At 49.3% G+C, this 121,076-nt stretch overlaps 3 protein-coding genes across 3 annotated transcripts in view; 1 reads left to right on the plus strand and 2 right to left on the minus strand.

Annotated features, from left to right (window-relative positions):
• Positions 1-7,184: 7,184 nt before the first annotated feature.
• On the minus strand, positions 7,185-37,436 carry SLC6A7 (solute carrier family 6 (neurotransmitter transporter), member 7). Its single transcript, XM_006893696.1, has 14 exons — positions 37,404-37,436; positions 27,117-27,300; positions 25,093-25,224; positions 24,743-24,977; positions 22,578-22,716; positions 21,079-21,213; positions 18,820-18,923; positions 18,578-18,702; positions 17,710-17,822; positions 17,467-17,598; positions 16,920-17,019; positions 16,636-16,736; positions 15,967-16,134; positions 7,185-7,429 (listed from the first exon to the last, which is right to left on the minus strand). Exons 1-14 carry the CDS (start codon positions 37,434-37,436, stop codon positions 7,220-7,222), a joined length of 1,911 nt encoding a protein of 636 aa, XP_006893758.1. The 3' UTR covers positions 7,185-7,219.
• A 12,276-nt stretch (positions 37,437-49,712) lies between these two features.
• CDX1 (caudal type homeobox 1) lies at positions 49,713-68,371 on the minus strand. Its single transcript, XM_006893697.1, has 3 exons — positions 67,838-68,371; positions 51,956-52,101; positions 49,713-49,919 (listed from the first exon to the last, which is right to left on the minus strand). The coding sequence occupies exons 1-3, from the start codon at positions 68,280-68,282 to the stop codon at positions 49,713-49,715; spliced, it is 798 nt and encodes a 265-aa protein (XP_006893759.1). The 5' UTR covers positions 68,283-68,371.
• A 33,742-nt stretch (positions 68,372-102,113) lies between these two features.
• PDGFRB (platelet-derived growth factor receptor, beta polypeptide) overlaps positions 102,114-121,076 on the plus strand; it is a 23,201-nt gene continuing 4,238 nt past the window's right edge. The window contains exons 1-19 of the mRNA XM_006893749.1: positions 102,114-102,153; positions 103,266-103,592; positions 104,009-104,275; positions 104,968-105,095; positions 105,183-105,357; positions 106,132-106,324; positions 106,984-107,099; positions 108,570-108,693; positions 109,279-109,490; positions 112,879-112,973; positions 113,730-113,862; positions 114,411-114,515; positions 114,810-114,920; positions 115,919-116,078; positions 117,100-117,260; positions 117,712-117,830; positions 118,058-118,180; positions 118,992-119,103; positions 120,443-120,542. Of these exons, the coding sequence (XP_006893811.1) occupies positions 102,114-102,153; positions 103,266-103,592; positions 104,009-104,275; positions 104,968-105,095; positions 105,183-105,357; positions 106,132-106,324; positions 106,984-107,099; positions 108,570-108,693; positions 109,279-109,490; positions 112,879-112,973; positions 113,730-113,862; positions 114,411-114,515; positions 114,810-114,920; positions 115,919-116,078; positions 117,100-117,260; positions 117,712-117,830; positions 118,058-118,180; positions 118,992-119,103; positions 120,443-120,542 (2,801 nt within the window). The remainder of the gene's footprint in view (positions 102,154-103,265; positions 103,593-104,008; positions 104,276-104,967; positions 105,096-105,182; positions 105,358-106,131; positions 106,325-106,983; positions 107,100-108,569; positions 108,694-109,278; positions 109,491-112,878; positions 112,974-113,729; positions 113,863-114,410; positions 114,516-114,809; positions 114,921-115,918; positions 116,079-117,099; positions 117,261-117,711; positions 117,831-118,057; positions 118,181-118,991; positions 119,104-120,442; positions 120,543-121,076) is intronic.

Raw genomic sequence — 121,076 nt, forward strand, 5'->3', positions numbered from 1 at the left:
CAACTTTTGCATTCCAGTCACCCATTATTATCAATGCATCTTGATTGCATGTTCGATCTATCTCCGACTGTAAAAGTTGGTAGAAATCATCTTTTTCTTCTTCTTTGGCTCTGGTTGTTGGTGCATATATCTGAATGATAGTGGTATTTACTGGACTTCCTTGTAAGCGTATGGATATGATCCTGTCCACATGAATAGTCCACATGAGCATGCATATTATATTATCTCATTTGATCCCCTGCAGGGGGGGGAAAGTATTCTCATTTTACAGCTGCTGAACCTAGAGCTCAGAAAAGGGAGAGAGTAGATTCAGCTGGCCACTCTGCTTGTAAGCTGCAGTCGTGTGACTCCAGCCAGCAGATGTCCAATTCTGTCTTGGCTCCTATTACTATAATCCTCTTGGAGTTGGAACTCACATGTATGTACTGTGAACTTCAGTGGGAAAGGCTTTTTTTCTCTTCTTTCACAACAAGGTGATCTTGGACGAGATGCTAGGAGGAGGCCTTTGTGGGGCCAGAGGGAACAGCTGCCACTTGTCCCTTGTCCTGGGGAACCTTCTTCAGGGAGCAGGACATCAAGTAGAGTCAGAGAAGGAGGGAGAAGACTGGGGGAGGACCAAGTGTAGGCAGCTGACCCTGGCCGCTCTTCCAAAACAACCAGTCAGAGAGGCCTCAGGCCTAGAGGGAGTGGCCTAACTTGAAGAGCCAAACTTTCCATGAACCACTAGCAAAATATGAGTCTGGGGAAGAATATCCACCACAGCCACGAGGCTCAGCAACTGTGGGATCTGGAAGGGCTGGGGACCGGCTTAACTCTTCACTGGTTACCCTGGAGACACTGCTCTCTGATGCTCCCTGTACAGAGCTGTGGGCTGGCACTGTGGGGTCAGGGAGTGTTGGGGCTTAAGGATGGGAAATTCCATCTCTTCCCTGGAGGAATTGACTGAGGGGAGAGACAGGGGACACAAGCAGCCCTTGAAGCAAGAGTATATATTCACTGTCCACCAAGAAGCAGGCACTGTGTGTAGTCGCTCATACTGTTAGCTCAAGTGTATATGGCCTTGCTATGAAGCAGGAGTCCATTTTTCACATTTTACAGGTTAAGAAACTAAAGTTCAGAGAGGTTAGGTGACTTTCCAAGGTCACACAGCTAAAGAGTGGCACAGCTGGGACCAAACCCAGGTCTGAGTGATAGAGCAGCTGAAACTTTCTGGGCATGTCCTTCTGCTGGGTCAAAGGGCCCTTGGGCCCACAGAGCAAGTTGTGAGTTTCATTTCTTGTCTCAGAAGAAGCTGAGTAGTCAGCAAAGGCAGGGTTGGGCTATCAACACACACGCAGCAGATGTAGAGCTAGGCCAGCCAGACCTTAGGGATCCATATTTAGCCGGAAACGCAAGGAAGGTTTACGGTGGAAAGAATATTTAAGAGGAATGTTGAACAATCAGCACTAAGCCACCAGAGCTCCCTAGGGGTTGGTTCCAACCCAAAGGTTCACAACAGCTCTGTGCCTCCCTGGGACAGAGGTCAGCTATTCTGGGACCTGAGGACATCAAGAGCCCTGGGGCCAGCTTATTCCCCTCGGGGGTTCTCAGACAAGTTCTGCTGCTCTGGACCAATCATCCTTCATTTGCACTGCAGCAGGCCTACAGAAAAGAGGGCTATGGGATGTAAAATTATTTACGGTTTTTTCCACAGGCAAAATTGAAACTGTTCTCGTAACAATCCAGGCTTCCACTTGTTTCAAAAGCCAAGAGCCTGTAAGTTCACACTTATGGGTGGGCAGCCTCTTGCAAAAGCAAGGCATGCTTTCTTCTCTGGTTTGCCACAGTCCTCACCACTCACTCCCTCACTGCAACTCCTCTCCCTCCTGTGGTCAGGGCTGGTTTTTTTCAGATGTGCATGTTGTCATCTCATGGATTCAAGTTGCTGAGGTCCCTGGCTGGATCTGTCTGCGCCAGGGAGGCCCAAAATCAACAAAGGAGCAGCTGGGAGATGGCACAGGCAGCAGTGACAGGATGAGGTAGCAGGCAGGGCTGTCTGGGAGCAGGGAAATGGGAAAAGCAGGACAGACTGAAAGATTGAGCCAGAGAAGAGAGCAGTCCAGGAACCGCAGACCTAGTGGCAACAGAGATGAGAAAGCAGGGGAGGCAAGACAAAAGGGGATGAGCACCTGGAGGGGAGGCAGGAAAGGTGAGGCTGCCGAATGCATGTGTGGATGGATGTTAGACGCTGTCTCAGCAGGCCTGAACAACAGATTGGAATCTGGCTCTATCCTGCTCCATCCCCGTAATCTCTCATGGGCTGTGTTCAAGCCCATCATCGTTGCGGTCACTGTGTCCTCTCCTGCACTGACCCTCTGCTTTTCCAAGCATGATGTGTTTTTCCAAGAACTAGTGCCTCCTGACGACATGCCCAGTTTTGGGAGATGAAGTTTCACCATCCTTGTTTCCAAGGAACACTTCCTCCAGCACAGATTTGTTTGTCCTTCTGGCAGTCCATTGTACATTCAATACTCTTCACCAACACTGCAATTCCAAGGCATTCATAGGCTCCTAGACCCTGCCAATCTCCTCCACTCCTGAGTGCTGGGACAGCTGGCTGCTTCCAGGAGGTTGAGTGTGGAATACAAACAAGAGAAAGTGCAGGCTCTCCACAGAGCCTGGCTGGTGGGGAGACAATGCACAGCCCCCTCCTCCCTAGCCCCAGTGACCAGAGCCGCTTGCAACCTCCCCCAAGTGTGGAAAAGCATCTTGAATTGTAAAGGCCTTTCTTGAACGTTCTGCAAATTAGCAAATTCATCTCTCATCTCTTCCGGTACTCAGGGCCCCAAACAAAGAGAGGTGGGAGGGAACGCCTGGGCCTTTTGTTAGGGAAAATTTATTAATATCTGAAGTATGCAAGGCCCCTTATTTCCATCCCCAATCAAAGCCTTGGCAAACACCTAGGTTTCAAATTTAAAAGGCCCAGAACTCTTTTATGTAAAGGGGTCCTGCTGGGAAGGGGTGGATGGAACCTGGAAATTCCAGGGCCTGGGCCTCTTGGCTCCTCCCAATCCTGGTCTCCCAGCTTAGCCTTCACCTGCGGGGAGGAAGAAGGTAGAGAGCTGGGGAGGCAAAGAGAGCTGTGAGGGCAAAGGAAAGGAAAAAGTTCGCAAGTCCTAGCTCTCTCATCCTCTTTCTGGACCACATTTTATATCTAGATCATATATATATATATATAATATTTATATATGATCATATTTTATATATTATAACGTTTTATGTATGATATTTTATGGATCTGATCATATTTTACATATAGCAAGATTATCCACTTTCTAAACAACTTGCCTCTGGAAACTCTATGAACTTTGAAAAATGTCAATAGTGGTAGAGGGGCTTTAGGCCTTTTGTTCATAGGGTCCCTATGAGTTGTGCTTGACTCAAAGGCAATCAACAACAACATATATCTCAATATAGCCTTCAAAATCAAGAAAAAAGTGTGTCAGGGTTGTATCATGTCTCCATACATTTTTCAGTCTATATGCTGAACAGCTCATTCAAGAGGCTGGACTATATGAAGAAGAATGTGGCATCAGGATCAGAGGAAGACCCATCAACAACCTGCATTATGCAGATGATACAACCTTGATCTCAGAAGCTGAGCAGAATTTACTTGAAGCACTTGATGCAGAATCAAGGGCGACAGCCTTCAATGTGGGCCTCATGTCAACACCAGGAAAACAAAACCCCTCACCACTGGGCCAATAAGCAGCATCATGACAAAAGGAGAAAAGGTTGAAGGGTGTGTGTGTGTGTGTGTACACAAACACAAAGGAGAGAGAGAGAACTCTGGTGGCCCTAGCAATATGAAGCTGCTCATGCAACTTACTGCCTCTGAAAACCCACTAGGGGATCAGCTATAAGTCGATTCTGACTCAACAGCATATAACATATCTATATATTGTTGTTGTTAGGTTTAATCAAGTTTGGAAATTATTGAACAATGTCACTAATATTACACACTAGCAAAATTCTGCTGAAGATTATCCAGAAACGACTGAAACAGTACATTGACAGAGAACTACCAGAAATACAGGTTGGATTTAGAAGAGGTCGTGGCACTAGGGACATTATTGTCAGTGTCAGATGGATCTTGGCAGAAAGCAGAGGGTACCAGAGACATCTTGCTTGAATCCACAATCAACTCTCTTAACACAAAAAGTCAGGGAATTAAAAGACTAATTGCATTGGGAGAAATACGCTGTCATGGACCTCTCCAGAGTGCTGAAGAGCAACAATGTCAGTCTAGATACAAAGCGGTCCTAATCCAGGTCATGGTCTTCTCAATTACTTGTTATGCTTCAGAGAGTTGGACAATGACTAAAAATGACAGAAAAAAGAATAGATGCCTTTGAGTTGTGGTGCTGGAGAAGAGTCTTGAACATACCATGGACTGCCATGAAAACAAATTGGTCTGTTTTGAAGAGAGTGAAACAAAGTCTCTCCTTGGAGGCTAGGATTTTGAAGCTTCACCTCACTTTGGGCACGTGGCCAGGAGAGATCAGTCCTTGGAGAAGGACATCATGCTCAGAAGGGTCGACAGACAGCCCAGGATACAGTAACTGGGGTGATGAGGGTTGGTGTGTCAGAGTTAGTGAGAGTGGCTCAGGACAGGGAAGGGTTCAGAGCTGCTGTACATAGAGTCGTTATACATTGCAGGTGACTCAGTGGCACATCAAAACAATCACATACTATGACAAGTTTGGAAGCAGGACTGGCATTCACTTCCTAAATAACATGCCTCTGGAAACTCTATGAACTTGGATAAATGTTGATAATTGTAGAGGGGCTTCAGGCCTTTTGTTCATAGGGTCTCTATGAGTCATGCTCTACTCGAAGACAATCAACAACAAAAAATTTTATATATGTATATATGTATGTGTATATGTGTATATATGTATATATGTATATGTATACACACACACACACACACACACACGCACCACACACATATATAGTTGTTGTGTACCATTGAGTCAGAATTAACCCATAAGTGACTCTCCAGAAGCTTTTCAGAGGCAGTTAATCGCACAGAAAAAGATCATCCATCTTTCTCCCACAGAGCATCTGGTGACCTAGAACCATGTGCCTTCTTGACACTAGGCTATATGTGTGTGTGTGTGTGTGTGTGTGTACATGTATGTGTATATGTATATGTACACACACACACACACAGAATTATTTGTGTTTGCCAACTGGATGGATTGGCACAATGGCTGTAACAACAGGCTCAGGTAGACTGTAAGGATGGCCCAGGACTGAGCAGTGTTTTCCTTCTTGAGCACACAGTGGCACAATGACAGGTGCCCACTTGACAGCACTGAACCAGAGCAATGGCAGTTTAAAGCTATCAGCCACTTACAGGAAGATGTGGCAGTCCGCTTCCTTTTTCCCGGTGGGGTAGTTCCCTCATCTGTGGCCACGGGTTTGAACCCACACAGTGACACTGAGGAAGAAGGGCCTGGTGACCTGCTCCTTTAAAGACAACTGTATGGAGTTGTTCTCTGATGGTGAGGAGTTTTACCTTTTTTTGGTAAGTGGTCTTTCAGGGTCTAGAGTTTGTCCTTCTTTTTCAGTTCCACCCACTCACCACCGCCTTAAAGAAACAGCAGGGTAAACATCCAAAGAAGCTGGAAGAGCTGAGAAAAAAGATGGTTGGACTTCCATTTCCTCATTTGTTCAACGGAAGTTGAAAAGCTCTGTGTCATCTGTTGTTTGGCCCCTCAAGGTAGGGGTCTGAGGAGACACGGTAGGAGGATGACTTTGTTCGGTGTTTATTGTCAATGAACCAACAGAATGCAGATAGGGGAGGGAGACACTGACAGATGGACGGGCACAGAGGCCGGGGCAGAACTGCAGCTGAGAGGGTGCCCTGCCCTCCAGGGGGCAGTGGGGGGGGGAGCATCTCTCTCAAGAGGCGAGAGGTCTGGCCAGCCCGTTCCACCCTCACTGTCCTTGTGAGGAAGGAGGTGCCTGACCGTAGCCCAGGGCCTCATATCTGGGGACTGAAGATGCTAAGGCCTGTGGTCACAGACCAGGACATGGCTGCCTTATTTTCTCTGCCTCCACCTCCACAGGCGGGCCCAGCATGGGCCATCTGTGAGTCTCTCAGACATCACCCTCCCTCATTGTTCACAGCCAAGGCCAGCTTCCTGGCCGCATCTGGACTTGGAGAAAGGAGGAGGGTCTGGAACAAGGGAGCAGGTAGGAACAGGGCCCTAGGTCTTGACACACACACACCCCTTTCTTACCTCCACAGCTGGAACAGTGGAGGCTGTGGCCCATTGTGTGTAGGGGGCTGGTATCTCACATCCCACATCTGATCCCTTAAACTCAAACCATCAGCACTTTCTACCTGTCCCCCAAAGGCCTTCCATCCTCTCCTGCCCACAGCTAATCCACTCAACGTATTGATCCAGAACTATGTTCTATCTGAAACACAATCATATCATGCAAATACCCTGCCCACCCACCTGGAGCCCCACTCCCCATCCATTCTGTACTCCAGAGCCTCTTCTAGTAACACCCACTTCTCCAGCCATTGTCCCAGCAGGTCTCCTCATCCCAATGCAGAGGAAGCGGCTCCCCTACTTCCCCCCTCCACTCCTCTGTCGGAGTCTCAATGATCCCTTTCCCAGAGGCCTTCCCCAAGGACCCTGCCCACCCTACCTTCTTCTCTCTAGAGCTTCCTCTCCTCCAGCTCTCTCCTTTACCTCCTTCAACGTGGCTCTTTCTCCCAATGAACTAGCCTTGGTGCCTGGGCCTGCCTGCCCCAGCTCAGTCATGTTAAAATGTGTGGAGATAGGCTCCCCAGAGGAAAAAAGGGTCTCTACCCTAAACGGAGTGATGCCACTGTCAGGTGGGAAAAGTAGCTGGCTGGGCAAAAGACCTGGGTTCAAATCCTCTCTGCTGGGTGACCTGTGGGCAAGTCCCCTCTCCTCAGCCTCAGCTTGTCCATCTGTAGGGTGAGGGTTGCATTGTCCTCAGTTTTGAATGGGGGGTGTTAGGTGTGCGTGGAGGGGTGACAGAAGTTTCAGGAGAGGCTGAATTCACAGGAAGAACTTGCAGTGGGGGACACGGCCGCCTCCCATCCCACAGCCTCCAGTCTCTCCAAACACCAGAGTGTGGCGGCCTCTCGCGGCCTCGGCCTCCTTCCGGCCCAAGGTAATGTCCTGCCGCCTCACATCATGGACTCCTCCTCTTCCGCAATCTCTCGGTCCACCTCGATGGCTGTGTTCTCGAAGCTGGTGATGCCGCCGTACTTGCGCATGTGCACCATCAGAGGCTTGGGCGACTGGCTCCCGGCCAGCGTGGCCACGTACATGCCCGTCCGGTTCTCCTCCAGTGACGGGCCCCAGTCCATGGCCGGCCGGCTGGCCTGCTGGAGACGCTGCAAGTGAGAACAGGGGCCATGCATGTTGCAGAGACCTGACTGTCTGGGTCCTTGCAAGCCTAGGCGGCTTGAGGAGCCACTATTTTTGCCTTATGAAGTGATTCTTGGGAGCCCTGCAATTTACTGCCCTGAAAATACCCTGGAGGAGCTATGGATTGGTTCTGATTACCATTCACACCAGCAACAAAACCCCGTGGCATAGTGGTTAAAGCTCTCTGCTACTAAGGCAAAGGCCTGCAGTTCAAACCTACCATCTACTGCACAGGAGAAAGGAGAGGCAGTCTGCTTCTGTAAAGAAGCACCTCTATGCTGTCCTATAATTTTGCTGTGAGCTGGAATGGACCTGACAGTAGTGGGCTGGGTTTGGGCATTTAGGGAGTGGTTTGACCTCATCTGGATCCTATCTCCTTTGTCACTTACAAGCCCAATGGCCCTTGGGCATGGCATATAAGTTATAGGTGCTTTTCTTCCTTGTCTTTAATTTGGGAATAATTCTGTGCACAGAACTGTCTAGGAGTCCTGGGGTGATGCAAATGGTTAAGTGCTTGACTACTAATTGAAAGGTTGGCAGTTCAAACCCATCCAAAAGTGCTTCAGAAGTAAGGTCTGGCAATCTGTTTTCAAAACACTAGAGCTTTGAAAACCGTATGGTTCTCTTCTATAGACACAAGGTCACCAAGACTCCAAACTGGCAACTGACAACCAGAGGCGAAAGGCCTTTGTGAGGACAGTGGGGTGCCCCCCTCACTCCATGACCTGGTTGTTGCTTTGCAGCTGTTGAGTCCCCAACTTGTGACCACCGTGGACAATGGGATTGGATTTCTGCAGCCCACAGAGCTTTCTCTGGTGTACCATTGGGAGTGGAATGCTAGCCTTTCTTTCATCTAATTCTGGAAACTGCTGGCGCCTGTTCAACATCAAAGCAGCACACAAACTTCCACCTACATTCAGGTGCACATGAGATGCATTGACCTGGAATTGAACTCAGGTCTCCTGCACAGAAAGTATAAATTCTACCACTGAAGGATTATGTTCCCCACCTTGCAACAGGACAGGAGCTGATTAAGTGGTGGATTTTGTTATGATTGCTCCTCTGAGCATCAAGTCAATCCAGGAAATTACTCTTAAGTCCTCCTCCTAAATGGTGTGTCCTAGAGGGCTAAAAAGGTGCTTGGAAACGTGGATGGTCAGTGTAAGAAAGGAAGACCCTCAACCAAATGGTTTGGTATAGTGACTGCTGCAATGTGTACAAGTGTGCCAGAGATTATGAGGATGGCACCAGAAAGGACAGGGTGCAGATCTGTTGTTTTTAAGGTTGGTTTGAGTCATACTCCATTCAATGGTACCTAACAACAACAGAGGGCTAAGGGATTTGGGAAAGAGGCCAGGATGGGCAGAATAGTGTTGGCCTCCTGGGTCCCTTCCGGCTCAGACATTGTGTCTCTATCTAATTCTGATGTCTAATTGTGCCCTTTCCAAGCTCCAGTTTCCATGGAAGAAGAGAACTGGCTAAGATGATGATGATTAACCCTGGACATTCTAGGATTTCCTCTTTCTCAAACCTCAAACCGCATTCACAAGGCCTGCTATGCCAGAGAGGAGAGCTCCCAGACCCTAAAAGAAAGGGAGACGGCAAGCATTAAGTGGAGGTTATAAGGGAGATAAATTTGGCAATGTCCTCAGTCAAGGTCTAGCACAGCTTGTACTCAAAGCATGGTGGTATTTATTAAAGTTTTTGCTCAGAAATTTCATCTCACTTGGAATAAAATCCGAAGTGTTCACATGGTTGCCATGATCTGGCCCCTGTATACTCCCCTGACCTTGACCCCCACATCTCTCTCTCTCCTGCCTCTGCTCCAGCCACACACACCACCTTGATGCTGAAAACCACCAGCACCTCCTACCTCAGGACCTTTACATGACTGACCCTTCTACTGGAGTGCTATCTCCCTAGAAATCCAGAGAGCTCACCCTGTCCACCTAGTCAGGGCTCTGTCACCTTCTGGGCTTAAGCAGAGCAGGATGATGAGGAAAGCACAGTATTGGCAGGGTTACATTCTGTTGTATAAAGAATCACTATGACTCAGCGCCAATTCAACAACACTTCAATAGTCACACGTGCCACCTCCTAAGAAAACCTTTCTGATTATCTTTGCTAAATTCCACTTTCTGTCACTCTCTATTTCTACACTATGCATACTCAGCTTATATAATGTGTGTGTGTGTGTGTGTGTGTGTGTGTGTGTGTGTGTGTGTGTGTGTACTGTCTGGCCAAATGACTGGATGAGATCCATATGTATTCCCATTCTTTAAAAATAGGTGAACTGACAGAATGGGAAAATCAAACAATATCACTAATATCAAGTGCAAGCAAAATTCTGCTGAAGATTGTCCAAAAATGACTGGAACAGTACATTGACAGAGAACTACCAGACATACAAGGTGGAGTTAGAAGAGACTGAGACATTATTGCCACCATCATATGGATCTTGGCTAAAAGCAAAGAGTACCACATTCTTGTCTGTGTTTCATTGACTATGCAAAAGAATGTGACTGTCTGGATCACAACAAATTGTGGCTAACTTTGAGGATAACGGGAACCCTAGAACACCTGTTTGTGCTTATGTAAAACCTATAGTTGGACCAAGAAGCAGGATCCAGAACAGAGCAAGGAAACACTGCATGGTTCAAAATCAGGAAATGAATGCTTCAGGGATGTATCTTGTCTCTGTACCTTTCTTTTCAAACTATAGGAGGAACAGATCATTAAGGAGGCTGGACTTTACTAGGAGGAATGTGGTATGAGGATTGGAGGAAAACTCTCCAGCAACCTGCGATATGCAGATGACTCAACCTAGTATGCTGACGCTGAGGAGGACCCGAAATGTTTGTTGCAGAAGGTCAAGTGCTACAGTCTTCAATATGGATTGAAGTTCAACATCAAGAAGACAAAGATTCTCACCATGATAGATGGAGAAGAGATTGAAGTTATTAATAATTTCAGCTTGCTTGGCTCCACAATCAATATGCTTAGCACTAGCGGTCAGAAAATCCAAAGATGAATTGCACTGGGGAAGTCTGCTGTCAGGGGCCTCTCCAAGTGCTAAAGAGCAATAGTGATGTCAGTCTAGAAGAGACTAAGTGCACCTGATCCAGGCTATGGTCTTTGCAATTACTTGCTATGCATCAGAGAACTGACAATGACAGAAGAAGAATTGATGCCTTTGAGTTGTGGTGCTGGAGAAGAGTGCTGAACATATACCATGGAGTGCCAAGAGAATAAACAGATTTGTCTTGGAGAGGATGCAACCAAGTTTCTCCTTGGAGGCTAGGATTTTGAAGCTCTGTCTCACATACTCTGGACACATGGCCAGGAGAGACAAGTACTTGGAGAAGGAAGGACATCATATGTGGAAGGGTGGAGGTACAATGCAGGAGAGGAAGACACTAGATGAAATGGATTGATACAGTAACTGGGGTAATGGAGGTAGGTATGTCAGAGTCAGTGAGACTGGCTCAGGATGGGGCAGGATTCAGAGCTATTGTGCACAGGGTCACTATGAGTTACAGGTTACTCGATAACACATAACAACAACAAGTGTGTGTGCTTATATATATATATATAGAGAGAGAGAGAGAGAGAGAGCTGATTGTTGTTAGATGCCATCAAGTCAGTCAGCTCTGATTCACAGTGATACAACTTACAACAGAATGAAACCCTGCACCATCCTTACCATCTCCACTGTTCTTAAGTCCACTATTGCAGTCACTGGATCAGTCCATCTTACTAGAGTCTTCTACACACACACACACACACACACACACTGGGTCTATAGATCCAATATCTTTATGCATTCGTTTGTTTACTATCTGTCACCTGTATTAAAGTACAAGTTCCCTGAGAGCAAGCAATTGGATTTATTTACAGTTGAACTAACGTGAGTGCCTAGACCATAGCTTCTCAAGCTGTGCATGGCTCACACTTCAGGCCAGGCCATTTTTTGCTGTGGGGCTATTCTGTACAATAAAGTATGTTTAGCAGTTTTGTTGACCTCGACAGAGACAATAAGATTGGCACAGAATAGAGCAGGGTTTAAGGCTGCCGTACATAGAGTTGATATGAGTCACAAGTGACTCGACAGCACTTAACAACAACAACCTACTTGAGGGCAGTATATCTCACTTTGTCTTCATTACAGCAACTAAAAATGTCCCCAGACAATGCTATACATGTCCTTTAGGGGTATAATCACCCCAGTGAGAGGGTCATGTACAAACATGTTGTTGTTATGTGCTGTTGAGTCACCTGAAACTCATAGCGACCCTATGTACATCAGCTCTGAAGCCTGCCCTGTCATAGTGACCCTATAAACAGCAGGGCTGAAACTTGCCCTGTCCTGCACATTGTTCAAGCCCATTGTGGTAGAGTCACTGTGTCAGCCCGTCTTGTTAAGAGTTTTCCTCTCTTTCTCTGATCCGCCATTCTTACCCTCAACTCCTGGCCCTAGAATTGAGCCCTAACCATGGTCCATCTCTTAGCTAAATGCTGATTTATGTTTTTGTCTCTGCACTATCCTTGTGCTACTAAATCCCAAATGAATGTAAAAAACCATCTTAAGAACAGATTTGAAGCATTGAATGCTAATGACCGAAGATAAGATGAGTTGTAGGGTAATGTTAGTGATATTAACCATGAAAGAAGCGAAAGGTCATTTCATTAAAGACAGGGAAGAAATAAAAGGCTAAAGTCGATTTCGGAAGAGACTCTCAAACTTGCACTGGAATGAAAAGAGGTCAAAACAAGCGGATGAATGCTGAAGTAAGAGAGCTGAACAGAATGTTTCAAAGGGCAGCTCGATAAGACAAAGCAGAGTATTATAATGAAATGTGCAAAGAGCTGGAGTTAGAAAGCCAAAATGAAAGAACACGTTCAGCATATCTCAAGCTAAAAAATATTGAAGAACAAATTCAAGCCTCGAGTTGCAATACTGCAAGATTCTATGGGCAAAATTTTGAATGATGTAGGCAACATCAAAAGAATATGGAAGGAATACAGAGACAGTGAACCAAAAAGGATTGGTTGACACTAAACCATTTCAGAAAGTAGCATATAATCAAGAACCAACAGCAGTATTGAAGGCTCTGGCAAAAAATAAGCCTCGAGGAATCAATGGCGTAATTGAAGTGGTTCAACAAACAAATGTATGCTTACTAGTCTTGGCCAAAAAATTTGGAAGACAGCTACCTGGTCAATTGACTGGAAGAGATCCATATTTGAACCTGTTCAATAAAAAGGTGATCCAACAGAGTGTGGAAATTATCAAACAATATCATATGCAAGTAAAAGCCTGCTAAAGATTATCGGAGGTGGGGAGAAACAGCTGGAAATATTGACACAGAATTGCCAGAAATTCAAGCTGGATTCAAAAGAGGCCATGGAACAAGGGTATCATCGTTGATTTCAGATGGATCTAAGCTGAAAGCAAAGAATACAAGAAATATGCTTACTTGTGTTTTATTGACTATACAAAAGCATTTGACTGTGTGGGTCATAACAAATTATGGATAACACTGAATGAACTGGAATCCCAGATGACTTAATTGTGCTCTTGATAAACCTATGCGTAGACCAAGAAGCAGTTGACAGAACAGAACAAGGGAATGTTACATTGTTTAAATACACGAAAGATGTACATCAGGGTTGTTTGTATTCTTTCTCCATACATAGTCAGTCTATATGTTTAGCAAATCATTTGAGAAGCTTAGCTATATGAAGAAGAATGTGGCATCAAGATTGGAAGAAGAAGACTCATCAAGAAATTGCACTATTCAAAACAACACATTCTTGCTTGCAGGAAGTGGAGAAGCCTTACACACTTACTGAAGATAAAAAACGTGTACAGCCTTTAATATGGATTACATCTAAACATCAGAAAGACAAAAATCCCCATCTCTTGAGGGTGCAACATGATAGATGGATTGAGAGCAACATGATAGATGGAGAAAAGATTGAAGTTGTCAGTAATTTCATTTTACTTGGATCTATAATCAGCAACTGTCAAGAAATCAAAAAAGATATATTGCACTGGGAAAATTTGCTGTCAAGGACCTCTTTAAAATACTAAAGGAGGAATGCAAAGACTGAGGTGTACACAGGGCAAGCCACGATCATGGCAATTGTTTCCTTATGCACCTGAAAGTTGGGCAATGACTAAAGAAGACCGAAGAAGAATCAATGTCTTTGAATTGCGTTGTTAGAGTGTTGAATATCCAAAACTGCCAAAAGAGCAAACAAATCAGTCTCGGGGAAAGTACAAATAGGATACTCGTTAGAGGCAGTGGTGGTGAAGCTTTGTTTCTTACGCTTTGTCAGAAAAACAGAGGAACAGTCTGAACAAGATGGATTGACATAGTGACGACAACGGGCTTGAGTTTGGGAGAGATTAGGACGGTGGAGGATGGAGCAAGTTTCAGGTCTGTTGTTCATAGGACCACGATGAGTTGTAGTTGGCATGTTGGCACCTAACAACAACCAGTGAGTGGCCATTGGGTTCCTTCCAATCCTTGATAACACCTTATATGTCCAGATGGGACCGTGCCCCACAGTTTCCAATAGCTGCTTTCCAGAAGCAAATCACAAGGCCTTTCTTTTAAAGGGCCTCTGGATAGATATTTAACAGGCAGAAACGTTCACTGTATCATCCAGGGACTCCATATCTCAAGAGAGGTGTATTATTACTTTTACCCTATACCTCCAGATAGGTGTATTATTAATTTACCCTACACCTCCAAGTTTATTATTATTATTATTATTACTATTATTATTATTATTATTCTACCCCATATTATCTGAAAGTAAGGCTAACTGAGAACAATTAAGTTGGCCAAGGTCACACAGGTGGTAAGTGGAGACACTGCACTTGACCCCAGGCAGTGTGACCCCTCCTGGGATTTTAAATGCTCCACTTTTCTACCTCTCACAATGCTGAGTATGTCTGTGAACCTCTCACAACATCTCTATCAATGAGTATCAACATCTCCATTTTAAAGATGGAGAAACTGTTACGTTAAGTTGGTTTGCACCCCTCATGCAGCTCCGCAGCCCCCAGCTCTTCCTAACCCCACCTTTATGTCCTCACACAGAGGGAGGCTCTTTGTTAGCCCTGGTAGAAATGGCTGCGGCCATGTCAGCCAGACCACTCCCCAAGTTCAGCCATTGCCCTGTTTCCAGCTGCTGTGTGAGTTGGAACAACTCCCTTCTCAGACCCTCAGATGCTTGAAAGCTGGGGTGTCAGTAAAGTGGAGGAGGACAGGCTGTCTTGGGAATGGGGAGTTGATCAGGGAGAAAGGCTCCAGTTCCCAGAAGACAAAGGGTCCTCAAGCTTCACTTGTGAACCTCTGGAAATCCTGGGCTCCCCAACAAACACTGGGGCATGTGGATGAGGCTGTGGGGTGAGCCTTGCAAAGAGCCCTTGCCAGTTCAGGAGCTCTGCCTGCCAAGCTCAGGGCTGCCAGCACTGACTCACTAGGTGCTGAATCCAGGTTCTGCCATTTGCAAAAGCTTGGCCCTGGGCAAGTTAAGGTTAAGTGGAGCTGTGTGAGGGGTGCAAACCAACTTGGGGTCTTATTTATATGTGTCAATTTTCATGGTAAATATTCCCGTTATAGTCAGATTCATGCTATCAATAATTTAGTAACTGAGCACAACATTCCTAAATAATTATCAATGAGTTAGCTCTCCTGAACCAGTATTAGCTGCCTCCGGTCCCAGGAGTTGGTGGGCTCGCTCTCCAGGCCCGGGCAGGCTCACTCCAGGACTGCCTGTCATGATAGCCTTTGGCCACCAGAGGGCCTCACACTCAAAGTTGCTGCAGAGGAAGGCTCAGAGTACAAAGGACACCCCTAACCCCACCTTCTGGAGGTTCATGGAGAGGATTTCCTGGTGGTCACACAGCATGTCAGCTGGTCCAGGAAGGGCCATTACTCTTCTCTTCCAAAGCCGTAGCTCCCCCACATCAAATAGCTTGCATTCTCTAATCAAGGCGTCCTGGATTTCTCCCCAACGCCTTGCTATGAGTAAGACTCACAGCATCATTCCTTTCTAGGCCATCCATGGGTCACAGCAGTGCTCTAGGGAAGCAGCAATGACTGTCCATTACTTGTGGTCCCTCAATGTTGACTCTCAAAAGGAACAATGGGCTGGTGTCAGACTATGAATCCTGATCCGTGTCCCACTTACTGTGGGTCCTTGGGCAAATCCTTGGTCCTTCTAGATCTCCCTAAGATATGTTAGCCAGCAGCACAGGCCTCTGAACTGGGCCCCCACTCGGAGACCCTGAGCCTTCCTCAACATAAGCATGTCTGAGTTATTTGATAATTCGGCCTTCCTGTTAGGATAAATGATTCAAGCTAAAAGAAATTTGTGAAGGTCTCCATAAAAGTGTTGGTGGAGATATTCTTTGCTCTGCTGTATCAATCCAGAGCAGGGCCACGGGCAGGGGAGTCTGAGGGTGGTAGGAGTGGGGCAGACTCACCTCCCAGAGCGAACCCTCCTCTCGGAGCACGGCCACCAGCATGCCGGCTGGGATCATGAGGCAGGACAGCAGGCCCATCAGGATGCCCAGCAGCTCCGCCCAGGCTGGGAAGCGGTAGCTGCCATACTCTGAGGGCTGGTACTTGACGACGCTGTACACCAGCAGAGCCTGCAGGGTGGGGACTCCCAGCATCACAGCGGGCTTGGGGCAGCCCAGGTCTGAGCTAACTTAAGGCCTGAGACATCCCAGCCCAGGGCCACCCCAAGACCTGAGAGAGAGCCCAGCCAGCCCAATTGGGGTCTGAGATGGTCCAGGCCTAGAACCCTTGCGTGACGTGAGACAACCCAGCTCTGCATAACCCAGATGCCTGAGATCCTCAATTCCTGAGCTTCCTCAACCCCACTGCCCAGGAAAGCATAGCCCTGGGCCCAAGTCCAGAGGCCTAGGGAACACCTACCTACTTTGCCATCTCCTCAGCCCAACCCAGCACACAATCTGAGCACATCAAAGGAGAAGGGAGTAGACCAGGGTCCTGGTACCCACCTATCCCTCAGCCCCAACAGAAGCTCTGCTCTGGCCAGGGCAGACCTACTAGAGCGAATGCTCAGAGGAGACCCCTGCTTTCAGCCCTGGGTCCCAGCCAGACACCTTCCCTCCCACCCAGGTTACCAGGAGTGTAGCTGGGGACAGGAACAGCCAGCAGGCCCTGAAGTAGAGGCCAGGCTTGAAGCCCAGCATCATGTGGATGTCCCGGCAGAACCTCTGGATACCTGCACAGGGAGGGGAGGAGAGTGGCCCCCCCCCACAGCCCCATAAGCTCCAGCAGCCCCTCTTCCACCCCAGCAGCTCCCACTGGAAACCCAGGGCCCCAAAGACCAGGGATTTTGGGGAGACTCTCACAGCCCCACAGCTCGAGGTGGGGAGCCCCGGCCCCACCTCCCGCGCCTTCTCACCATACACCCGGGTGACAGCGAGGCACGTAGTGATCACCACCACCATCAGCCCAAAGCTGGCGCTGTAGTCATCCAGAAGGACCAGCCAGTACATGCCCCCCTGGAACACAAGTCACAGCTCTGGGGGCCTTCCCGGCCTCGTGCTCTGCTGCACCCCCCTTCTCAGAAGAAGCGAGCTGATAGCCAGGTCATCTGGGAGAGCAAGACCATGCACCATCTTGCTTGATCTTGACAAACTATACATTGAACCCCATTCTACTGGTGGGGTGAAGCAGGCTCAGAGACCGAGACCACTCAGCAAGTTTAGGAACAAAGGTTCTACCCAAGTGTCCAGGCCCCAAAATCCAAACATGTGATCTTAAAGCCAAGCTGGTCTCACATGGGAGATGGGGTCTGGTTGGGGAGAAGTGGGGGGGGGGGGGTTAGATGTATCTCAAAGAGGAGGTGGTCAGTGTTTGCTCATCCAGGTTGAGACGCCCACAGGCATCCACCCTAGCCTCTCCTGGCTGCTCCCACATTACTCCCTCCCTGTCCCTGCACCACTCACATCAGTGGTAAGGATCAGCCCCATCAGGTACATGGCCACACAGATGAGCCCGGAGAACACAACCTTCTTGGGCCGCAGGTAGTACGGGAACTCGTCCGTCACAGCCGTCACGATGGTCTCCAGAAAGGCAAACTGAGGGGGTGGGCGGGGGTCAGAGCTCTGCCCGACCATGCACAAGCACCCACACGCACCAACACGGCCGCATGCACCACGAGATGCCCGTGAAATGACCACAAGGCTCACCTGGCTGTCCAAGCCCAGAGTCAGAAGCATGAAGAAGAAGAGAAAGGACCAGAAGGGCGACAGAGGCAGCATGGTCATGGCCTGCGGGTAGACAACAAAGGCCAGGCCGGGGCCTGGCGCCAAGGGCACAAGGGGTCAGCAGCCTGGGGCACACGTGGGCATCCACGTGCACACACACAGGCACCGTGGCTAACACTGTCGTGGGCACGCTCATTTAACCCAGAGACGCACATTCAGTGCACACTTCCTATGCTCCCTTCACTCTAGGCCGCAGGCCAGCACTTTGTAGGTGCACAATAAAGACCGAGAAAATAAATTATGAGCACACGAACAAGCACAGGCTCCAAAATCTAGAACCTCACTTGAATATACCCACGTGCGTAAAAGGAGCCCTTGAGGCACAATGCGTTAAGGGAGAAGGATGTGGCAGACTACTTGTGGGAAGATTTCCAGCCTTGAGAACCTTAAGGGCCTGTTCTACTCTGTCCTCGAGGGTCACTATGAGGAGGGATTGCCTGGCACTAAGTGGGCGGTATGCACAGAATTGTGTGCACAAAAATTCCGCTACCCAGTAACTTGTTACATCCACTGGCACAGCCACAAGACACACTGATCCACAAGTTCATTCGCACCCTCATTCATTTGCACATAACATTCTGACACAGGATATGACTCATTGGACAAAAAAGGCACAAAACATAAGGCAATCTCCTACTGGTTTACCCCCTTCCGAGGTTAACACGCACTTATTTGCCCATCCATCCCTTTACACATGGGCCCTCAGAGACCAGCTAAGACCCAGTATACACACTCGTCACAACTTTCTTGCCCAGGCCCTCACCTCACCAGGGCCCGGCAGCCTGCCCACCTGCTCTGGCCACTTGGTCCACAGGCACACCCAGCTCCTGAGACATGTAGCCCAGCACAGAGAAGATAGCGAAGCCAGCCAGGATGCTGGTGATGGCATTGCCCAGCGTGACGATGAATGTGTCTCTGCCAGAAGAAGTCCAGTCACTCAGGTCAGTGTGAGTCAGCCACGTCCTCACGCTTGGACCTGCCTCTGTCCTTTCCTCCTGTCACCCCCGAGGTCTGGGAGGCTCAGGCACTGACCTGTAGATGTTCTGGTGAAACGTGTTGTAGGAGGCGAAGGTGAGGAGACCCCCAAAGCCCACTCCCAGAGAGTAGAATATCTGAAGGGCAGCCTCAATCCACACCTGTGTGGAGGAAGGATGGAGAGGGAGGGCACGGGGAGGTCAGTGAGGACCTCGGGCCAAGGAAAGAGAGGAGAGGAGAGGGCCAGGGAGAGACAGCAGACACGAGTCCCACACATCTGGGAGCAAACCCCAGTTCCAACACTTGCACTGCAGGACTAGGACATGCACCTCCCCATCTCTGACCCCAGATGCCCCATTCTGAAGGAATTCTAGTTGAATGTAGATTTTCCAGTAGATTCATATTAGCAATAATATCACTTAACCTCTTCACTTCCTCTCAGCTTCACCACTTCCTAGCTGGATAGCTTGAGTGAACCCATTGCCCTTCGGGGCCTCAGCTCCCTCCTCTAGTACTTAATTCGTTCACTTCAAGGGGCAGTCTCGCTTACTATGACTCATGACAACACCATATTTGTCAGAGAAGGACTGTGCTTAGTGAGGTTTTCAAGGACTAATTTTTTTTTCACCAGACCTTTCTTCTGCAACACCAATAGGCAGACTCAAATCTCCAGCCTTTCAGTTAGCAGCCATACCAGGGACAATTCGCACCACCCAGGGGCAAAGATGAAGTGCTGACACCCTAAGTGTTAAAGCAAAGTCAGGCACAAAATTATGGATAGAAGGAGAATTGATGCCTTTGAGCTGTGATGCTGGAGAAGAGTGTTGAATACACCATGGACTGCCAGGAGAACAGACAGGTTGATTCTGGAAAGGGTTAAACCAGGCTGCTCCTTGGAGGCAAGGATTCTGAATACTTTTTGACATACTTTGGACATGTTGAAAGGAGGGACCAGTCCTTTGAAAGGGGCATCATGCTTGAGAGGGTGGAGGGAAAGCTCAGGAGAGGAAGGTCCTTGATGAGATGGATTGATTCAGTCAGTGACTGGGGTAATGAAGGTAGATGTGTCAGAGACAGTGAGATTGGCACAGGACAGAGCAGAGTTTAGGGCTGTTGTGCATAGGGTCACTATGAGTCACGGGTGACTTCGCAGCACAAAACAACATCTCTATCATTATTGTTTTTATGATTATTATAACCAGCAACACTTTGCTTGGGGTTTTAGAGTCAGACAAGGCTAATTTGAGACCCCAGCTCTGCCAGGTCCCTAGCAGTGTGGAGCTTCTTACTAACTTATTTGAGTCTCAGTTTCTTCATCCACACACTGGAGACAATTATGTCTACATCATGGGATTGTTAAGAATAATAAATGGAGGCTGCCCTCAGCCCCTGGCTCGGGAAGAGCCGTCGCGGCCCTCTACCCGGGACGGGCTGCCCTCAGCCCCCGGCTCAGGGCGAGCCGTGCCATCTGACCCCTGGGTGGGGAAGGAAAAAAACAACAACAAAAAAAGAATGCCTAGGGTATCCAGAGAATGATACCTAGGCCACCTTCTGCCTCCCTCTCCCCCAGTAAACCTGAAAGCAACACCCTCAAAGCCCTTCTATTTGTAACTCACAAGTTTGTTCTCTCTAGGTTTGCTCCCTTTCCTATAGGTAACCTTAACACTGAGTTTTACTCCAGAACTGACCCTGAACCCAGTGCCAGTGACAAAAAGGAAATACAACTGACAGATAAGGAAGCAAAGGAGGATGGAGCCTCTGGGCTCAACCAGCCATCCCCACTGGACCCACCTGGGAAAACACTTTGCAGTCCAGAGGGGAGCAAATGAAAGGAAAATATCTTCTAACAGAACAAGAAGGCAAGCAGCTTTAACCCAAGACCACCAGTAAGGTGATAAAGTGTCCTCCCTTCCCCCCTTTACATCTACACCCCTGTTCAGCATAAAGAAGCCAGAGAGTCGGCATCCAGTTCCCAAATCAATAAGACAGTTGGTTTAATTACTATTGGAAAGTGCTTGTCATTCCTCTGTAGCATCTGGTCCTCACTGGACCCTCATCATTTCCTTCACCTGCTCGCCCCACTGACCAAACTGTGCAGCTCTGCAACTGCATCCTGGCCCATCCTCACCCTTCTGCCCCCAACCCTCACCTCCTTGTACCCCCAATATGTTTTTCCCAATAAAATTAAAAAAAGAATAATAAATGGAGAAGATGCTCAGCACCAGGGCTCACCACATGGATCCTTTGTCCCTGTTCTCCCTTTCCAAAGTGTCCTCTTCCCACTCTGCCCCTTCCCCTTAGCCCTGAAGACCTCACCTTGGAAGACAGCAGGTGTTGGAACTGGGGGGTGAGATAGAATTGGATGCCCTTCCAGGCGCCTGGCAGGGTGACTCCTCGGACCAGCAGCATGAGCAGGATGAGGTAGGGGAACGTGGCTGTGAAATACACCACCTGAGACAGGTGGGGAGCGAGGGCAGGGTCAGCTTCCTCTAGCCTGCTCCTCCTGAACTCCTGTCCTGGTTACTTGCCTCCCCCTGTTCCCCACTGCCCAGGCTCATAACCAGCCCTTTCATCCATAAAGCTTCTCAATCCCTCCCACGGTCCCTTTTGTTTGTCATACATTCAACTCATCAGCAAAGTCCTGTCACTCTGGGTCTGTAGAGCATCTCAAATGCCTCCACTGCCTCTCCACTGAAGCCTGCCCAGATCTCCAGCAGCGTACATTCGAGAGAGGCCTTACACCCCACCACTGCCCTGCCCACTGTCCCTTGTCTACCCAACACCCGAGTTCTCATCATCCTTAGAGAGTCATTGTTCCCAAGCTCCCCTCCGCACTATTCCTTTCCCCCACAGTTTCAGCCACTATGCATCTTCACTCTCTGGTTGTGGCTTGGACATGATTAGCTCAACTCTGTCTTATTTGTCTTCTTTAGAAAAGTTGTTTCTCTTAAACAACAATTCTGGGCAATTTGCAGAAGGGCAGATTCTAATTTATAAAGGATTGAGTAAACACAAGTCTTTCTGAAATGGTTTCTCACCTTCCCACACTCCTTTATAACTTAGAGTGGATACTTACAAATTTGTACTCCCAGCATCTACCTCACTTTCGTCACAAAAGAGAACCCACCCACACTTGCCCTATCCGCTAGATGGGGTAATTCTATCCCTAGATCCTGGGGTGGGCACATGACCCGGTTACAGCCAATTAGATCACATCATTTTCCAGGCTACACTGAGATGGGTACATGACCCAGCTCACCCAATGAGACCCAACTCTGAGTCATTTACAAACTAGATGCAAAGAAGTCTTCATTAAGCAGAAATAACACAAGCCTAGAGGTTTTATCCAAACACATGGAGAAATGCAGAAGACGACAATTTGGAAGACAGCCAGGCTGAGAGACCGTGAGAGTCAAATTCCTAATAATGCACCAAGATCTAGTTATGCCTGAAGCACACAATGTCTAGACTTTCTAACTGAAAACTGGGTTCTAGTCATCTGCATCTCCAACAGTTCTGACCCAGACATTTACCCTCCAAGCCCTCCGTGAACAGTTGTCAGGCCCCTTCAAAATGCCAAGTATGGCTACAACCTTGGGTCACATACGGGTCCTAGTAACAAAGGCTTCTAGTCAGCTAGGCCCATGCACCATCCTCACTGTCAGATCTTCCCTGGGGCAACACATCTGCCTCCAAAGGCCTCTTGCTTCCCCTATTCCCAGCTGCAGTCCACTTGCTCTCTCAGATTCAGTTCAAAGCCTGTTTCCTCCATGAAGCTCGCCTTCTCAGCTCCCCCGGGCCTCCCCCAGCTTTACCTTGCCAGAGGACTTGACACCCTTGAGGATGCAGAGGAACACGATGACCCAGGCGAGCAGCAGGCAGAGGCAGAGGTTCCAGCGGATCTCACCAGGGCTCCCGATGCCCTGGCTGCCTTGGATGTGCAGGACGTAGCGGCTGTGAGAGACACACGTGGAGTAAAGAGGTGCCGGCCGCTGGGCTGTACTGGAGATTCTGTTTGACGTCCCTCCTGTCCACTCCCTACCCTTCTGTGATCACCACTGTGCCCAGAGGCTGGTGTCTACACCGCCTGGCTCCCTGCTCCTCTGGTTTTTATGGGGGGGTTTGGCCAATGGCATCAGCAGGGGCCTGAGGGTATAGGAGGAGTGAAGGGAGGGGTATTTACATGCATGTGCGCACACGCCATCCAAGTTCTGCTATGGTTTCCTTCTTGTAGCCACATTCTTCCTGTCTACCTTCTTCCAAGGCTCCAACTCTCCCCTGCTTCCCATAACATGGTTTTCTACCCTTGCCTCTTTGGTTAAGGGGAAGAAATCCCTCTCCCTATCATTGGTCTCTGATGCCTCACCTTTCCTTGTCCATCTCCTTAACCTCTGTAAAGGCCCTTCATTAAGCTATCTTTAATTAGACCTTTAGAGAGTGCCATCTGCTTCCTGCCTGCACCCTGACAGAAGCAGTCAGCCATGGTGTTTCCATGGAGACCCTTGTAGCTGCCAGTGACCATGTCAGGCTCTTTGGCTTTAAGCTGCAGATTTGAGTCTATCCTCCCTTCTAGTCCGACGTCGTTTTCAGTGGGTGCAGGCACTCTGGATGGATTTTGAATGGACAGATGAATGAACTGTTATAATAAAGGTAGGTTTGAGATTTAGAAATGGGACCCATCGAGGGAAAACTGAACAGCAACCTTTTGCAGGTTAAGGGTGGGAGAAATCTGTCTGTGTCTTCTGGACAGCCAATGGCCTCCACCTAGGTACTGGGCTACCGTGGATTGTTCTAGAATGGGATCAGAATCTGGAGTTCTGAAACAGGGTCAGAATCCTTCCTTGCTGCCAGCTACTGCACAAGTCTCTGGATATTGTTTTCTCAGCTGAAATACGGGCAACAGGTGGGTTGATGGCCTGTGCTATTCTGATACTCTCCTTCACAAGAGGCTGGCAGTGTGCCCCACGGTGAATGCTTCACCTGAATTACCTACTTAATCCTCACCACAAACCGTTGCTGCATTATAGTCTTACCTTTGTAGTGGGGTAAATTTAAGAAGGCTCTTACTATGCATGGTTCAGACCCTATGCTAACAACTTTATCTATGCATGTTATACAGGCTTAATGAACATTTATTAAACAAAAGAATGAGTGAATAGCTGAAAATCATCCTGAAAAGTAGGGACCAATATTATACCCTTTTATAGGGGAAGGGGATGATGCTCTAAAAGATTACTATTACTGCTATAATGATCATTATTATAATTTTTTGCTACCACTTATTGAAGGAGCTTTGGTATTCTAGTGGTAAGAAACTGTGCTGCAATTCCAAAGGCCCATGGTTCAAATCCACCAGCTGCTTCGCTGGAGAAGGATGGGCAATCTCCTCCCATGTGACTTACTGCCTCTGAAAACCTGTTGGTGGGTCAGCTATGGGTTGGTTCTGAGTTGACGGCACACAGCCACCATTTATTGAGCATGTACTATCTGCCAGGCTGAGTGAGACAATTTTTTTGAGCTATCCAATTGATACGGATTCTTTCTTTGCATCCATACCACCACCCCTGACATTGCTCCTAACTCCTATTATTATTTTCATGATGAAGCAACAGAAGCCAAATGAATCATCCAAGGTCACACAGCTGGTTGGGTGAAGGGGGAGATTAGAATACAGAGTCCACCTAACACGAGCACAGGAATTTGGCCTTCGAGGTCCAGGCTGAGCCCTTAAGGAGACCCCCTCCAAGGGAGCTCTGATGACCTAGTGGCAAGACGCTGCACTGCAATCCCAGAGGTATGCGGTTCAAATCCACCAGATGCTCTGCTGGAGAAGGAGGGGGCAATCTCCTCCTGTACCAGTCAGATCTGATTTGATGGTACACATAAAAATAATACAATAAAATTTTTTTTTAAAAAAAGGAGACCACCTCTGTCCTTCCCTTCGCCCAGCCCTGCACCGATCACCGAGGCCTGGCCTGACCTCCAGTACTCCTCGCTGGGGCTGACGGTGCTGGTGAGGTTGAGGGGCAGGGCCCCGTTGCCGTCCTTGGAACCTCTGTGCTCCAGGCAGAGGTCCGTGTTCCACCAGTTCCCGCAGTGCTCCCAGGGCAGGTTGCTGGTGAGGGAGGCGAAGAGGTAGAAGAGGACGTAGGCGATGATCATGTTGTAGTAGATGGCCACCAGGCCTACGATGAGCAGCATGGCCGCACCGGCACCTGGGGGCAGGGCACAAGGGGGCTGGCTTCCTCGGAGAGCCACCACTTCTCTGGGCTTCACACCCCTCCCAGCCTCCCTCAGATCTCATCCACCCCTGGGACCTCGAGGCCTCACCTTTGAAGAGGGGGCTGATTTTCCAAACAGCCAGAGGTCCCAGGCTGGAGAACTGGCCCAGAGAGAGCTCGAGGAAGAAGAGGGGGATGCCGCAGATGGCCAGCATGAGGAAGTAGGGCACAAGGAACGCGCCTGTGGAAGAGGGGAGTGGGGGTGTAGGTCTCAGATGTGTTAGCTCTCCCCTCAAGCGGCTTCTCACGTGGATTGGATGGTGTTTGCAAGTCTGTCTGCTCTTTCACACCGGAGGGAAGTCATTGAGGATGGAGGTCAGGGCAGAGAGTGACTCGCCTCTCTTGTCTCAATGCCCAGAGCAGGGTGGGACGCAGAGAACTGGAAGAGGGGATGGACACTCACCGGAGAGACCATGAACTCTTCTGTATAGAAATCAATCCTTCAGAATCTGGCTTCAGCCTACCTGCTTCCCAAGCCCTCCTCATAACACTTGTGGTGTCACTGACCCAACATGCATCCATTTTTCTCCCTATGTCAGTGCCCATCTCTCCTTGAGTGCAGAACTGATGTCTTTGAATTGTAGCATTGGAGAAGAGCACTGAATAGCCCATGGACTCCCAAAGGAACAAACATGTCTGTTGGAGGAAGTGCAGCCAGCATGCTCTTTAGAGCCAAAAATGATGAAACTTCATTCCACATACTTTGGGCAGGTTGTCGGGGTGCAAGTCCTTGGAAAGGGGATCATAATGGGGGAAATGGGGGATCAGAGAAAGGAACGAAGACCTCCAACAAGCTGAACTGACACCATGTCTATAACAGTGGACTAGAGCAGGTTGGGGCTGGTGACAAAGGAGCAGAACAGGGCAGCGTTCAAAACTGATGTTCACAGGGTTGGGATGAGTCGTATTGATGCTACAGAACCTAATAACAACCCTGAGGGCACTGCCCACCACACCAGCCAGTTCCCTGCAGGCACAGAGCCCACACCAGGCCAATCGGAGACCCTCCCAGATTCTAGAGTTTCACTCAGAGCATGGCACTCTGGCCTCCTGGAGTTATGAAACTTGGATGAGGTCATTCCAGAGTTGTCCTGGGCCATGTCCTTATCCTCTCTGCAGGAGGGATGCCGGCTCTGGACAAAATGAGGTTAATGCAAAAAGAACGGAATCAAATAAGGAGGGAGAGAACAGAGAGAGACCTGGGCCCATTACTGAGTTCCTGGAGCTTTAGTCCTATACTTGCCAATCATGTAAATTCACCTTTTCTTTGCTTAATTTGATTTTATGCAGTTTCCTGTCACTTTACCAACACACTTGTTTAATGAGCTCTGTAGAGGTGAGAGGATGGATTGCATACTGATGACAGCACATTGGCTCTGTTGAAGACAGCCCTGGGTTCAAATTTTGAGTCTGTCCTGTGTGACCTTGGGCTTGAAAAAGTGCCTTTCCAAGCCCCAGAGGCCTCGTCATTATAAAGGTACTTGCCCAGCAGAATTGTCCTCAGAGTGAAATGAGACGGGACATGGAAAGCACTGAGCCTGGGGCCTGGCATATGGCAAGCGCTCATCCCGAGCTATTGTTAATGAGACAGCATCGTAGCTGGATTGAGAAGCTGGGATAAAAGAGAATTCTGTTAAGATGGGAGAGATGTGGTGTTTGTAGTCTGAGTGGAAAGAATCAAGAGAAGAGATTGAAGATTAAAGGGATAGGAAATGATTGATGGGGCATGATTGATGGAGCTAGGTTGTGGAGGAGTGGGGGAGGGAGGAGGGGATGGGGAGTATTAAGAGCTCAGACACATCTCCATGTCTCTGTATGAGCAGACACAGCCCCCTCTGTCTTCTCTCAAGGTCTAGGAAACGCCCAGCCTTAGGGAGAAAACCATGTGAGGTGCTCGTCCTGGCAATGAGTGGGCAGGGGCTTGGATGGTGAAAGGGAACAAGGCAGGGTGAGCTCGCTCCTCCCAGCCCCAGGTCATTATAACGCAATGACTTCTATCCAGGGTCAGGTAGGAGGCAAACCTCAGGCCCCTGGAACCGTGCCACCACTGTGGTCACCTCTGCGGGTGCGTACCTCCCCCGTTGGTGTAGGCTCTATAGGGGAACCTCCACACATTCCCCAGGCCCACACAGTAGCCGATGCAGGACAGCAGGAAGTCCAGCTTGCCTGTCCAGTTCCCCCGATCAGCAGCAAAGTCCACATCCAGGTCCACATCACCCTGGTCACTGGGGGTCATCAGCAGGTCCGGGGTGACGGGCTGCCAGTGAGAGACAAGAAAGGTGACGGGAAAGAGTGAGCTCAGGCTGGAACTGTAACTTCAAATCTAAAGTATTGGCTTGAGCAGGGCTACTGGTTACATGTTGGACTGCTATCTGAAAGGTCAGTGGTTCGAATCCACCAGCTACTCCAAGATAGAAAGATGAGCAGTATCTCCCCACAAAGATTTATAGTTTGAAACCTGATGGAGGGACACTCTTGAATCAAATCAACTCGAGGCAGTGAGCTTTTTGGAAAAATAAAGACAGAAGCCCTGGTGGCACAGTGTGCTATGTATTACATTGTTCAGCCAAAAGTTTTAGCAGGTGGTCTGACTACACCAGCTGCTCTGGAGGAAGAGAGATGAGAGAGCCTCTTACCTAAGTATTTATAAGCTCAGAAATAAAAAAAGAAGGTTTCCATGATTCAGAACTGATCCCATGACAGTGGATTTAAAGTTAAAAATGATGCTAACATCTAGTGTTCAGTCTCTGGCCAAAAGGTTAGCAACTCAAACCCACCCACAGACATCTCAAGAAAGGCTTGGTGATCTACTTCCAAAAACAATCAGCCATTGAAAACTCTACAGAGTACAATTCCACTAGGAAACGCATAGTGCCGTAACTTGGAATCAACTCGAGGGCAACAGATTTGGGTCTTCGTTTTTGTTTTTTAAAGAGAAAACCACAAGAACCCAGAAATGGACCCAGCTATCTATGACCAACTGATATTCCACAAGGAAATAAAACCTATCATATGGGGAAATGGCAATCTCTTCAACAAATGATGCTGGCAAAACTGGACTGCTACCTGCAGAAAGCTGAAACAGGGTGCGCATCTCACACCATACACAAAAACCAACCCAAGGTGGATCAGAGACCTGGGACTAAAGTCCCAAACCAGAAAGTTCATCAGAGACAAACTGGGATCAAGCTTAGAAGATCTAGTTGTGGCAATAAGAGACTGTCAAATACAGCCAGAAATGCTCAATCTGGAGAGGATAAAATTGATGAAATGGATCTTCTAAAGAGTAAATCCCTGTGCACATAAAAAACTTTTTCCAGCCGAGTGAAAAGAAAACCTACTGATTGGGAAAAAATATTTGGCAATGCCACTTCAGAAAAGGGTATCATGTCAACAGTTTACAGAATCCTACAGGGCCTCCACAAGAAAAAAGACTGATCACACAATTACAGAATGGGCAAAGACATGGAAAGACTTTTCACAGAAGAAGATATTCAGATGACCAACTGACAAATTTAGAAATGCTAAAAATCACTGGCAATAAAAGAGATGCAAATCAAGACCACAATGAGATACCATCTCACTCCAGTAGGAGTGGCAAAATTTAACAGGACAGCAAGTAATAAATGTTGGAGAGAATGTGGTGAGATAGGAACTCATACACTGTTGGTGGGATTGTAAAAGTGTGAAACCCTGGAAAGCAGTTTAGTGTTTCCTTAGAAAGCTGAAATAGAAATTCCATATGACCCAGCTATTCCACTGCTTGGAATATACCCAGAGAGAATGAGAAATGAGGCATAAGCAGAGACTTGTATATACCAATGTTCACAGCAGCGTTATTCACCATTGCAAGAACATGGAAACAGCACAAATGTCCAACCACAATCAAATGGATTGAGAAACTATAGTACCGTCACACAATGGAATACTACCCAGCACAGAGGAGCAATCATTTTGTAATCATTAACTATCTAACTTGGGAGGGACTGGAGAGCATTAGGTTGAGTGAACTAACTTAGTTCCATAAAGACAAATACTACATAAAACATTATTGTAGAATGAGTATGAGGATTGGGGGTGGGGAGAAGGAGCAGAGGGATGAGGAGAGGTGGGGAGTGGAGGGTGGTTAATCATAGGCTTGCACAATTTGATAGGTGGAGAGGTGTGTGTGAAGGAAATGGGAAAGATCCAAAGTGAAAAACAATGCATAAGAACTTTGTAAATAAACCAGTATTTTTTTAAAAAGTATTACAATGGCTAAAAATGTGAATGAAGGATACTGTGAAAAAATGTATATGAATTTTGTATGTAAATCAATATAAAATTACTTTTTTAAATGTAAAAAAAAAGAGGAAATCACTGGTGGGTGGAGAGAAGTGGGGGTAAGGAAATAGGAAAGATCCAGCAGGGATCTGGAAAGACAGGGTAGTGTTGAGCATGGTAGTGACTGATTTTTATAAAGCATAATGAACAGATTCATCCTAGAGAGGGTGAAACCAGGCTTCTTCTTGGAGGCAAGGATTCTAAAGCTCCATCTGACCTACTTTGGACATGTTGCAAGGAGGGATCAGTCCTTGGAGAGGGATGTCATGGTTTGGAAAGTGGAGGGACTGCAGAAGACAGGAAGACCCTCGATGAGATGTACTGATTCCGTGACTGGGGTAATGGGGAGAGATATGTCAGAGATTATAAGATTGGCACAGCATAGAGCAGAGTTTAGGGCTGTTGTACACAGGGTTGCTATGAGTCGCAGGTGATTCTATGGCACATAACAACAACAATAAAAGAGAATGATTGTATGAAACTCAATTTGAATGAAAGACAGTGTGAAGCACAAGGTATACAAACTTTGTACGCAAACCAGTGTAAAATTAAAAATAATTACAATAATAGGAAAAAAGATAAAAGCACTATATTGGTTCAGAGAATCAATTGCTGACTAAAAACTTACTGGACCAACAGGGTAACTTGGACACTAAGAAAACCATCTTGATCTTAGTTTGGTTAATCAATAGCCGGTTCTATTTGATAGTGACAATGATAGCCTGAACCAGAAAAAATCCAAACCCATTGCCAATTTGTCCTTTTTGAACTGTTAGCAACCTTGTAGGACAGAGTAGAACTGGTCCATAAGAAGCAGAAGGCCACATCTTCGTTCTGCAGAGCAGTTGGTGCTGTCACATCACCATCACTGCACCACTAGGATGCTTTGTTAGTAATTACCCTTTACTAAATACTTACTATGTTCCCACCAAGACTTGTTCTTGAACACGAAGCAGCTAAAGCAAATAGAAGAAATAATGAAATGAAAGAGTATGATTTCAATGGGTGACTTGGGAAGACCAAGTATTATAGAAGAAATAATGAAATGAAATGTAAGATTTCAATGGGTGACTTGGGAAGACCAAGTTTTATAAGAAAATGTAACAATATTTGGAAGTAGAAAATTAAAAGGAAAGAACAAATGTAACATTTCTCAAAAGTGTTGAGAATAAGTCAAGACTTGAGTTGTAATATTGAAGGATTCTGTGGACAAAATACTGAACGACTTAAGAAGCATCAAAACAAGATGGAAATAATACAAGAGTCACTGAACCAAAAAGAACTGGTCAGTGTTCACACATTTCAGGAAGTAGCATATGGTAAAAAATCAATGGTACTGAATGAAGAAGTCTTAGTTGCATTGAAGTCACTGGTGAAAACCAAGACTCCAGGAATTGACAGGACATCAGTTGAAATGTTTCAATGGGTGTAGGGATGGAAGAAATAATTTATTTATGCTAAGAAATTTGGAAAACAGTTACCCAGCCAACCTATTAGAAGAAACCTGTATTGGTGCCCATTCCAAAGAAAAATTATACAACAGACTATGGAAATTATCAAACAATATCAATTAATATCACATACAAGTAAAATCTTGCTGAAGATAATGAAAAAGACAATTGGTACATTGACAGGGATTCAGGAGATGTGAAACAAGGAATATCATTGCTGATGTCAGATCTCAAAAGCAAAAGAATTCAGGATAAGGTTTACCTATGCTTTACTAGTGTTGAGGACTCTCCTTCATAGGGTCTCTATGAGTCACCTGCGACTCAATGGCACTTAACAACAATAACATCTACATATGGAGTGATCAACTGGCTCAGCGGGCTGAAAGCGATGCAACCAAGCCAAAGGTGAATTTTAATCCGTGGCCCTCAGGCCTGTCTTTCATTGTTTTTGTTCAAACATTCCTCTAGGTGGTATAGCCCTGGTGTGTCCACTTGCCGTACTGCGGTCACTTGTGGTTGCTGTGAGGCTGAACACTGTGACGTGGTTGTGTCAAATGTGTTAATGGTTGGTTATCCATGGTGGACAGTGTTGGGTGAAACAAGTTTTGGATTAAAACAAGCTTGGAAGGAGGAGTGGCATCCACTTCTGTAATAGCTTGCCTCCAGAAACCATATGAACCTGTAAAGAGGATGAGAGACACCCAAGTGTTGAAGACTCTCCTTCATAGGGTTGCTATGAGTCGTCTGAGACTCGACGCCACTTAACAACAACAACTCTGTTTTACTGACCACAATAAATCACTGCACTATGTGGACCATGTGAAGAATGAAAATTACTGACCACTTTACTGTACTCACGTGCAACCTGTACGTAGACTAAGAGGCAATCGTGTGAACAGGACAAGGAGATATTTAGTGGTTTAAAGTCAGGACAGGTATCTGTTAGCCTTGTATCCCTTCACTATATTTAGCCAATCTGTGCATTGAACAAATGATCTGAGGAGCTGAACTATAGGAGAAAACTCAGCTCTCCTCAATATAAGGATGACATAATCTTGCTTGATGAAATGACAGACTTGAAGCACTTCCTACATTAGCCAAAGACTGTAACTTTTGATATGAGTTGCCCCTTAGCATAAACTCAAAACTGAAGCTCATTGTCATCGAGTCAGAACTGACTCACAGCTTACCTTCCAGAGGGTTTCAGAGACTGTAAATGACATGGGAGAGAAGATTTCGCATCTTTCTCCAGTAGAGCCATGGATTGATTCATACCGCCAGAGAGGCAGCACCTTTGGGTTAACAGCTCAACTTCCTACAGCCTATACCACCAGAGCTCCCTAAAAATGTAACATAAAGAAGACAAAAATCTGCACAGCTGGATAGGTAAGAAAGACTGAAGTTGTCAAGGATCTGATATTATTTGGATGTACAAACAATGCCCCTGGAAGCAGCAGGAAATTAAATGATGTGCAGCATTAGGCTAATCTGTTGCAAAAGAAGTCTTTAACATGTTAGAAAGCAAACATTCCGCCTTGAAGACTGAGGTGTGCCTGACCCAGGCAATGGTACTTTCAATTGCCTTGTATGTTTGTGAAAGCTAGACAATGAATAAAAAGTGTCTGAAGAAAAATGGATGCATTTTAATTATGGTGTTGATGAAGAATAACAAATCCATGGATGGAGGAATGAACAACTCTTGGAAGAACTATCGACAGAATGCCCTTAGAGGGAAGGATGGTGGGGCTTCATCTTAGGTACTTTGGATGTGTTATCAGAAAGGACTACTCTGAGAAAAAGGACATCATCCTTGGTAAAGTTGTTGGTCAGCAGAAAGAAGGAAGCCCCTCAATGACGTGAGTTGATGCAGTGTCTGCAACAATGGGCTGAAATATAACAAAAACTGCGAGGCTGGTGAAGAACTGGACAGTGTTCTGTACCATTGGACACCAGGTCGTTGTGAGTTGGAACTCATGCCACAACTAAGTAACACCACCACCATGTGCTCACTGAACTAAGCTTTTTACTTGCCTTACCTGATTTCCTTCTCAGAATTACCACACGAGCTAAGTACTCTTCTTAGTTCCATTTTAATCTTCAGAAAACCAAGACTCAAAGAGGTATAAAGACACGCTCTTAGGTTTTTACGAAGTTACTAGGAGAACAGGGCCTCAAATTCAGCTCTTTTCAATGATAAAGCTCATGTCCTCAACTCCACTCTAGGTGTCAGATTATAAGAAAGACAGAGAGTTTTGGATCATGTCCGAAGGGCAGGTGGGTAAGCTGGAGGATGTTTAGAACAAGAGATTACAGGAGGATGAGGAGAAAAAGCTGCAGGAGGACTTGGAGGGAATGTGGGCTGTCCTGAGGGAGGGATTAGTTGATGTCCTGTGATTGAAGGGAGCCTACCAAGGGATGCAAGTAAGTAAACAGAAAGTTGAATGCAAAGGGCTTCTATTACGCAGGTCAAAGTAATTATGGCTAACATTGAGAAAAATTAGGCTATCAGAACTCTTAAGCATGCTGACATACAACCTATACATAGACCAAGAAACAGCTGTGTAAGAAGAATAAGGGAATTGCATGGTTTAGAGTCAGGGAAGAGGTGCATCAGGATTGTTTCTTCTCTCCATACCTGTTCAGTCCGCATGTTGAGCAAGCAATGAAGGTGCTCCTTACAGGCAAAGATGGTGAAACTTTTTCTCACATGCTGGAGACATGTTGTCTCACATACTTTGAGCATGTTGTCAGAGGTGCCAGACCTTGGAAAAAGACATCGTGCTGGGAAAAGTCAGTGAAAAATAGTCTCAACAAGATGGATTGGCACAGTGACTGCAACAATGCGCGCGAGCCTGGTGGAGATCATGAGGGTGAGGAAAGACAGGGCAAGGTTTGAACTGCTGTTCACAGCGTCGCTATGAGTCACAGCTGACTCAATGATACCTAACTAAAATCACAACAGTCACCAAAACGGTATGTGAATTTTGGCTCAGCAGCAGAAAAAGATACTTAAATCTAGTTTGCTTCAAAAAGACATGACCTTCCTGTTTCTGGAGAATGAAAGGAACCCAAACTCAGCTGTCTCTCAGATCCCTTTTTAGGATTTGAGGAGGCTGGGTGGGTCCATTGGGCACGCTCACTTTGGGATGGATGCAAGTTGGTGTGCCTATGAGGCCCCAGGGTCCACAGCCAGGAAGGAAGGCCAAAGACACCAGAACGAGTGTCTGGAGCTCACAGAGCAGTTCCCAACAAGTGATCCCAGCAATGGATTGGGGAAGGGAGCAATCCCATCTTTCCCACTGCCTCTGAGACTCACACTACATCAGACAAGAATGAAAGTGTCTTCTGAGACTCAGTTTTCCATCTGGATAATTAGAAAATGGGATCACTGTTTCCAAAAGCATATCCTTTGGGGACATTCATTGATGTTCAGAAGAAAAGAACTGTGGAGTCAAAATAGCTTAGAAAACCCTTGGTTAAGATAAAGTAAAAGAGGCTTATTTGTTGCAGAACTTGACAAAACAGTGCCTTCAATGGACTAATATGCAGTCACCCTCCAACTAGGGCCTGAATAGACAACATTCCTAAATTATATTTAAGCAAAAACTTGCAAGGAATCAGCATGCAGAGATGCACTTGGAGAATGTGGGTCTTGGCAACCCTTAATGAGCCTTCTGGCTCTGATGATCCGTGAAGCAGGATTCACTGAGACGAATTCACTACAGACACCTGAGAGGGCTGAGAATCCAATTAGAGCCTAATCCAAGGGCTCGGTCAAAACCTATCAGTGACACTTGTCCTTTCCCCAGAAGCTGCCCTTCCAGGGACCAGAACAAGTGCATGTCTATGCACAAATCAAGGAGCTACAGAGGTGATGTTGCTGGGGATTGGAAAAGAGGGGCGGTAAAGGTCTGGAGGTGTCTGGTTATAGTGACAGGGTTGAAGCAATGAGCTCAGGTGACAGAATTGGGGTAACAGTGCTGTGTTGATTCTCCATGACAGTGATGACCATTGTAGCAATCTTGTCTGAGAGCCACAAGAAGGCAATGTGACGGGACAGCCAGGCATTATTACAATTGATGGTGACAGAAGAGTATGATAAAGCTGCCTTTAAAATAACTGAGCTTGGAGGTTTATTAGCTGTGATCTGGTGCATGCTAACTGGGCTGAAGGTAGCTAAGTCTCTCAGACTTATCCGAAACCGGCCTCCTTTCTATCTAATGCCCCCATTCCCCAAGGCCTCCACTTCAGACATGAGGATCAGCCCATTGGACGCACTCCCTCTCAGGTAAGATCCAGGGGGGATGGGTGATGTTGGCCTTGGGCTTTGGATGGTGAGACAGACCTGTCACCGTGACACCCACCAAGCCCCATCAGGCCAGCTGGCAGGAGGGCCTGGTAATGAGGCTCCTCTGATCCCTCCAGAGAAGCTGCCCTTTCTGTACTCACAGAGCGGGTCCTGGTTCTCTGTTTCCATGGTGACAAGAGTTCCAGGAGCAGGATGCTGGCAGCTCAACCCCCTCCTCCCCCAATCAGAGGGAAGCCTGTTCCTGCTCCAGGGACAAAGGATGGGGGGTCTCCCAAAGCTAAGCCAATCAGGAGCCCACCTGGGTCCCCCAGGCCCACCACAGGAAGAGTCTCAGGAGGCGGGCATGACAAGCATGGGATTGGTCCAGAGATGGAGGGAAGCAACTAAATAAATGGGGCAGGGCTGGAAGCTTAATGAGTCGCTTCCCGCTCTGCCTGAGTGGGAGGCTCCCACTCCTGATCCCCCACCCCAATGTCACACAGGCACATACGCCTGAGCTCACTAGACCTAAGCTCAGTCTTTTAGGGACCAGCAGATGTAGGTCCCCACTGGTGGCAGAGGCTGGGAAAGGCAGGGCTGCCCAAGCCCAAGGCTTTCTAATCTTCTAGGCAGGAGGCAAGAGGAATCTGGTGTCCAATCTCACCAGATGGGGAAACTGAGTTTCGGAAGGGAAAGAATAAACCCAAGGTCAAAGAGTATGTTGAGGGCAGAGCAAAACGAGGATCCAGAGTCCTTGACTCCTAGTCCAATGCTCACCTCTGAACATTCTTGTTTGCTGATATCTGCCATTTTTCACCCCTAACCCCTTCTCTTTGAAAGCCAAGGAAGGGGCCCTGAAGGGAGATGGCTCCACCGTAGTCTTAATGGTCCTGGGATGTTAGCCCACCATCAAGAAAGCAAAGAGCTACATACACCCTTTTGTGCTTCAGTTTCTGTGTCTATAAAGCAAGGGTAATAAGGTCTAGCTCCAGAATTACAGAGTATTAAATGAGATAGAGTTCAATAAGCTCTCAGCTTGCAACCATTCAGTTCTTAAAAAAACAGAACTAACAGCATAATACCTGGAGAGAGCCAAAGAAGGGTAGAGGCTCTTAGGGGAGGGGGGCATAGACAAGAGGAAAGGATAGGAGCAGGACCCAAGAGATTTACCCACAAATTGCTCAGGAGTCACTCGTGTCAGGGAAGGACAAACACCCACGCAGCACAGTGCTCCCGCAGCAGGCAGCCCAGGGGCCGAGAGCTTGAATGAATGTGTAAGGGGAGGGGGGAGGGCATCCTTCAACGTCAGCTTCTGGGAACAATCCTTTCATATTTACCACTGCCTCGAGTTTGCCACTCCCCTCCTCCACGGAAGGAGGATGAGGCTCTCGCTTGGAGCCCGCACTCTGAGGGTGGCCCAGCCACGATTCCTGTGAGAAGGAAGAGGAGCTTGCCTCAAACTCGCAGGGTTAGCAGCAGCTGCAGAAATTGTATCCAGTAGTTCTAACTCCTGGGCAAGGACTGTGACTTTTAAAGCAAAAGCCAGAAAACTTCCCCAATTACTCTCCTCCCCATGCACAAAAACAACTTGTCCGGAAGGTCCAGTCTCCACAGAACAAAGAGGGGAGAAGGTTGACGTCCACGTCCAGGGCTCCGGGAACACGTAGGTTTGCTGCTCTCGCATCCTCTCCGCCTAGCTCCTCGGCTCCTCCGAGGTCTCCCATTTCCCCTCCCTAACTATGCCTCCTGTCAGCTCTGCGGAAGGGCAGTCTGGGGTCCCAGCAGGGGAAGCTATTGCTGCCAGAATGAGGCGTCAGGGAGAAAGCAGGGGGTGGGCCCTACAGGAGAGAAAAGACGGGGTCTCCTGCAGGCCTGTGGGACTGCTTCAGTGTCGAGTACATGCTTTGGGCCCGTCCATACCCCAACCCCCCAATTTACCCCAGCTCTGGGCTGTTGCTTGGCTAACCACCTCCAATCAGTCCCTGGACGAAATAGGCGGAGGACGGGCAGGGGTTGGGGTCTGGCCAGCTCCTGCCCCGCGCCTCCTGAGGCTGCAGACACCTGTTCGCAGGGCAGGTTCTAGCCCAGTGATTATGGGCTCCCATCCTGGTCACTAGATGGCACCGGGGTGGGTGGGAGGGGACAGACTGTGTGCTCCCACTCCTCTCCGCAATCCAGTCCAGCCGGCCTTCCTGGGCCCAGATCGAGTCTGAGTGCCCTCTCCAACCCTCCCAGGACTTCAAAGGGGGCGGGCCCCTTCACCCTTCCCTCAGGTGAGCCCCCGCCTGCAGACACTACCTTGCGGAGGTGAGCTCCCTGGAGCGTCTTCATCCCGTTCGGCAGGTTGCCAGGCTTCCCTGGCTGGTTCCCCCCAGCGCAAGGAGCGAGGGGCCGGGGCCGTGCAGGCGAAGGTGCTGCCGGCTGGCAGCCGCGCCTTTGCCTGGAGGCTCCGCACACGGCTGGGGAGGGCAGGGGCGCCGGCGATGCCGTCTGTCGTCTGCGGGTGCGGGGCGCGGGTCTGCGCTGCGGCCCCCCTGCTTCTTCTTGCGCAGCGCCGGGCACTAAGGAAGGCGCACGGCTGCGCCCGACTAGATATCCAGACAGACGGGCTGACTGACGGACGGCTAGGGGATGCGCGCGCCCCCGCACGCAGAGCCGCGAATTGGAGAGGCCAGGGCTCAGAAGGAGGGCGGGGGTCCGCGGTGAACTTCACAGCTCTTGGGGCCTCAGTCACTGCCTCCTGCATGACCTTGGGCAAGTGACTTGTCCCCTCAGGGCCTCTTTTTCTTTAGCTGGGCAACAAGAGATTGTGAGCAAAGCGCATGGACAGGGCCCTTGGGGTCTGATACCCGGACCCCGCCTCTACTTTGCTTGTGTGACCTTGTCCGAGGTTCTTAAGCTGTCTGGGTTGCCACTTCTTCATCTATAAAAAGGAGGTACTTGCTTCAAAGGAGTGTGAGGAGTTCAGGGACCTTGTGCCTGTGCGTAGAAAGCATTTACCTAGAGACCTTGCACATAGTAGGTGCTCAGTAAACACTGGCCAGATGTAGGTTGCCCTCTCACAATAAAAGAGTAACAGTCACTTGCCAGATATGTGTTCAACCATCCAGTCCATAGATATGTTTACTGAGCACTTACAATGTGCCAGACCACAGAGAGGTTAAAACGCTTACCCAAGGTCATAGAACTAGTTGTTGTTGTTGTTGTTGTGTGCCATCGAGTAGCCTGTGACTTATAGTGACCCTATGTATAACAGCCCTAAACCCTGAACTCTCCTGTGCCATTCTTATTGTCTTGACATACCTACCCTCATTACCCCAGTCACTGAATCAATCCATCTCATCATGGGTCTTCCTCTCTTGCACTGTCCCTCCACCCTCCCAAGCAAGACATTCCTCTCCATGGACTGGTTCCACCTGGCAACATGTCCAAATTATGTCAGACAAAGCCACAGATCCTTGCCTCCAAGGAGCAGACTGGCTTCACCCTATCCAGGACAAACCTGTTCCCTAGCAGTCCATGGTATATTCAATACTCTTCTTCAGCACCACAGAACCAATTCTCCTTCTATCATGCCTAGTCATTGTCCAGCCTTCTGACACATAGCAAATAATTGCAAAGGCTTTGGCCTGGACCAGGCGCACCTTAGTCTCCAGGCTGCTCTTTAGTACTTTGGAGAGGTCTCTCACAGTAGAACTAGTAATGAGTGATTCAATGAAAGAGCCAGGCTTCCAGACCTTTCAGGTTAGCAGTGGCCTTTGACACTTCTCCTTTACTAGGATGACAGCAAACTGAGGAGGAAGGTTATACCCCAGGAGAGGATAGGGCATCTGCCACTGTGACTTAGATCATCCTCAGGTTCCTTGCAGCCTTAGGAAAGTCTTCTGTCAAATGGGCCATCCGCCCTGCTTGCCTGACCTCAGAGTACTGTGGTGATGACAGAATGCATAGAGATGATAGGAAACGACTCGCTGGAGCGATTGGACACGCTGGTTGGTGGGGACTGAACCAGCATACGTATTATATAGTATTCCTTGCACCCTCAAAATGGTCCCAGTCTGGAGCTTAAATTCTATGGCTACTGCACCATCACGGGACATGATGAGGCATTTAGGAGAAGTTGAAGATGATGGTCTGTTGCCTTTCACTACCTGGGTTCTCCTTGGAACTTGGAAGGAGGCAGTAAAGTTTAAAGCAAAGCAAAGCAAAGGCTAAGATGAAGAACTTGATCTGTTTCAGGGTTATCCTTCCTCCTTAGGTTCCCTACAAATTCTGCTTCTCCCTGTACATTTGCTCACAGAGAGCCTCTTCCAACTAGGTAAGGTTGCTGGGAAGTCAAAGACTTTTTATTAAATCCGACTGAGTGACTTAATGTGACAACACCTAACAACAAAAAACAATAACAACAACAGCTGTGTGCATTGTGATGACTATTAACATCCAACTAATTTTGACATTTTTTCCAACAGCCCAGTAAGACAGATAGGAGTATTCTCATTTTACACATGAGAACCTGGGTCATCGAGTGAAGTCCTGTGGCCAAGGTCACACTGAGTCTTGTGCTGAAGCCAGGAGGGCTGTGAGAGTCATGCCTGGAGAGAGGCAGGATGTGGACACTCCCAAACACAAGGAGCTTCAGTCAGGACTCCCCTCCCACCTGCCTCCCATCCTTTGCCTCTCCCACTGGGCTGCCACAGAGGATGTTACCATGTCTCTCACTGGAGAGTGGCAGCCCTTCTGAACCATCCCTCCCATGGCTTTATTTAACCCCTTGGAAAAGGGCTAAAGTGTCAGGGAGTAGTGTTCAAGCAGTTGTTCCAGGAAGACTGACTTCCTTATGGTCCCTTTCCAATAACACCTCACGGGTCCTGCCCAGAGGAAGAGGGCTAGGGCTTTATTCTTCCATGAAACACATCATGACATCACTACTGGACATAAGTGACAGTCGCTGGGACTCTGGGGTACAAATGGATCCCATTTCCGACTTTCAGATGTGGAAACTAAGGCCCAAAGAAAGAGGATGGAATTTGTCAAATCACTTAGAAGAGGAAGAATCCTGATTAAGGCAAGATAAACACATATAGACAGGAGAAAAAGATTATATCCATGACCATAATAGGTTTGACAGACAATATCTTTATATACATATTTGGATATGCTGTAAATATATATATTTGTTATACAATTATATCGACAGATAGATAGCTTATCGGTAGATGGATAGATAGATAGATAGATAGCTCTGGTGGCCTAGTCACAAGAAGCTGTGCTGCAACCTGAAGGCATGCAGTTGGAGCCAACCAGCTGCTCTATGGGAACAGGATGGGCAGTCTCCTCCCGTGAGATTAACTGTCTCTGAAATCCTGCTGGAGGATCAGCTATGGGTCGGTTCCGACTCTCTGTACACAACAATGACGTATATATAGTAGAGCCAAGAGGCACAAAGGAACAGAAACTTAATCATAACCAAGTACCTGAATAAATAAATTGCTGGTTCTAAAGTTCTCAGAATGATGTTGTTATTGTTATGTGCTGTCGAGTCACTCGTGACTCATAGTGACCCTATGTACAACAGCCCTAAACCTTCCTCTATCCTGTGCCAATATTATTGTCTCTGACACACCCACCCCCATTACCCCAGTCACTGAATCAGTCCATCTTATGGAGACTTCCTCTCCTGCGCTGTCCCTCCACCCTCCCAAGCATGATGTTCCTTTCCAAGGACTAGTCCCTCCTTGCAACATGTCCAAAGTATGTCAGACAAAGCTTCAGAATCCTTGCCTCCAAGGAGCAGCCTGGCTTCACCCTCTCCAGGACGAACCTGTTTGTTCTCCTAGCAATCCATGGTATATTCAATACTCTTCTCCAACATCACAGCTCAAAGGCATCAATTCTCCTTCTGTCCTCTCTATTTTTTGTCCAGCTTCCTGACTCATAGCAAGTCATTGCAAGGATGATAGTCTCAGCAAATATCAAAATCAATTGACATAAAATAGGCCAGAAAAACAATGTCCAAACCCTGCTTTGGTAAGTATCAACTGATGTCTTAAAAACTTGTAAGTGTAAATCCAAGGTAAGACTATTTGGCCCCTCCCTGTCCAGAACAAAGAACAGGGAAGAAACTCAAAGCTGTATAGAAACAATAAGTCCTGAGTCCTAATGGGCTGTGATAACCTCAATCCCCATTACCTCGAGATCAAAAGAACTAGATGATGCCCAACTACCCAGATGAGCACTCTTAAAAGGGTCACAGAACAGGCTCCCAGACTGAGAGAAAAATAGGTAATAAAATGAAAAACTAGAAAAACACCTATGCTTTCTGGTCTGATAGAGACTGGTGGAACCCCTGAAGCTATTGCCCTTGGTCACCATTTGAGTCTGGAACCAAACTCACCTCTATGGCTTGACTTTCAGTCAAACAATAGACTGGGCTAAAAGATTGATAACGGTTTTAAGATATTTTATATTGGTTTTAAGATATGTTTCAACAGATGCAACCCTTGATGTGTTCACCAGTCTATGCCAGGAAATTTGGAAGACAGCTGCATGGCTGACTGGCTGGAATAGATTCACATTTGTTCCCATTCCCCAAAAAAAAGGTGGCTCAACAATATATGGAAATTTTAAAACAATAACAATATCATATGCAAGCAAAATATTGCTGAAAGCAATGCAAAACCAGCTAGAATAGTACATTGACAGGAAACATTGTTGATGTCAGATGGATCCTGGCTGAAAGCAGAGAATACCAGAAGAATGTCTTTTTGTGTTTTATGGATTATGCTAAGATATTTTTGACTGTGTGGATCTTAACAAACTGTTGCTAACATTGAGAAGAATGGGAATCCCAGAAAACTTAATTGTGCTCTTGAGAACTCTATACCCAGGTCAAGCAGCTATTGTCTGAATGGACCAAGTAAAAATACTACATAGGTAAAAATTAGAAAGGGTGTGTGTCAAGGTTGTATTCTTTTTCCATACCTGTTCAGTAAAGCAAATAACTTGTGAGGCTGGACTCTGTGAAGAGGAATGTGGCATCAGGATCAGAGAAAACTCTTCAATAACCTGTATTATGCTGATGACACAGCCTTCCTTGTTAAAAGTGAGGCAGACTTGAAACACTTGTTGCAGAAGATTTAGAACTACAGCCTTCAGAATGGATTATATCTCAACATCAAGGAAGTAATATGTCCTCAGCACGGGGCCAACAGACAACATCGCGATAGATGGGGAAAAAAGTTAAAGCTACCAAGGATCTTACATCTTGGCATCTGTAGTCAGACGATCAGGAGACTCACTCATTACATTGGGAAAGTCCTCTGTCAAGGACCTCTCCAAAATATTTAAGAGCAAAGATATAAGCTTAAAGACTAAGATATGCCTGATTCAGGCCAAACACCTGTTATATATTTCTGAGAACTGGACATTGAACACAGATGATAGAAGAAGAGCCATTGAGTTGTAGAGCTGGAGAAGAGATGTTGTTGTTTTTATGTGCCATTGAGTTGCCTGTGACCCATAGCAACCCTATGTACAGCAGCTCTGAACCGTGTCTTATCCTGAGCCAGTCTCACTAATTCCAACACACCAACCTCAATTGCCCCATTCACTGTATCAACCCATTTCATCTGGGGTATTCCTCTCCTGCACTGTCCATCCACCCTTCTAAGCATGATGTCCTTTTTCCAAAAACCAGTCTCTCCTGGCTGAGTGTCCAAAGTATGCGGGACAGAGCTTCAAAATCCTAGCCTCCAAGAGAAACATGGTTTCACCCTCTCCAAGACAGACCTATTTGTTTTCTTGACAGTCCATGGTATGTTCAAGACTCTTCTCCAGCACTGCAATTTAAAAGCATCAATTCTTCTTCCATTATCCTTAGTCACTGTCCAACTCTCTGAAGCATAACAAGTAATTGCTAAGATCATGGCCTGGATTAGGTGCACCTTAGTTTCTAGACTGACATCGTTGCTTTTGAGCTCTCTGGAGAGGTCCCTGACAGCAGATTTTACCAATGCATTTCCTCTTTTGATTTCCTAACTGCTGGTGTTAAGAATGCTGATTGTGGAGCTGAGCAAGCTGTATGTAACTGTTAATAACCTCAATCTCTTCTCCATCTATCATGGTGCTGCCAATTAGCCCAGTGGTGAGAATCTTTGTTTTCTTGATGTTAAGCTTCCATCCACATTGAAGACTATAGTCCTTGACCTTGTGCAGCAAACACTTTAGGCCGTCTTCATTTTCAGCTAGCAAGGTTGTGTCACCTGCATCATATATGTTGTTGATGAGTCTACCTCCAATCCTGATGCCACATTCCTCCTTATAAAGCCTTGCTTCCCAAATGATCTGTTCTGCATATAGATTGAAAAGGTATGGAGACAAGATGCCTCCCTGATTCACTCCTTTCCTGATTTTGAACCATGCAGCATGGAGTCCTGACTGTTTAAAGAACAAACAGATACATCTTAGAGAAAGTGCAGGCAGAGTACTCCTTAGAGGCAAAGATGATGAAGCTCCACCTTTCTAACTTTGGACATGTTGATTAGAAAGATTATTCCCTGGAAAGGAAATCATGCTTGAAGGGTCAGCAAAAAAGAGGAAGACCCACAATGACATGTATTGACACAGCGACTGTAGCAACGGGCTCAAGTAAGGATGGTACACAGGATAGGATTCAGGTCTGTAGTTCACAGGATCGCTATGAGCCATACTCAACTCAATGGCACAAAGAACAACAACATGCAGGATGAAATTGACAACAGCAACTAGAAAGATGAGTTAGAAAATTTGGAAGACAGTAAATTTTTGTTAGTAGAGGAGGAATAACTCAGAAAAAGAGGGTGAGAATAACTCTACTATTTGAAGAATGTAATCAATGAACTAAATTGTGCATATATAAGCTATTGATTTGTTTATATCTTCTGTGTATATTCTCAACAAAAATTAAAACATATATTAAAAAGATTAAGAACGACAGCCCTCAGTGTGTATTATATCTCAACATTAAGAATATAAAAGTCCTCCGGCCCTCTGCCTGGGGCAAGCCGTCACGGCCCTCTGCCCGGGGCGGGCTGCCCTTGGCCCCCTGCCTGGGGCGGGCTGCACTTGTCGGCTCGGGACGAGCCGTCACGGCTCTCAGGGTGAGCTCCTCAGTCCCCAGATTGTGCCATCTGACCCCTGGGTGGGGAAGGAGAAGAAGAAAAAAAAAAAGAATGCCTAGGGTATCCAATGTTACCTAGGCCACCTTCTGCCACCACCACCCCCCCCCAGTAAACCTGAAAGCAACACCCTCAAAGCCCTTCTGTTTGTAACTCACAAGTTTGTTCTCTCTAGGTTTGCTCCCTTTCCTATAGGTAACCTTAACTCTGAGTTTTACTCCAGAATTGACCCTGAACCCAGTGCCAGTGACAAAAAGGAAATACAACTGACAGCTAAGGAAGCAAAGAACGATGGAGCCTCTGGGTTCAACCAGCCATCCCCACTGGACCCACCTGGGAAAACACTTTGCAGTCCAGAGGGGAGCAAATGACAGGAAAATATCTTCTAACAGAACAAGAAGGCAAGCAGCTTTAACCCAAGACCACCAGTAAGGTGATAAAGCGTCCTCCCTTCCCCCCTTTACATCTACGCCCCTGTTCAGCATGAAGAAGCCAGAGAGTCGGCATCCAATTCCCAAATCAATAAGGCAGTTGGTTTAATTACTATTGGAAAATGCTTGTCATTCCTCTGTAGCATCTGGTCCCCACTGGACCCTCATCATTTCCTTCACCTGCTCCCCCCACCGACCAAACTGTGCAGCTCTGCAACTGCATCCTGGCCCATCCTCACCCTTCTGCCCCCAACCCTCACCTCCTTGTACCCCCAATATGTTTTTCCCCAATAAAAAATATTAAAAATTTTTTTTTTAAAAAGAATATAAAAGTCCTCATCACGGGGCAAACAGACAACATCATCATAGATGGAAAAAGGGATTAAAACTGCTGATGGTTTCATCTTGCTTGGGTCAACAATCAATAGTCATTCTGGGCACCAGCAGTCAGAAGATCAGGAGACTCACTCATTACACTGGGCGAGTCCTCTATCAGGAACCTCTCCAAAATACTTAGGAGCGATGATATCAGCTTGAAGACTAAGGTATGCCTGATTCAGGCCATGGTCTTTTCAATCACCTGGTACATATCTCTGAGAACTGGACATTGAATACAGATGACAGAAGAAGAATTGGAATCAGGCCTGGAATCCAGGAGCCTCAACCCACCCAGCTACGCTCTGAGAGCATACCTTTCTGCTACCTGCTTCTCATCCTCACACCCTTCATTGGTAAAGTCTGCACTTCCATAAAACAAAGAATCAAGGTAATCTAGAACCTCCTTATCATAGCATATTGTCTGCACAAACCTATCTGTCTACTGACATCCCACTTTTGTAATATACCATGATTGACCATTCTAGCAAGCACATTTGACAATTACTGGCACTTGGAATTCTCTCCCTGCTTCCAGAGGGTGTTGGGGTATGACTAGGCAAAAAACTTTTGGGTTACCCCTTGGTAACCCAAACCTGTAGACAATTTTCCTCCCCTGAGCTCCACTCTTTTCTCAGTTTTGCTCCTGGTCTCAACATCAGACCAGAAGTGAAATGGAGATGCATGCTAATTTAAAGAAAGTGTTAGATGGAAATGTACTTTCTTTTATTATATAGAAAGATATTTTTAAATGCATATAAATAAACATTTTTCGTTTGCTTGAACGCTCAGGTTTTATCACCGTGGAGCATGTGTTTTGCTACAGCAGCAGTGGTGACTGTGAAAAACGAGGTTCCAGACTGCTAGTCCATCTGGTGTGATTCAGAGAAAGTGGTTCTGAGCAGCCTCGCTGGGGCAGGGTTCCCCTACAAAGACTCCCAGTCCGAAGCCTCCCCCACCCCCAGAAAGCTGTGCTCCCCGGTTCTGCATCCCACTCTCTGAGCATCTCTGTTACCCAGGCCACAGCCAGGCTGGTTCCTTCAAGCTCTGCCGTCCCCACACCCTCCCCCATCACAGCCAGTCCACATGTACACACACACACACACACACACAGGCTCTGTGAGACCATTCTGTTTCTACCCTGAGCTACTCCCTTGAGTTGATATGTTTTCTATTCTGCTTGTTCCACAGCAACCTCTTGACAATGTATAGGTTCTCAGAGTTGGGTTTCAGACTGTTGTGGAACCTGAAGTTGCATGCAAAGCACACTGTTTTTTTGCTAGAGGCCATGACCCAGCCATGGGCCTTCGAAGACCAGACCAGGCCAGATGTGGGTTCTGTCTGCACGTCTCATGTCCAGTGCCTGTGTGGGGCCTGAACCTATCTGGTGCCCAGGAAACTGTGGTTGCATCAGAACTCAAAAATTTGGTCTTTCCCTTTTCCTCACCTTTGTCTCCCTCTGCTTCTAGGGAAAAGGAAGAGAAAGAGTAAAGCCATTATATGTAAAGCAGCCCTGAAAGGAGTGCTGGAACACCAGGTGACATTCAGGTAACTGCAGGATCGGACAGAGCCTGAGGAGTTCCTCTCCTGAGCCACTAGGCATTAGCCCTAGCCATTAATTGAACTCTCTGGGTGAAAGAAAACTCAATAACCATCTTATAAGGCAGTCATTATGCTGGAAGTTCTCTTAGGCTGTGGCCTTTTATGTGGAGCCCAAATTGAAATTGACAGCAGCTGACATTCACCTGCCTGCCTGGGGAGAAGTTAGAACACCACTCAGGCCTGCCAGCGTGTTAGTCTAGGATACAATCAGCCCATGAACGGGGGGTGGGGTGGGGGTGGAAACTCAGGCTCTTACTTTGTGCTATGGCCTGTGATCCACACCACTCTGAGATCACCTGGAGTATTTTATTTCCATTTTATAAATGAGGAGACTGAGGCTCAGAGAGGCTAACTAGCTTGCCTAAGAGGCTCCATAGCTTGGAAGTAGATGGGCAGAAATCCAAGCCATCTGGCAACAAAACCTCTTACTAAACACTGAGGACGGGAGCTCTCACTGCCTAGTGAGTAATGAGTTGTGCTGCCAACTCAAAGTCAGGCAGTTTGAATCCATCAGCTGCTCCATGGAAGATGGGCAACCTCCTCCCATGATATTTACAGCCTCTGAAAATTACTCGAGGGTCAGTGATGAGTCAGTTTTGATGCAGCAGCAAATAACAAACAATGGCTGGCGAGCTCCGTGTTGTAGGCTGGAGGGAGAAGTATTGCTAACCCACTGGCAGTGCTTCTCTTGGGGTTTCAAAGCCAGCAGCAGCTCCGCAGAACAAAGACAAGCAATCCCATCCTATGTGATTTACGACCTCTGAAGACTTGCTGGAGGGTCAACTATGAGTCAGTCCTGATGAGGCTAGACAGTTAGTCATAGCTGAAGGTGCAGACCTCCTGCTCAGAACATCTTGAGTGAGTGGAGTTCATGAAGAATGCTAGTAGATATTAGTCAGGACTCCAGGATAGAGTAGTGTGGAGAGAGCTAGATTAAAGGAAATTCAAGGGGTTTCTTTGCACTGAGACTAGTCAGGGCATTTGATGTGCTAATGCACCACTGTGACTCTCCCAGAAATGTTGAATCTGCGGGACTTCCCCAACTTACTTGACCAGAGTAACCTCTTTTTGGTAGACAGACTCCCTAACTTCACAGATAGGGAAATGGAGGTCCAGAGAGGGCAAGCAGTTACCCCAGAGTCACACAGCAAATGATTTTAAGGATTGAAAAGTTGTCTCCACTCACAGTCAGCCACCCTTTCACCAACTCTTTTCCATGACCCCTTCCACTGATACCAACTGGTTCCCATTCCTGCCAAAGGCAGGAGGAGGGAGAGAAGCACCAGCTTGTGCCAGGGCTGGATCCTCCGCATGCCCTGTTGTCACATGTCCCAAGAGCAAAGGGCAATGGCAGGCAGGCTGTGCACTTTTTATGGCCCGGCCACCTCCCAGAACAATAAACAGAGGCTCAGGCAGCTGGCACAGGAATCTGCTAGGAAGAGGAAGGCCCGCGGTACAGACACCACTGAGGAGTTGAAGACAGCAGTTTTCCTCAGGAATTTTGTTGTGGTTTTGTTTTGTTTTTTAATTATGACTTTTAAGTTCATTAGTCAAATGTCAACACTATTGCCATTGAGCCTGAATCAACTCACCGCTGACCTCCACCGAGTTTCTGAGGCTGTAAATCACTGGGGAGGAGATTGCCCATCCTTCTCGCAGGGAGCAGCTGGTGGGTTCAAACTGCAGAGAAGTGTAGGCTTGGGGAAGCAGAGGAACTCTCCACAGACGTGCTACCAGAGCCCCCCTCAGGTTCACCCTGCTTATGGTTTTGACCTTTCTCCCCTCCTTGACCACAGCAGGGTTCATTAGTCTTTTAGGGTCAAGTTCAACATCACCTTTTCTAAAAAGACATCAGACATTTCAGAATAACAGGACACTTCCTGACCTCTGATGCTTTCCTTGGATCCTGTTACAGCAGCAGGATCAATGTGCAGGGCAGTCTCCCTACCGCCCTAGAACCTTCTGGGGGCCAAGGTGTGTGCCACCCATGCCTGTCCCATGAGGGTGCCCAAAGGACATTGTTGAAAGTGACCTGAAACGCAGAGATTTTAAAAACTGAAATGACTGAAATACTGATAGTTCCTCTTCTAAAACAGAATACGCATTTTCCATAGTCTTATACACTTAGACTTGCTATTTTGATCACTTGAATGTATTTTGTAGGCCTACACAGAATGAACGAGAATAAGCAGTTCTTAGGGAGGGGTGAGGAGGATTTAGCCTTCTTTAAAATTTCCTTTTAGATAATGTATAATGATTTTTATACAGTTTTTTAAGAGAGGAAAGATTTATTTGTGAGGTTTTTTTTCTTTTTGGAGCTGCTTCTGAGTGAGTCTATGTACAACACTTGTTCAGCTGCACGCTCTGCTTGGTCCAGACTAAGTTCTCCGGGCTTCCCTGAGTCTGGACCGTATGGCCAGCCTGGTTGGGAGCAGGCAGCTGGCAGACTGGACTCTGGCCCCTCACCCCCATTCTAGACTCCCCTCCACCCCGGCAGGGAGCGGAACCATGGGACTTCTCCTCTGACCTGCTCCCCTGTGCCTTGAACTCAGCACCACCTGGGAAAGGTCCAGGACATTTCATAGGGGTGGGTGGACGAAAAGGCACGTGTGAGTTGACAACACCCCTCATCAGATCAGGTCTGCAAGCATTTCATCTTCTCTCAGTCCCTCCTCCTTTCACAAGGGTCTGTCTGTTTCATAGTGTGACTATCTACCCCACCCCTCAAAAAAGAACAGGAAAGGAGGTCTAGGGCCCTGTGACCAGTCCTCTGGCGCTCCCTCTTTGGACTCCCCTAGTCCCCTGATCCTTGGGCTCCCCTAGGCTCCTGAAGTCTAGAACCCAGGGGCTGGTGGAACTCCTCATACACAGCTCACTACACAGACGGGCCAAAGAGAGGCAGGGGCTAGTGGGTGACTGTACCAGGGTCACTCATATGGTCAGTGGTTGGGCTGGGACTCAGATCAGACCTCTTAGGCACTTGAGGAAGCCACAGTTCCAGCACTGAGTCTCCCGGTCCCCCAGCCTGTGAGGCTGGGCAGGGGCTATGGTAGGTACTCCTCCTTGATAGGCAGTGGAGAGGAGGTGCCCAGGAGGCTGGCAGAGCTGGAGCACAGACCCCCCAGGGGTGGCCCGGCTGTGGTGGGGGTGACTTCTAGAGCTGGTGGCAGTGACGGTGGGGGCTGCTGCTGCTGCTTCTTCTTGTTCACTTTGCGCTCCTTTGCCCTTCTGTTTTGGAACCAGATTTTCACCTGTGGGGTCAGAGAGCAAGGGTGGGAGACAGAGTAATGGGGAAAGAGGATCAGAGGGCAGATGGTTGAGACTCAGACTCTTCAATGAGACATTAGAGAACCCCCCCTCCACACACTGACACCTCAGTCACAGTCCCTACACCTCGCTTTCTCTGTTCCCCTACCCTCCAGACACCCCACTCTGTGTATTAGCCAGATCACATGATATGAGCAAGGTACACACAGGCTTACTTGTATTTACTTTCTCATTTGTGGTGAGTAGTTTTACACTGAGGGAGCTCCGGTGACTTCTGTGGCTGTTAGGTGCTGTCAAGTATGACCCATAGCAACACTATGAACAACAGCTCTGACCCCTGTCCTCACCTGTGCCATCTTTACAATCAAACCCATTGCAGCAGTCCCTGTGTCATCAACTCGGTTGTGGGTCTTGGTCGCCTTCACTGCCCCTCCACCTTTTCAAGCATGGTGTTCCTCCACAAGGAATAGCCTCTCCCAGCTTAATCATCTTTGCTTCCAAGGAGCACTCTGGCTGCATCTTCTCCAAGACACATCTATCTGTTCTTTTGACTGTCCATGGGATATTCAGTGTTTTCCCCAACACCACAGTTCAAAGACATCAATTTTTCTTCTGTCATCTTTAGCCGTTGTGCAGCTCTCAGATGGACAGAAAGTGAGCGTGGCCTTAATCAGGTGCATCTCAAACTGGCCTCATTGCTCCTCAGTAACTTGGAGAGGTCCTTAACTACAGCCTTTCCCAGTGCCATCCATCTCCTGATCTGACTGCTGGTACCAAGTGCATCTAAGTAAGAAGAAGCAGTTGTAATAAGGAATTGTGGTGCTAAGCCAAAGGTACATGGTTCAAATTCACCAGCTGCTCCACGGGAGAAAGATGGGTAAGCTCCTCCTGGGTGGTTTACTGCCTCTGAAAACCCACTGGAGGGTCAGATATGGGTCAGTTCTGACTCAGTAGTACACCACAACAACAAATTTCACTTTGAGTGAGCTCTGGTAGCCTTCTGAGTAAGAACAACTGCTGCCAACCCAAAGATAGGCAGTTTGAATCCACCAGCTACTTCACAGGAGAAAGGAAATTTCCTCCCATATGATTTACAGCCTTTGAAAACCTACTGGAGGGTCATCTATGAGTTGGTTCCAACTCAAAGGAACAAAACAATAACAATAATATTTTCACAATGATTTCAGCACATGTTTGCTTGCGGAAATTGTGCACCACACTTTAGTGGGAAGGTACAGGTGGACCTATTCATAACTTGTTTATCTAATAATTTGTTCCTCTCTGTGACTTTCTTCTTTCTCACACCTCCTCCCCGAAGAATCCTTCTCTGTCCTTCCTCTGATTGCTCCCTCCACTATATTTAATCACTCACCCCTCTCATTGCACTGAATAAGCTTGCCTAGGATTCTGAGGCTTCGTCTGACATACTTTGGACATGTTGTGAGGAGAGACCTGTCCTTGGAGAAGGACATCATGCTTGGGAGGGTGGAGGGACAGCACAAGAGGGGAAGGCCCTCTATGAGGTGGATTGATTCAGTGACTGGGGTAATCGGGATGGGAGTGTCAGAAATAGTGTGACTGGCACAGGACAGAGCAGAGTTTAGGGCTGTTTTACAAAGGGTTGCTATGAGTCACAAGCGACTCGATGGCACATAACAACAACAGTGGTAAGAAACTACACTGCAATCACAAAGGCACATGGTTCTAATCCACCAGCTGTGCTGAGAGAGAAGAATGGGCAATCTCCTCCCATGTGATTAACTGCTTCTGAAAACCCGCCGGAGGGTCAGCTGTGTGTTGGTTCCAACTTGATGGTACACAACAACAACATGGCCTATAGCTAACCAGATGCCCTGCTTACTGGCAGGAACTGGATTTAGCAAGAGCAGAAACTGCTAAGTGCTTGCTACGTGATCATGGCAGGAGGTTCAACTTCTCCATCCTCCTTCCTTGACGGAGCTCCCTTATCTTCCTGGAGCCCCCACTCCCCACTCCTGTCTGTGGTGGGAAGATCACACACCTGCCGCTCTGTGAGCCCCAGATTGGCAGCCAGCTCTGACTTCCGCCGGATGGTAATGTATCGGCTGTAATGGAACTCCTTCTCCAGCTCCAGACGCTGGTGGTCGGTGTAAACCACACGGTACTTGTCCTTGGTCCGAGTTTTACCTGAGAAGCAGAGGGGACCAAGATGGGAGATGAAGAGGAGGGGAGGCCTGCAAAAGGCGCAGACAGGATCCTCAGAGGGAAGAGCAATGCAGGACCCGAGGTGGGGTAACAATCACGCCTCCCAGGCCAGGCCAGGAGATTTACAACCTAAATGATGCCGTCCTGCCCATTTATCAGAAGGAGGCTCAGAGGCTCAGAGATGGGAAACAACTTGCCCAGGATTACACAGCGAGTTGCTGATGACCAACCCCTCCAGCTTAACCAGTTGCCATCAAGTCTATTCCAATTCACAATGACCCCCTTGTGAACTATGCCCCACAGGGTTTTCAGTGACTGATTTCTTCAAGTCCCAGACCCCTGAACTTCTGGGTGAAGAACCTCCAGCTTTTCAGCTGCAGTGGTGCACGTTAGCTGTTTGTCCCAGCCAGGGGCTCCCACAAGCCCCTCAGGTAGTTCTGATTCAGGAGCCCTCAGAACTGAGAATTGAGGAGCAGTGACATGGAAGAGACTACGGGCAGGCGAGGGTCGATCCAAACAAACTAAGTGGCAGCTGCTGCTTGTGCTGTGTTTGAGAAGAGCACGGAAGAGCCAATGCAGGCACAGGGGGAAACAGCACCACAGGAACAGGCCTGAGTGCAGGCTCCCAAGTTCTTACAGAATGACTGGAGGCTGCTGGCCCCAAAGCCAGTCCAAAAGGGCTGGAGTCCCTGGTAGGTGCCCCAGGATCTGTCAGGAGCTGCAAGAGGCCCCGAGCTAGGGCTGCACCCACTCCTTCCCATCCACATTCCCATCTGTGCCTCACGGAACACGGGGGGTGCAGAGCAAGAGTGACTCAGTTCCCTCTATAGACATTCACTGAACCCCTGCCATGAGTCAAGCACTGGGGTACAGCAGGAGCAGAATGAACTCCCTGCTCCACTGTGGAGGGAGACAGGCAAACACAACGTGATTGCGGAAAACATTGGGAATGTTCATTGATTAGTATTTTAGAGAAAAAGAAAGCAGAGGAAGAAGGCTAGGAATTCAGGGAGGAGGGCTTGTGCTTTATAACAGCGAGACCAGTGATAGCCTTACTGGCATCTAAAAGAGCAAAGAGGGAGAGTGACATGGGAGGGGAGAGAGCTTGAGGCAGAGGGGACAGCAAGTGCAAAGGCCCTGGGCTGAGAACATAGTTAGCTGGTCAGAAAATCACTGAAGAGGCTGGGAATAGTAAACAAGGGGTAAGGAGCAGAATAGGGCACACCCAGGACATTGCTGGATCTCAGGGTGACTGGGATGGACACCAAGTTGTGGTGGAGTAGTCTGGAGGGAGTTGCACTGCCTACCCAAAGATGACACCTGTCTGGTATTTCAAATCCACCAGCAGATCCTCACGGGAAAGCTGGTCAATCTCCTCACATGTGATTTATAGCCTCTGAAAAACTACTGGAGCATCAATGATGAGTCGGTTCTGATTTGATGGCAATAAGAGTTGAGAGGAATGGGTGGTATTGTAAAAGCCGAAATCTGAAGTGGGTTTCCATAGAACGACAGCCTGGAAAACAGAAGGAGAGGAAGGAGAAAGACAGCGAGACGTGCAGTAACCCAGGAGAGAGGAGGCCTGGCTTCTCGGTGGGGCGCAGCCGTGGGCCAAGCACTGGCTTTGAGGACCATCTAGGATTAATGTCAGGGCTTTCGTTGGGGCTTGGATCAGAGTCCACATGGAGAGAATATTAAGAGTCATGCTTGGCCCGGGTTGGCGTGGGGGCCTGGCTAAACCCAGTTTTCTTTGCAAGACTCAGAACACGTGGCTATAAATAGGAAACACAGCACTTCCAGACCCACTCAAGTATCCCACCAGGGCAGGGTGGGTCTCTGAATATGAATAACCATTGACCCCCTCCCACTCCATCAAAGCATCCCACCACGGCCTGGCCTCCGCCTGCCTAGGTCACAGCTCTGGCCCTGCCGGTCCCTCAGCGCCCCACACGGCGGCCCCAGGCCAGCCCCCACCCGCTTCACCAAGCCCACGCAGCTTGGCAGGCGTGCCACTGGGCTCCCTGTGAGCCAAATGGTTTTGAGGAGAACAGGAGACAGCAGATGTTCCTGGGCTGCTTTCCCCTGGGTTTCCTGCCAGAGCAACGGAACCAAACTGGACGTGTCCACACCGCTGACCTCAGCCCGGCTGCCCAGTGCAGCACGGGACAAGCCTTGGCCCTTGGCCAGGCTGAGCCCCAGACATAAGCCAAGGGAGTGGCTGCTGAGGCCTTGGGTCCAGACAAGGGTCCCTCCTTGGCCTAGGAAATTCAACGTCAGCTCAAATGTGGTTCTGCCGAAAGTCACCACCAGAGCCCAGCAGAGTACTGAATCCACAGCCTCACTGGATCACTTGGCTGGAGCCACAGAGGATGGGAGCTCCATTTCCTCCTGCTTTACAGATAGTGTTCAGAAAGGCTAGCACGTGAGGCCACTAGGGTCCCTTGGTGCTGCAGACCTTTAACACACTTGGCTGCTGACTGAAGAGCTGGAGGTTCAAGTCCACCCAGAGGCAGCTTGGAGGAAAGATCTGGCAATCTACTTGCCAAAATATCAGCCACTGAGAAGCACATGAAGTAAAATGTCCTCTGACACACCCAGGATCACCATGTGGGATGACTTGGTAACAGCTGGTGGTGTGAGTCCATCTAGCCCAATCTCCTGCAGTCTAGTCCCTGAAGCTCCAGGCCATTGTCACCTGGCCTTAAAGCACTGGCTCTTTGCTTCATTGTACAATTCTTCCATCCTGAGGCTGCACCAAATTCTGATGACAGAAACACCATCAGCAGCAACCCCCAACTTCTACTTCTGGGAAGGAAGGGTCAGTTAGTCGCTGAAAACCAGGGTAGGCTGGATGAGGTGGGAGGTGCTTTAAAATTCACAGATACTCCACGGAGGAGGGGGGATGGAGGCAAAGGCTGAGGTCCCCTGCCCACTCAAACTTCAGTCTGAGAGGTAACAACTAGTGACCATGAAGACACCTTTCCCCTCAGCACCCAGTTTCCTGATGCCTGAATGCTGTAATTTCTTAGATGGGGGCATGCAGTTCACAAAGGGGCACTTGCAGATTGTCATGTTGCCTGACGATAGCCGGGTTCTTCCCTCAGTGGATGGGGCAACAGATGGGAGCAGGGCTTTAGCCGCAGGATCCTCCCTCTCTGTCCTGCAAGGCTGCCTGCTTGGACATGGACTACAGGCTCCAGCCTCCTTCTCTGGCCCATGGGGAGGGCCTCGTGACTCAGGAACCCACTAACCAACTTCTTTCTTGGGGAACTGCTCAAAGCAGTTTTATTGCTCAGAAAATGTTTCTGCCAAAGAACATAAAGCTGATGTCATACTGTGAGGCCCTGGGACCAGAGAATCCCACAAGCCGGCCAGGAGTGATAGATAACTCTGTCGGGCCCATCCTGGGACTCTCTCCCCTCAGGCAAGATGTACATGCTTTTTGACCCACTAATATAATCTCCAGGAATTAATATCAGGTGTCTAAAGCTACAGCCTTTTTTTTTGTAGAAAAAAATAAGAAACTGTTTCTGGACAGCAGACACCCAAAATACCAATATTAATTCATGATGATCCTCCATCGGGTCTCTGAGACTGCAAATTTGACATTTTTCTCTCATGCAGCCCAGATTTGAACAGTTATCTGTCCAGTCAGCAAACGAAAGCACCGTGGAAAATGGTTACGTGAACTCAGTACATCCATGGAGAGGAACATTCTGGAGCCATTAAAAAGCAATTATAAAGCTCCACAGACACCAAGAGGGCACAATTTCCAAGACATATTAAGGGAAGAAAAGCAAGACCTAGAATAGCACGAATAGCATAACATAATACTATTTTTGTATGAAAATGGAGCTGTGTTTACACGCATGCGCACAGACACACAGTTGTGTACCCACTGATTTCCTTCTGGAAGGGGTTGCCTCTGACTTTAAGGCCGGTGGTAAGAGGGACACTTTGGGGTGTTTAAATGTTTGCCACATGCAGATATGACTGCATTTTCAAAGAGGCTGGGGCTCCATTGTCAGCTCTGGGCTACACCCACACACTGACCACCTCTTGCATCCTCCCTTCCCCTACCCATAAGCACCTGGGTCATAGCTAGAGCCAGAAGGAAGGGGCAGGGAGGTGCGTGAGAGCAGAGGGGCGGGGAGAGGGCCTGGGATGAATGATTTACAGGCCCTGGGACACTGGGATAAGGGGAAGTCCAAGCTCCTCTAACAGGTGTCTGCTGTGGGGCTGGCCACTCCCAGACATCTAATGAGTAACCCTCCAGGCCAGATTCCAGCAGGAGCAAGTGGGGTGTGGGGAGCACCCCAGCTCTTCAGAGGTGAGCCCAGGTGGAGGAGCTTTGGATAAGTTACTCAAAACTCAAATGATAGCTTTTCTCTCTGTTCCGGCCCTGGGGCCCACCTCCAGTGGTCATATTGTATGGGAAGCAGCAAGGTCCTCATCCTCTAAAGTGTACGTGGTCAAAGTCCTGGAAAACACCAGGGGAGAACTCCAAACACTTGACGCGTAGCCTCAGAATGGCCTGGAGAACTTTGGGAAGAAAACAGATGTCTGACCCTGTAAACTCGGATTCAGTGGGACAGGAAGTGGCCTTAGGAGTTCGGTATTTGAATCACTCTCCAGATGATCCTGATCTTAGGGCTGAGCAGGGCAGTCTCTCACTGTCTGGGCAACCTGAAACAGCATCTCACCTCTCTGAGCCTCATTTTCTGCATCTGTAAAACAAGCATCATTGTTAGCATGAGAATGGCCCCCCTATTCCAAGCACTTAACACATGCCACTTATAAAGTTGTACAACTGTTCTCCCTATTTTACAGTTGAGGAAATTGAGGCCCAAAGAAGTCCATACTCCTGGCAGATGGGATGGAAATGCAGATCTTCCTGTCCTCCAAAATTGCACGGAAATGGGCCACACTATGAAAATTCTCATTATCTCCAGCACTCGGGTGTGGGGTAAATACTGGAGATGGGTGGACAGGGGCTAGCTCAGTACCTGGCACCTAGTAGGTACTCAGGGCTGGCACCTCTTACTCATTCCCAATAGTGGCAGGGTGGTCATCTGGCAGGCATGCGGGAAACGGGCCCGTGCAATGGGAGGTGTATTGGACGAGACTGTTTGTAAGGCCCCTTCCAACTTGGAAACACAAAACTCTCAATGTTTGTTGATTCTCTGATTTTGTGTTATTATTGCTGAAAAATTCTATGACTGACTTCCCAGTTTGAGTGTCTAGACTCTGCCTGCCGAGCTGGAAGATGGGGTGGAAGCCATGGTGACCTGCGGCGAGGAGGCCTCCCCATCCAGCGGGGCCAGGCAAGGACAGAAGGCTGCCTCTGGCTTAGGGTGGGGTAGTGGCTCCAGGAAAAACAAATAGCCTCTGGGTCAGCATTTCCTTTGCCCTCTCCTCTCTGAGTTCATGGCCCTGGGGGATGACACAGCCAGCTCTGTCCTCAGGGTCTGGAATATAAATCCATCTCTAAACCCTCCCTGACGTCCCAGTGGGTGGTCAGCCCCTACTGGCTCTGCATCCAAATCCTCTAGAATGAATGTGCGTGAATGCACACGTACACACGAACACTCACACAAAAAACGGCAACAATAAAAAGACATAGACTCAAAATATTTTTTAAAATCATACTATTGGGCTTTCCCCTGGGGCCTACTGAATCCGAATCCTCATCCAAAAGATGCTGAAGCTCTAGTTAGAATGACTAGCTCCTACTCTCAGCTCTACTCTAAGTGTATAGCCTTGAATAGGGCTTTGCCCTTGTCTTGGCCTCAGTTTCCCCCTGTGCACAGGAGGGCACTGGGCTGCAGCTCTGAGCCCTCCCCAAAGACCACCCCGACAGCACGCGTGGGAAGGATAGGCTGGGCATTCACTAGTCCGGCACCCCAGAGACCCACGCTGGTGGAGCAGGAAAACACAGAACGATCACCATGTTTGTGCTATCAGACTGGGGGTGGCAAAGAGATGAGCCAGCTGTGGGCCTCTGGTAGGGTCAGGGTGCACAGGGCGAAGGTCTGAAATGTCTACCACAGAGTGCCTTCTTTTCCAGATGAGAAAAACAGATGCAGAGTTGTTCCTCACTTGCTAGACCAAAAGGCAAAAGAAGGGATGAGGAAGGCAGAAGGGACCCCGTTTCCACTCTTGCACTGCTGGAGCCTGGGTATCTTGTGGCCATGTCACTCTACAGCCTAGCAGAGATGGGGAGAGCCTCAAGGGAAAACATCTGGATTTTTGAGCAGGAAGCCTTGAATTCTTATCCCAAGCTGTCCCCTGACTCCTAGTCCTTCTGTGGACCTCCACGTCCCCATCTGTCCAATGGAGCACACGGCCTCTGTTCTGGCCTGCTTGTGAGAGTGAACAGGAACACAGAAACTGGAGTGGGGAAGGGATGAGAGACGTTCTTATTAAATGAAAGGATGGATATTAGGTATTTCCCCCGATAGTAGGTATATTTCATGATAAGGAAAGAATTGCATGTATGTTGAACATGCTGATAACTTTAACATAAAATTAATGAATTGTTATCCTGGTAACACTATGCAAGAAGGCTGCATAGGTTGCGGAAGCTGGGACAGCCCCCAGGCGGCAATATTCCTTGAGAAAGGCCCCATACCAGAACCTTTAACTCTGCTATTTGGGAAAGGCCCCAGATTCAAGGTCTGTATGCTGAGCAAATAATTTAAGAAGCTGAACTATCTCAAAAAGAATCTTGGTAAGGAGTTGTGCTGCCAACCCAAGGCACAGTTCAAATCCATGGGAGAGAAAGATGGACAATCTCCTGTGGTACCATTTACAGCCTAAGAAAACCTTCTGGAGAGTCAGCTATGAGTCAAGTCTTATTCCATGGCACAGAACAACAAAACAGTACACTTCTTTGACCTTTCCTTCCCCCTGAGGATCGAGATGGACTGACAGCAGTTTGTAAAGGACGAAGATCTACAGGGACTAAAAGAAGAACTGAGCTATTTACAGACACAGCTGTTGGAGGATCCCTTGGGAGGAGAAGAATGTTGTCTGATGGGGAGCCTCAGGGGAAATAACACACAGGCCTGGGAGTGGGAAGATCTGGCCTGGCCACCAGCTGGACATGTGATCCCAGCCTGGACTTACTCCAGCTGCATCTCCCAGGGTTGGACCGTCTAGCCCTGTGCTGTCCTCCCCAGCTCCACAATGGGTGGATACTTGTACCCTTCCTAGCATCAGGTTCTACACTGAGCTCATGATACAGACTTTGCCCTTTCTGGCGTGAGCCTCTCCTGGTCCTGCCCCAGGCTGCTCTAGCCTGGTTCCTCACTCATGACTTGGCACAGGCAAGAGGCTGCAGGGGAAGTAGAGAAGAGAGGAATGAAGAGGGTAGCTATAGGTAGGGGTGCTGTAGCATTAGCTAAGCCTTCCTACCCCATTGTCATCCTCCTTCCAACCCACAGGCTCAGTCAGCATAGCACCCTGCCTTCTTCCTTGTGGGCCACCTCTGCACCATCCCCAGCCCTATCCTCTCAGGAGCTCAACAGCCTGACCTGCCTTTGAGAAGTAGTAGAGAGGATAGAAAAGTTAGAGATGAATAGACCTGAGGGTTCCTCTTCTGATCCAGCTGGGACATAGCCCTGTGGCAGCAGGGTAACTCCAGGCAAGCCACTGGACCCCTTTGATCTTCATCGATGCGTTTGTAAAATGAAGACCTGCATGCCTCCTTTACATGACTCTTAGAGAAATTAAATTGACAACATAATCTATCTGGCAGGATTTTCATAAAAGCTAGCTGTGCTACAGATGCCTATGAATTTGATGATGATGAAGACAAGTGCAGAAACAAAAGAGTGGAAAAAAGCCAGGAAAGGTCCTTTGAAAGGATAATAATGTGCCCATCTGGAATTGGTTACCATTGTAGGAACTCTTGAGAGGGACCTTCCTGCACTGGCCAATATGACAGCCTCCTAGCCACATGGAACTATTTACACTTGAATTAATGAAAATGAAGCAATATGAAAAATTCAGTTCCTCAGTCACACTAGCCACATTTCAAGTGCTCAATAACCCACTGTGGCCAGTGGCGACAGTATTAGACAGCATGGCTAGATCAGACTCTTACTGAGGGCCAGGTACCCACTCCCGCAGAGCAAACCAAATCAGACCAGGAGCATTGTCTCTAAAACAGCCACATAATCACCACCCATCTGTGTTCCTGCTAGGTTTCACAGACGTTCTCAAAAGAAGTCAGCTCCTTTACCACAAGACAACCTTTTCACCACTTGCAGACCCTGGTCAGGTCCCCTTTGTCTTCTCCCACAATTCTTTGGATTGTTTCCTGGTGGAGCATCCAGGCCTCTGCACCCTCCTGGCCACTCTATTTGAGTCTAGAAGTGACGTTCTCACCTACCAGATACTCTATCCCTATTAAATGGTTCATTCTCCTTTTTCTGCAGTGGATGGGGTGCAGATTGAAAACAAATAAGCCAAAATGATCATTATAAGTTGTCATTAATTGTATGAAGGAACGAAAGCGAGGAACTGGACTAAGGAAAGGGAGAATAGTATGTGCAAAGGTCCTGAGGCAGTAAGGAGCACAGGAGGGGCAGAGAATTTCAGCTCCCCACAGGTGGATCCTGTGGCCCCAGCTAGGCTGTCTCTAGGACCCAGCCCGACATTTGGCACAGATGAAGCACTTGGCAAATAGCACTTCCTACCTGATTAAATGAATGAATAAATAAGACATGCAGTAGACGAGGTAGGAGAGGTCATCAAGGCCTTCATCATGGGGTGAAGAGTTTGATTTTGCCCAAAGAGCAATGAAGATGTCAAGGCTTTCACTCCCACCACCTCCTTTTCTTTGTTGTGCTGAAGTGCCTCCTATAAGCTTGAAGGGTAAGTGTGGGGTAGCAGTGTGAGTCAGGGTGGGGAGCATTTAGCTTGTTATCTTAGTGATTGCCCTGACTCCGGACAGAAAAATTATTTGCAAATTCCAGAAGTTCCAGAATATGGATTTGAGAAGCCAGACCATTAAGATAACGTTTTACTGACAAGCCAGTCTGGGCTGCTAACAAAGCCGTTTTGGACCTTTAGAACGATTCCCCAAGCTCAGAGCAGCAAGAGCTGCCAAAGTGGGGGCAGGGGGGAGACACCCAACCAAAAAAAGCTTCTGCCACCTTCTAACTAGGTCATTCTCCTTCCCACATATATCTGAGAGATGAGGTATCAAACGTGGCTTCTGCTTGGAGAACCAGTTTCACACAGGCTGGCCCCCACTGTGCCCTCACCACTTCACCCCCGCAGCCTCTTACAGCCCATCCCAGATGACTGGCCTCTTTTTTCAATACCTGGGCTGGGATGATTCTAGGGAGCTGAGTGTGTTGCTGTTATTTGATGGATGCCTGATGAGTTGTAGAGTCTGATAAATTCAGTCTGAACCCTGGGCTGCCACATCCTAGCTGTGTGAGCTTGGGCAGGCCATCTTACCTTCTCTGAGTCTTATTAGCATTATCTGTAAAAATGAGCCTGAGAATAGATCTTTACACCTCGTAAGGTTGTTATGAGGCTGAAGTGAGATCACACATGCAAAGTTCTTTGGCACAATGCCTGGTATATGGGGAGAACTCAGCAAACACCAATAGCTATTAGCCTTATCATGCATTCCTGTTATCATGCAAGGCATAATGAGAAGGACAGAGAGAAGATTGGTTTCTGAGGAGAAAGTTGAGGCTAAGTGGTGGTCACAATGATGGGTTTGTTGTGGTTTCCCTAATAAACCCCATAATTGTGAACATTGTCTATGAGTACTGTGTGGCCACTGCAATACATTATGAAATGACTATTGTGGGAAGGACAACTGTTGCTGGACTTGGTTGAAGGTGTGGAGCATGTGGGGGGGTGTCTGACCTCACTGGAATGAACCTTGTACTGCTGATGCTGTTGACAGGGACTCTCCCCCCTTGTAAAGTTAGTGAGTTCAGATGCTGCTTCCCCCACTCCGGCCACACTGTTTTTTACAGTGGGTTGAGGCCAGATCTTGGAAAGGGTTTGGATGGCCACACTAATGAAGCTGAATTTCATTTTATCACCTTGAGAAGCCATGGAATGCTCTTGAGCTGGAGGTTTGCTGTAAGAAAAGAAAGTTAGCAACTGTTTAAAGACAGATGGGATGACAGAGAGAAGCTGAAAGGGAGAGGTTGGAGAGCTGTGGTGGTATCCAAGGGAGAAAGCCTGAAATGTGTCAGGGTGAGAAGACTTCCTCCCCTCTGTGGGCCTCAGTTTACCCACCAAATGAAGACTCTGGGTTGAAATCTAAACCCCGCTGCCAGTTTCATCTGAGTAAACATCTTCCTCATGTGTGGGACCTCAGCCACTTAATAAGCCATTAACCAATTAAGTGATGTTTATTCACAAAGAATAGGAGGCTGCCTCTGACAGAAAGATGATTTATAACTCCTCTAATGAAAATGTGGTATTTATAGACGCAGAAAGGAAAGAAAGGGGGAGAAAAAAGAATTGTAGTCATTTCCAATCCTAGTCACAGTCGAGCAATACTAATTATTCAGAACTGATGATACCTTGTTTATGGAATGAAGCTCAACAGTCTGTTCTTCATCTTTCCCAATTTCTCTGACCCTCCTGAGACTAAAGAGAGGAAACTTAGCCTCAGGGCTCAGCTCTGCTAATTCCCCAAGTGAGTCCAGAGAATTGACTGAGCAGGGAGAGGTGAGAGCTGTGACAGCTGAAACCTCTGAAACCCACGTCAGAGCCAAGGTCCGACTGCGCCCCACTTCCCCTGGAATTATTTTACTGTTCCCCCACACTTCCTCCATTCATTCACCTAGCAAAGTTTACTGAGCATGGACTAAGTGCTGGGTACTGGGATGCAGGCTAGAGATGGAGAATAGAATGGATGTTAAGAGAGTATAACTTGCTGGGTAGATGGGGAAGGGACGTGCAGGAACACACAAAGAAGTAAATGAGTAAACTGAGATCTGGTTCGCATTCTAAAGGAAACTGGGGCAAAGGTTACCAATAGGTTCTTGGGAGGCACAAGCAGTTAAGTCCTTAGTTGCAGTTACAAACTAGAGGTTGGCGCTCAGAATACACACAGAGGGGTCTTAGAAGAAAGGCCTGTTTTCCTTCCAATAAAACTAGCCCCTGAAAACCCGCTGGTGCACAGTGCTACTCAGAAATGCTTGGAGTCACCATGAGTTAGAATCAACTCGATGCAACTGGTTTTGTTACATTTATAAATAGGTAATGCTTAATTATGAAAGTCATGGAAGGCCTCTCTGAGGAAGTGACGATTATGCTAAAACCAAAAGGTGGGTTTGCAGAGAATCAAGAAGGAGAGTGGCCCAGGAAGGAGAAACAACGTATACACCAGATCTGAAGTAGGATGTGGCAAGTCTGAGAAAGTACAAGAAATCTGAAGTGACTAGAGCTTGCAGGCCAAGGGGAGTGGCCTAGGGAGGCAGGCAGGGCCACATGCAGGAAGGAGTGTGGTTTTATCCCGAGTTCAAACCATTGGCAATTCAAATCAATTTATCTGATAGCTATCCCAGCTCAGCCCTCACTTGTGTGGAAATGAAGCATTCCTCATAATTTCTGGGTCTCATTTCCCCCATCTGGATGGCTGTTTTCTAGTTGTCCAGTTCTGACATCCTAGAAGTCTGGAGACTCAGAGCAGAGGAAGGAGGGGTGGCCAAGAAGGGTGGCAGCAAAAGACACAGCTGTAAGCCAGTGCGCCCTGACCTTCCTTCTGCTGTCCCAGGCAACAAAACTCCCATATTTTCTCCACAAATAAAGCTCCAATGTAAGAAAATAACTTACACATAAATATAATGCACACAGTGTGCATAGAAAACAAATGTGCAAAGGGTTCCTGCATTTTAAAAAACAACTCTCAACTGCATCTGCTATTTGTGTAAAAATATAGTGCGTGGGAACAAACTCCAAGACTCTGGGTTTAATTGCCCAAATGGAGAAACTGAGGCAAAGGAGAGGAGGGTCTTGACTTGTCTCCCAGGGAGGGTTTGCAGGTCCATCCCAATTCTGCCCCCACTGCAGGAGCACTGGACAGAATCAGATGCCCCGAGCAGAGGCAGAACTCCTTGCTTCAAAAAGGCCAAGGTCTCCTGTATCCTCTGAGGAGCTAATCTAATGCAGCGGATCAGCCTTCCATCACTCAAACTCCTGGCACCCTTCCCTTCCCTCTGCTCTCTGGGAATAAAGGTGGGAAAGCCCTTGCCTTTAGGTAGAGTCAATCACATGCCTCCCTATCTGCCTGGACACAACTGATTACAGATGAATTTCAAGACCAGGGCTAAGCTGGCTCAGCAGTTCCCGTGTCCAGAGAAGTGTGACCCATCGTCACACAGCCTGGAAGCATCTTCTGGGCTCACACCAGCCCTCTGACTCCTAGCAGTCCATCATTTCCCCTTCCCACAGTGACGATCTCTCACCAAGCCCACATCCGCGGGGACCTTCCCTATGCATCTCTGAAGTTGTTTAATGAGTGGGAAGCAGCAACTGGAATAAAGGTGCAGAGAAGAGAGCAGGGAGGGTCTCCCAGACACAGAATTGCTCAGTGTCCTGGTCAGAATCCTGGTCAATGCCCCGAGACATCTCCTCTCATGAGATTTACTGCCATATTCTTAACACAGGGTCCATGAATGTGCTTCTGGAGGATCTAAAAAAGCCTCAGATTTGTTCATCAATTATACAATTTTTCCCTAGGGAGAAGATTTGTACAGGCATACCCTGCTTTGTTGAGTTTTGCACATTATTTTTTAATACAAATGGAAAGTGTGTGGTAACTCAGTGTCAACTGGCAAGGTGATCAGAGTCATTTTTCCAAGAGTATGTGCTCACTTCCTGTTTCTGTGTCTCACTTTGGCAGTTCCTATAATATTTGAAACTTCTTATGCTATTGCACGCTGATAGACTAAAGAGGAGTGGCATTCATTTCCTAAACAACATGCTTCTGGAAACTATGAACTTTGAGAAATGACAATAGTTATAGGAAGGCTTCAGAGTCAGATTTTTTGTTCAGGGGGTCACTATGAGTTGTGCCCAACTCCACAGCAATCAACAACAACAACAAAACTAAAGCAAACATAATTTTTATATGCGCTGGGAAAACCAAAAACTTCCTGTAGCTTGCTACACTGTGACAATCACTTTACGGTGGTGGCTTAGAACCAAATCTGTAATGTTTCCAGGTATGTCTGTCCTTTCCACCAGATTTTGTTATAATGACTTTTTATAATACGAACAAGGGTTCAAGCCATTGGACCACTTCCTTTCCCTCTCATTTCACAGATGGTAAAGCTGAGACCAGAAAACAAGACTGATTTAAAAGCAGTCATTGTGTAGAGAATTATAACACAGGTTCTATGATCAGTCTACCTAGGTTACCACCACTTACTGTCTACATACGGCTTTGGGCAAGTTAAGGAGCCCTGGTGGCTAAGTTCTTAAATTATCAGGCTGCTGAGAAGTCAGTAGTTTGGAACCACCAGCCACTACAAAGAAAGATGAACAGTCTCTTCCTGGAAAGATTTATAGCCTAATAAACGTAAAGGAGGATGATTGTGAATCAGAACTAACAGTGGGCTTGGGGCAAATGATCTAACCTCCCATGCTACAGTCTCTTCATCTTAAAAAGGGAGATGGCAATAGTAAGTGCTAACAATCCTTTGGACATGTGGCTAGGAGAGGCTATTCCTTGGAAAGAGACATCATCTCTGAAAGGTGGCGGGTCAATGAAAAAGAGGAAAACCTTCAACAAGATCGATTTACCCAGTGGCTGCAGCAATAAGATCAAGTATATCAGAGATGATGAGGATGGCACAAGATAGGACAGGGTTCCGATCTGTTGTTCAGAGGGTGTTTATGAGTCGTACTTGATTCGACAACATGTAACAAGAAGAGTTAAATAAGTTAGCACATTCGAGATCTTAGGTCAGTCCTTGCTCCTCTGACACGCTAACTCATGGCCACCCAGTCAGAACTACTTGTGATTTAGAATCTCCAGTGAGGCTCAACCTTTGGATTAACAGAACAATTCTTGACGGTCTATTCTGCCAGTGCTCCCTGGTCCATTGGCAAGTGTTCCAAAAACATAATTGTTACCTTTGGTTGCCATCAAGTTAATTCCAACTCCCAGGGACCCCATGTGTGCCTGGCAGAACTACTCCCTAGTGTTGTCAAAGTGACCTTTTAGGTGCTGATTGCCAGGCCTATTTTCTGAGGCACGTTTGAGGGGGTCTGACCAACAATTTTTTAAGTAGTAGGGAGCTCTGGTGGCCTAGTGGCAGAAAGCTGCACTTCAATCCAGAAGGAACACAGTACAAGGCTACCAGCCCCTCCGAGGGAGAAGGGTGGGCAATCTCCTCCCATATGATAACTGCCTCTGAAAACCTGCCCAGAGGGTCAGCTATGGGTCGGTTCTGACTCCACAGTACGCAACAGCAGCAGCAGAGTGCTTGGCCATTTGAGCCACTTAAGGACTGCTCCATAAACATAAGTGATTCTTATTTAGCCAAGGTCAATGAAGTTAAGCGGCAGAGCTAGAGCATAAACCCCAGTTCCCTGATGCCTATACAGGGAAACAGGAAGTTCAGTGTCCCTAGCCCAAGAAGGGAGGACAATTACAGCCAGAACCTGTAGATACTCGTCTATGTCCTGGGGTAGGATGGGCGTATTTTGAGGAAATGGGAAGGAGGTCTCCAAAGAAGGGACAGAGAGAGAGAGGAGGTGGGGTAAATCCCAGGCTCACTCTCAGCTGGGGGAAGGAGAGGAGGGGCCAACATCAAAGAGTGGGCAGGCCAGCTTCCCGCCCCTAAGGCCAGGTGGCCTTTGTCAGGACAGGCCGGACACGGTTGGGACAATAGGGTGTCGTGTTCACTTTCCGGCCAACAGGAGTCACTACCGAGCCAAGGCACAGCCTGTTACATGACAAAGGGGGGGGTCCATAAAGAAGGTCAGGCCACCCCCTCATTAAAGCTGGGCTTTTGTCTTGCCCCCTCCTCTGCCTTTGAAGAGGGTAGATCAGAGGCCTGCCTGGGGCAGGCGTTCACAGGATCAGGAGACAAACAGTAGCCACCTTCCCAACTGCTCCAGTTTACCCCTCCCCCGGGGTCAAGAGTTCAGGGAGGGCGCTGGGGAGGTAAGGTAGCCCCCCCCTCCAGCCCTACTCTAACCAAAGAAGGCTCTTTTTGAGCCCACAAGGTACTGATCTCTTAGGCGTACAGATGTGGAGACTGAGGCCCAGAAAGGATGGGGCCTTGGGTGAACACACAGTCAGGGTGTTTCCTGTCTGGGACGGCCCTGCAGCCTCCAGGGGAGCCTGGGAAAAAGAGTGGAAGAAATGGATGAGGAAGAACATACCAGTATTGCTAAAAGCACTTTGGGGCAAAAGCTGGTGTTTGAGGTCTAGCTCCAGCTCTGCCATGCAACTACAAGGCACAGGTTTCTACATTTCTCTGGTCTCAGTTTCCCTATCTGGACGAGGGCTGCATTGCATGTAGGGTCCTCAGGCTGAGATGCTAAAAGGGGACGGCCGGCCTGGGGAAGGAGGAAGCTGAGAGGGTAGTCTACGGATCAACCCCTCAGAACGAAATAGGGCCAGGATAGGGAAAGGGATAAGGGGTGGCTAGAGCTGCACCCTAACACCTGCCCGTATCCAGAGGAACCTGGAGGCGCAGAGCGAGGAAGGGGTCCTTACCGCTGCCACTGCCACCTCCGGCCGTTAAGCTGCGCCGCATCCACTCGTAGGGCGTCCGCCTTTGCGCTCCGGGAGAGGATGGTGCCCCGGTGCCGCCGAGGGGCTGCGCCACGAGGCCTGGGGAGGGCCCAGGGGGTGCAGGCACTTGGCTAAAGTCCGGAGGGGGGCCGAATACTAACGGGGCTGGGCTGGCAGCGGGGGCCGCGGGTCCTGGGCCATAGGCGGCGGCCCAGTCGTCCTTGGGTGCAGAGAAAGGAGAACTCCAGGCCGTCGGGGGCGCAGGGCCTGGCTCCACGTGAGAATAGCCTGTGAAGTCGGGGTACTGCGGTGGCGCGGAGGGCGGAGGCGGGGGTCCGTAGGCTTGCGGGCTCAGGCCAAGACCCGCAGGCCTGGCGGGGCTGGGGTACACGGGAGAATCCTTGTCCAGCACATAGCCCACGTACATGGTGGCAGCAGGGAGCCCCGCGCATGCTGGGCCCCCAGAGCCGCCACCGGCTGCCCCAGGAGCAACTGCTCACCTGAAGTCGCCTGCCCCGCTGCCTGCGCGCCCCACCCAGGCCTTTTATAGCCCCAGGCCGGCTGCGGGCCCCAGCCTAGGCGGGTTTGCATTTCAAAGCGGGGGGAAGCCTCCGAACTGCGAATCAAAAGGGGAAACCCGTCGGGGGCGGGGGGTTCAAAAGGAGACAAATTGCCGCCCCAAGCGGGAGGTGGACTGGCCAGGGCCTAGAGGAGGTGGAGGGGCGCAAGGGTGCGTCCTGGGCGAGGGTCATCGAAGCTCCTATACGTGTGAGAAATCTCCTGTGAGGTCTGAACAGTTTGTGGTTCCGAACCCGCGTGGATGGCTACCCGATGCCATTTTATAGGTGCAGTGACAGGCTCCAAGAGGCTGGAGGACCCGAGGCCAGCGCCACACAGCCAACCTGGGCTTGTGACCATTGACTAGCCTGGGGGTGTGTGTGGGGGGAATACACCAACTTCAAGTGAGGCTTGGCCTGTAAGGTGGCTGGGGTCCTTAATCTTTTTGGGGAGGCATGAGGGAAGGGAGAATCACACTCCAGAGTCTCAGATGAAAGCTATGGATGCTTTCCCTGGGAAAATGCACATATACACACATACACTAGTCTGTATACACAGCCCGGAAATTGCCTGAGGTGACTGTAGAGAAAAATTCTGAAAGGGGTGAGGAAGCATCTTTGGGGAATTTTCTACAAAGTTTCTCTTAGTGACCCCCCACCCCCTTTACTGGGTCCTCTTAGTGACCCACCTACTTCCTTAGTGGACCCTCTTAGTGACCCACTTTCCCCATTTTTTCAACTGAGAAGTTCCGAGCATACATAAAAGTAGGACTGTATCATAAACTCCTGTATACCATCACCCAACTTCAACAATTATCAAGATTATATCACACATGTTTCATCTACTCCTCTCTCTTTTTTCCCCTAAAGTATTTTAAAACAAATTTCAGACATCATGTCATTTTACCCCTACATACTGCAGCACGCGTCTCTAAAACACATGGCTATTTCCTTACATAATATGCTCTTATCACATCTCACAAAATGAACAGAGATTCCTTAGTATTATCTAACACATGATTTGCAGTGTAAGTTCTCCCAAAAAAGTCTTCTGCATGGTTTGTTTGCATCAGAATCCAACCAGAAATTCTTACCCATTTATTATAACTGAGGTTCCCTCAATAGTTCAAATACATCAAGTGCGTGCCCCCCACCCCCACCCCAAGTTAAGGACTGGTGAAAATTTCCTACTCAAGCTGGAGTAATCAGCTAAAAAGCGAAATTGGTCAACTGAGAAGAAGAGAGTAAGGTTGCAGGATTTGGAGAATGCCTAATGAAGGGTAAGATTCTCCATTAGGAAGTGGAGGAGAATGGGTTTCCTGCTCTCAGGGAGTTCAATGCCAAGGAGCTGTGCAGAATTCTCCCCTGTAGCTCAACACCCTCCCCCTTTAATGTGCAAAAATACACATGATCAGATCCGTTCCAGCCTATCTTCCACTTAGGCCAGAGTTGGGGCAGGTTAGCTCTCTCTCTGGATTGGTGCACATGGTCAGGATCAGATTTAGCTATGTAATTACAGATCCCATGCAAATCAAAGGGTAGTTCTGGTGGCCTAGTGGTAAGAAGCTGAACTGCAATCCCAAAGCCACAAGATTCTAATCCAGTTGCTCTGCAGGAAAAGGATGGGCAATTTCCTCCTGTGCTATTAACATCTCATTAACTTCCTCTGAAAACCTGATGGAGGGCCAGCTATACGTAGTTCCAATTCACTGCACACAACAACATGCAAATAAAAAGGGAGTTCTGGTGGTCTAGGGTAAGAAGTTACGCTGTGATCCCCAAAGTACATGGTTCAGATCTACCAGCTGCTCCACAGGAGAAGAAGAACAGGCTAGCTCCTGTGTGACTTACTGCCTCTGAAATCCCGCTGGAGGGAGTGGATTCCAGGTTGGTGGCACACAGCAACAAAACAACATGCAAATGAAAAGGAGATCTGGTGCCTTAGTGTTAAAAAGCTGCACTATAATCCCAAAGACACGGGGTTCGAATCTACCAGTTGCTTTGCAGGGAAAAGATGAGCACTCTACTTCTCTGCAATATACTGTCTCTGCAAACCTGCTGGAGGGTCAGCTAAGAGTCAGTTCTGACTTGAAGGCGCATAACCACAACAACATGCAAGTGGAAAAGGCACACAGTACAAATACTCCAGCTGCTCCTCGTGAGAAAGATGGCTAGTCTCCTCCTTTGCCATTTACAGCCTCCATCTATGAGTTGGTGAAGTGAGGACACCTAACAACAACAATAGGAAAAGGAAAAGGGTGCTGTAGTAGCCCAGTCTGTAGGAAGTTGTACTACTAACCCTATTGCTAAGCCTCTCTGGAGGCTTTAATCCACCAGCAGCTCCTTTGGAGAAAAATGGGCCATACCTTCCCTTTCAATGCACTAGTGAAGGGTCCACTATGAGTTGGTTCTGACTGGAAGGTTCTGAGTAAGAAGTGAGTGATTCAAATGAAAATGTGAGATCCCTTGTTTAAAAATTATTAAGGATTTAAAGCAAGTGTGGAGCCTCTTCTAAGCACTGAGCTGTGTGACTGAATAGGCGACACATTTGTTAGCGTCGCCCTGGTCAGAATCTTACCCTGCTGGGGCCCTTGATGAAGACTGGCAGAGCAGAAAGGAACCCTGCTCACTGTGCAGTGGAAATGCTGAGGGCCAGGAGGGAGATGGTTGCATTCATTTTAACACAGCAGAACGAGGGCCCTTCCTTGTGGGAGAATAGAAAGGGGACTGCCTGTTCCAGATGAGCACATTGCTGCCGCAGCACACACTTAGCTCTGTTCCCTAGAGCAGGAGGTGGACTTGGTGGTGGATTTGGCTGGAAGTCATCCAGAGCTCTACGACCCAACCTTTCAAGGGTCTATAAGAAACTGGAAATATAATGAGACGATGAGGCCTCAGAGGGCTAGACTCGCTCTCTAAGCTGAAGTCATGAGGGCTGTGTAGCTTGGAGGGAGAGGAAATCTGGTGAGACTTTTCAAGGTCTGAATTTGGGGACAAGGCAGAGCCAGGGCCTGAGGAAGGAAGGCAAGCATAGACACAGATTTTTTCCCCCTCTTTTTTTTTAATTTACATTGGTTTGTATACAAAGTTCATATACATTGTTTCACACTACCTTTCATTCACATTGTGTTTCATTCAAAGATTCTTTGTTATGTTTTATAAAACTAATCACCACTGAACTATGCCTGTCATTTCCCTATCTTTCCAGATCCCTGCGGCATTTTGCAGGTGACTATTGACGATCCCTCGACAAAGGCTTCCAGGCCTATCTTGGAGGTTGGTGCCTTGTAGATCCCTCTCGGAGGGTATATGAAATCAGACCTAATTAGAGGCTTAAAGATCCCTGGTGACATAGTGTGCAACATGCTGGATGTGCTTGATTGCCAGTGAAAAGCTGGTGGTTCAGATCTACCAAGCACTCATTGTGAGAAAGGGGAATAGGCCTCCATAGCTCATGAAGATGAATTAGATATAAGAACCCTGAGGGAAGGCTGCTATGGGTTGGACTCAGCTCGATTCTACCCGTTAGCAGTGGGTTTGGTTTATTGTTTTGACTTAAAGGTTTCGAATAGGTAGAGGAATTCATTGCTTATTCATTCTTTTAGCAAGTATGTACTATCACTTTTGTACTGAGACTGTGTGAAGTGCTGGGGGAGACTCTGCCTTCACAGAGCTTTCAGCCTGTGCAGGGATGGCGGAAGCAGGTATTAATCAAATATTCACACAAATAAAGGTGGGATTATGTCTTGATCTCGTCCAGTCACATCTAACTTACAGCTGACCATTCATCAGGCTTCCAAAGCTGTAAATTACACAGGAAGAGATTGCCCATTTTTCTCCTCCTGCAACATTTGACCCACCAAGAATCATTGCCTTTAGGTAAGCAGTGTAGGCCCCTATGGACTGTGGCACCAAAGCTCCCTTATTTCTTGATAGGGCCAGAAATAAAGAGATTTGACCCAGGAAGAGGATTCAGAGGAGGCTTTTAGGAGGAAGTAAGTTAGGCAAGTGCCTGTGAATGTGGAGTGTAGAGAAGGTTGTTGTAGGCAGAGGGACAGTGTGAACTGTAAGGACCTCTGTTCCCCATGAGGACCAGTGCTTCCAGAACCGAAAGACCAGTCTGGAGCTCAGTGATGGGGCACACGATTTGTCTGGTGAGGGGCAAGGCAAGACACAGTGAAGGGATTAGGAAGCTCATAAGAGCTGTGAGGTAAGAAGATGACAGCGACTGGTATGTGGAGAGTAAGCTTGATGAGAGGCAGGGGCCTGAGAGAGGTGAGGGTCTAGGAGTGATGACGACTCTGGCTAGGACTGAAGCAGTTGTGAATTTCTGGGCAAAGCAGAGACTGTTTCCTTGACCAGAGAGAGGGTAGAGCAGGGAACCCTGAGGTCTAGTGGAAGCCATTCAGCTACGAGGCACCTCCAAGATTCCTAGATTCCCAAGCCGTGGGTCAGCCCCTCAGCACTGTGCTCTCCTGGGTAGACTCATCCCGCAGCAGCCCTCCACCATTCCATTGAGCCATTTCTTGCCTGAGCCCTGGACGTTGAGAAAGGCAGGGCAGACTGGTCCCATGTGCTAGAGAAATAAGTGTCTTGGTGATCCTGGCTGTGCTCACTGCCTGTAAAGAACTCTAACCAGAGCCCAGCCCTCTGACCCACCAATTATCCATCCCTCAGCCCAGCCAGAGTAGGAGGGCAGGGACACCATAGATTTCATAGTATCCTGATAATGGGATACTGTTAGAGAAACTATTCATTTTACAGACAGAAAAACTGAGGCTCAAGGAAGCAAAGAATTTTCCAAATGTCTCACAGCAACTCAGTGTCAACACTGGAAATAGGACAAGATCCACCGACTCCTTCCCTGCATCTCTCACTGCAGTGCTGGTGGAAAAACAATAACCAGCTACAGTTTAGCTAGTTTCCATCCAGTCAGCCCTAACTTATAGCAAATCCATGCACAACAGAATTAAACATTGCCTGCTCCTGCTGCATGACTTGTTGATTTTCTCAAATTCCTTGCAGCAGCCACTGTTTCTTCCAAACCCAGAGGTTCACCTTCTAGCACGGTATCAATATTCCGTTGTCTTCATTGTCTAATTATCAGAAGAGGAACTCTCATGGTGCCCTCCTCCATTGAGATCTGTGTTGCTAGCTGATAGGACTTGCCTCTGGCTGTTCAAATTCACCAGCTTCTCTGGGGGAGAAAGATGGACACTCTCTTCCTGTGAGATTTACAGCCTCGCAAAACCTGCTGGAGGATTTTTTTTATTTATTTTTTTTCCTTTGGAGGATCATTTTAAGGAACCAATTCTGACTGGACAGCAAAGAGAATTGTCAGAAGAAGATTGCCAGGTCTTTCTTCCTAGTCTTAGTCTGGAAATGTCTCTGTATCCTGTCCACCATGGATGAACTGCTGGCACTTGAAATATCAGTGGCTTGGCTTCCAGTATCACAGCAACACACAAACCACCACAGTACATACAATAAAATGACAGACAGGTGGAAGAATAACAACAATAGCACTGAGTTTTTACTGAGCATTCCTGTTGCCAATCATGTTGCTTATGCTCTCAATTCTTCCTCACAACAGCCTGGTGAGGTAGGGTCTATTCTTATTCCAGTTCTGCAGGAGAAGTAGCTGAGCTCTGAGAAGCTGACTGCCTAAAACCACAGAGCCAGTCCATGGTCCAGCTGGAAGTTTTTCTTTCCTCCATAACTAAGCCTGCTTGCTGGGAAATTGAGCCTGTGTGTGCCTTCTCTCTCCCATCCCCTCCCTAACTGGGGTTTTGCTTAAACAAATAGTGGGTTCTTCTTCCTCATCTGGCTTCTTCCTGCAAAAGAAGCCCTTTCCCCTAGATGGAACCCCCTAATTAGATTCCTCAGCCAATCCTGAAGTTACTACCCTAGCTTCACCCACTGAGGATACTAAACACACACACACACACACACACACACACACACACACACACACACAGAGTTACTGTTGAGTCATTTCCTGTTATCACAACCTTGTGTGAACTATGCTCCATAAAATTTTCATTTGGAAATACATCACCAGGCATTTCTTGCAAGATGCCTCTAGGTGGGCTCAAACCACCAACCTTTTGGTTAGCCACTGAGTGCTTTTACTGTTGGCACCATCCCAGGTCATGGTAACTTCTTTTAAAAGTCACAGTCTGAAATTGCAAGTCTTCACCACGCTTGGCCTCTGGTTTGCCATGTGACTTGCCCCCCTGGGCCTCAGTCTCCCCGTCTGCCCACAGAGGACTGGCTGTCTCAGAGGTTCAGTGTGGCATGTGACCGAGCACACGGACCCACCGGGTAGGCAGCCTCTTCCTCCCGCTCGAGCCCTTTATCTCTGGGAGCGGTTGTTTATTGGACCTCTCCTTCCCTTGGCTCCTCGGGTGGGCCCCTGTTCCCCCTGGAAGCCCTCCCTCTTGGCTGCTTTCACACATCTGACCAGAGCCTCCTGGGGTGGGGTGCAGAGACGATGGCCTCATAAAGATCTTGGTGATAACTTGGTTTTTAAATTGAGTTTATGGCCTGGAAAAGAGCTCTGAGCTCAGCTTTTGTTGGAAAAGGTTTGCTTAAGCAAAGCAAGTGGGCACCAGGGCCAGCATTAGGCCCCCCAACTTCCCCCACATTGCCTTCCACTTGATTGGCTTATAGTGACCCTCTAGGATGGAGTAGAACAGCCTCTCTGCCCCATGGAGTTTAAATTGCCCCAGGTGGTGGGTTCAAAACACCGACTTTCTGGTTAGCAGTCAACCACTTTAAACACTGCACTACACAGGTCCTTGCCCCCACTTCCACCCTCCCTGCCCTTCTGCCCCCGATTCTCCCAGCTGAGCCAATCAGAGGCCTTTCCACTTTGGGGGACGTAAGGCTGAGGAGGGAAGCCCACAGCGGTGTGCTGCCAGTCGCCTCGCAGTCCTCGCCTTAATCCCAACCCCGCTCCCGGCCTCTTCTCCACCTCTGGAGGCTCGCGTCGCCACCTGCTGGCCCTCAGAGGTACTGACGACTCACTGCCCTCCGAACCGAACCCAAGCTTGCCGGCCGACTCGGCCTGCGCCTCTGTCTGGTGAAAATTTGGTTTTTAAATTGAGTTTACGGTCCTGGAAAAGAGCTCTTGGCTCAGCTTTTGTTGGAAAAGGTTTGCTTAAACAAAGCAAGTGGGCACCAGGGCCAGCATTAGGCCCCCCAGCTTCCCCACATTGCCTTGCAGTTGATTGACTCTTAGTGACCCTCTAGAATGCAGTATCCTGAGTCTATATGGTGCTCTGGTAACGCAGGCCCTGGGAAGTTGCGCTGGGAACCCAGCAGTGGCGCCTCTCGCGTTTCAAATCCCTCAGCCGCTACGCTACGAGGGGGAAAGACCGTTCTGTATTTTTACAGCCTTGGAAACCCAATGGAACGTCAGCCATGACTTTGTTCCTACTCGATGGCCATGAGTGAGGGAGACATTATTCCATAGTGTTAATAATCTATCGGGCTGCTAACAGAAAAGTCGGTGATTTGAATGCACCAACCACTCTGAGAGGACAAAGAAGAGCAATCTCTCAGATCCGCATGGAGGGTTGCTTATGAGCCTGAACAGATTTGACTACTGTAGATGTGGTTGGGTTTTTTGATGAGTTTGGTGGTTATTTTGGTTTGTGTTCTGTTTTCTTCCGGGAGGGAGCAGAACTGCCCCATAGGGTTTCAAGTGCTTTAAATATTTACAGAATATTGTCTGCCTTACCTTTCTCCCGTGAAGCAGCTGGTGTGTTCAAACCCTCTGACTTCAGTTAGCAGCCCACAGCTTAACCCAGTAAAGCCCCCAGGGCTTCTCATTGACCTCAGTGTTGCCTGAAAAGAACATAATCAAACCTGCTGCCTTCAAGGCAATTCTGACTCCTGATAATCTCATATAAAAATGGCACTGGTCCACAGGGCCTCTTTGACTGTAATCTTTATAGAAGTAGATTGCCAGGCCTTTCTTCCATGGCACCACAGGGTGGTCCACCAACTATCAGGTTAGTAATTCAGAACAAAGGACTGCGTGAGACATCTGGACGCTCCTTGATGTTTTCTAGCGTCTGTAATGTCTGAATGTCATTCAGCCCCTTGTTTCAGGGGAACAGAGACTTGAGGGAGAACAGTTAAGTCCAGTAGTAAGTACACAGACCACTTAGGGAATGAAGAGAACTCTGTCCAAGAGACACAGCAGCCCAGGAAACAAAGCAAGGCCACATTGTGAGTGTGGGGTAAAGTGTGGACAGAACCTGGATGTCCCGACTCCCCATGGGGAAGCTGATCCTGCAGCCTCTTCTGTGGGCAAGGAGTTAAGGGCATAGTCTGCTCCAAGAACCTCCACACAAGCCCCTGCCTCCCCTCCTGGCCTTTCACCCACTCTCCACACAGCACCACAGTGACCCACTCTCCTCAGGCCCCTGCTTAAAACTGCAATGATCCCTCCTGCACCTCAGGATTCAAAGTCAAACTCCTTTCCAGGGCCTGCCAGGCCTTAACACCTGGCCTCTATCTTCTCACCTGCATTATATTCCCCATAAACCCTTTCTGCTCAGTCATTCTTTCCTTTCTATTCAAGCACACCACACTCCTTCAAGCACCCCAGCTTTGGCGTGTGCTGCTCCCTCTGCCCAAGGCATTGTTCCCCACCACCGCTTTTGCACTGGGTTTGGTTTGGCAGGTCCCAGTTGAAATGTATCTTCACCTGAGAAGCCTGGCTCTATCTCTGCAAGGAACCTCGTCCACTCATTCAATCCTTCTCTCCATCTTTTTGATTGCACATCCCTCAATGTGATGCTATGACTTCACTTCGTGGTTTCCTTGCTGTTTGTTGGTGAGCTCAAAGGGGCCTTTTGTAAGAATAGATGCTTGGAGGAACAGGACTACCTAGGAGTCAGGGACCCTAGCCCAGACTTGCTCTGTGTCCTCAAGCAGGTACTGGCCCTTTCTGGGCCTTAGAATTCAATGTCTTCGGTGGGTTCTGTTGTTTTGATCAGCTTTGAGCCATCTGTGTGCACCAAATAAACACACTGCAGTTCCTGAGGTCCTAGGTCATGGAGAGGAAGCCAGAGGTGGGTGAGGGGTGGGAAAGTCATTCCTTCTCTGTGCCTCTTCTGCTTCTCTGGCTAAAGGCATAAGGATCTACCTGGACAGGGAGGAAATTGGTAAAGATAGTTGCGGGTCCTGCATTCCAGGCCTCCATCTGTCCACTAATCTGAAGCAAGTCCCCTCCATGCTCAGGGCCTCTGTTTCCAAGCCTGTACAACCGTCACATTTTTAGGGCCCTCCTGGCCCTGACAGCTAAGATGACTGTGCCGATGTCTAGGACATATGTGCTGCATCCTCGGCTCCGGATGGGGGACCTGGGGAGGGGCCAGCGGCTGGGAGCGTGGGAGAGCCAGATGTGGTGGCCACTGGCCCTGCCCGAGTGAGTGGGGAGTCGGTCTATTGGGAATTCTCCCACTCAGGCTCCCTTTCCGGACCCCTCCTCGTTCTCCCCTCACTCCTCTGAGCACTGTGGCTTCCGGCTTCAGTAAGTGTGGCTGGGTGGGGGGTGGGGGAAAGCTCTTAAGAGGGAGTTCATCTGAGCCTGATTCCCCTTTTCAGGGAAGAGTACGGAGCTGAGACTCCAAACACCTCAGTTCCACTTCTGTCATGGCTACACTGCAAGTTCTTACACAGGTAGCTTTCCATCCCTGGGCCTCAGTTAAATGGGTATGTAGGAAAGCTTCCTCCAGACCTAATGGTGGGCTGTGTGACTACAACCCCCGGGGAAGCCTGGGGACTGGTCCTCTCATGAGGAGTGTCCTCACTGTTTTAGTTCCTGCATGAAACACCTTCCAGAAACCACACGTTCAGGTCCTTTGAGAAGTGATCTTTTAAACTTGGAGAAACTGAGATTCAGAGACTTCAGGTAATATAATTTGTCCAGGAACATTCAGCTAGGAAGTGGAAGAATTAGATTTGAGACTGTCAACCCCAGAGCCTAGTCTCCTAATCTTTGAGCAATGCCACTGTACTATAGGGAAGGAGGCACTGAACCCCCAAATCTCAGAGCTCCTCTCTCCCTCTGCACTGCCCTCAGGGCTCCTCATACTGCATGATCTGCTCCCCCACTGGCAGCACAGTCTTCCCAAAGACAAGATTGCCTGAGGCTGTGGAGAGAGGCAGACTGATCATCCAGCCTTTGGGCAGCAAAGAGAACATGCATGACATGCCCTGTTCACTCCAGGACATCGGCACTGTGCTGCCCACTTGGTAACCACCTGGTCCCCTCAAAGCACAAGAGGAGAGACTGAGGACAGGACAGGCTCAACCCAGGGGTGCACGGTGGTGTGAGAGGCATCTTGAATAAGGGGTAACTACAAATTCAGTTTGATAAGACAGGCAAGAGGAATCAAGTTGCTATTCATGAAGCGTTGGGAGAGCAGACTATCTCCATCACTGAAGCAGGAGTGAAGGTTGCTCTGAATGCCAGGACATCCATTGTGACAGTGGCAAACCCTGTCAGCAGATGCCGTGACAGGTCAAAGTCACTGAAACAGGATGTCAATTTGTCAGCTCCTATCGTGTCCCGGCTTGACCTCTTCTTTATACTTGTGGGTGAATGTAATGAGGTTACTATTTCAATCCTTTACCAATCCCTTTATAAACATTAGGGAGCTCTGGTGGGTGAAGAGTTGCACTGCTAGCCCAAAGGCAGGTGGTTCAAATCTACCAGCTGATCTGAGGGAGGAAGATGGGCAATCTGTGTGATTTACAAGCTCTGAGGACTCACTGGAGGGTCAGCTATGAGTTGGTTCAGACTTGATGGTTGTTAGATGCCATTGAGTTGCCTGCAACCCACACAGACCTTATGTACAATAGCTCTGAAGCCTGCCCTCTCCTGAGCCAGTCTCAATAACTCCAACACACCTACCTCGATTACCCCAGTTACTGTTCAATCCATGTCATCCAGGGTCTTCCTTGCCTGTACTGTCCCTCCACCCTTCCAAGCATGATGTCTTTCTCCAAGGACCTGTCCCTCCTGGTCACGTGCCCAAAGTATGTATACAGAGCTTCAAAAGCCTTGCCTCCAAGGAGAAACTTAGTTTTACCCTCTCCAATAAAGACCCATTTGTTCTCTTGGCAGTATGTCCAATACTTTTCTCTAGCACCACAACGCAAAGGCATTGATTCTTCTGTTATCCTTAGTCTTTGTCCAGCTCCCTGATGCATGGTAAGTGATTGCAAAGATCAGGATCTGGATCAGGCACACCTTAGTCCCTAGACTGACATCATTACTTTTTAGCACTTTGGAGAGGTCCCTGACAGCAGACTTTCCCAATATAATTCATCTTTTGATTTCCTGACTGTTGGTGCCAAGTGTCGAGTGTGGAGCCAAGCAAGCTGAAATTGTTAACAATCTCAATCTTTGTTCCATCTTTTATGGTATTTCCAATTGGTTCAGTGGTGAGAATCTTTGTTTTCTTGATGTTGAGCTTCTATATAAATTACAGTCTATAGGCCTTAACCCTCTGCAGCAAGCTCTTCAGGTCCTCCTCAGTTTCAGCAAGCAAGGTGTGTCATCTGCATAAGGCAGGTTGTTGATGAGTCTTCCTCCAATCCTGATGCCACATTCCTCCTCATTGAGCTCAGCCTCCCAAATGATCTGTTCCGCATAGGGATTGCAAAGGTATGAAGGCAGGACGCATCCCTGATGCACTCTTTTCCTGATTTCGAACCTTGTAGTGTTCCCTTGCTATGTTCTGAGGACTGCCTCATCCTCAGACTTGACAGTAGTGAGTTGTTTGTTTGGTTTGGTTTTGGTTTTTAATGTAGAAAGTGATGCTCAGGAATTTAAATTACTTGCTCAGGGGGACACACTTGGAAGTGGAGGAGCTGGGACTTGAACTCAGAACTGCCTCAATCCACATACTCACCTGTGGTCCCTGTGTGGCTCAGTATCCACTTCCATCTCAACTGAGAGGAACCGTGACAGCCCGGCGCCCACCAAGGGTTAATGGTGGTGGGGGCTAAGTGATTCCAGATGGGCCAGCAGGGCTGCTGGGCTGGCCGGAAACTGCTGGCCGCCAGTTTCCCAGGGGAGCCACCACCAGCACCCCCTCCCCTCTGCATCGCCCCTCTGGCCCCCAGCTGTCCACTTGCCCCGGGGCCCCCCAGCTCTTCTCTCTAGCTAGGGTCCAGCTTTAAGGGAGATTTCAGGCAGACCACCCAAGGTCCTGCCGGCACTGTGAGTTTGTCCCTGTTAGGTAGAGATGAGGAAAGGCAGCTTGCCATGGGAGGCCAAGGGGTCCGCATCTGGGTGTTCTGATCCAAGATCTGCATTGGGGGAACTCGTGAGTTGCTGCCCCAGTGGGCTCAAGCCCAGGCCAAGTGTAAGGATGGCACAGGATCAGGCAGTGCTTCTTAGGGTCACCACGAGTCAGAGCTGACCTGATGGCACCCAGCAACTACAGGGAGGTGAAAGATCCCCTTACACTGAGCTCTCCTGGTCCCAGTAGTTGGGCCAAGGCTGCAGAGGTGAGTGGCACAAATGCCAGAAGGGCAATTGCACATTTTTGATGGAGTCTTCGGGCACAAGAAGTCCCTGTGAGGCCTGAGCCTGTGGGCTCTTGGGTTCTCTCGTATTACCCTATAGTCCCACTGTTAACAAGCTCAGAGCCAGGTCAGTGCTTTTCTCCAACACCACAGCTCAAAGCCATCTGTACTTCCGTTGTCCTTATTCATTGTCCAGCTCTCAGATGCATAGCAAACTTTTCAAAATACCTTGACCTAAGTCAGGCACATCTTAGTCCTCAGTCCACATCATTGCCCCTCAATAATTTGGAGAAGTCCCTGACTTCACACTTACCCAGTGCAATACATCTCGTGATCTCCTGACTGCTAGTACCAAGGATGTTGATTGTGGATCCAAGTACGATGTACTTGTTGGCAGTTTCAGTCGTTTCTCCATTTATTATGTCACCTATTGGTCTAGTGGTGAGAATTTTTGTTTTCTTGACATTGAGATGAAATCAACATTGCAGGCTGTATTCTTTGATCTTCCATATCAAACGTTTCAAGTCCTCCTCACTTTCAGCAAGCAAGGGTGTGTCTTCTGCATAGTGTAGGTTATTGATGAGTCCTCCTCCCATCCTGGCTCCATATTCTTCTTGGAAGTCAAGTGTGGGGGATTAAAAGTCCAATTTGGGGACCATGATCAGTCCCTAGTGGCAAAGGAGGAAAGCAGAGTTTAATAGTTCTCAAAAATACCTGTTGAGTGACTGAATTAAAGAGACTGAGACAAAGGGGTAAGCAGGGCAGAAGGAGGTGCAGGAGATCTGATCTGAGTGGGAATATGGGGCTCCTCTCATCACATGAGCTATATTCCCTCGGTTCTGTTCTCCATGAGACTCATTTCTGCTTCAGCTCTACCATTGCTGCATGAGTTTGGGGCAGCTCACTTCTCTCCTCATGGCCTCCGCTTTCTTATTTCTAAAACAGGACAAATAATCCTTTCCAATGGAACTCTGGGTCTCAATGGATAAGGAGTTGTGCAGCCAACCCAAAAGGCCGGTGGTTGCAATCAACCAGCTGCTCCCAGGGAGAAAGACGAGTGATCCCCTCCTGTGCCATATACAGCCTCCTATGGACCATACACAGCCTCCAACCCACTGGTGGAGAAGCTGTGATTCGGTTCTGACTCAATGGCACATGGTAATAACAATTCTTGCCTGGAACCTAAGAGACTCAAATGACAGAAACAAGTTTTGAAGTCTGAAAAAAAAATTGTGCTGGGTAACCTTGGGAAAATACTTCTCTATGCCAAGTCACACCTGAGCCTTGGTTTCTCCCGAAAAAGTGAGATAATACAAGAGTGTCTTTCATTTCTTTTTTTATTCCTGTTAATGGTTGGTTACCCAATGCGGACAGAGAGTGGGGTGGAGCTCCCTGATTAAAACAAGCTTGGAAGGAGGAGAGGCATCCACTTCCATAATAGCTTGCCTCAGGAAACCCTATGAACCTGGAGAGGAAGAAAGGCACCCAAGCGTTGAGGACTCTCCTTCATAGGGTCGCTACGAGTCACCTGTGACTCAACGGCACTTAACAACAACAATTCCCAAATGTTATTGCTATGTACCACCAAGTTGGAACCGACACACAGCTGGCCCTCCAGTGGTTTTCAGGGGTAATAGCACAGGAGGATACTCCCCACCTATCTCCTATGGAGCAGCTGATGGATTCAAAGCCTGTGCCTTTGGGTCAGTAATGCAGCTCCTTATCACTAGACCAAGTGCTCTATAAATGTACTCCTGCCTCCTTGCCTCCCAGTGGGGTACCTGCTCTCATTCTGTCTATTTCTCCCTCTAGCTTGGCCTTCTCTAAAGTTGCAGACTGTGACATGCTACCACATCCTTGGAGCCCAGTGCAGTGCCTGACACATAGTCAGTAATGTTTGGTCAATGAATGAATGCTGATGGAATCAACCATAGAGCTTACCAGAGCTTTCTTCACAGATGGGGAAACTGAGGCACAGAGGAACGCCCCTCACCTCAGGCACCATGACAAGGATGGGCTGCCACCAGTAAGAGGCATCAGACAAGTGGGGACGGGCCACTCTTTAATAAAAGTGACTCAGCGGCTGGCTGGCGTGGGTTGCGGAATTTCTAAACATCCCCTCACATCCTGAGAGCAGGAGATGGGAGGGAGCAAGCACAGGGGGAAAAGGAAGAAAAACAAGAAACTTGGGGGAAAAGAAAGAGAGGGGGGGTGAAAAGTGAAATTGAAAACAGACGCACGCGTCCACCCTCCCTGCCCTGTCGCCCCCCTTCTCCCAGCTGAGCCAATCAGAGGCCGTCCTTCAGCCTTTCCCCCAAAGTGGGGAGGGGTGGGCAGGGAAGCCCACAGTGGTGTGAGCTCCTTGGGGCTGCCAGCCGCCTCACAGTCCCTGCCCGCCCTGTCTGGGACCCAGAACGCTCAGTGAGCTACTCAGTGCAGGACAGGAGGACTCTACTGCAGGACAGGAGGATTCTACTGCAGCCCCTGCCCTGCCACCCAGCCAGACCCTGGGCGGCCTCTCCTAGCAGCTTAGCTCCTCCCGAAGGATGCTTTGGGAGTGAGACGAAGCTGGGCCCCTCCCCATCCCTGCAGCAACCCCCACTCGCTCATTTGCTGGGGTTCCTGGCTCCTGCAGCGACCCTTCTGTCCTCCTGCCCTGCCGCCTGCCTCCTATCTCCAGTCCAGCAAAGTCTCCAGATAACGGGAGAGGGCAGTGAGGAGGACTTTCTGGAGGGGGTGGCCGCCTTGAGCCTGGGACCTATCAGGCAACAAGGTAAGTGCTGGGAGAGGGAGGGCCCTAGCCTCCTGTCCTGTCCAGCCTGCGCCTTGAAAAATGGAAAATATTTTTAACAAAACCAGATGAGAGGAGGCCAGCAGGCAGAAGACGGTGTCAGGGCTGAAGGAACCATTTCTAGCCTTTCCTCTGCTCAGGCCACTTTTGGAGGGGTGGGGGCCCTTGGTTTTCTTAACTGCTGCCCTCCTTCATTAAACAAACCCCAGAGTTTCAGGGTGCCCAACTGGGGCTTTCGAAGCACAGCACAGTCTACAAGTAAAGGGGAGAGCTGGGATGGGCAGAAGAGGTGCTCTGAGGATGGCACTGAGTAAGGGTACTAGAAAGCAGACCTAGCAGACTTGGGGACTTCGGGTGTAGTAGGCCTGGCCCTAAGAAGCCTCTTGGCTCTAGGCCAGTCAGCTGCCAGGCAACCTCTGGGGATTTAAATGGATTTGCAAATTTTCCAGATTCCTAACATGTCCTTCCAAACTCTGAGCGGCTGGGAAAGTTCTAGAGGTGGGGGCCCTAGGCAGGCAGCCTAGCACTGGGTCAGTTGTAGCTGGGATCTGGGACCAGCCTGTCAGATCTGAGAGGCTCCTGTGAAGAGCCAGCCAGGCCCGTTCCTTAGGTCCCAAGTGATTAGTCAGGCTGGGCTTCTTCTCCATTTTGTTCAACACATGAGTCTGATAACATCAACTTCTTGCTCAAAACCCTTCTGTGGCTCCCTAGTGCCTGTCGAAAACCCCAGCTCTTAACAATGGCTGCCCTGACTGACGCTGCGTGCCAGGCCCTGTACTGAGTGCTTTGCAAGAATGATCTCATTCAGTGCTAACCAGCAGCTCCGGAGGCTGGGACTGCTCGCTCGCCCTTTTACCCACAGGGAAACTGAGGCTCATAGCAGCCACATAACCACCGAGCTAGTAAGTCGGAAAGCTTGGCTACAAGGGCTCTTCCCTGACTGTCCCCTCAAACCTCCGCCCTTAATGCAAACTTGGGCCTTTTGGGTATCCAGTTATATGCCTAGGATTCCCAGAAGGAGTTTGCAAGATTTTGTCTGTGGGCATTTGCTCTCCCCTTTCTCCTGCCTGAATCTCTTTCCTCCTCAATTCCATTTTCCCCTCAAGTATCCTCACCACTTTTGCCTCCTTCCTCCAGGCAGCCTTCCTGGGCTCTTACAGTCTCTCAGAGCTCATTCTGTCCTCTAACCTCCCAGGCCACACTACCTGCTGCCACACTACGCACGCCACCGGCCCTTTCTGTTTGGTCTTCTCCTCCTGCTTGTATCCTAGTCGTTAGGCCTCAGGCTTCATTTGTGTTCAGCCCTCACCACCTATGCTATTGAAGAGAGACTGAGACTTACCAAAGCCCGGGCCTGCCTTCCTCACATGCACGTTCAGGGCATTAGAAGCTCCTTTGATTTCCCACATTACAAATGAGAAAGGAACCCTGTTGCCTCTGTCATCCTCAGTCACAGCAAGTCCCCAGCAAGAATGTTGGAGGTCAGGTAGCCCTCTGCTTTCTCCAGCCAGGACACTCTGAACCCCACCATTCATGGACATGACTGCGGGGCTGGCCACAATCTCCAAACCAGGCACCTCACAGGCACTGTAATCCTCACAACAGCTCTTTAACAGTGGTGTTGGGATCATTCCTATTTTACAGATGAGGAAAGTGAGGCTTGGAGAGGATAAGTGAATTGTCCAGGGTCACAAAGCTGGTAGATCTGCCTGAAAGCACAGTCATGATCCCACCTTCCCAGGGAACCCTGGTCTCAGGAAAGAGTCTCCATTCTCATGCGGGTTTGGGCCCTGGCTGCTACATCCTCCCCTCAGGAGGGGACAGCCTCTAGTTGGGCTCCCTTCACAGTGCATGCAGGCCCTGGCTTGGTTCTGCTTGGGAATGGAGGCCATCTGGGAGACGTCCTCTGTTGAAAGCAGAGGTTTCAGCTTTAGCGTGGTTATCAGGCAGCCTCTCTCCTCTGTGGATAACAGCTGTTTCTGGGGGAAGAAGAACTTGACCCTGTATGTGGGACAGCAGGAAAGCACTGTGGGCCCAGCATCAAGAGCCGCACCCTTGATCCCCACTTCACTCATGTCCACTATGTGTCCAACCTCAGCCCTACTATAGCTGCTTCTCATCTGAAATGCAGTGGACACTGAATAAAAAATGCCAGGCTTGGCCATCAAACCCACTGAGCTTTAGTCTTAATATTGCTTCTGATCAGCAGATGATGCTGGGTGAGTCACTTTGCCTTTCTGGGCTTCAGTCTCCTCATCTGTGAGCAGCCGGGGCTGTATGGGGGCTACATGGGGCTCATGATAAGGTGCTTATCACAGTTCTATACTGAATCCTGAATGCCATTTGCTAAGAGGTGGTAACTGCTCTCCCCACATCCCACTTGGCTGTGAAACTGCTCTGTAACCTCTGACGGGCTGTTGCCAGGGAAGGGACCCTGACCTCTTTGTGCATTATTGGGTCCCTCTTCTGTCCCCCATGCACCATCTACAGTCTGGATCTGAGCCCAGCTGCCTTATGGACTGAGGAGGGGGCTCTGAGAGCTTTGCCCAGGACAGGGCATTCAGTGTGGCAGGGAGGGAGGAAGGAACGAGAAGGTCCCCGGATGTCCCTGAAGCATTCCACACACCTCAATTCTTACACACAATTGAAAACCTTGTCCTTGAGGCTAGAGGAGACCTTCCTCCACTCTTTTGCACAGCACATCCCTCCCTGAAGGGAGAAGGGATGGCAGAAGTGTTGTGTACCTCTCTGGGGCCAGAGCTAGGAAACTGGGTAGGATAACAGCGCCAGTGACTAGCAATTTTTGAGTACTTTCTATGTGTTTTCACCATACTTTGCATACATTATGGACCTCTGGTGGTTAGTCCGTAGGGATTTGTGCTTCTAACCTGATAGTTTGCCTCTCTGGAGATTTGAATCTACTATCAGCTGCAGAGGAGAAAGATGAACAGCTTCCTCCCATGTGATTTACAGCCTCAAGGACTGTCTAAAGGGTCAGTTATAAATCGATTCTGACACAACAGTAATGAGTTAAATTTTTTTGCCTACATTGCTTTGTAGTTATCTCCTGTAATCCTCAGCATTTAGAACACATTTGACGTCAGTAAGTGCTTAATTTTTATTAAAGTAAATAAAAATAACAACCTCAAAGAGTAGGTATAAATTTTCCTCATTCTACAAATGAGACAGACGTTCAGGGATCTTGAATCAGTTGCCCAAAGTTCCACAAGAGAAAGTGGTGGGACTAGGCCTTGAATTTAGGCATTTCTGTCTCCAGATTCCTAAGGAGGATTGGAAGAGACCTGGACCACTCCCAGAATAAGCTCTGTAAACTGAGCTTCAGGGCCTTAGGATTCTAGACCCAGGATCACGTTGTGCTTGATTGCAAACAAGTCAGGTCCTCCCCTGGCCTCAGTTCTCTCAATGAGGAGGTTGAACTGGGTGACTCTAAGCCTTTTCCAACTCTAGAACAATTCGAGGATTCCAAGCTACACCAGGCCATAACTGGCAGCTGCACAAGCCCCACTGTGTACTCGGGATCATGCATGTTTAGCTGCATGATGAAAGGGTTTTCTCCTACCCTTTCTCTCCATAGTACAGAAAGAGGTAAGGATCCATGAGCATTGATGAACAACTTGAAACTGCAAGAACAAGAAGGGACTTTCTGATGACAAGCACAGCCTGCTAATAGACCCAGCTTCTCGGGAAGCTCAGAGGGGCCGGTGCTGGTCCATTCCCACAGAATCCATTGCCCATGTTCCTGGAAGACTGAGGAACCCCTTGCTTGGAAGCTATGCCTATTGGAAGTGTTTGGGAAGGCAAGTGTGTGTGCCATTTTGGGTTCCTTCCAATGCTGTTTTTTATCCAATTGTGCTCAGATTTCAAGATGAACGAGACTGAGAGTGTAGGTGGAAATTGGTATCCGAAGAAGCAGGCTTTGGCCCAGGGATAAATGAATGACAAGGATCTAGAGACATGGAGGAATGAGCACTGTGGGAGGTTGTTGTTAAGTGCTATGGAGTCTAGAACGACTCAGCGACCCTATGAGCAACAGATCTGAAGCCCGTCCTAGCCTCAACTTCCCTGATACACTTGAGCCTGTTGCTGCAGACACTGTGTCAATCTGTCTCACTGAGGGTCTTCCTGTCTTTCACTGACCCTCCACCTCTCCAAGGAGTAGCCTCTCCTAACACCACACCCAAAATATGTGAGAAGAAGCTTCTCCATCCTTGACTTTAAGTAGCACCCTGGTTGTATGTTCAAGACATATCTGTTCGTTCTTTTGGGGTGGAGTATGAAATCCACACACTGGGAGTTCCCAGCCTGGGCACCCACCTCCAGACCTGCCTAAGCCTCAGGGCCAGAGCCCTCAGGCAAAATAGCCTCTTGAACCTGGGCCTTGGCCCCAGGCTCCTCTCCCCGATGCATTCAGGGACACCCCACCCCCAGCAAGATTGAAAATGCAGTTTGAAAAGAAAAATCTATTGCTTTGGCTGCATTAGGTACCTCCCTTCTCACCTCAGTTAAGGGCTGTTTGATGTCTCAGCTGTCTGAAGCCTTTCATCTACCAGAGAAACCAACTTCTCCACTCAGTGATAGACTGTCCCTTGGGAGGAGGGGTAGCCGGGCCAAGGAGTGAGAAGTTTCTGGAAGGTCAGAAATGGAAAGGACTTTTGGGATCACCCAGTCAGACCCCATTATTGTATGGATTAGAGGCTGAGGTTCAGAGAAAAGGAGGGAGGTACCAACGCTCGTAAAGCACTGAGCTGGGGCCTAGCCTACAGGCCGGGGCTCTCTGTATGTGTCATAGCATCATTATCTCAAGGCCTAGATCCACTCTGTCCTGCAAGGCTCAGCCTCCAGAGCTCTGGGTGTGCTGTGGATGCTGGAGTGGGGCAGAGAGCAAAGCTGGGCTGAACCCCATTCATTCTGAGGAAGGTGGAAACCCCCTGGGTAATTTTTGTATTTTGGATTCCTTGGCCACGCCACTTCTCCTCTGGAGCCACAGTACCTCTTAAGTCAAAAATGCCCCTTAGCCCTGCCAGGCTACTTACAGCAGTTCTGTCACATCCTCATTGCTTCCCTGGATATGAAACCTCCAGGGCTGTGAGCTCATCAGCTTCTTCTTCACACTCGAGGCTGAGCCGAAAGATAGGCAGCTGAGTCCCAGGGTTAGCCCCAGTGGTTGTGTACAGGTAAGTCAGAACAGACTCATAGCTGACCCTCCAGTCGGTTTTCAGAGGCAGTAAACTGCACGGAAGGAGATTGCCCAGCCCTGTCCCACAGAGCAGCTGGTGGATTTGAATAGCATGACACTGATGTGCCAAACGTGATAATGCTCACCCGTGGTGAACAGTGTTTGGTGGAGCTTCCCGACAAAAACAAACCTGGAAGCAGGAGTGGCATCCACTTCCAAAATGACTTGCTTCTGGAAACTCTATATATGAACAGTGCTCAGGCCTTTCGTTCATAGGGTCGCTATGAGTCGTCTACAACTCGACGGCACCTAACAACAACAACCACCACCGCTGGAATGGCAGTGCAGTTCCTTACCACTAAGCCACCAGATCTCCCTAGAAACATGATTTCATTTTATAAGCATGTCACAGCAGCTCTGGGTCCTAGCCTCTCCTAGGCCAGGACTACTACACTTGAGGATAAAGTCCTGCTGTGACCCAGTGGGTTGTGGGATATTCCTCTTACCTGTGTGTGTGTCCCTTGTCAGCTACCAGCTCATATATTCTGCTGAATGACTAGTTTAACAGTGACAGCTTTAATATTGGCTAAACACCTAGATTAAATAAGTAGAGAAATGGATAAATTGGTAGCTGGACAGATAGTCTCCCCTTTAGTCAAAGTGTCGGTTTTAGAGAGCCTTGAGCTTGGCTTAGTGCTCTGTAGCTCCCATTCTGAAATTCTTAATAATTTTTTGCACAGAGGGTCCTGTATTTTTATTTTACCTTGGACCTTGAAAATTATGATACTAGTCCTGCAGGAGAGGTCAGAGTGGGTTTGGAAGGGCTTTATCCCTGACACTGGCCTCAGTCTTCGGGTCCGTATCTTACTTCACACCCTCTCACAAAATGCCAACCTGCTCCTGTCACTCTCTTGTGTAATGCCTGCCTCCAATACCGGCCACAGGTACATGAAGGCACACAATGACCACTGTCCACTTGGCAGCTTACATCCACTGTCAGTGCCTTTAACAGCTGACTTCCATCTCTCCAAGGCAAAGCCGATCCTCATCCAGCACCCCAAGTCCTTTTCAGAGTGACCTCTGTCTTCCTTCCCTGCCTATCAACTGCCTCTTTGCCAAACAGCCCAGTTTCTTGCCATTTCTTCAGCCTGCATTTTCTTATGCCTCTAACTTAGTTCATGCTGAGCCTCTGTGAACACCCTACTCCAGCCTCGTCCACCAGGGATCTCAACTAGACCTTGAACACCTAGCTCATGACCACCTCCATCAAAAAATCAGACTGCAAAAAAAAAAAGAAAATAAAAAAATAAAAAAAAATCAGACTGCCTTTCCCACTGGAGGAATCACCCCTTCTAATTGTTTGCTGAGCATCTCTGAGGTGTCACTCTTTTAATCATCTCTGATACTTAAACCAATGAAAAATGAGATCTCAGGCCAGGATAGCTGGACTCCAAGAAGTGAAGCTTAGAGAGGCTACGTAGTTGTGCACGTGGGACTTGAACTCTGAATTAAGTTTCTTCTAGCTGGAACTATTGCACTGGCCTGTCTAGTAAACTCTTCCTGTCCCAGAGGGTTGAGGCCCAGCCTGCTGGCACCAGGTCCCATATGTGTGTTCTATTCCCTCGTCAGTTGACTTCTGTCATCCCCCTGGAGGGTAAGGTTTACTGTCACCTGCCATTTGGCCCTAGCCTGGTGACTCTTGTGTTGTTTAAGATCAGCCAAGGTCCTGGGCCTGAAGACCAAAAGAGCTGATTGTACAGTACCATTTGTTCTCATGCTACATAAACATCAACTGAGCACTATTTATTGCAAAGCTAATACTGTTCCAGAACTTTCCATGAACTCAAATAATTGTTAAGTGGGATTTTCTATTTGGTGGGGAGTCAAAATGAGGGTTGAGGACAAGTGTAACAGAAGGAGCTAGTGGACAGAGGTTGGACAGGGCGTCATCAGACTTGGACACTGGATCTAGTCCCAAGTACACTGGGACGAGGCTGTCCCCCATCTGGTCCTTACTGGGAGCTTCTGTGAAATGACTAGGAAGGGCTGTTGCTGACATTGCAGCAAAGACAGCAGCGACCCCTTCCCAAGGAGCCCTTTTGGGAAGAGGCTGTACCACACTGTCTGCAGATCACGCACTCTGCTGACAAAAGGCCTAGCCCAGCTTGGGCTCCGGGCTGAGGGAAGGTGGGGGGGAATGACTTGTTCTCTCGTGACTGAGTGAATAATAATAACAACATGGCCACTAGCTTTGCAGAGGGCAGGGTGCCAGACCCTGTTGTGTTTTACTTGTGTCAACTCATGTGATGGTCTCCACATCTTAGCCGTGAGCGCCAGCGTACAGATGAGGAAACTGAGACACAGCCAGCCAAGTAACAGTGAATGAGAGAATGATGGATGAAGCAGGTGGGAGAGCAGACGCTGAGCTGGCTGGAGGGTCAGTGAAACATGGGCGCTCTCTCCCCTCCTGCTCTGCTGCCCGGGAGGGCTCTGAGGGGAATCTCAATTCTCCAGAGTTGGCATCAGTTCATGACGGGCTTCCTCGTTAAGTAGCTGCCCTGTCCTGGCAGGGAAGGCTGCGTGCTGGTGGGTCACTGTGAACCAGCCCCAAGGCCTGCCTGCCCCCTGCCCACTTGGCTCTGAGGCCTCATTCTACTGCGGCCCCCACCCCGGCCAGGGCTGATCCTGGGCAGCAGCCCGGGAACAGAAGGTTTGCTTGTCTGCGCCTGCTGCATCCCCCTCCCGCCTTGGCCTGGGACCCCTCGCAGGGGCTCCCTTGGCTGCCAGGGCCTGGTGCTCTCTGTTGCCATGGCATCGGACAGAGATGAGGCTTTAGAGGGTGGGGGCAGGGAAGGCAGCCCCTGCATGGTGGAGGTCTGAAACCCCTGCAGCTACGGAGACCCTAGGACATGGGGGTCCTTGTAGGGACAGACCTGACCTTGACTCATATCATAGCTTCTATAACTTAATGCTGAGCCCCAGCTTTCAGATGAGAAAACTGAGATACAGAGGCCTCAATAGGCCTGAGGTAGAGGGGGCCATGTACCTAGCCTGGCTGCTGGATACTCCATCACAGAGGCCTTTGGGAAAGATGTGACCTGAGGGAAATAGAATGGAGGACTAAGACAAAAGTCCAGGAAATAACTAGTGGGGGGCGGGGAGGGAAAACACACTGAGTCATTGGATGTGGGTTCCAGTCCTAGATTAGCCACTAAATCTCAAAACTCCACTAAATCCTAATTCCTGCTGGGGCACTGTGCCTGCCAGACACATTCTTTCTTTTGAAGGACCAGCGTTTGCAGTGGAGTCACAGAAGGGTTCTGAGTTCTACCTTGAATCCACCTTCCAAATTACTGGGTGACTTGGAGCAGGTGCCCCTCGGAGAAGACCCTCTTTAAAAGGACCCTCCATCCCCAAGAGTCTGTATGGACCCTCTGGGTGTGTCTTATGGAGAGGAGTTTCTCTGGGAACACTCCTGTTTCTGGCAGGAGATGGGCAGTCTGCCACGGTGGTAAGCTTTAGTTTATACGGGCGTGGGTTTGTCCACCAGCCCCTTTGCTTATCTGACTGTATGACTGTGAGCAAGCTCTCTGTGGCTCAGTTTTCTTCCCTGTGAAATAGGAATAAAGACTGAATTCTCCTCACTGGGTTGCTGTGAGGATGAAACAAAATCCTCATGTTGTCTCACTTCACAGAGGGCATTATTTATCATAAGCACTCCAGATCACACTGGTTTTCAGGTCAAGGGGCATCAGGATAAGGAGTGGGAAGAAAGGTGTTGTTCCAGGTTGGGGGTGTGGTATATAGAAGAAGAACTAGTGAAGAGAGGACACCATAAGGCAATTGTTGTTCAATGTGCTGCAATCTGTTTCTATAGTCTGACATTTAAGGAGCTGGCGCTGTCTGAGAATGAAAGGGTCTGCCAGGTGAGGTGATGGTGTCCCTGTCAAGGGGGATATGCAGCCATAGATTAGGCATTCCTTTGGTTTGGAGAAAGGGTGAGGGAAACGTGAGTAGGAAGTACTTATGACCCTTTCTTGATGGTGTGGTGCAGAAGTCCACTAACATGCTCCACAGAACAAAGAATAATAGGTGGTCTCCTCCCATAAAGATATACAGCATCGAAAGCCTGGTGGAGCGTTGCTGTGGGTCAGAACCAATTGGCCAGTGGTTTGGATTTTTGATATTTTTTTTTTATTGTGACTCCTCCCGGTCTCCAGAGTGAAAGACGGTGTGACTGGTCTTCTGAGCTGTCAGCTTCAGGTCCATCCAGTTGTGGGGAGGAGGAAGGGACATGCACGCTTAAAAAAATTACAATAAATACCTAAAAGGGAAAAACTTCTCAAAGTTGATTTTAAACAACTCAGAAAGCCAACAGGAAGAAGAAACAAAGAGGTCAGGAAGCTGAGGGTGAATGAAACCCTGGCGGCTGCTCTGTGTGTGAGCTGCCACCACAGGCTCATCACTACCTCCTACCTTGGGAACATCACCTGCATGGTGAACCTGTCTCCCCAGGATTGAATCCGGTTCCACCACTGACAAGCCTTGTGCCTCCTCATCTCTGAGATGGAGAGCTGGCAGGCAAGGACATCGGTCGGTGGTGGTTTGGGGACTTTGGTGATGACAGTCACACAAAGGGCTTAGCCAGGAGGTGGGTGACCAAAACCCCAAGCTAAATACCTTTGAGTCCCTTTCAACTCATGGCATCTCTTTAGAACAGAGAATTGGTGGCTGATGTGTGCCAACTCATAGCTGAGCCTCTAGTGGGTTTTCAGAGGCTGTAAATTGCGGGAGATTGCTCATCTTGCTCCCTCGGAAAAGCTCGTGGATTGAGTTGGTAGTACAACTTCTTATCACTAGGCCACCAGAGCTCCCTCAGAACAGAGCCCAGGCTGTCAATGTTTATGGAGACAGACTGCCCTGCCTCATCGGTCCTCAGAGGGCACCTAGTGGGTTCAAACTGCTCACCTTTTGGTTAGCAGCCGAGCTGTTTAACCACTGTGCCGCTGGGCTTCCTCTAGGAAATGGATCACTCTCTCTTCCTCGTTGCTGAGTCAGAATCAACTGACCGTCCATTGGGTTTCCAAGTCTTTGAATCACCCATCTTTCTCTCTCAGAGAACGCTGATGGATTTGAATTGCCAGAGAGACTTGGTCTCTCAGCAGTGCAGCTCGCTGCAGATTGGCCACCAGAGCTCTCTCAGTACTAAACCATGGGGAGCTAGCATCCTTTTTTATTTGATTGTTCTCAGGGCCTTTAGAACCTTCTCTTTCCTTTCTAAAGGGTCTGTTGGGGGTCCAGTTGGGATTCAGAGCTTCCAGAGGTCCACTGGGTCAGGGCAGACCAGGGTCACTTGGCCAGGAGGGGCTGACTGGGAAGGGCAGCGAGGTGCCGAGGTGCCCCACGAGGCAGGAAGTGCCTGCACTGCAGGCGGGCGGGTTGCAGGCGAGCTGGCGGCAGGGGTGTGCAGGGTCCCCCGCCTCCCTCGTTGACCTCCTTCTCAGGCTCGTTCCCAGCCTGTGTGGGGACCCAGGCTGCCTCCCCTGGGCCCCCAGCAGCCGTGAGGCACACACTGAGTGCTTTCCCACGAACTGTTCCAAGTTAGCTGGGTCCAGCCCTCCACCCCCGCCCCTAAGCACACATGCTCTGGCGGGTGAGGGGGTGTGTGCGGCAGGATGGGGGCTTGTGCTGGGGGATCGGGCCGTTCTTGATCGGCCTGGCTCCAATCCAGACAAATGTTTCACTTATTTTGAACTTCCAGAAAATGGGTTGTTTCTTTCCATTATGTCCCTAGGGAGGCCACTTGGGGAAAAGAGCAATGCGGTGAGTGATGAGTTTGGGGGCCTGACTAAGGCCCTTGGGACCCGGGAGGCGGTATCCTTCCTTCAGTTATGACAGACCTGTGGCAGGGTTAGTATGCAAAGGTTCCTAAGGCCAGGCTGAGAACCCAATCTCTACCTAAGGGCAACAGGAAGCCATGGAGGGCCGGTAAGGGAGAGAACGGTCAGGCAGATATTTTTAAAAAGTTTCTCTGATTGGGAGATGAGAGCAGGTTGGAGGAGGAAGACTGGAGGTTAGGAGACCAAGGAGGAAGTGAGTACAGAGGAGCAGGCAGGCGGCAGTGAGCTTGGGGGGTGGGTGGTAGAAATGGGGGTAGAATGCTAGCAAATGCCAGGGTATGCTTTTCTATCCACCAGGACTTCCAGCGCAGCCAGAGCCCATGCTGTTTCTATTGCTTTTCTAGGGTACTCTGTGAGCACCTCAGAACACAAATGTCCCCTGGGTCAAGAAGCAGCATGACACAGTTGATGATCAGACTCCATCACTCTGTGACTGGAGCTGGGCTGTTTGTCCTCTCTGGTCCTTAGTGTGACCCTCAGGCTGGGGGAGGGGGGTAGGCGCGGGGAAGACCACCGTGAAGGAGTGAAGTGGTGAGCCTTCACCACTAGATGCAAGCGAGATGCCAATTGAAGGGGCAGGTGAGATCCCACAGCCTCAGCCCCTTCCCCTCCACTACCCCCATCTCTCGTCTTCTTATCCTCCCTCTGGAACGTGCTCCCTTCCGTGGCTCCCAGGATGGGCTTCCCCCATTCATTCTACAAGATCACACCCAGTTCTTGTCCCCTCAGCCCACTTGGGGTGAGGCCACATCGGTCAGACTCTGTGCCAGGCCCGGCCTGCACCGCTGTCATTCTCTTACTCTCCTCACTGCTGGCAGGAGGACTCTGTCCCTGGCTCCAGATGCCTCTTGCCCCCACACACTCCCAGCCTGGAACTGGCTGCTTTCTCTGAGCTGAGTCATGAAATCCCAGCGAGGGGCTCCTGCCCAGCACCCCTACTCCTGCATTCCAACTCAGTGCAGCTGCCTTCCAGAGCAGGGTCCTAGAGGCTCAGCATCTTCGTCCTGTAAATGTACTCGGACAGCCCTGTCTATCCCATTGTGCAGATGGGAAGACTGAGGCCCAGACAGGGGTATGATACTAGAAGGAGGTAGTAGAGCTGGTGAGTCCCCTGAGATTTGTTCCAGGAGCTGTGTGGAGGTGACAACACTAGACTGGAAGTCAAGACACTGGTCTACCTCTGCCAGCAAGTCAACATGTCACTCCTCTCAGTCTCAGTTGCCCATCCTTGTCTGCTGTGTGCATAGAAAGTGATGACAAACTCTAGAAGTGGCAGAGTAAGGTGTCCTGTAGGACAGTGGCTGTAGTCTGAAGTCCTGGGGCTTCACCATCCTCAAGGCCCCAGCCCCTTACCCTGCAGGTGAGCTTCAGCTCACAGGTCCCCACTGCTAGGCTGAAACAGGGAGGCATACATATCCTCTTCCTCTAGGCTTCAGTTCCCCCATCCTTGCAATAGAACACAGGAAGGAGGGGTGGTCGATCAGATAGTCGGGCCCGAGGGCCATGGAGCTCTGACATTCCAGGTCTCTGACCTGCGACCCTGTGGCCAGGCTCCCTCCTCTTCCCAGAAGCACCTTATTTATCCTGAGCATCCTGGCCTGAGCCTGGCTGCCCCAAGTACCCCTCCTCCATGCTGCAGGCTTTCTTCTGCGCCCCCACATCTGGATGCTATTTCTACCCAGCCTCTTCCCCATGTCCAGAAGGACCATCTGTCTGCTGTCCTCAAAGGTATCCACGGGTCTCTCAACACCCTGACCCAGCTCTGTGTCTGCCCCAGCTTTTCCACCTCAGTCACCTCAGAAAATGACATTCTCCCTACACACCCATCCCTGCCCATGCACCCCAAACCAGAAACAGGAAAGGAGTAATCTATGACACCCCCTCTCCAGCCCCCAGCATCTAATCAGTACGTTTGTTAACGCTCTGCTAAGTAAATACCAAATCGTTTGTCTCTGTCAGTTCCAGTGCCCTCTCCAGTCCCATCCAAGTACAAACCTCAAAGGTGGAGGAGCCGGGTGCCAGAGAATACAAGTGCCAGAGTCACATGGCCTCCGTTTAGATCTGTGCTCTGCCCACACTAACACTGCACTCCAAGGCGAGTTCCTGTTTTTTGTTTTCTGGTTTTTTCCAAGTCAAATACAATTTATAGCAACTTTATAACACAGAGCAGAACTTTCCCATGAGTTTACGGTCTTTTTAAAAAAAATTTTTTTTTAGTGAAAGTTTACAGATCCTATTGGCTTTTCATTAGCAGACATTGTTTCAGTCCAGTTTTATTAATGTAATTAATTAATTACACTGTTTCATCAACCCCTAGGGAGCTCTAGTGGAGTAGAGCTGAGCCTCTAACTCAAAAGGCAGCGCCTCCCTTTCCTGTTCGAATCTACAAGTGACTCCATGGGAGAAAGACTAGCAACTCAAAGCCTCTGAAAACCCGCTGGAGGGTCAGCTATGAGTCGGTTCTGACTCAACACTATGAGTTTTGTGGTTTGTTTATTTTTTAATAAACTCCATATTGTATATAGCCTTTCTCTTCATCCAATTTATCTAATTATTTTTACTCCCCTCTCTTTTCTCTCATCTCTGTTAATCATCTATGATTAACTTTATCGTTAAGAGCTGTTGAGTGGCAACCCAGTGATCTTATTTATGCACAATAGCTCTGAACCCAGACCTATCCTGAGCCAGTCTCAGTGGCTCCAACACACCTACCCTCATTACCTCAGTAACTATGTTAAGGCATCTCATCTCGGCTCCTCCTCTCTTATGCTGGTCTTTCTACCTTTCCAAGCATGATGGCCCTCTCCAAGGACTGATCCCTCACATGCCCATGTTAGATGGAGCTTCTAAATCCTTGCCTAAAAGGAACAACCTGGTTTCATCCTCTCTATGACAGACCTGTTTGTTTTCTTGGCAGTCCATGGTATGTTCAATACTCTTCTCTAGAACCATGACTCAAAGGCATCAATTCTTTTTCTGTCCTCCTTAGTCATTGTCCAGCTCTCTGATATGTAGCAAGTAGTTGCAAAGACCATGGCCTGGATCAGGTGTACTTTAGTCTCTAGACTGACATCACTGTTCTTTAGTCCTCTGGAGAGGCCACTGGCAACAGATTTTCCCAATGCAATTCGTCTTTTGATTTTCTGACTGCTGATGCCAAGAGTGTTGATTGTAGAGCCTAGAAAGCTGAATATTTTAACAATCTCTATCTCTTCTCCATCTTTCATTGTGCTGCCAAATCTGTCCAGTGGTAAGAATCTTTGTTTTCTTGATGTTGAGTTTCAATCCATATTGAAGACTGCAGTCCTTGACCTTCTGCAGCAAACACTCTAAGGCCTCCTTGGTTTTGTCAAGCAAGGTTGTGCCATTTGCATAATGCAGGTCCTTGATGATTCTTCCTACAGTCCTGATGCCACATTCCTCCTCATAAAGTCCAGCCTTCAAATGATCTGTTCTGCATACAGATTGAAAAGGTGTGAAGACAAGACACATCCCTGATACATAGTTCAAACAATTGACTTTATCTGTGTGTAAACCTTTACTTACCAAGGCGAGTTCCTTGAGTATCATTTGCCTTAACTTCCCCACCTATAAAATGAGTGTAATCATTGTACCTACCTAAGAGTTGACTATTATTGAGTTGTAAAAATTCCTGGTGTACAGGAAATATACAATCTGTGTAGGCTCCCTGGCTTGCCTCTGTTCAGGGGGCTCACGAGTCTGTGTGACTTGCTCTGTGTTTATCCCATGCGTGCACCTATGTTTGGTGCTAGATCTGATTTGTTGCTCTCAGGTGCCTCTCAGATGGCAGCTGTCTGTGCTGTGCATGTTCTGTCCGTGAGTGGGAGCTGTGTACATGTGTGTTTGCGTGGGCATGCACATATTTTGTGCCTGGGAGAGAGCTGGCAGTACTCGTGGGCTGTGGCCAACACATGTGTGTCAGAGGAGCGTGTAAGCGAGTGCGTAGGCAGCGTCTGTGCTGTGTGCACGTGCTTGCCGTGTGCAGGCCACACCCACTGACAGCGATGCAATCCACCCCACCTCCCCCAGCTTGCCTGTGTCGTGGGAGCCTCGAGACCCCGAAGGAGGGAAGCGGCTGCTAGCGGATGTGGCCAAGATGGATTGGATTTATTTAGATTAAGACGGTGGGAAAGGAGTGGGGATGTTGTATGTGTTAGAAGAAGGGGAGGCTGGGCTCAGAGAATGATGCTCTGCACTCCAGCCCCCTGCATTCGATGCTCTCACTCTGTCCCCTGGTATTGAGGTCCTCATTCTGAACCCCAAGAAGCCCCTCTAATTCACTGGGAGAACAGAGTACATTCTCAATCTCTGAGCCTCTGTCCAGTTCAACCTGACCAAAATGAGAGAGTGGTCAGAAAGTCTTCCAGCTTGCAGTATTATCTCCATGGAAGAACACAGTGGTCTCCAAGGTCTGCTCCCAGGGCTTCTCAAGGCAGGGAAATAGTTGAGAGTGCGGCATGTTCATCCCTGGCTAGGACTCAAACCTTGCATCAGATGGCTTTTTCCCATAGGTCAAGTCCTGCTTGCCATGACCCCCATCCCCTGAAGAAAGGAAGTTGTTCCCAGCAAACCTACCACCCCAAAGTCAGTTATCTGGGCTTCTCTGGTGTTGGCAGGAAACCCAGCCCCTCAGGACCGTGTGGCACTGGGAGAGGGCAGCTGGGGTGTTGGGAATCATCAGAGATTACCTAGAGCACTCTGAGACCCCAGGCTCATCCTTCTCCATCTCCAACCCGCTGTCCATGTCACATCTCCCCCTCAAAGGAGCTCTGAATACAGTCCATTGAATTGTAAGTCAGTCACTTGAAGGAACAATCTCTGAATCCTAATTGTACCTAGAGGCAGACTGAGGCCCAGTGTGGGAAATAACTTGCCAAAGTCCAAACAGCAAGGAAGTGATGGAGATGATGAAAGTCCACCCGCAGAGTGGGATGGGTTTACGGAGTCTCACGTCACTGTCACCACAGGAATACAGCCCCCATCTCCTCTATCTCTCCCAGGGAGAATTTGGTGACTGGAATCTTCTCTCTGGACAGTTAAAAGGGCTGTTTTAGAGAAGGGAAGGGATCTCTGACACAAGTCTTTCAAATCCCTCTCTGGATGGAGAAACAGAGTCCAACAAGAGCTAGCGGTCAAAATTGTCTGGAGGAGAGGGGAGTAGAATTGTTCTTTGATAGAGTCACCTGGGCGTCTACACCCTCCAAAGGTCCCCCTTTTCCCTCTCCTGGATCTCTAGGCCCCGTCTGTCACCTCCTTGAAGCCTGAACCTGCCTTTCACTGTGTGCAAGGCACAGTTCTGCCCTTCTCTGGGCTTGGTTGCCTGTTCAAGAAGGGTTCTTTTCCACTTCAAAGTCTCAGGGACTCCATGCCACCTTTGCCTCAGGCCTAGCGGAAGAGGATTCTGAAGAAGGGACCTTAGCCATGCTGGAGCCAGGTTCAGGGGGCTGCACACCCCGAGGGCCCAGCCCACACAGTCCAGCCGTCCAGATCTAGGCCCAGTGACCTCTTGTCTCTTGGCCAGGCTGCCAAATTCCTCCTTTAGAATAATAAACAGTGTGGCCAGCCAGGGAGGCTGGGAGGGGAGGGGCCGAGGCTGAAATTGCCCCCTCCCCCAGCCTCGGCTGCTAATGATTTTCCTTGGCTGAGATCTCTGGCAGGAAGGGGGAGCATGGGGGGCACCCACTACAGGGCAGATGGGCCTCTGTGGGGGTTGCTGGCTCCCCCTTGGTACTGCTCCCTCCTGCTGCCTCCTGCCCAGGGAGGCCTGGTGTCCAGCTGCAGGGGCCGGGCAGGAGGGTCAAAAGTGGGGGGGTGGGGATTCTTGAAGGCTTGTCAGAACAGCAGAGTGTGTTAAGTCTGGAGAGGGGAAAGGGGGAATGAGGGACCCCGCCATACGCAGACACATCAGAAGGGAGGGGGGAAAGGAGGAATAGAGGTGCAGATTTGCTCAGAAAGCTTCTTGGGTGGTGGGCAGAGTGGAGAACAGTGTCCACAGGCCCTGCTAGGATGAGAAAATATGACCCTAATAGAGGGTACACTCATCAACTGCCCCATTTGGAAAGCTGGAGAGTGAGGCCACCGAGACTATCATCGGGCCCAAGAAATAGCCAGAGCCGCAGGGGGTTCACTCTTGCTCTCCAGCTCAGCATTGGACACTATGGGAGGGGTGAGCAGGGGCAGCAGCTCACAGCATCAGAGGCTCCTTGTTGCCTTGTCATGTGGCCACGTCCCACGTTTGTTGCTCCATGACCCTATCTGCTCTGCCTCCTTCCTGTCGGAGTTTGCAGGCAGACCACTGGTACACCTGACAATTGGTGGTTACCGGGGACCTGGGGCTGCTGAGGGCAGAAACAGAGGAAAGATTAGTTAAGTCTGTCTCCGTTTCTGCCTGTCTCTTTCTGCTCCGTCACTATGTGCTTCTAGGTACCTTCTCTCTCTGTATCCCTCTGCCTGTCTCATTCTACCTCTCTCATTCTCAGTCTCTCTTTCTCTCAGGCACACTGTACAAACATGGACAAACTTCTTGCTCTTTCAGAGCCTCGGTTTCCCTGACTGTGCAGTGGAGGTGGGGGTGGGGAGTTTGGATTCAGTGGTCCCCACAGGCCTTTGCAGCCTTGCGGCTCTGTGGGGCTGGCCAAGCGCCCAGCCCCGGCCCCTCTCCCCCTGGGCCTCCCTGGACTGCTCTGGGCTGAGTAAAGGGGGCCAGGCATTGGGGAGATGCTCCCCCCACATTCCAGAGCCCTGACTCCCCCGCTTCCCTTCCCACTGCCGCCTCCATTTCCTGTTGTGCTTGTGGAGCTATGGGAGTCCTCTGGGTTCTGGTTTGCCCCCTCCTTTCCCCCAGGCCTTTCATCGTACTTTCCTAAATATTTGTCCTGGCAGATAAGAGCCTGGTATTGGAGCTGTCACCCAGAAGATGGGCTGTCAGAGCTGGCAGGCCCCTGGACATCGTCCAGGCCAACCTCTCCCACCTCCCTGCACAATCAAGGAAACTAAGGCCTTGAAAGGGGGCGAGGGACATGGCATCTCTCGTGACGGTTAGAGGCAAACCAAAGCAGGGTCAAGGCCAAGTCTGTGGGGAGGAACAGGAGTCTGTGGTCATGAGTGCTCTCAGCCTTCAGATGGGGTGGCCTTTGACTCCAGTCCCATGGACACAAGAGGCTGGGTGGCTCTGTAGGTCCCAGCTTCCAGAATGTTCACCACGGGCACTGACCCTCGTTTCATCCTGCAGGACATCATGAAGCCTCCAGGTGCGATGTCAGCAATGACCCTAGAAGGTAGGGAGACTGGGGATGGGGTGGAGCCCAGGGGTGCACAGCTTAGCAGCACTTGGAGCTGGTGGGGTGATATTAGCTAGTCCAGGTTGTGGGCACCCAGGAGCATTGAGAAGCCTCCATGTCCTCTATTTTCAGTGAGGTACTGTGCAGGTCTTCTTCCTCACACCCTGCAGCTCAGAAACCTGCATGGGGGCCTTATTTGTCTGCAGCCATGAGCCCAAATTCTTGGCAACTGTCCCCACCCCAGCCCACGGTTGTCACACCCATCTATCCCTGGCACCTTCAGGTATCAGTAAGTGGTCTCAGCACCTTCCTGAGTGCCCTATGGCTGGGGTACCTGCTAGGCTGGGGCTCCTGAGCACTGGGCAAGCTTCTGATCTCATGCACACCCTTCCCTTACTCCTGTCAGCACATGCAGTTAGCTCCTGTGACTGGCTGACTGACCAATGGGTTGAGGATCAGCCAGAGGTCAGCCGGACAGACTCTCTGGCAGGATGTCTGACCCATAAACTCGCTGCCCACCCACCTGGGCTGTACCTTACGTTCATCACCATGGAGCCCTCCCTGCCTGCTGAGGCTGGAGCCTTAACTTTTAATCATCCACGGATTTTTAAGATCATTCAGTAGAGCTTGGCGGCCAATCATAATCACCTTCTAGCCTGCAGAAACTTCATTGTTTCCCCTACCACAGTCTGTGTCCCAGGCTGAGTTACCTGAAGGATGCCCTGCCTCCCCAAACAGGCCACTTCTGGTCTTTGGGGATAATCTGGGCAGCTGCAAGGGAAAGGCTCCGAAAGTGACCTGGGAAGTAATTCAGGAACTGGAGGCCTGGGGATTGCTTCCCGAGGATTTCCTGACTCTGTCTCATGCTCACGGCGTGTATATAGAATGGCTGAAGGATTCCGAGGCTGGAGGAAGGAAGAGACTGAGATCAGGAGGCTGGCAGAGTCCCTGGGGGCTGCCATGGGGCAAGCAGGCCTTAGGCTATCAATAGAGGGTTCTGGTCTGTCTGGATAAGACAAGTTTCCTCTATAAAACTGGGGTCAGTACATGTGTGACCTCTCTCCATGGTCAGCTCTGTATACTGACCTCTGATGCCACTTCTCCCAAAGGCCAGCTGCTGTTGCTGCCCCTGATGTTGCTGTTGCTGGGACCACAGGCTTCCCAGGGCCTGGACATTGTGCCTCCAGGGCCAGAGCTTGTCCTCAATGTCTCCAGCACCTTCAATCTCACCTGCTCGGGCTCAGCCCCAGTGGTGTGGGAACGGCTTTCCCAGGAGCCACTGCAGGACATGTTCAAGACTCCAGATGGCACCTTCTTCAGCATTCTAACACTGACCAATGTTACTGGCCTGGACACAGGAGAATACTTTTGTACCTACAATGGCTCCCACGGGCTGGAGTCCAGTGAACGAAGACGGCTTTACATCTTCGTGCCAGGTAAGGGCCCTTGACCTGTGTCCACACCCTCATGCCCTTTCTTAACGGTAGGCACAATCAGAGGAAGACCACAGAGTGCTTTAGTGACAGTGGGAAACACGGTGCTCTTGGCAACAGAGCTGAATTGTGGCACCCAGCCTGGTTTGGCTCTGTCTGCTTCCACATGATTCCTGGTTCTGAATTCTCAGTTGGCTACAGTCTTCTTAGTCCCTACGTCTGTTCTTTCTTCATGTACCAGTTATCCTCAACTTATGGCTTTCTGAATATCAAATGTTAGCACCGAAGGGGCCTCTGACAGCCTCCTTATTCCGTAACAGTAAGACCGATGGTCAGAGAGCAGAAGGTTCTTACTCAAGGTCACACAGGGATTGTCTGGCTTCTCTGACCCTCAATCTTGGTCCCACCACTCCTGGCAGATCCCACCGTGAGCTTCCTCCCTACCAGCTCTGAAGACCTATTCATCTTTCTCACGGATGGATCTGAGACAACAATTCCATGCCGGGTAACGGACCCACAGCTGGTGGTAACATTGCATGAGAAAAAAGAGGACATTCCACTGCCTGTCCCCTATAATCACCAGCGTGGCTTCTCTGGTATCTTTGAGGACAAAACCTACATCTGCAAAACCACCATTGGGGACAAGGAAGTGGATTCTGACCCCTTCTATATCTATGACCTCCAAGGTAAGCCCCTTTCTGGCCCAGTACCCAGAAGAGGCAAGAATAACCCTTCATAAAGGTCTAACTCTTTATGGTTTATCAGGTGTATGACTCTGTTTTTCCCATTGGATCCTCCCGTAGCCTTAGAAAGGAAGTTGTGTTCTCCTCATTTTAGAGATAAGGATATTGAGGCTTGGAAAAAGGATGGAATTTCCCCCAAGTTTGTACAATATCTTGATGATAAAATTGAGCTTCCTACATGGTGAGCAAAAGTACAGGTTTTGGCACCAGCTTGGTTTGAATGACAACTTGAAACCTTGGCATCTGAGTGTCTTTACCCAGGTCCTGTAATCTGAGTTCTCCCTCTGTAAATGAGGGTGAGAATGGCTTCCTGTCTCAAGGGGATAAATAAAAGATGGAAAGTACCCGGCACATTGTATGTCCCCAGTGCATTTCTCTGATTTCCAAACCATTATCCTTTCTAGCATGTCTGTTGAAGAGGGGCAGGGGTTTTGTTTGTTATTCTCACTGTGATAGCCCCATTGCTTAGAATAGTACTTGACTTACAGTAACTAGGTAGTTGGTAAACACTGGTTGATTGCACGCATCTTCCGCACCAGCCATCCTTTTCCCCTTTGGACCCTCACCCAACCCCCAAGGTGAAGTGCTGGTGGCTGGTGCCGACCTCCCCAGCCCTAAGCCAGTCTCGCTCACAGTGTCATCCATCAACGTCTCCGTGAACGCAGTACAGACCGTGGTCCGCCAGGGTGAGAACATTACTGTCATGTGCATCGTGACCGGGAGCGAGGTGGTCAACTTCGGATGGACGTACCCTCGCATGGAGGTATGGCAGAGGGCCAAGGAGGGAGGGGTCTGCGCTTGCAGCCTGGCTTCTTGCAGACCCCTCCTGACGTGGAGTCTGTCTCTGCAGAGTGGGCGGCTGGTGGAGCCGGTGACGGACTTCCTCCTAGGCCTGCCCTACCACATCCTCTCCATCCTGCACATTCCCAACGCTGAGCTGAGCGACTCGGGGACCTACCTCTGTAACGTGTCGGAGAGTGTGAACGAACATCAGGATGAAAAGGCCATCAACGTCACTGTGCTCGGTGCGTGCCTCGGGCTCAGCCCCACCCTCAATCCTGTCAGTCCCAGAGCAGCCCCAAATCCAGCTCTAGTCCGGGTCTAGTCTTCCCACCTTCCCACCCAGCCACCATCCCACAGTCAGCAGCTCTCAGCCCCACATTCAGCCTCCACGTTACTCCAGCTCACCTCAGCCACGACCCTTAGCCAAAACACACCCATAGGTGAAAATGACAACTGCCGCCACCAGCCATGTGCCCCCACACCAACATGAGTCCCACGTTCACCCTCCAGACCCAATTCCAATTCCAACTTCATCTCTGATGTTGCCGTAAGTGGTTCGAGTCCTCCTGCCTGAAGCCTCTCCCTCAGACTGAGTCCCACCCATTTTCTGGCTGCCCCGCCTCCTGCAGAGGCCCCGCCCGCTGGGAGGTTTTCCTCTGACCACAGACTCTTTTTTAAAAAAAATTAATTTTAATGAAAGTTTACAGAGAGTTAGGGTTTCCATTCATTCATTGTTGCACTTTTCTCCCTGCCCACCCCCTCCCCCTAATTCACTCTTCTCCTTGAAAAGCAAAAGAAAAATTCTTTCATTGTTATGCAATCTCTCCCCCCAAGTCCACTCTACAGTGCAGCCTTCATTCTGGACTCCTGTCATGACAATAATGCCCAATCATATTTCCCTTTTAAACTGTTCTCTCCCTCATCTGTTTCAATACAGTATACATCATTCCTCCCCTCCTTCTCTGCCTTCCCTCAACCCCGATGTAGTCCCATTTTACAACTACCCCCTCTTGCAGAGAGTGGCTACCTGCGACTGCTGGGAGAGCTGGACGCCGTCCAGTTTGCCGATCTGCACCGGAGCCGTACCCTGCAGGTGATGTTCGAGTCCTACCCGCCGCCCACCGTCGTGTGGTTCAAAGACAACCACACCCTAGGTGACCGTAGCACTGGCGAGATCTCACTGTCCACGCGCAATGTCTCCGAGACCAGGTGAGTCGCCAGCTCCTGCGCTCCAGCCTCCAGGTATCCCACTACCCTGTCAACAAACCCAGCCCCACCTTCCCCGGGAGCCAGGTACAGCTAGGTGCCTGGCATTGAGCGAATTGCTGGACATGCCACACCGGCCAGGGCAGACACAGCCCGCTCCTCCCCGAGTTTCCGGTCTAGAGGGGGGGAAATATGTAGGAGTCAGATGATTGTCCAGATGTTGAATTATCCTTGTGATGGGTGGAGCCAGTGAGGGGACAGCCAAGGAGAAGGCGGCCAGATGCCTGGGGAGAGATGCCAGGCAGGCATGGCCACAGCTTGGATGGTAGCCCTGGGGCTGGAAGGAGCAGCGGATATGGGGTTCAGGGTGCCAGGATAAGGTCGTGTCAGGATTTCAGAGGATGGGATGTGGCCTGGCACAAAATGATGCTCCCACCCCATCCTCCCTGCCTTTCTTGGTTGAGGGAGCTGCCAATGGGTGGGGATTCAGGAGCCTGTGAGCTTGAGAGCTGGGCCTCCTACTGACACCCATGTGCCCGTGGTAAGCCCCTTCCCCTCCCTGGGCCTTGTTTTCCTGTCTGTACATCAGGATGGGGAGGATTGTGAGGGCACTCCCAGCTCTAACAGCCAGGTCTTCTGGCCTTTACCCACCTACTCCCCAGGTACGTGTCAGAACTGACGCTGGTGCGGGTGAAGGTGGCCGAGGCCGGCCACTATACCATGAAGGCCTTCCACGAAGATGCTGAAGCCCAGTTCTCCTTCCAGCTGCAGGTCAATGGTGAGGAGGCCTCCTTTGCTCCGCCACCCCATTCCCTTCTTGTCTATCTGCTCTGTTCAGTTTTCTGCCCACTCCTCTTCCCTCCATCACGAGGAACAAGAGAAAGAGCCCAGCCCCAAGATCTTGGGGTTCAGACCTAACCCTGAAATTTACTCACTGCTGTGGAACACCCTCGCATGCCCTCTTGCTGTGCCTCAATTTCCTCATCTCAATAAGAAGCTTGTCAGCAAAACTGGCATTTCCACGCCCTCTGACATGCATTAGCACTACCAGAATTTTCCATCTCCTGTGCCATTTATGCTGTCCTATCAAGTCATTGGATCTTTAATGAGCAACAGCAAACCACCTGTGCAAGCCTCCTGTGGGCCTTTGCACAGCTTGAACCCTAGAAGGGAAAGGCAGGCATGAAACGATGTATTTATGTGGGGGAGGTGGAGTGGGAGGGAGGCTCTGGAAGAAATAAAAAGGGCCAGGAGGATAGAGAATGTTGGGGCAGGAACGTGGTGAGGAGGGCAATTTTAAATAGGCTAGTCAGGGTTAGCCTCATGGGGAAGAAGACACTGAGCAGTGAAGACTTGTAATTAGAAGAAGGGTCCCCCAGCCAATGTGAAAAACGCACTCATTTCCATCAAGTTAGTATCAACTCACAGCTTACCTTCTGTTGTTGTTGTTGTTGTTGTTATGTGCTGTCAATCTAAAGCTGACCTTCTAGTAAGTGTAAATTACGCAGAAGGAGATTGTCCTTCTTTCTCCTACAAAGCGGCTGGTGGATTCGAACCACCTGCCTTTGGGCTGGCAGTGCAACTCCTTACTCACTAGACCATCAGAGTTTCCAGGCAATGTGAAGGCAGGAATAAATGTTGATAGAATGGCAGAACGGCCCCATGTGGTTAGAAGAGAGGGACGAAAGAGTGGTGGGAGATGAGGCCAGGTATTTAGGGGAGCTGGGGGACAGTAGAACTTTGGTCTTTATTAAGTGAAATGAAAAGCCATCGCAGGAGGAATGGCATGATAATGACATAAGGTTTTGTCATTTGACTTTCTAAAAATACATTTCTTTTAAAAGAAATAAAAGCCCATTTGATCTCAATATTGTAAATGGAAAATCAGCATCACATGCCATAAATATAAAGCAACCACTAAAATAAACTCAGGAAACAAAGTAATATTATTAAATTCTAGCTCCATGCTCTTGCCAGCCCAGGGCTCTGAGCTTGAGGGCGGCTTTCTCTTTGTTGAGAGAGAAGATTAGCAAATTTCAGAGAGGTGTTAACAACAGACTAGCACCCTACTGAGACTTTTCTCTTTGAAGTAACCAGAAGGAGAATCCATCCTTTTCCCACTGTGCTTCCTGTGCTCACCTGACGGGGCTAGGTTCTCCTGGAAGGCCTTTTCCATCTTTCCCACTGACTATTCTGACATTCCTCCTCTCACCCCTTCACCTGATCCTTCTGTTCCTTCTCTGCGCAGTGCCTGCCCGGGTGCTGGACTTGCGGGAGACCCCTCCAGCTGGCGGGGAGCGGACGGTCCGCTGTCGTGGCCGGGGCATGCCCCAGCCGCACCTCACCTGGTCTACCTGCAGCGACCTAAAGAGGTAAGTGGACTCTGGCCTTCACCCTCCTAGGGTACTCAGAGTTGTTTGGAAGAACCAGGTCTTCTAGCATGTTGATTCAAGCCAGAGCCATGTCTAGAAGCTACTCCACCACCTCTAGGAAGCTCTGCGTGGCTAACTGTCCATTTTCCTTGTCTAGACCTCTGAGCTGTCCTTAACCCAGGGCAATGCAGGAACTATGTGGTGCCCCACCCCCTCCCATCCGATCCCTGATCCACAGATCTGCTGTGGATCCCTGGTTAGTACAGATTCTAATATAGTGGACAGAGGCAGGGCTGCGTTGAGGCCTGCCTCTACATCCTATGCACTGTATGACTGAGCAATTTATTTAGCATCTCTGTATTTCAGTCTCCACCGTTTGCAAACGAGGGGAATGCATTTTGCAAAAGGGTTTTCAGGCCTGGTGTGGGAGCGCCCCCTGCTGGTAAATTTAGGAACAAGACTAGGGTTGGCCACACCCTACCTCTCAGAGGCCATGTCTGTGGTGAAGCCTTTTGACCTCCGCTTCCCAGTCTGCAGGAGGGAAAGGGCTGGAAAGTATTGAGACGAGCATTTTTTTTTTGGCAGGTGTCCTCGTGAGCTGCCACCCACACCTGTGGGGAACAGTTCGGAGGTGGAGAGCCAGCTGGAGACGAATGTGACATACTGGGACGAGGAGCAGGTGTTTGAGGTAGTGAGCGTGCTTCGCTTGCACAGCGTGGATCAGCCGCTGTCCGTGCAGTGCACGCTGCGTAACCTGCTAGGTTATGACGCACAGGAAATCACCGTCGTGCCGCACTGTGAGTCCACCGGCCTCAGTGGTCCCTGACTACTCCTCAGCACCGGTGACCTTGGCCTCTCATTTGCAATTGACCGCACATGCCCACAGAAAGACAAGAAAGTCTGCATGACCATGGCACACAGGAGCGTGTGAAACCTGCTGACATAATCTCTAACAGAGTACACGCATACATATCAGCATACGTGTGCACACCCAGGACATGCGTGTAGAGAACTGTACATGCATGAGCGTATGTCTATAGACAAAACCCTCATTGATATCAAAATGATCCTTTTGTGGGTTTTTAAAGATTGTAAATTACAAGGGAGCAGACTGCTCATCTTTCTCCCAAGGAGGAGCCGGTGGGTTTGAACTGTCAACTTTGAGTTGACAGTGCAACTTCCTACCGGTGACCACCAGGGCGCCCTCTATGACTTACACTCTCTTAAGAAGGTGCTCTGGTAGTGCAGTCTGTAGCACATTCTGCTGGTCACTTTAAGGCCAGACATCTGGACATTTCCAGTGGTTCTAAGCCACCAACTGCTCCAGAGAAACAGATGGGCAGTTTCCTCTCATTAAGACTTACAGCCATAGAAACCTGCTGGAGGGTCTCAGACTGATGGTAATTTAAGTTTGATCCCCGTAAACATTGTGTATAGGAACTTGGTACATATACTGTACACCATGTGCATGAAGATGCTTGATCCATGAATGCAGATACAAAACTTCCCTGTGTAGATTTGTACACCAGGTACAGAAAATCTCCAGTGCCCAAATACATGGGTAAATAGGTGTAAATCTAGAGTCTTACGTCTGTAGGCCTTTCCTCAAGCATGCACCATCCCTGTCTGTGTGTGTAAATTCACCAAGTGTATGTTTACAAACCATGTGCCTGAACATGCTCAGCCTCTGAAATGTGTGTGAACCTCCAGAGTGTATGTACTGATGTACATACATACAAGTGCAAAATCCCCATACACATGTGCACGCAATGCACATATTTTCTAAAAAGCAAAAAGCACCTCACTGCCTTTAATCAGAACCAACTCATGGCTGACACTCCAGGAGGGTTTCCAGTGCTGTATGGGAGGAGATTGCCCATCTGTCTATCGCAAAGCCATAGGTGCATTCGAACAAGAGGTACTGACTTTGGGTTAATAGCACAATTCCCTACAGACTGTCCCTGTGTATGTGTATGCATGAGTGCAGTACATGCCTGTAAGCATATAACTGTCTCACAGCTGTCTGCAAAGTCCCATAAACGTATACACGTCTGTTGGCAGTCTCGCCTGCACCCGTTCTTCTTGTCCTATGAATAATGCTTCCCAGTGCTCTTGTGCTCATCCCTATACATGCATGTCTTTTATTTGTCCATCTAATTCTTCATTTAATACATAGTTAAAGGGTGCTAATACCTCACTAGCGGTACAACAAAGAGAAGCCTTAGTCCTGCCTTCCCCCCCAGCCCCCCGGATTGACAGTTCAGAGAGAGAAAGCCCAACAGGGAACTAAGCAATCCCAACCAGGGGGTCAGCACTTGAGAAGGAAAGTCTGTAGGGATGAGAGACCTCAGGTTCAACTGTTGGGATTCAGGAAGCTGTCCTGGGAAAAGGCAACTTGAGGCTATAACCTGAAAGAAAACTAGGATCTATCTTAGTGAGGAAGAGTGGTCCAGTCAGAGAGAACATCTTGTGCAAAGGCTAGGCACAAGGTGAGCTCATAAAGATGAAAGGAATTCAGTCTAGTTGGATCAGAGAGTGTGTTTGTGTTTAACGGCAGGGAGAGAAGAGCTAAAGGGGAAATAAGTGAGGGGTGGAGCTAGAAGGACAGGCAGAAAGCAGAGTCATCAAGGCCTCAAAGATCTGCGTAAGGCATCACAGACACTTGTTTGCACACTCAGGCAGGCCCACAGGCTTGCACGCACCTGCCTGCATGTGTGCAAACACAGAACGCATGTTGGACGCTGTGTCCGCTATCTCTGCACCCAGCCCTGCCCCTCTCCTCTGCCTTCTGGTGGGGTATTGTTGTTGCTAAGTGCCATTGCATCAACTACAGTGGGATTTTGAAATACTTTCATGTTATCCATAAAGAGCCCTGGGAGTGCAGTGGTTAAAATGCTCAGCTACTAACTGAAAAGTTGGTGGTTTGAACCCCCTGGCAGCTGCACAGGAGAAAGCTGTTTCAAATCTGCTTCCATAAAGAGTTTGGCCTTGGAAACCTGTGGGAGAGTTCCACTCTGTCCTGTGGGGCCAGGGTGCGTCACAGCCAGCTCTGCAGACACGAGTTTGTTTTGAGCGAGTTTGATTTTATCTCCCTTATACTCTCACATGTACACACACACACACACACACACACACACACACACACCCTTGAGTAGAGGAACCTCTAACAACCAGTATGGAGCAGTCCAAACTCTAGACTAACTCTGACCAAAAGCAGACATAAAGCTTTCATGTGCTATTCAGGGGGAAGCCATGTACCAGGCCACCTGTCACAAGGCTGTCCAGATGAAGGGCCCCTCCTTTAGCCAGAAATGGCCCAGAGAGTCAGATAATGTGAGCTTGCTTCTTAAAACAGGGAGAGAAATAGAGGAATGAAGTAAGCCTGTGGCTTCAAGGATGAGGGTAAGAGGAGACCCCAAGGAGGAGGTGTAGGGCTCTCTTGGGCTCAGAGCAGGAAAAACAAGGGGACAGAGAAAGGGAGAGTGAGTTATCTGGGGACACATGGGTGGTCCATGGGCAGAGCAGAGAAGATAGATGCTGGTCTAGCCTGCATGAGTGTGGAGGGCTAGCCAGGCAGCACAGGGAGCAGGAAGGACTAGGAAGTTGGGCAGTGGAGATGCTGACGCCTTGGGGGTAAAGGAGACACAAGGCTGTCACATCGTGTGTTAATTCCACTTGTTTACAATGTTCCCTGAAAGATTGCCATTTAAGTCACTATCACCATTGCCCTGACCTTCTCCCCCTCCCCCCCTGCCACAGGGACTCAGAGTCAAACAAGGGAGACATCCAGTTCCCTTTGACAGTCTGGGCTCCTCAGCTCACTGTTCCTTCGGTGGCCAGCCTCCCGCCCCTTGGCCAACTGATTGAGGCAGGGAACGTAGAGCTCTGCCCTAGCTGTGATGCTCCTATGTGGGCATGGTCCAGAGAAGGGGAGAGCCACAGGCCAGCTCTCAGAGGCTCATGGCCTCATGGATGCTATCGAAGATAACTCTTGGGCAGACAGACCTGACTGACCCCAGTGAGGGCAATAGGGATATGGAGGCTGATCGGAGACACGAGGTGGGGGCTGGTGATGAAGGGTATTTGCAGGTCCTCTTCCCAGCAGGCTAGATAGAGGCATTTGTGGTGCTGGGGGGCAGCTGCCAAGACCCTTGCTGATAGTCTTTTTCTTATCCCTTCCTCTAGCACTGCCCTTCAAGGTGGTGGTGATCTCGGCCATCCTGGCCCTGGTGGTCCTCACCATCATCTCCTTTATCATCCTCATCATGCTCTGGCAGAAGGCAAGTCCCTCCATCTGTGTGTGCAGATTGCCATGCTCTCTGGCTGGGCCTCCAGCCCTCTGCGGATGCTGCATGATCTGGCCATTTCTGGGGCCCACAGAAAGCCCAGGGTGGACTGCCGCAGAGGAAAGCCGGGTGCTCCAGCAGCCTCACCTTAGACACAGGATGCCTTGAACCCCTGATTCCACTGAAATGCATACTGGTCCTATTAAACTTCCATTCCAGTGTTTGATACAGAGACCTCACCAATCTGTGATTCTCAAGTGGTGACTGAAGCGTCTCGGGATCTCAGCATGCTGATACTCTAGTTCTAAGATTCCAACTTCCTATGATTTCAACGATCTTGGGTTACTTCTTTCTGAGATTTCCTGCTGTGATTCAGACCTGACACTAGCAAGGGTCCACCCCCAGCAGAGTGTCCCTGCCTCATGCCACTGTCCTGAGCTCCCACCTGTGGCTCTGGAAGCAGCTGGTGAGAGGTTCTGATGAGCCAGACTCTCACCGTCAGCTGCTCTTCAGCATCCAAGTTGAAGGCCCTTTAGCCACCTCCTGGCTAGAGCCTTCTGGTACCTGTTCCCTCTGAGTATATGGAGATCTTGGTTCAGTGGTTAACTTCCTGTATGTTAACATGCCTCTGTCCCCCTCTGGGCCTCAGGGGCATGTGCTCCATCTGTCTGTCCCATAAAAGGTTGGCCCGAGTGGACCTTGAGGCCCAGTCTTCCCTATAATGATCCATCTGTAATTTTGGTCCCACAGAAGCCACGCTACGAGATCCGCTGGAAGGTGATCGAGTCGGTGAGCTCCGATGGACATGAGTACATCTACGTGGACCCCATGCAGCTGCCCTATGACTCCACGTGGGAATTGCCCCGGGACCAGCTAGTGCTAGGTCGGCCCAGGAAGGCCCCATAAGGCGGTTTGGGAACTTGAGGTGGAAGAGTAGGCACTCAGGTCTGGTCACAGTCTTGTCATGAGTTGCTTTGTGAACTAAGGGTGACAGCTTGCCTTCTCTGGGCCTTAATCTCCAGAGGACAGGAAAGTCCTCCAGGGACCAGTCAGCATTAAGTGCTCTACTGATCCTTTTCCTCTCCGAGATGGAGCCATTGCCTTCAAATGGGGCAGGAGAGGGAGCATTCACTGAGAACAGGCCAAGGTCTTGGCTGGCTGAGAAGGTGGAGGGGATGCAGGGCAACTGCTCATCTAGGGAGAGAGGCTGGCTTCCAGGGACAGACAGCAAACAGTCTTAGATAAGACACCAGGAAGGAACAGAAAGCATTGTAATTCCAGGAGCCTCCTTGAGGGATGGAGCCTTGGGTATAGGGTAGTTGGAGGACTTATCTGAGTTGGTCATAGAGGCTGGTTCCTCAGCCCAGGTGGAAAGGGTAGAGGATGCAACTTCCAGGTGGGCCGAGAGCTGAGAGGCTGTCTCTATCCCAGGACGCACCCTTGGCTCTGGGGCTTTTGGGCAGGTGGTGGAGGCCACAGCACATGGTCTGAGCCATTCTCAGGCCACGATGAAGGTGGCTGTCAAGATGCTGAAATGTAAGTGCTGGGACCTTCCCCTTCCCCTCAAATGTGCCCCACCCTGTCAGACACTCCCAGAATAGCCTAATTTCAAATACTCTTGCACCATAAATGGATCTTGTCTCTGTAGCCCCTTCCTTCACCTTCTCCTCTGCCTCCCTTCTACCCTCACCTCCCTCACTGTCCCCCACATAGATCCTCACCACCCTGGCAATGCTGGCTGGGTCATTACAGCACCAGATGGGATAGAAGAGCCAGGATAGGCTCCAGTGGGGTCTCCACGGGACCTCAGCCATCTCTCTGTTCCCTCAGCCACAGCCCGCAGCAGTGAGAAGCAGGCCCTCATGTCAGAGCTGAAGATCATGAGTCACCTTGGGCCCCACCTGAATGTGGTCAACCTGCTAGGGGCCTGCACCAAAGGAGGTACCAAACCACCTCCCCCAGAGGACTCAAAAAAAATATCCAATGGTGTGCAGACAAGTGGACCTTCCTTCTGGAGGCCCACAGTCATCCTGTCCTGTCCAGCGTCCTCTGGTCGTAGACCCAGATGGGCATGGCATTTAGAAGCTCAGTGAACCTACAATACCTTAAAGCCCATGGGCCTGACATTTTATTTGCACAAAAGCCTGCTAACTGTTTTACCTCCACAATACATTTTCAAGCCTGTAATTGAGAACAGAGCCCACAGCAGAGAGATGAATTGTCTACCCAGTGTCAGCACATTGGCATCACCGGTATGCTAACTTAGAAACAGGTTTCCTTCCCGTCGTGGGATCCCAGCTGGCTGTGTTTATTAGAAGAGTAGAAGAGTAATCTGACTTCAAGTCCGGCTGCAAAACATGTTATTGTCATTTGCAGCTGCTTATTGTGTGATTTGGGATTTTCCTCAGTATTGTGCAACCAAATAAAAATACAGAAGTATGTCTCATGCATAGGACAATTTGTGTCTGTAGTGACCACTCATTTCAAAATTTTTGTTTTCCATCTACAGACAGTTTCAAGATCCCATTGGTTGGCTTTTAGAAACTGTATTGTGTTTTATTTTAAACAGCATGCTAATGAAATCATTGCTTCTATCTACTTTCTATATTGAGCTCCTAGAAAAGTTTTATTGTGGAAAAAAAATTCATTTTAGCAACAGTGTGGACTTGCCAAGTGCCAGGCACTGAACTGAGCTGAACTAAGGTATCTCATTAATCCTCAGGACAGTCCTAATAGATAGCTATTCTGCCCATTTAACAGATGAGGAAAAGTAAGGCTCAAGGGGACAAAGCACTTTGCTCATGTTTGCAGAGGAGCTTCAGTCTGCCTGGTGCCAAAGCAGGCTGCTTCTCCCCCATTCAGACTGTGATGAACCTCGAGGCCCCGTTAGGTAGCTGGAGGCCTCCCCAGCGACCATAGCTGAGCCTGTCCTTCCACAGGGCCCATCTACATCATCACTGAGTACTGCCGCTACGGCGACCTGGTGGATTACCTGCACCGGAACAAGCACACCTTCCTTCAGCACTGCTCGGAGAAGCACCACCTGCCCAGCGCTGAGCTCTACAGCAATGCCCTGCCCGTGGGGATCCCCCTGCCCAGGTACCAGTGGGGAGGTGGGGCACCTTCATCTTTTAGGGACCCTTAGGAACATTGGCTCACTTCTCATTGTCCAGGAGAGGAAAGCGAGCCTACGGACGAGCAGTGTTGTTCCTGGGGCCAAGGCTGTCGTGCTAGTCAGTCTAGAGAGTAATGTGTGGTCCAGGCTAGCGAATGACGACCGTAAGTGTGAGGGTGCACTGAAGTCTGCAGAGCACCCCACCTCATCCCGAGCCCTTGCAGCACAGCCTCTGTGAACGCTCCCACTCCCCTGGGTGTGGACGTCTTCCTCCTCCAAGCCACTCCTGTCCCTGGACACATGGGAATCAAAGGCAGCGGTAGGAAGAGGGCCAGGGCCCCACTGCCGCTCCTTCCCACATCCCTCACCAGTCTCTCAGAACCCCTGCCCCTTGGCTCCTTGGGGTGATTCAGTTCCTCTTCTTTTCCTAAAGGAATACTTCTTATTTCTCTGCCTGGTTACAAAAGCACTGTGTATTGTGCAGATAAACACTTCAGGGAAGCATCTAGAAAACCATAAAGCTCCCTCCGTCCTCCCTGACCTGGTTTCTTTCCTTTCCGTCTCTTTTTCCTACATGTGCCTGTAGCAGTGTAGCTCTTTCAGGAGTTGGTGCTGCAGGACAGAGATGACAAGACAGCTAGTTGCTGTCCACTCTGGGTCGTGGCCAGGCCTTTGCAGGACATCACGGCTGGGTGGTGCAGAGGCCACAGAAGGCTCCAGTGCTCACACCCATCCCATGCCCCTTGTCTGGGCTGCAGTGGTGTCTGGGGAGCTTGTGGGTGTGAGCTCCCTGGCTCTTATGTAATCTTGGAAGCCCAGTGCCCTGCTCGGGGCCTGATGGGGTTAGAAGGGTTCAGCCATGATCACAACATTGTGACAGATTGATTGGGAGGAAGTGCATGCGAGACAGAGCTGCACAGGCCCAGGCGGGGTGAGCAGAGGGGCAGGAGGGACAGGAAGGCCGAGCCTCACCATCTCGCCTCACAATGCTCCTCTCACCCCCAGCCACGTATCCCTGACGGGGGAGAGTGATGGCGGCTACATGGACATGAGCAAGGACGAGTCGGTTGACTACGTGCCCATGCTGGACATGAAAGGGGACATTAAGTATGCAGACATCGAGTCCTCCAACTACATGGCGCCTTACGACAACTACGTCCCCTCCGGTCAGTGGATAGCATCCTCACCTCACACCCAGGAGGCATTCTTCCATTCTTTTCAAAGCTTTTAATATATCTGGCCTTGCCATAAGGGTTATTGTACAAGGGTTACTGTGCCCATTTTGTAGATGCAGAAACTGAGGCTAGCCATCTGCCCAAAGCTGCTGTGTAGAGAACTCCAGTATGGAGATGCAGAGACCTGCGCATAGCCTGCAGGGAATGGGGGAGCTGAGGTGGGAAAGAATCTGGAGTCCTTGAGGAGCAGGCAGAGCAAAGGTGGCCCCTGAGTTAATGCCAATGAGGCCTCTGATAAAGTAGAAAGGATTAGATTAGGTATTAGAAGCCGTTCTCTGGTCCCAGGAGGCTCAGTTGTTCAATAGCTGCCATTCTATCTCAGTGAGCAGAGGGCTGGGGCCCCAGGTCTATGAAAGGAGAGTGACCCTTTGCTGTCCTCTAGCTCCTGAGAGGACCTGCCGGGCGACTTTGATCAATGAGTCTCCAGTGCTTAGCTACATGGACCTTGTGGGCTTCAGCTACCAGGTGGCCAATGGCATGGAGTTCCTGGCCTCCAAGAACGTATGTGTGGTCAGGAGAGGGTGAGGGTGAGGGAAATGGGTCACTCAGAGTCCTCCAGTTCCGTGGTCCCGTATGACAGTTGTACCTCCTCCACTGGGTGGGGACATGAGATGTTCTCCCACTTCTGTTGCTCCACACACCTGGACTCGGATGTTCCCCCCGCCCCCAAACCCTTGGACCTTTTGCTATGATTGCCCCCCCGGCCTTAGCCCCTTTCCTCCTCATAGTGTGTCCACCGAGACTTGGCGGCAAGGAACGTGCTGATCTGTGAGGGCAAGCTGGTCAAGATCTGTGACTTTGGTCTGGCTCGTGACATTATGCGGGACTCGAACTACATCTCCAAAGGCAGTGTGAGTGCTTTCCCGGGCCCTTGTGGGGTGTCACTGGGGACATCTGAACCTAGTAACAGAATCCCACTGATTAGTGAGGCTCCAAGAACAGGGGGGCAGGACCTCATGTCCTGACCTGCCCATCTGTGATGGGCTATGCCCGCAGACTTCGTATGCAGGGGTCGGATGAGAGGTGCATGGAGGGGAGAGAGCAGTGGTGCTTGAAGCTTGTTGAGGGGTCGGCAGGCTCCGGTTTGTTGTTCAGAGCAAGACGTGGATGGGAAGCAGGAGCCGCCAAATGTGTTCCTATTGTGATCCGGTGGTGGTGGGCAGTCCCTGTGTACCGAGCTGGGCCCAGGAAGAAGTCCAGATGATATGAGAAGACATGAGAAGGTTGCATCCAGTAGCCGGGATTAATCTGGTTATACTGTGACCATCCTGATCTCCTGCTCTGCCCCTACTTTCCAGATGGGGACAGTAAGGCCCCTAGACATCCAAGGCAGCCAGGAGGAGAGTCTCTGGCATTTTGGGTGCCCCCCTAAAGGTCTCTGTTGGGACTAGAAGGGGATACTTCTTCCAGGAGGAACCTCAAACTTGGAGGCTTTTTCCCAGGGCCAGGGGCTACGCGTCCCAGCTCAAGAGAGAAGAAACTCAGCTTCCTGTTCCTGTTCCAGCACTGCGCTGGGCGTGGGAGCTGTGTACAGGAGAGATAGAGGTCACAGAGGGACCAGCAGTAGGAGGGACCCGAGGGTGGAAGCCTCGGCCTCTCGAATAGGTGCAGGGAGAGAGGGCGAGCCTCCTTGCACTCACCTCCCACCCTGATCTCCTGCAGACTTTCCTGCCTCTCAAGTGGATGGCGCCTGAGAGCATCTTCAACAGCCTCTACACCACCCTGAGCGACGTGTGGTCCTTCGGCATCCTTCTGTGGGAGATCTTCACCCTGGGTGCGCTGCCTTCCTCTCTGCAAGCATGACCACCTCTGGCTTCCTGTGCTGCTCAGACTGGGGCTGTGCAGTAGGGGTCCTGGGACTGAGGCGGGCCCTCTGGTTCAAGTCCCAACTCCGCTACTCCCTCACCACTCTGCCCTTACGGAGTCTCTTGCCCCATACGAGCATTAAGGACATCATACAGTGGTATCAGAATGCCAAGGAGCCCTGGTGGCGTGATGGTTAAGCATGTGACTGCTGATGGTGAGGTTGGTGGTTCAGACTCACCCAGTCGCTTCTAGGGAGAAAAGGACTACTGATTCGCTCCTGTAAAGATCCCAGCCTGGAAAGCCCCTCGGGCAGTTCGGTTCTATCACAGGGGTCACTCTGAGTTGCAATCTGTTCAAAGACACCTAGCAACGGCGATCAGAATACCCACCTAGCTCAGTTGTTCTCTTGTTTTCTGATTACAAGAACAGTTGCAATCTCTGTTCAGAATCCTCAGGAGAGTCCATTATATTCATTTCCATGTTGCTGTTGTTATACGCCGGGAACCCACTCACAGCTGAGCAGAGGCTGTATCTTCCTGCCTCAGAGCAGCTGGTGGGTTCCCGCTGCCTGCCGTTGGTTTGTGTGTGCAGCTCCTCACCACCAGAGCTCCAGAGCTCCGCTTGTTTCCATGGGCTGCCGTAAACCAGTACCATAAACTCTGTGGCTGAAAGCAGTAGCGTTTTCTTTTTCTCTCATAGTGCTGGAGGCTAGCCACTGTCATGCTCTCTCCAATGACTCAGGAGAATCCGTGCTTGCCACTCTCAGCTTCTGTTTGACTTGCAGTTGCATGACCACCATCTCTGCCTCTGAGCTCTTTTGGCTGTATTTTCTCTGTGTCTTTATGTCTAAATTTCCCTCTTTTTCATAAGGACACCAGGGCTCCTCTGGTAGCCTAGTGGTCAGAAGCTGCACTGCAATCCCAAAGGCATGTGGTTTGAATCCACCAGTTGGTCCTCAGGAGAGAAGGATGGGCATTCTCGTCCTGTGTTATTTACTGCCTCAGAAAACCCACTGGAAGGTCAGCTATGGGTCGGTTCTGACTCCTTGGCAAACAATCAATCACAAAGTATGACCTCATCTTCAATCAGTTATATGTGCAAATACCCTCTTTCCAAATAAAGTCACATTCACAGGTTCCAGGTGGATATGAAATTTGAGGGCACACTATTACACCCAGCACAGCAACATTGCCTTGTGTGCAGGCACGCTGCACCCTGACCCCACACCAGGGATGATATAGCTCTCTGTCCTGTGGGAGAAGGTCCCCTGACACTTTTCCACCCGCCCTGTCTCTGCTCCTTCACAGGTGGCACCCCTTACCCAGAGCTGCCCATGAACGAGCAGTTCTACAACGCCATCAAGCGAGGTTACCGCATGGCCCAGCCGGCCCACGCCTCGGACGAGATGTGAGTGGAGTCTCATGGAGGGATTTTTTGAGATGCAAGTAATAGATAAGCAGCTCTATCTGGCTTAAAGCAAGGGTAAATGTATTGACTAGAGATTTAGAAAAGACTAGTTATAACTGGATCTAGATGTCCGAGTGATGGCATCAGGAATCTCATTTTCTATCCTCCCCCCCCCTTCCCCCAGCTCTCTGCCTTTTTCTGCACTGGCTTAGTTCAGAATAGTTCTGCCCCAGTGACTGCACCAGCCGCAGCCAGACATCTGCCAAAGTCCCAGCATCATTTGCTGAGCTGAACTCGTATGCCCCGGGAAAGGCAATACACAATAAGGGGTTGATTGGTGTTGTTGTTGTTGTTGTTATGTGCCGTTGAGTTGCCTGCAACTCATAAAGACCCTATGTACAACAGCCCGAAACCCTGCTCTATCCTGTGCCAGTCTCACTGCCTCTGACACACCCATCCCGATTACCCCAGTCACTGAATCAATCCACCTCATAGAGGGTCTTCCCCTCCTGTGCTGTCCCTCCACCCTCCCAA

The sequence above is a fragment of the Elephantulus edwardii genome, unplaced genomic scaffold, assembly GCF_000299155.1.
Source record: "Elephantulus edwardii isolate Elephantulus edwardi_28Jun2011 unplaced genomic scaffold, EleEdw1.0 scaffold00130, whole genome shotgun sequence".
NCBI classification, from domain to species: Eukaryota; Metazoa; Chordata; class Mammalia; order Macroscelidea; family Macroscelididae; genus Elephantulus; species Elephantulus edwardii.

Coding starts and splice junctions, on each gene's coding strand:
- CDX1 (XM_006893697.1), bottom strand. CDS start 68,282: ATGTACGTGGGCTATGTGCTGGACAAGGATTCTCCCGTGTACCCCAGC. Junction 52,102..67,837: donor CGGAGGTGGCAGTGGCAGCG/GTAAGGACCCCT, acceptor TCTGCTTCTCAG/GTAAAACTCGGACCAAGGAC. Junction 49,920..51,955: donor TGGGGCTCACAGAGCGGCAG/GTGTGTGATCTT, acceptor CTGACCCCACAG/GTGAAAATCTGGTTCCAAAA.
- SLC6A7 (XM_006893696.1), bottom strand. CDS start 37,436: ATGAAGACGCTCCAGGGAGCTCACCTCCGCAAG. Junction 24,978..25,092: donor AATCAGCCCCCTCTTCAAAG/GTGAGGCCTCGA, acceptor CCCTGCCCCCAG/GTGCCGGTGCGGCCATGCTG. Junction 17,020..17,466: donor GGCTGATCCTTACCACTGAT/GTGAGTGGTGCA, acceptor CTTGTGTTCCAG/GGGGGCATGTACTGGCTGGT.